The sequence below is a fragment of the Amaranthus tricolor genome, chromosome 7 (genome assembly GCF_026212465.1).
Source record: "Amaranthus tricolor cultivar Red isolate AtriRed21 chromosome 7, ASM2621246v1, whole genome shotgun sequence".
NCBI classification, from domain to species: Eukaryota; Viridiplantae; Streptophyta; class Magnoliopsida; order Caryophyllales; family Amaranthaceae; genus Amaranthus; species Amaranthus tricolor.
The window spans coordinates 4555662-4677786 of record NC_080053.1 but is presented as its reverse complement, the minus strand read 5'-3'; the positions used below and the strand labels follow the sequence as shown (position 1 = coordinate 4677786).

The 122125-nt window shown below is 32.8% G+C and overlaps 6 protein-coding genes and 2 non-coding genes across 21 annotated transcripts; 4 read left to right on the top strand and 4 right to left on the bottom strand.

Moving 5' to 3' along the window:
• Nucleotides 1–3871: 3871 nt before the first annotated feature.
• LOC130818877 (cytochrome P450 714A1-like) lies at nt 3872–10887 on the bottom strand. The gene is made up of 5 exons (XM_057685129.1): nt 10476–10887; nt 5860–6086; nt 5512–5762; nt 5026–5413; nt 3872–4535 (listed from the first exon to the last, which is right to left on the bottom strand). The coding sequence occupies exons 1-5, from the start codon at nt 10765–10767 to the stop codon at nt 4110–4112; spliced, it is 1584 nt and encodes a 527-aa protein (XP_057541112.1). The 5' UTR covers nt 10768–10887; the 3' UTR covers nt 3872–4109.
• Nucleotides 10888–27585: 16698 nt separating this feature from the next.
• On the top strand, nt 27586–37919 carry LOC130818876 (uncharacterized). The gene is made up of 8 exons (XM_057685128.1): nt 27586–28250; nt 34487–34634; nt 34742–34892; nt 35065–35190; nt 35293–35373; nt 35853–36045; nt 36128–36398; nt 36734–37919. Exons 1-8 carry the CDS (start codon nt 28050–28052, stop codon nt 36982–36984), a joined length of 1422 nt encoding a protein of 473 aa, XP_057541111.1. The 5' UTR covers nt 27586–28049; the 3' UTR covers nt 36985–37919.
• Nucleotides 37920–39870: 1951 nt separating this feature from the next.
• LOC130818874 (uncharacterized) lies at nt 39871–48077 on the bottom strand. Its single transcript, XM_057685127.1, has 2 exons — nt 46728–48077; nt 39871–40267 (listed from the first exon to the last, which is right to left on the bottom strand). The coding sequence occupies exons 1-2, from the start codon at nt 47936–47938 to the stop codon at nt 40156–40158; spliced, it is 1323 nt and encodes a 440-aa protein (XP_057541110.1). The 5' UTR covers nt 47939–48077; the 3' UTR covers nt 39871–40155.
• A 26701-nt stretch (nt 48078–74778) lies between these two features.
• Nucleotides 74779–80814, top strand: LOC130818873 (uncharacterized). Its single transcript, XM_057685126.1, has 9 exons — nt 74779–75066; nt 75406–75519; nt 76529–76714; nt 76795–76906; nt 77021–77052; nt 77173–77325; nt 77441–79959; nt 80328–80399; nt 80484–80814. Exons 2-9 carry the CDS (start codon nt 75452–75454, stop codon nt 80528–80530), a joined length of 3189 nt encoding a protein of 1062 aa, XP_057541109.1. The 5' UTR covers nt 74779–75066; nt 75406–75451; the 3' UTR covers nt 80531–80814.
• A 1547-nt stretch (nt 80815–82361) lies between these two features.
• LOC130818872 (uncharacterized) lies at nt 82362–88948 on the bottom strand. Its single transcript, XM_057685125.1, has 10 exons — nt 88574–88948; nt 86288–86342; nt 85271–85306; nt 85140–85184; nt 84857–84940; nt 84543–84608; nt 84406–84444; nt 84155–84254; nt 83536–83696; nt 82362–82829 (listed from the first exon to the last, which is right to left on the bottom strand). The coding sequence occupies exons 1-10, from the start codon at nt 88762–88764 to the stop codon at nt 82806–82808; spliced, it is 801 nt and encodes a 266-aa protein (XP_057541108.1). The 5' UTR covers nt 88765–88948; the 3' UTR covers nt 82362–82805.
• Nucleotides 88949–104682: 15734 nt separating this feature from the next.
• LOC130819632 (small nucleolar RNA snoR143) lies at nt 104683–104883 on the top strand. Its single transcript, XR_009044670.1, has one exon. It is a non-coding gene; the product is annotated as a small nucleolar RNA snoR143 (small nucleolar RNA).
• A 58-nt stretch (nt 104884–104941) lies between these two features.
• Nucleotides 104942–105108, top strand: LOC130819631 (small nucleolar RNA snoR143). The gene has a single exon (XR_009044669.1). It is a non-coding gene; the product is annotated as a small nucleolar RNA snoR143 (small nucleolar RNA).
• A 1042-nt stretch (nt 105109–106150) lies between these two features.
• LOC130818869 (uncharacterized) lies at nt 106151–113351 on the bottom strand. Of its 14 annotated transcripts, none has more exons than XR_009044027.1 (8): nt 113141–113348; nt 112851–112965; nt 112451–112651; nt 111290–111910; nt 109472–109621; nt 107388–108478; nt 107218–107289; nt 106152–107093 (listed from the first exon to the last, which is right to left on the bottom strand). XR_009044027.1 is itself a non-coding variant. In XM_057685118.1 (3 exons), the coding sequence occupies exons 1-3, from the start codon at nt 112544–112546 to the stop codon at nt 110405–110407; spliced, it is 744 nt and encodes a 247-aa protein (XP_057541101.1). In that variant the 5' UTR covers nt 112547–113351; the 3' UTR covers nt 109628–110404. The 14 variants fall into 14 exon arrangements, 1 of the variants encoding a protein (XP_057541101.1); XR_009044018.1 differs by having other exon boundaries at nt 106156–107093; nt 107388–107759; nt 108344–108478; nt 112451–112965; nt 113141–113347; XR_009044023.1 differs by having other exon boundaries at nt 112768–113348.
• Nucleotides 113352–122125: the final 8774 nt, after the last annotated feature.

The window sequence follows — 122125 nt, the reverse complement described above, 5'->3', positions numbered from 1 at the left end:
AATAATAGATCACAATTGCCAACATAATAGTGATAATTGGGGATTTATTGTAGTATATGACGAAGCAAATGATTATGTGATCGCATTAGAGATGTTCGATAGGATGATTGAAGTAAATACCATTCAAGAATTAGTAACGTGTGATTTAAAAATTGATACTCAAGAATCTTTAAATGTTGGTCATATGAATTCATGTGCAAAAAGTAAGTTGGGTTCTAAAGGCTTTGTTCATATGGATGGTGATTTGGATAATTATGTGATTGATGACATGAGTGAACATGATTTAGATAAAAATCATGTAGGTTTTGTGGCAATTGAACCTGAAAATTTATTTTCAACATATGGGGAAATTCTTGAAGTTCATTCAATTGAAAGTTCTATTCTCCAAACTAAGATTCTGTTAAGTGAAACTCATCAATGGGGTACTTTTTCAAGAGTGCAATCAAGCTCCAAGAAGGTTAAAATAAGATATGAGATGTACAAGAAAAAGAGAATAGTTTAGGTAGAATATACTAAAGTAGTGCTTGACCCACCTTGGTTGTTAAAAATCAAGAAACGGAAGATTTCTATGCATGTTTTTAGTTTTATTCATGAAGTGATGAATAAGTAAAATAAAGATTACTTGTTACTTGATCATTATCCACAATCCGAGTCTCAAAATCACAATGATACTCTTAAAAATTCAAGCAAGTATTAGGGAAAATTGAAGTACTGTAACACAATTTTCAACGCAAATGATGTTGCTTGCTCATTTATTGGCAAAGAAGATTCGACTAATAATGAATTTCAAATGTAGTGCTCGAACTCATTTGGCATGGAATCAGAAATTACCGATATTGATCTTACTTCATTTTTCACTATTTTGGGCATTTTTTGTAGTTTTTAGTTTTAGTTAAAAGTTGTCTTGTATTTTTGTTTAGATTTCTTAACATAGACTTGAGGACAAGTCTTTTGAAGGGGGAAAGTATGTTATAGGTACATTTAGTTGTGAAATTGTAATTAGTTATAAGTGTGTATTAGTGATAATCTTAATAGTTAGTACTATAAAAGGGGATATATAAGGGTGTATTAGATTTTATGAAATATAATGAGATAAAAACAATCTTCTTCTCCTCTTCTAAATTTCTTCGCTTCTCCCTCTCTTCCCTATTCACATGGTTGCTTGAGTTTCAACAACCATAACACCACCACTAAATCTAAGCTTCATTTATTCGTCGTCAAGAAAACACCTTGTAACCCCATTAGGTTGAGCGATATTGGTGGAGGCGTGGAGCTTGTGAGCGGATGAAGTTCTGGCTGGGGATGGGGTGGTGTGAGCGGTTAGGGCGGCTGGAGGGAGATGCGGTTGTTTAGAATTGAGATGAAGGAATTGGGGGTGGCACGGTTAGGTGCACCACTAAGTTGCTGAAAGAGGAAGTGGGTTTGCTGGTTAGGCGAAGGGGTAGTGGAGAGCATGGAAGGGGGAGGGCCAAGAGTGGGTAGCAAATTAGGGAGGAGGGAAATGAGTTTTTTGATATCTTTTGAGTTTTCTTTTCTTTATAATTTCCCAAAGACTTATTGAATAGGTTAAAGGTAATTTGGGATAATAGAGGAAAATACACCTTCAAATTCGTATTTTATGGTTAATCAAAAGTTTGTATTATTGTAGGAAAAAGTTAAAATTATATTATTTAAAGTAGTTTTTCCTATATTTTAATTGTATTTTTTGATCGTAGGATTGTCTTTAATCTTATTCATCATCTTCGTCATCATCATCTTCTTGTCGATATGATTTACGCACTATCTCTCCTCCCGACAATGCATCCATTAGCATCCATGATCATCATCATGTTAATCATCGTCATTCTTTAGTCCTTGTGTTCTTTTTTCATCAAGCATTCTTTTATCTGCACTAAAAGCAAATCTTAATGCAAGTATGGAAGCTAATTCCAAAGACATCCTTTGGAATTCTCGAGTATTGGAAATATAATTGATTTTTCTTTTCACCATTATAGATATTAAAAAACACTCGGGGTGCTACACGTGAACGAAATGAGGAGGAAGAAGATGCAAAACTATCATCATGACTACTACTTATGTTATCTTATCACCGGAAGAAATCTAATGGGACCTACTTATGTTCTAGCATGCCTAGACATATCGCGTTCGGGCAGGGACGAATCAATAATTTTCGGGGCCCTATTAAATTTTCTGTAATTTTCAAAGATAAGGTCCTTCATTCATAATAATGTAAATATTTAATCATTCTTTAAAACTAAAAAAAATATCTAATCCACCATGGATATGCATGAGGACATAAAAATCTTCTAAAAAAAAGTACATTCATAAAAATTAAACAACTAACTACCTAAATATTTGTGAGTTCCCATTAAAACTATCAAGCAAAGCACAAAGTAATTAACTTTTTAAGAAATCAAACAAGTATTTTGAGTAAAATTGTTGGAATCCCTCAAAATAACAAAAAATTAAACATAAATATAAAAATTAAAAATTACTTACTGGACTAACTCATTTGATAGATGTCTTGATTTAGAGTCGAAGTTATTGGAAATATTATGTTATTACAAATATGTTACAAGTACAATGTAAAAACATCAACGCTATTTGTAATTTCTTTGAAGATTGGCGACGGAATTCCTTTAATCACCAAGAAAAACACAACGAAGATTATGTTGCAATGATAAACGTCGCTCGAAAACTTGATATTTATAGGAGTATACTTAATTTTCTTTTGTGATATTTCTCCAATAAGGATACTTGGGATGATAAGTGAAATTCACAAAGAGATACAATCTATTACAACAATCCCTCAACACAGAGAGAATGGAATGTAAGACAATGTATTGTGAATGAATTATGTACTTAAGAGATGCAGAGAAAGTTAATTACTCCCTCTCTACACTTCATGTAAAAGAGAAGCAAGAACAATGTTAATGTTCAAGACAAATTCAGAAAATGTATGTAAGGGTGAAATGCCACCATGCACACACCCTATATATAGAAAAGTGTGTCAACCAATGCCAACTTATGAAACACATGATTCAACCAATGTCAACTTATGAAACAAATGATGTAACCTCAGTTATAACCAATATTTGAAGGTTACCAATCATTGACAATAATTGGAATCAATCATTACATACGAATAAAACTAACAAACTGCAAAATCCAAGATAGAGCACTAGCGACAAGTCGCCGCTCCCTGGCGAGGATTTGTCGCGTAGAATGTTGTCTCGGCGTTCCCCGAAAAGTCGAGTCGACTTTTTTTTCCGCCTCAAAATAAGACAAGGTAGTGAACAAGTGACGAATCGTCTTTTTTCACTGTTTCCAATTTTTGCGTTTTTACTTTTGGCATATTTTTGACTTTGCTATTGCATATTGTCCCACTACTATATGTATTATGTAGTATATATGATTTTTGTCTTTAGTGGCTTTGTTTTGTTAGAAAATGAGAGTTTTCTCTATTTACATATTTATCCCCCATCCTTCAATAGAGAACCCATTATTGTGTTAGTTTATATTTCCTCTAACCCTATAAAATATCATTTATTTTCTCCGTCACTCTAAAATTACACTTATTTCTATTCTTATTTGTCATACTCACTTTACACCAATTGTTGCTTTAGAGATGATTCTCCATTTCATTCTCTCTTTAATCTTATCTATAATATTATCCTCTCTTTCATTTTTATCCTTTATTGCTTTCAACTATTTATGTTTTGTTACGCTTTAACTATAAATTAATAATTTAACTTTCAAATAAGGTGTACTTTCATAGGGAGAAAGAGTAAGTAGCAACTACATACTCGGAGGTATGATTTTGATAAAAAAAATCATGTCTAACATGAAATTCCTCATACTTCGAAAAGAATAGCAAAAAAAACACAAATATTTATTAATTTATATGTATATGTAACATATTCTTACAATGTACAACATGTCATTTTGCCATTATCAAGTGGTTCCCACTTAACGGGGGAAGCTAAGCCTCTTTTGGAGACCAAATAGGTTCCAACTAATAGCTCACTCCTTGCAACATGACATAATTCACACTTAAGAGGCTAAAATTAAAGTGATTACATTTCTCAAATATGGTACTACTTAACTTATCATACTTTCTTAATAAGAATATGTACTCCATGCTTAGGTTCAACAATCATTCTATAAGCAGGTGAATGTTTATAGTTAGGTGACAAAGTGAAGTTAAATTTAGAGATAATAATGCAAAGCAAGAGCTTCAATTGCACCATGGCAAAGTTTTTGCCTATGCATAAGCGAGCGCCAAGTCCGAAAGGGATGTAAGCTTGTGGAACTTTACAAGCACTTGAAACTCCATTAGCAAACCTTTGAGGCTTAAATTCATTGGCATCTGGACCCCATATTTCTGGATCTCTATGCAATGTTGGGATCAAAGTCCATATACATACCCCTTTTGGGACAATAATATTTCCCATTTCAAACTCTTCTAGTGCTTCCCTTGATATGAAGGCTGCTGGTGGGTACAATCTTAGGGCTTCTTGTATCACCATTGTCACCTGCAGCAGGAATATTTGCTAAATTTCAGAATTTCTTGCATAGCTTTTGGTTAAGTTGCTATCTTGACATGATATTGGAAGCCACAAGTTTGAATTTCATCCACGCCTCATTACTACTACAATATTTTGCGTAAGGTCTAAGGAAAATTTATGTCGCATCCACTCTTATAGCATAAAAATCTCTCATTCATATATATGTTTACTACTTTGTCCTCTTTGATTTGCATTAAAGAGGAATTTGATTATTTTTAAGAAAGCGGTAATAAATGAAAAGAGAATAAACTGTGTGGATGAAATTAAAAGAGAGTTAAAATGTACGGATAAAAGTAAAAAAAATTTGTGGGCCATTGTCCAAAAATAAAAATAATGCAAAATCAATGAGACTAAGGAGGCATACCCTATCATATACGACTATGAATCCAAACGGATTATATTTATAGACTAGATTAGGGGAGCATATGAATGAACAAAAAGGTAAAGAGAAAAATACCGATTTCATCTTAAGAAGAGTGTCAATATCGGGAACATGAAGATGATCATCTTTATTTTGGCAAAGTTGGTTAAACTCTGCCCTAATGGTATGTTGCCATTCAGGATGCAATGCCAACAACATCAAACACCAAGAAGCAGCAACTGCAGTCGATTCGTGGCCTGCAAAGTAGATGTTCTTGCAGTTATCAACAATCAATTGTTTGGAAGAAACCTCGTCTAAATCTTGATCATTCATTGCTCCTTCAAGAATCCATTGCATCAAGTCTTTCTCAGATGAAGATCTTTTAGAGCATTCTTGCACTCTATCTTGTACAGCCTCCCAAATAAGGGACTCTATTTCTTTTTCTAAGGACTTTACCTCCTTCTCAACTTTATTGTTTAGGAACCTACCATTTACTTTTTGGATTAGCTCTTCGGTTCAAAAAGGTCGTATATTTGAGTCAAGTGTTGCATGCAAACTCAATGAAACAGAGGGAATACAAACCTGATCGTAGGGACCTTAAAGAGAAAGTTTTGGTTGGATAGGACTTTTTGAAGAGACCTTAGCTTTAAGAAAATCTTCTTGCCTTTAGAATATGAGCTTCCAAAGCAAGCTCTTGATATCATGTCCCCAGAAGTTTCCCTTAAGTCCTCATCAACTCTCACCTCTGCCATTAACCCACCTTGGGCTTCAATACAAGCTTCCCATTTTGTCAACATTTCTTCAGCTGCATCCTTCATTAAACCCATCATGGACTGCCATATAATATGAAAACAAACACTATTTTAAAAGATATTTGCACATAAATGTAATTAGGCAGAAATAGAGAAATAGTAGTAGTAGCAGTAGTACCTTAACCTTGTCCATAAAGAATTGAGCAGCAATAATTTTCCTTTGTTGAGCCCAAAGAGTACCATTAGATCTCAAAATACCATTACCAAGCATGGGAGCAAGTGCCTTAGTGATGTAGGTTGGCTTACCCAAATGTAAACTCATGCTTTGGCTCATTTCTCGCACTAAATCAGGATGATTCACATATAAATGCTGCCTATATCCAGTTGAATATGTATATATTGGACCTGCAAATGTAAGCTTCCAAGAATTATTATTATTTTTTAATGTATTTTCTACAATGGTAATCAAGAGCCATATTAAACCAGAACCTTACATAGTTCTATCCAAGTAGTATTTAACCTGATTTCATCTAGAGGGCAATTTAGAATAGGGAACGAATGATGACCAAAGTCATCTTAGAGTCGATCGGAAAAATTGAGCAGTGAACTAATGTGATGTTTCGTTATTGGTATTAAATAATGTGCACTTTTTATTTATGTGAAGTTGCAGAAAATGTTTGTTATCAATGATCAATTGAAAACAATCTATTTCCTACCGAGGTTGCGTGCATCGAATACTCATGCCATGGGCCGTGCTGAAGTAGGCTACCCTTGTGCTTGTCCTACGGCTACGGGCTATTCTCATACCGTTGCCACGTCTTGCCTAATGACTCAACATATTGTCCCGCACGAAACCCATCTTTAAATTTCTCATATTGTACTGGGCCATGACATCGCATGAGTCATTTCGAGCCTCGTAGAGGCCATACCCAGCGGCCTGCGTGCCAGCCCGACCAATTGTCATTTTTTTACAAGGGAAAAAGACAGTGAGCACTGTTTTGTGATTAGCACTACTTTCATTACAGATCCTTCTAATTTTATGAATTGGGACAGTGTTCTATCATTATGACTTTAAAAACATTTTTAGCTTAACACCGGGAGGATTCAATATTTAATATTGTACAAATTGTTATAAGAGACGGTTTCTCCAAGAAACACATTAGATATATGGGTAAAATAGTCCAATTAATACAAATTATGGAGAAATAAAAATGTGAGCTCTTGTTTTGAGGTTATTTTTTTGAGAGGCGGTCTCATAAGAGTAGCTGTTAACATTGAACCACAAAATTACAAGGTTCTTTAGTTATTTTATAGTGATAATAAATAAATTAAATTAAATTTATAAGCATTTAGATTAAACTCAATCAACTCCAAATCAATATTTGATTAACCATTAAATGGATGTCTACAAGCAAGTGATGACGCAAAATAGGTATAAGCATCTTTTGTTAGGCCATAATTAGTCTAATTGATAGCATGATGTAAAAGGGTTTAGCCAGAATCATATATATATATATATATATATATATATATATATATATATATATATATATGTATATATATATATATATATATATATATATATATATATATATATATATATATATATATATATATATATATATATATATATATATATATATTGAGTGAAGAATCATACATATATATAGTAGCATTACTTTATAGCAAAAGAGAATATAAACATATTGTTATTATTGATTCGAAACTATTCATGTAATGATAAACATGAAGATTTTTTGGACCCATATCATCCCTAGTTGTATTTCAATCATCTCATTTCATTTACAATAATTATTGCTATTTATTAACAATTTATGAATAAAAAACTTTTTTATAATCAACTTTTCTTTATCAGGGAAATAATATACTCCATCCGTTTCTTTTTTCAAACGTTATGTTTCCTTTTTGAGTTCTCATCAACCACTTTTAATTTGTAATTTATTCTTAGTCTATAAATTAAAATATAGTCAAATGAGATCTTGTTTGATTCATCTCAATATAAGGTGTATTAATATCTATTTTATATAAATTTTTAATTATACACAATAAGAGATATAAAAGATTAAATTACTGCATCGGCAAACGTTAAAAAAGCAAATGAGACGTTTGAAAAGAAATTGAGAAAGGAGTATCTTTCATGAAAATTTGCACTGTAAATCATTATTATTATCACTATTTAGTACTAACAATCAAACAACCCATTAGTAAATATACAATTATTAATTGATGAATACTAAACATTTATTTTTTTGATTTATCTATAAAAATGCTAAAATCTTCAATAGGAAGGTAAGGACAAAAGAAAGAGAATAATATCTGATTCATGGAATATTAAAATGGAAAAGAAAAAAAAAACTAATTCAGAAGAGTTTACATGAAAGATATATGTTCATTGTTTAACAGTGGAAAGTGACTGAAAAATGTATTAATAATTGAGATTTAAAAAGTAAAATAATTTTTAAACGGTGATACCAAAATTATTTCCCAACGATAATGTATGATAATTAGATTTATCTCATTTATTTTTGAGTCTCGAGCAAATAATAAAAATATTTAAAAAACTTAAAGCTTAATAAATAATATAATATTTTATTATTTTTATTATTAAGTTTAACTATTTTATAAAACAAATCAATAATAACCCGTAATATTCTTTTACCAAGATTTCATTCTAATAATTGATGTAGTTGACTAGCTATGCTTGTTCGATTAAGCATATTGTTCTTATGTTCCACTTAATTACTCTATTTTCTATTTTAGTTTGTTAACATAAATTAGTCTCATTTTTCTTGTCACATAAATCTGTTTATAAAATTTTCTTTGAAATATGTGTAAATAGTAAAATGAACAAATAAAAAAACGGAGAAAATAAAATAAGCTATCCCAAAACTTTTTAGAAAAAATTAAGATTTACCACTCGCATTTATTAAAAGAATACTTTGTAAATATATAACAAATTATTATCTTCGAATTATCAGAATTTTTAAACGTTTTTCAATAATAGGTTCATGCTCTCATCCAAAAAATATATAACTATGAATTTAGCAATTAATCTGTTAAATAATTATGAATTTTATAAATTATAATATTTTAATTTTTTTAGAATGCAACCCCTTAAACCTAAATCGGGTCTACTAGGCTTGTTTGGCAACTTTTTTTTTTTTTTTTGACGTACAGGTAAAAATAAATGCTAAATTTCACAAAACGTCTTAATAAAGAATTAATTTATATAACCAGCTTAAAAGTAAATATCTTTACTTGATGGAATATATAAGTCAATCTAAAAAGTCACATTCAATAGTCATTCGCTACATAATATGTCTCACATTACTACAATGTTACTCCTTATCATAGGAGTTCCATTTTCTTTGGAGACCTTACTCATTTTTTCAAAATAAGAGTAACTATATATATATATATATATATATATATATATATATATATATATATATATATATATATATATATATATATATATATATATATATATATATATATATATATATATATATTACTTTTTGTCATGTTGACTCTGATATTATAATAAAGTTCAAGGAATCAATTTAATCAAAAATTTAAATTTATAGTTGAAGCCCAATGATATATTATATATTCTAGCACATTCATTATTTATGTCTCTTTGATGTAAAGACGCTTATTATTTCATCAACATCTCAAACATGAAAGTATGATTGCAGGTTCAAATAAAACTTGCCCCGCATGTGTTAACTATTCAGCATTATGTATAAGAAGAGCTTGTGTTGCATTCATATTATAATCTAAAGGTTTTATGTAAAGAAACATGATTAAATATATAATACATCAATTCTAAAATACTTGCAATGGATTGTAATATATTATGTGTCAATTACATATATAACGAAACGGAGGAATTACGTAATATTAACATATTATATTCGTAGCATTACTTAATTGTTAATTCTTGTAAACTAAGAGTAAATCCAAAGAAGCTAATTAGGGAGTAGATTTTCAAGAAGGAATGAGGATTGTTTCGTTTACTTCGCAGTTCGCAGCTTATGGTATTAATTATCAGCTGTTTCCAGCTGTTGTATCTGTACCTCTCCAAACAGCTAGTTGTACGTCATCCATACTTCTATTTCACTACTTTAGATTTGATACCAATTTCAAAAATAATACAATTTCAAAAATAATACATCTTCTTCTCCAATATTTTTTTATTTAAAATATTTCATTTTAAAGAAGAAATTCGATAAAGATTTTTAAAAAATATGTAAAACATTGTCAAATGCATTTATTTTACTATATAATTTTATAATTTTTTATCATGTATATTAAGACATATAACAAAATTACATATTAAAATTTAAAAATTACATTATAAGAATGTAAAGATAAATGTAAAGAATAAAATATAACAAAATCTAATGGATAATACCGACATATTGTAAAGGAATATCAGCATAAAATTCAGAAAATATGCGGAGAAGTGTGTAACAAAATTAAGTTTAACACTTAATCATTTCTATTGATTTAACCCAATCTATATTTATTATTTTAAAATAAATAATTATAATCTTAAAATCATCATTTATACATAATTTTAAAGTAATTATTCATTATATTAAAGTAATCAAATAAAAAATTAAGTTAATTATATGAGGTACGATTAAACACCTTAATATTAATATTAAAGTAATCAAATAAAAAATTAAATAATCAAATAAAGAATTAAGTTAACTAAAAAAGTAGGTGAAATAAAAAAAAAAAGTGATAAAAATAGAAAATACATACCATATTGAATTCTCCACTTCTCAAAGTAAGGAAAGAGAGTAGAAGTGTAATCATGTCCAACAATTTCAGCATGAGAAGAAGACTTAGCAGCCATTGATTGAATCCTCTGCATCTCAGAAACATTCCCAGATAGAAAAGATGGTGAAGGCCCTTTTACACCTCTTTTTCTTAGTTTCCTCCTTTGTGTTTGAGACTTTACCCACATATTATTCATCAAAATATGAAGCATAAAGCTTACAACCCCACAAAATATAATTGTAGACATGATTAATATCTGAATATCACCAAACATTTTTATTCCTTTTCAAACTTTCCTCCTCTGTTTTTCCGCTTTTTTTTTTTTTTATGATTTTATAAGAGAATAGAAGGGAATGGTTGAAATGCCTACGTTAGTGAGAGAAGTGTCCAATAAGAGTAACACTCATATATATATATAGGAGCATAAGTGTCCATTTGGAGAGGTTTCAGGTAAAATATTTCGGATCGGACTAATTTTATTTTTTTAGTGCATTAAATAATATTTTAATAAATTGATTTGATTTTTATTCGAATGGTATTAGGTTATATTAGGTTTCATTTCGACTAATCTGGTTAATTTTAAAAAGAAATTATTATTTTTACCTTGTGTGTGGAGATTAGATGATTAGTTGACTTATTCGGTCAATTAATGGTTAATAATTGTTTATTTGGAAAATAATAGTCCAACAAGTTATAACTTACAAGTTGACGAAAAAATCAATTTAGAATAATTTTTTATTTTTGAAAAATATTTAGTTATTTGAGTCACTAACAAAAACTAAAAGCCAAAATTGGATGAATAAAAATGGCCAAAAACCCAATTATCAAACAAGACCATATACATGGGCTTGTCTATTTGTTCACAGGTAACTTTGGGGTAGCGGAGGGCTAAAACTGAATTAGAATTGACTCTTTTAGTTTGATTCGGTCAAATACAAAAAAATATCAATATATAAAAGAAAAGTAAATTAAATTAGCATATTCTTTTTTATTCTAAAATTAAAGTTATAGCAAATTGTATTTTCTGTGATAAATTAATTTAAATAATCATGTTTTAGTTATGGAGTTATTAATTTATGAGTTTGTCAATTATCTTTGATCATAACATGTTGAAATCATAAGATATAGAACATATTAATTTTTGTATGATTTTAACATAATAAATTTAGTCAGAAAATCATAATACTTGAGCTATCATCCTATGATCCTATCATCGGATGTCCACGTAAAGTGGGCGGGGTTAGGTCAAATGTAGAATGCTAGATTCTTATGCTTATAATTACACCCTCAAATCCGTTGTTATTTGATGTTCATATAAAGAAAGAATATTATGGAATATTAAAAAATGTCAAATTTTTAGGTGTGGAGACATTATTTTATTGAATAATAAAAATAATAGAAAAAAAGTGAAAAACTATAAGCATGTATAAAATATATAAAATGTAGTTAGTAGAAATATATAACTATCACAAACTTTAAAAAATAGTTGTCTACGAGCTGCAGACTTCTATATGGGTATGAGTTGCCGTCCTTTTCCCCTCTTCAAATCCTGACCATAGTTATCTATTAGCAGGATACACTAGGTATGATGATCATGATGATGATAAAACATTAAAAATATTAAAATAGAGTTAATAGGAAATATATAGGAACCATAAACATTAAAAAATATTAAAATTAAGATAATAAGGTAATATATGTCCAAGAAATGTTATATAAATATAAAGATTTCTTAGGGGAACAACAATAAAACTACATAAGGGAGTAGCTAATAAGAGTTTAGAGTGAAGGTGTTCATACAAGTAATTGAGTCTATTTTAGGTGTTTCAGATCAGTATAAAATCGAATATTGTGTTCATATTGAATTTTACATAATTGTAAACACACTTTTGAAATCGGGTAAAATCGAATTTAATTATAAAATCGGATAAATATCGATCAAGTCATCATGACTGATTTAAACAGTTTTAACATGAATTTATAAAGGTAAGATATGTAACATCAATGATGTTGAAAAACAATGTATAGAAAGGAAAGGAAAGGAATAATAATAATAATGTGTATGCTATGATTGTTATGGCATAGCTAATGGGTTGTGGAGTAGTAGTACTAATAAAAAAAGCAAGGTTTCCACTATTATTGTCTTTTTGTTTTGGTTAATATTCTGTTCATTGATCATGCTATTGCTAGGCTGCTATCGCATATGACTAGACCTGGGAAAATTTGATCCGACCCGAAAATGAACCCGGGACCCGATCCGACAAAACCCGAACCCGACCGATCCGAAAGAGACTTAATCCGAAACATGACCGACCCGATAATTACCCGACCGAAAATGACCCGACCGGAAACCGACCCGTTTTGACAGATTTAATATCAATTTTTAGAGTAATTTCAATGTTAGAATTCATTTCAATTAGTTTTCAAAGTATCTCAACATATTGAGTATATCACTTGAACCCTAAAACTCATCAATAGATCTCAAAAAACACGTATTTAACATCTTTTTAGCTATCGTAATTATTTTTCTTTAAAAACAGGACGTTATAATCATCTTAATTGAATACATGTATCTTGTTAAATCAGTCAAATGAGTTTTTAATTCTTCTTCTACATTTCAGTAAGCAAATCAATATAATTTATACGAACGTTTCGCACGTTTGAATGAGCTTTTCAAAAAACGAATGTCGCTACCCTAAATTATAAAACGCGTATCTTATAAGACGAAATAAATACTTAGTTAGTTGTATATCTTTCCAACATGAAAATTGTGAAGATAATTTTAACGTCATTTTTATTTAACGTTACAATTATAATAAACAAAATAACTTTTATAAAGCGCGTATCTTACAAGTCTTTCAAAATAAGTATTAATTCCCCTATTTTTCTTGCACTTAAATGAACCTGACATACCAACTATTTTTTGAAAATCATACATGTAATTTCTCTAATGATTTTTTTTAGACATTTTAATGATTTTTTTTTTTTATGTTGAATTAGTCGATTGGATATTCTAATGTTTTATGGTAACCCGTTGGGTCAATCCGAACCTACCCGAAACCCAGAGTGATCCGACCTAATCCGAAACTGACCCGACCGAAATTGATCCGACCCAAAACCCAACCGACCGACCGTTTTCCCAGGTCTACATATGACTAATGACTTATGAGTAGTACGTCTGTCTTCTCTCGTTTCAAATGTCTTCAACAATATCTTTGCTTTTAGTTTTCCATTAGATTTGTCGGATATGCTAATATTAACTAATTTATGCCCATATACTTACACTTATTACTACTTCAAAACTACTCCTTTTTTTTGACCCAATAATAATTCACTATTATTTTTTAAAATTTTAATTGTTTTGATTCTTTTTGTGATATTTATCTTTTTAATAAACTATTAAATGCTCAACAAAACAATACACTACAATAAATATATATATTTTTTGATAATTGTTGCAATATAAATAGAGGAAAAAATTACTTATTATCTGGGATTGATTTAATAGGATCTTAAATCTATATCACATCTAATCTCACCTAAAAGAAGTAAACGACTAAAACTAGTCTAAATTAAGTATAAAATAAAAAAACTATAAAATTAAAATAAGTATAAAATAAAAAAACTATAAAATTAAAATAAGTATAAAATAAAAAAACTATAAAATTAAAATAAGTATAAAATAAAAAACTATAAAACTAAAGTGGGAACATGGAGAACAACAAACAAGATTCTAACAACACCATCAAACATCTCAATCTAAGATAAAAAATGCCAACCACTGGCTAAGTAGCCTTAATGCCCTTAGACATATTTCCACCATCAGGCCTTCTGTGAAGAAATTCAATTCAGAAGACATGCTTGAACATCCAAAAGCCACAATCCAATAAGAGGATAGTGAAGTTGGCATGATTACGAATACCGCAATGTTTTGCAAATACAAAACTATAGAGTAAAAGTTCTCAACATGGGTTTATTTATTTATTGGATTGCCTTATTGCAAACATATATCACAAATAAAGGATCTTTTAAAGCAAATAATTAGTAACACTTTTTGTTCATGTAGACTGATATTTACTTCCCTCGAAACCCTTGGCACCCTCCTCTTTAAGAACTTCACTCAAAACTTGATTTGAGAGGTAAAAGTTTCTTTAAGAACTTCGCTCAAAACTTGATTTGAGTGGTAAAAGTTTATGGTAGACAAGGCATACAAAGTTATAAACTATCTTTTTTCGCTTAGTCTCGATCATACTGGTGAGTGTTTAAACAACATCTGCAAGAGCTTTATGAACATCATGTTAAGTCAATATTACATTCATTTTTAATTACCATTAACTAAAATATGTATTCCTATCAATATTCTCAATGTCTAGCTTTATTGTAGACATTAGAGCTATCAAAATTTAACAGAAATTGACTTGGAATCCGACCCTAATTGATGGGTCACAACCCAAAAGACCTGTGACTTGAAAATGAGCCAACCAACTAGGTCAAGTTCGAGTGAACTCCAACCCGACGGATTTTACCCGTTTTCAGATTCAATTCTTCATTTTTATTCGAGATCCACTGTATTTTAGTTAATTTTTTTTATTTTGAGCCAATATTTGTTAAATTAGGTTGGACTTATTGTGAATGTCAGTATATTAACGGGGGACACAAGTGCACACACTTCATAAGCCAAGGAGATATATACCATCCTAAAACCATATGGCAATGGGAAGAAGGTCTCTAATAGCTTATAAAGTGTGCACACCATTTTCAATTTATCGATGTGGGATAATTCATCCCAACAATATTTCTTTGTTTTAGTCCTATAAACGATATATTGGTTAATTATTTAAAAATATATTTTTAAAACCAAAAAAATAGTATATAATTTTTTTAGAAATATTCAAAGGAAAAAATTTTGAACTCTTTAATCTGTTGGATTCACCCAAATCACACACGAACCAACCTGAAATTGATCCTACGTCAAATTGACCCGATTGATATGTCCATACCTAAAGTCGTCCAATCGATCTTTTGATAGGTCTAATTGACATTTTAAATATAAATTAATAATGAAGAAAACCACAATGACTGAAATAATGACCCTTGCTTTAATAACAATTGTTAGAAATGGTGTTATGGAGTGGAAGCGATAAAACAAGGAAAGAAAAGGTTGAATATTATTTTCTCCGTTCCTTAAAGAGGTTCCCACAAAAAAAATTCACAAGAATTATAAAAAATAAAATCTTTTAAATGGTGAATATACTATTTAATTAACTACTAAATTTTATGAAGGAAATAAAAATATATATCTAATGAAAGTTAGTTGAAAAATATGGAGACCACAATTATTAAAAAAAAAATTATATAAAGTTTATGGGAAACATGTGAAGACCATATGTAATATAAAAACGTTAAAATGAAGTTAGTGAAAGATACGTGAGAACCATAAATAATATTAAATTATCAAATGGGATACACATGGTTAATTTTGTCCAAAATTTGTGATGTAAATAGAAATATTCCTTATGGGAACAACAATTGGAACAAATTGAAACAACTTTAACGAACAGAGGGAGTATTATTCAAGGTGCAGTCAATAACGTAGACAATTCGTTCAAATAATTAATAGAAAATTAATAAACTAAAACTGATATTATTCTAGAAAAAAAACCCCAAGTTTATATTATTCATGGTGAATCATTTTATCGTACATCCACCATGACAACCCAAAATGTACTATTTTGTCTAATTGTGTCTTATTTTTTGATAGAATAAGTACTACCTAAATTCGGCACTATACGTAGCACATTGGGTCCATCTGCACAGGCGTCAAGCTCGAGCTGATCACTTCTATCTCTTAACCTGCTGCTTTTTAAATATTAGTATTAGTATGTATTGTGCGGTTGGAACAATCACTGCCCCAAACATTTTGGCACCTATATATATTCTATGTCATGCATCACTTCCCCCTTCCCACCTGCGCCCCACCCTCCTTTCCCTTTGTATGTAACCACTTAGATTTGGCCATATCTTTATTGCCATGGGTTTTATTAATTCATCAATTCGCCACACTTGATTTAAATCCATGCATCTTCCTTTAAACATTCAACAAGCTAAGTACATTTTATGTCATGTAATAAAGACGAAATCCAGTGATCCACATTGTACTAGTTGAGTTCTTTTCCAAGCATGTGCTTGCTTACAACTTACTTACAAGTACTAGCCCTACTATTTAAGCATCCAACTAATTGACACATTGATGTGCCCTTCTTTGGGAAAATTTGATGTATATCACTCCATCACCGGATTTTTTTTTTTGAAAAGTACACCAAATAGATGTATAAAAATAAAGGTTTGTTAGGTAATTAATCGTGATTTAGCGATTTGGTAAATCACATGTGACAAGTTTTTATAGGTCTATAATTATAATGATTTTGTTTTCCTTTTTTGTTTTGATTATTTTATTAATTTTTCTTTTGTCTTTTTATATGATTTACAAATCACCATAATTAACTTAAATTTTCTAATAAAATATAAACAATAGTCTAATAATTAATAATGTATGTGTGTGTATATATATATTAACCATTTCAAAAAATATTATATACTGATTAGTGTTTATTTTATGCCAAGTTTCGTTCCAAAACAAATCAAGTTCACCAAGTTTAAGTAAGTTAGTGGCATGAAAGCAAGTTGAGACTTAATTTCATATGTATGCCAATTTTTTCAATTATAAACATTGTAAATAATAATAAATATATACTAATTAGTGTTGTGTGTCATGTTTCATGCCAAACAAATCAAGTTTCACCTAGTTTTAGCAAACAAATCAAGTTTCAAAATTACTACTACATTTATAAATAAAATCACATTAATAGTTATAAACACATAAAAATATCAAAAACAAAACTTGATACATAATTAGAAATTATCTTGATATTTAGATGATAATATTGTGCAGTACAATGAAGTTATCCTACAATGAAAAAACAAAAACAACATTAGTACCCAACAATTTAAAAATAAACTAAACCCTAAAATACCATAAAGCTTGAAAAAGTTAAAGGTTAAAGAAATTAAAATGAGAAATTACCTCAAAAAAAACAAAGCCCTTTAAAACAAGATTTTATTCGAGGGTTAACTTGAAAAGACAACAACAAAAAGTTTGAAGAGGAAAAAGAAGATCAAGCTTAAAGGATTTCAACGAGTTAGATTGAAGAAGAATGAGAAATTATGTGGAAGAATTTTGTGGGTTAGCTTGAAGAATTTCAATCGTAGCAATGTTTTGAAGAAGCAGCAACAATAAGGTTTTGAAGAAGTAGTAGCAATTTCATGTGTGTTGAAAAAGAAAAGGCAGTAATGAAATTTCGTGGGATTTTGCTACTACATAGGCGGGAGTTGAAAGTGAAAAAAAATAAAGGTTTATGAAGCGTATAGAACCGCAACATACACTAGTTTAAAAGGCAGTAATAATTTTTCTCTAGTTTTTTCATCCTATTAAATGCTGCGTGTTCAAAAAACGGCAGCAAATGCTATGCAGCAAATAGTATTTTTTTCACTAGTGATAAAATGTGTTATATGTTGCGGTTCTACTAAATACGCAGCGTATACCTCTTTTTTTCCTAATTTTTCAATCCTTTTTATATTGCGTAATTAAAAAACTGTTACATATGTGGCATGGTAGATAAATTTTTTTTCCACTAGTTCTCGTCTCACCTCTGGCCAACCCTAACTCGTGTTGCTGCCCAAACCACCATTTCTTCATTTCTTTCATAAGATTTACTCCATATTTTCATGTTCAGAGTCGTTGAAGAACTCAATGAAGAACTTATTGTGTGACTATCAATGGTTTGTGGTGATTGGTCAAGACAAGTGCGATTGTTTGTTGATGGCAACATGGTCTAGGTTGGCCAAAAGTGAGGGAGACGGGTGGTTTGTTGGGTGGTGATTGAGTTAGGGTAAGGGCTAAGGAGTGAAGGAGGAGGATGGTGGTGGGAGGGGTGGAGGGAGGGTGGTTAGGTGAATTAGGCTTTTTGAAGTTTATGAAATTGCAAAATAGAGGAAAAATAAAAATAGTTAACAATGCATTAATAAAAGTAAATAGATTATAGTTGAAAAAAGTTGAATAATACATAGATAACAATGAATTTAAAAAATTTAAAAGTACCATTGATAAAGTGATACGAGCACTATTGATAATTTTTATTGTTCAATTTTATATAAAAAATAGAAGTTAAAAAGTATTTAAGTCTTTTCCTTAAAACTTAATGGTTTTTTGATGAAAAATTGAAATAATATTGAAAAAAGCTGAATAATAAAAGTACTATTAATTACCCAAAAAATTTAGGAATAACATTAATAAAGTGCAAAAAAACTGGAATACTACCGATAAGTTTCCTAAATTTTATTGATAGGGTAAGGTAATATATGATATGATTCTCTAGTTTCTACTCCTATTCTGTATTCCTTTATTTTCTCTTAAGGCATGCTTGGATCAAGTATAAATATTTACTGGAGTAAAAAAAATCAAACTAATAACATATAGGTAAATAAAGAAGTGTATGAAACAATTCATATAATTGTGAAAGAGATAGAATGATAGTATACTAAAAAGATCAATAAAAAAAGAAAATGAGTCCCTCATGTGGAAGAGAAGTATTCCCTCACTCTCCCCTATGGTAAATTTTTACTCCATAATGAGAGAATAATTGCTATTATATCCCTTTCTCATTACTTTGCAACTAATTCTTTCACCTCTCCAACAATCAAATTTCATTAGTTTCTATTGGGATATTTCTCGGTAAATAATATTTTGGTAATTATCTTGTACATATTTGATTGTGATAATTTAGGAAGTTTGTTTTCTAATTTATCTTATTGCCTAGTTTATCATATTCTAGGATTTTCCATGTACAAAATATATACAGTGTAATTGACAATGAAAAGGAGGCAGTCAGTTTTGTGTGCTCAATTCAGTTCTTCAGTTTCATATCTAATTACCTTTGTTTTTCTACTTCGACTTATATTATCCTCTTAAATATTTACCTTTAATTCAAGCATGCAAGGAGGTGTTTGGTAAGAGAGGATGAGAATTAAGATACTATAGTTGAGACTTTGGGAAGATACTTGAATTGATACTTTAAAAATAAATGTCTCATATCCTTGTTTGGCAAATGATAAAAATAGATAAGGAATTAGATAAAAACTGATTATATTTACAAAGTTGTCCTTATAATTCTTTACTTTTCTTTACTTTCATTAATGACAAAAAGATGCCTTTTTGTAAAGGGATATTCTACATGGTATCAATGAACTTTTGTGAAAGGCCAGTGGTAAAAAATCTTAATAAAGTTCCAAAAAATAGTATTGTTCTTTTGAATTTAAGCTGCCGTAACATTAATGTCCAAAAAACTTTAGATTATACGTTAAATTATGAAATTTCGTTTTTAACCTTGTCTTCTTTTCTTAACCTTCTCCATTTTCATCCATCTTCTACTTCCATCTATCTTCTTTTATCCATCTTCTTTTGTCAATAGGGGATGAACTTGCTAGTGATTAGTCCTAATTGAGGCATTTTTTTCATAGGTATATCTAGTGCTAACTCTTAACTCCAGCTGAGCATTAGTTTTACATTAAGAATAGTTTTCTGATTGAATTTCTACAGAAGGCCGTGGAGCTTGCAATGTCTACATGCTTGACTCATTGCAGGAATTGTTATATAGAGAAATGAAATTGTGTACATAAATTATTGAAATGCAATTTTTACTTGGAATTAAATTATGCTCCCCCTTTGTTATAAAGTATGTATTGTGTTATGCAATATCTTCAGATTCTTCAGTATACATGAAAGACTTTGATGTAGAATTGGATGAGATGGAACTAATTGGAGCTGCAGCCAGGTATTATTATTATAACAGCATACATAAACAACCTTGACATTGCCTGTCATCTAATCGACCTAACTACTTGACTGATTTAATGGAACGACCAGAAGATGCATGTCGTGATATGCTTAGGATGGATAAACATGTTTTCTATAAATTGATCAGCATTTTTCAAGAGAGGGGCATGTTGCGTGATACAACTGGGGTTCCAATTGAAGAGCAACTAGCAATATTTTTGAACATCATTGGAAAAATGAGCGTAATCGAGTTATAAAAGACAGGTTTCAACAATGTTTTGAGGGCCATCAAGTCGTTGCCCCATGATCAGTTCCTACAACCACCATCAATCAACCACCATCTTGAATAAATTCTTATGGGTTTTGATCTTTTGAGTTGATTTTGTTCTCAAGCATAAGAAGATGGATGAAAGAAGAGAACATGATGAAAAAAGATGGATGGAAGAAGAATATGGATGAAAATGAAGAAGGTTAAGGAAAGAACACAAGGGTAAAAATGGAATTTCACCACTTAACATATAATCTAACTTTTTTAGGCATTAATGTTACGACATCTTAAATTCTAAAGATACAATGTTATTTTGTGAAAATTTTTGTAAGAATTGCTACCACTGACCTTTCGTAAAATTTTATTGCTACTATGTAGAATATCCTTTTATAAATTATCAAGTCTCTACTCAAATTATCACCCTACCCTAAGACTTTTTTGTGGGACTTTCCTCTCTCCAAGTTTCAACTTATGTCCATGTCTCAACCTTTATCAATTTTCAATCCCCTTAAACAAACTAAAAACTTTATCAGCCACTCTTCTGAGAGACCGTCTTTGTGAGAGACCTGTCTCAAGTCCAGTCCATTAAAACTTAACAGCTAGTCGTTGCCGAGTCCGTCTCAAAATGAGAGAGCTCATCTACCTTCCAACCCAATCTTTATTAACAGTTTAAAAAAAGAAAAAGAGGAAATATGAAACTGCTATTTTTGAAAACATTCATGAAATTTGATTTCAAAACCGCCAAACTTCAACTCGACATTTAGGAAATAAAATCAAAAAGATTTGCACATTCAATTATTTACAAAATCTCAAAAAATCTTCAAGAAATCATCAAAAAAATCGACAATTCATCTTCACAACTCCAAACATCTCTCTAATGGAGGATTTAATGAATGTATTCGACATGGTGAAGATTTGCACATTCAATTATTTACAAATTTCTTAAAATCTTCAAGAAATTATCAAGAAAATTAACATTTCATCTATAAATTTCCAAAAATCTCTCTAATGGAGGATTTAATAAATAAATTCGATATGAAAATGACTTTACAGACATTACGAAGAGATGTAGATGAGGATTTAATGTCAATTTATAAATCACATTTTTAATTCTAACATATTCAATTTGAACTTAATGTGTTACAATAACTCTATTCTCAATCTGTATACTTATCTTTAAATCGATAATTAAAGATTATAAGTTCAAAATCAAGTTAGATTATAAAACATCAACTATCACTTTATGTGTCACAATTTTACTATTAACATATTAAATTTGAATTAAAGGCTATACAATATATCTATACAATTTGAATACTTATTTTTAAAACAATAATTAAAGATTATAAGTTCAAAATTGAGTTAAATTATCATACTATTCTCTAAAACAATAAGAGAATCTGCCACTTGACATTGCTACAGCACATTTTTTCCCGCTCAATATCTTGATGAAGTCATAAGGTTTTTAATTTTTTAATTTTTTCTTTTTAAATGTAATTACCATTTTAATGTAATCAGTATCAGTTTTTTTTCAAAGTTAATTTACCTTAATTATTGTTGTCAAATGTCAAAGTAAATTAGATAAACGTTTTGTTAGTAAAATATAGTTATGATCAATATAATGGTTAGTTTTAAAATTTGACTAAATTATTCTACCAAAACAATAAAAGAATAATGATACATATCACTTTTATACGTCATGTTTTTCCTCTTAAATTTCAAGTAATTAAATATGAATACTTTAAGTTTTAATTAAACTTTATTTCTTAATGAACAATAATATTAAGAAAAAAGTCAATTCTAGAACCTTGAATTTTTTAAATACACTTTTTTAAGAAAAAAAAATTTGGGTAACTTTGAATTTAGTAAATTAAATGAGTAAACTATTAATTATACCTTATTTATGATATAAAAATAATTAAATTATAAAATAGTTGTTAATTATAAATAACCTTATAATTAAAAACTCTTAAATTATGTAACGTCAAAAAATTCGTCAACTTAATTATTCAACTAACTTCAATATTTACAAAATAATAACTAGAATCTTATCTAGAATAATATTACAATGATAAATTGATAAAAAAAAAATTATAGAAGTATATATTTTGAGCATGCCATAAATAAAGTGTCTGTATATGAGTATACCGTATATTCATTTCATAAAAGGAAGTTTGACATAATGTTTGCACAATAATGTAGCCTCTGTTTAGTAAACCTTAAATTAAATATATATTAAGATTAATCAGTTCATTTTGGAAAGAAAAATCACTATTCGTAAAAATTATTTTTATTAGTAAAAATTATTTTAATCAGTGAAATAGAATCTATTTACTAATAATCAATATAATGGTTAGTTTTGAAAAATAAACAATTATATTCAGTAAATTTTTTTATATAACTTGATAAACTAACATATTCGTGCATTGCACGGGATATATACTAATTGCTAATTACTAATTAATGCTGTCAATTATCAAACTAAATTGGACAAATTTCTGTCTAAAAATTTTCGTCTTAAATCATTTAGATTTAATTGTGGTAAGTACTAATTGGACAATACTAATTATTACTAATAATTTATATTACAACTATGTAAATTGACTGTCTCATAAGTTTGTCAATTGACTCTTACTTTATTTAATGTTATTAATTGTGTAAAATCTCAGAAAATATGATTGTCTCACTTATTAATATGAAATAATATACGAGAAAGCACAAGTCTTTAAATAAGTATAGAGATCATGTTATTAAAAATTATGCTTTTAAATCATTCTAATTCAGGTAAGGAAATAATTTTCAATTACCTATTTTATTATTATGAAAAATATTATTATTACCAATATCTATTACCTATTCTAATTCAGGTTATTAAAACTATTGTTATTACCTAAAAAATGGGGTCATTTACATAAGTAAATGGGTTATAATTTCTCACTACAAATAACTATCGAAATAGCGATGGAAAAATAGCGACGGAGATCGTTGGTCGCCAGTGGCGACGGCCAGGCGAGGGAAAGCTACGTCGCCAAATGAAAAAGCAAATTAGCGACGGGACATGTGGTCGCCAAGCCGTCGCCAAAAGCTTTTATTTTTTAAATTTTTTTAAAAAATATTTAGCGACCAATATAGTGGTCGCTAAATGGTCGCTAAAAGCTTGTATTTTTAAAATTTTTAAAAAAATATTTAGCGACCAGGAACAGCGACGCAAACTTTTTTCCTTACCGCAGCCAAATTTTTCCTTACTGCAGCACGCAAACTTTTTTCCTTTCCGAGGAACAGCGACGGACCAGCGACCAGCAGTTCGGTCGCCAACTCCAGAAAGTCAAACCTCCTGTCATGTCGTTGCAGATGGCGACCAACGAACGACCACGTAGTCGGTCGCCAGTTGCTGATTATAAAACCCATGCTTTGCCCTCATTTCTCATTTCCTACGACTCTATCTTCATTTATTCTCTATTTATTCTCTTATCTTTCTTTCCAACTCTGAATTTTCTTTTCATCCATTAATCTCATTCTCTATATTCTCTTATCTTTCTTTCCAACTCTAAAATTCTCATCTTGTTACTGAAAGGTTAGTGTTTATTATAATTTATTATTGATGTAATGTTATTATTTTGTTTAATGTTATTTTTTTGCCCCAGTTTTTGATGTTTTCGACATATTTTTATGTTTTTTTTTATATTTTCGAATAATGGCATTTTTGAAACATCTTTAATGCTAATATTTTCCAGATTTTTCTTATATTCATATTTAGTCTTAAATCGTTTTTTTTAATATTTCAAGAACAATCGAAAAGTCAAAGAGCTACAGCCTACGAAATATTTACAAGAAGCACGACAAATAGAGTTCAATAATCAATTATGGAAAGCGGTGCAAATGGGAAATGTTCAGACTGCCTATGAGACTTACCAAAGGCAAACTGAACAAATTCAAAGAGAACGAGAACTCTTTTTTGAAATTCATTCAATCCCATCTCAATTTGTATCAACCCCCTCCTCCAAATGAATAATTAAATATATGTACTTTTTGTGACTTTGTACATAAATTTTAATTTTATATATATTTCCAGCTTTTTATTTTTATTTACTTGTTTTATGTGTATATATATTTATCTTAATATTACAACAAATAATATATATATATATATATATATATATATATATATATATATATATATATATATATATATATATATATATATATATATATATATATATATATATATATATATATATATTAATTAAAAAAAGAGGTGACCAAACAGCTAGGAAAACGTGCTCGCCAGCTTGGCGACGAAACAGCTACGAAATGTTGGTCGCCGGAAGGCGACCAAACGGCTAGGAGAATATTGGTCGCCAATGTGGCGACGAGCTTCTGGTTGCAATTTGGTCGCCCTCTGTTTCTGAAAAAATGGCGAGGAAAAGGCGTCCACTTTAAGATTAGCGACGAAAGAAATAGCGACCACCTCGCTTCCCGTCGCCAATCCGTCGCCCGGCCTACTTTTTGACCGTTTAGCTATCAAATGGCGACGAAATACGTTGTCGCTAATTCGATGGTTATTTGTAGTGTCTACTTATCTCCTTCAACAAAAAAAAATCCTTTATTTGGTTGATAATTTTCTTTGAGTATCCATAATCTAAAGTAAGTCAAATTTTGTCTTTGTCTATAATTTCTACAAGAGTTGTTTTCCAATCAAAAGCTACATTGGATATTTATATCATCATTATAATCAGTATTCATTAATAAAATTTACAATTATTTCTAAGCTTGTGATTTTTTTATCAGACTAATTTTCTAATTTTTTAAACTATAAATTTGAATTTAATTGTAATTTACTAGACATACAATCTAATTGCACTTAAATTATAATTTTTCATCAAAAATGATAATATATTTTGATCTACAAGTTAATTATCCCTCAGAACCGGGTATGTTTGATATTTGCTAGATTGTGTTAATTTTTTTCTGTTAGATAAGCTTGTGTTAAATGTTTTATAAAAGTATAAATTACATATAATGAGATCAATACTAATTGTCATCTATATTGTTTTTCATCATCTATTGATTTTTAATCGTAGTTGTACAATCAAATTATAAAAATACTTAAACAATATAACATCTCACCAAAGTTAAAAAATCTAAGTTAGCCAAAATAAGAACTATAGAAATGGGTTATCAATTGTACGTGTATAGATGTAGTTACTCTTGGTAAAACGATATCAAAATAATGAGCCAATTATATCCATATTTATATATTGTTATTAATTGCGCTATTTACCCAATATATAGAGTGCGTTTTATAGTAAGAGTGCCTTATATAACAACGTGCGTGTTATGGATATGGTCATATGGGTTAAAGATTTAAAAAGAGTGTCATACTTTGCTAGAGTTTTATATAAGGGATAGAAATTAGAATGATACATATGTCACTCTCTTATAAAAATTTAATTTCGTCTAAAACATAATATTGTTAATTTGATGATTTTTCCTTTAAAAACAAAAATAACATTATGCGTATGAACACTGACATTATAGTATGATCTAATGGTAATTAAATTTGACCTAATTTCGAAATATGTTCTATTTGAGAATAATTTTACAAATTTTGACTTCGATTTTGGCTATAGTATGATTTATATGATTTTATTGATAGGGTATAACTAAGTAAAGCATGAATTTTTTAAAGGTTAATTTATTAACGGTATAACTCTTACTATTATTTTCTTTTTATTGTTGTTAATTTCATTATTTATTATTTATCATAAATTGTTAAGAATTATGAATAAAATTTATTTATTTTGATTTTTTCTGTTACTCATATTTATTTGTCACTTTTTAAAAGAAAATTTAAGTTTATATTAGTAATATATGCTCTTTTTTAATTATTAAGTAGAAGTATTTCCTATGTTTTCATATGTTCTTCCCAAATAAAATTTTTATATTTGTCAACTTTAATTATAATTTCTCATTGATCTATATGAAAAAACATATTTATGTGAGATCTTGATAAATTATTCACAATATATATTTTCTAAGAAAATAAAATTTTTAAAATTTTTAAAAACTCACAATTAAAAGTTTTTAACTTTTAATATTATATGGGATCTGCGTAAAAAATGAATGGGAAAAACAAATGAAAACATATGGAGTATATAAAGTACTTTTTAGTAATCTAGTACTTTTATGCAAAAAAATACTTATATTTCGTGCTTGGCACGGGTAAATACCTAGTAAAATATTATTGTGAAATTATACGTTATAATTTAACTATTAACATATTTAATTTGAACTAAAACCTATACAATATCTTTATAGACTTTGAATACTTATTTTTAAAACGATAATTGAAGCTTATACGTTCAAAATTGATTTAAATTATAAAACATAAATTGTTAATTTATATATCATAATTTAACTCTTAACATATTCAATTTGGACTATTTACAAACATATATATATATATATATATATATATATATATATATATATATATATATATATATATATATATATATATATATATATATATATATATATATATATATATGAACGTGTTTAAAAAAATGATAAGTATCGACAATCTTCAATCCTAAATTATTGTAATCTTCATTAATCTTCTATCCTAAGAATCAGCAATCATAAAAGAGGAAGAAATAAAAATAACAAGAATCAAGAAATGAAATAAAATGGAGAAGGAAAGAAGAGAAAGAAACGACAATAATCAAGAAAGGAAATAAAATGGAAAAAGAAAGAAGAGGAAGTTTTAATTATGAAAGTCTGAAAAAATAAGAGAAAGGGAGTGAGTCTGTTAGATGCACGTTCATGGGCCGACCCATAATGACCATTTTAAAATAAGGCAGTCTAATCCAAGTTTTTGTAAAAATTTAATATATATTTTTACTTTACATTTTTTTTTTTTATAGACCGACCAAATCAGAAATTATATGAAACTTTACCGTCTAATCCAAAATCCCAATTCCTAACCTAAATTCCCTATTATCAAACGCACTCTAGATGTGATCAACCTTACCATCTTTCATCGTCCACCACCAACACCAACACTAACACCAACACCAACACCAACACCAACACCAACCCCCTTTCTCTTCCTCTCTTGAGAGAAATTGGCGATAGAGAGAGAAAGAGACACAAAGCGACGCCCTTTTCACTGTAACATGAAAAAACTCCATCCTTTAGAGAGATAGAGAAGAGAAGTAGAATAATCTCAGATCCTTTAAAGGGGTTTTTCTGTTCCAAAACCCCACCCCCTTTTCTCCTTCTAATTAACTCAAAAACCCTCTAGGGTTTCAATTGGTTACCTAGAAATGAGTTTTAATTTTTAAAACTTCAAAATTTGTGAATCTGCAATCAAATCGAACTGAGACAAAGTTTGATGATGGACGGAAGAAGAATATCAGCGAGTCCTCGACCATGTAAACTTCGTCGGGTCATAGCCAGGAAACGCCCTCGTGGATGTGTTGATGGGTTTGTAAACAGCTTTAGGAAACTTCAAAGGAGAGAAATTTGCTCTAAAAGGGGTCGCGCTTTTAGTATGACCGATGCTCAAGAACGTTTTCGTCATATTCGCTTGCAGGTTAGTGTTGTTTTTTGTCGATGTTATAGGAAATTAGGCTTGCTCTGCTGCTGTTTTTGCCTTTTGCATGTCACTTATTGATATGCATTTAACCTTATTATCATACTGAAACTATATTGATTCGTAAGCCTAATTTAGTAACCGGGTTTTACAATACTTGATTTGATGATTTAGGGTTTGTGGGATTTATTTGATTCGATTGAACTAACATCGCGGGTTTAGTGAAGGGAAGTTTTATTCTTTCACATTAGGGTGCATGTCTTTCGATAGATGGTAAGAGTAAATTTCAGAGTTAACAATAATATTGTGCCAGTTGTAATTTAGTATTATAGTCTGGAATGAAGTATGGGTAGATTGATCCTATACGGCCAGGTTTGGTTATTTCTATTAAATGGTATTAATGAGGATGTGTTTTAGTATTAATTTTGATGAATTGTGTTTCTTCAATTTCATAGTAATGAAGTTCTTATTCTCACATTTTCCCCCAAATTTTCATTTCCATCTAATATCATCTAATATCACCTTTCCAAGTGTTAATGGACAAGAATAAATTTTGTGAAAATATATTATTGAAACTCCTTCCATTTCGTTTTTCATATTTTGCTGTGAATATCACTCTCTTATTGAAGAGCATTGGAATTTGTTTAGAATGTTGCTTGGAAACAAATTTTTCTGCATGCTTCCTTAATAAAGAGGGAGCAACTTTTGAAGGTTTAGAAGTGTAAATTTTCTTGAGATGACAAGGATCAGTTGTTCATAACATTGAAATATTGCTATAGAAAATGCAACCTTTAAATGACTTTAGGAACCATTATATATTTTAGGAACTAGTCCTTGATTAAGGGTGGATTCTCTTCTTTTTTTCTTCCACTGTCTCAACAATTTGAGGTCACTTAATTCATTATATATGTTTATTTTAGTTTTTAGGTACCCATTATTCAAACTTGTAAGGACTTGTATGACTATGTCTAAACTTATATTTCCACTTTTGGTTTGATCTTTTAAGGTTTAGTTTCTGGTCCTAGTAAAGTTCACTGCAGTAGGTGCCACGTGTATAGTTTGAAAATTATTGGATCTTGATTCTTGACTTTTATTGTTGAGTAATAATGTTGGTTTGTGGTATTTGTTTTTGTGGAGCTACAAGTGTTTGCTTGCTTGAAGTGGAAGATAGTTGTATCTACCTAGCTACATACTTTGAAAAGCTAAAGAGAAAGCTCTTTGAGGAAAAGTATTTCTCTAAAGATTTGAAAACTTTATAAACATTTATTTACTAAGGGCTAAGGAGATGAAGTTATAAAGCTTAGTTTTACAAAGCGTGTCTCAGGGAGCCTAGGCGTGCCTTGCATGTACGATTTAGAAAAATCACTTTATTAGTATAGAGTAGGCAATATACAAAAGGTGCAGCTTTTGTGTGTCTTTTGCACCTTGCACTTTTTGCGCTTTATCAGATATTGGTTTTAATGAAAGAAAATCTTTATTAGTAATTGGTCATATAACAATTATATTAAAAAGTTGTAATCTTTGAAGAGAGAAGGAAAATTAGGATGGATTTGCTCTTGTTTACAAAGAGAGAAAGTAAAGGGAAAAAATTAAGCTTCACTTACAGTGGACCTTTCTCCCTTGGCCTCCACACGATTAGGTACAATATGTTTTAAAATTTCTTTTTCTATCATCTTTCTTTGCGTTTTCATTATTTTTGTTTTTCTCTTAGAATCTTCATCTTTTTTCTTCTTTTATATTTCTTTATATTTTCGGCCTTCTAATTTTTCTTTTTTTAAATTTCTTTTCTTCAATAAGATGTCTTTACACCTTTTGTTATCTTTTTCTTTAATTTTTTTTTTCATTTTTCTTTTTCAATTCCCCCTTGTATTTATCATGTCTTTTAGATTTTTCATTTTATTCTCTTATGGTTTGTATTATTTCTCTCATAATTTTGTTGTAAAAACTTGTTGGAGAACAATTAGACATATTGCTCTAAAATGTAAATTTAGGTATCCTTTTGTAATATTTGGCACTATATTATTAGATTAGCACAATGATAATGGATGCTTTTAGATTTTTGAAGCAATTATAATATGAATATCATATTATTTTAAGCATCAAATACTTTCGAGAATTGTTTATAATCTTTTGAGCAAAACAATTTACCTCACCTACAAAAAGCTCAATGTGCCTACGCTCAAAGAATATTTGCGCCTCGGTGCGCCATGCACCTTTTAAAACTAAGCTATAAAGTGAGATAGTTGATTGCCACTTATCAGGACTTGGTTTTAAGTCTGTCATTGAGGTTTCCTAGATGATTCCGTAAAATAACATGGTTATGCTATTTGATTAGATATAAAGTTGTTGTGAAATAAATCTTGGTTTGTGAAACTTGGTATTCTTTGGAGATGCATTTGACATTGAATGCCAAGATCATAGTCATGTTAAGAGGCTCATGTAAATATTTAGATTTGTGTTATGAGGCTGTTTACTCGTGATTCTGAATTAAGGGATTTGTAGTGAGTTTCAATTAGTATAAGGAATGTTGGAAAATCATATCTTTTCCTTGTTGACTTTCGTTCACGCTCATGGAATAAAAACTTCCTCGTTATGTTTTGAGAGTTGTCGCAACTTTTAATTCCATTTTCCTCAACACTACACCAATTCTGCAACACTATGATCGATTCCGCAAACACATTCGTGAATGAGTTTTTTTTCCTTTGATCACGCTATATGTAGATTCCATTTTTTTTTGGTTTTTGATTGATTGAGACTATGATGCTACTTCTATTTTTGTTTGTCGCTTGAGTTTCACTGCTTCAACTAGAGTAGTGCAAAAAATTGCTACACTTGTATTTACTTTTAGAGTAGAAACATTTAGATTATTGGATTGGCTATGTCACTTTACTATATCTCGTTTCCTATTTGCATCGACAATATATCAAAAATGCGGTGTCATTGTTTTTTTTGCAATAACAAGGCACTATATGACTTTTTGTTATCTTCGTCTATATTCAGTTCCAGTTCCTTAAAAACTTAAATGATATGATTCTGATACGGTGATACATACAATATTTTTCACTATGACATCTACAATGTGTTGATTAGTGCAATATTTGAAGGTGTGTTGTTAACCTTAATTTAACATTTTTTGGTCTTAATTGCATGAATTCTAACAAATCAACTAGTAGGGTATAGTAATAATCTAGTGGTACATATTCACTCATGACCCACCAAATAGTCTAAGCCGTTTTTTTTAGGGATGTTACCCCTAAGAAAAGGTAAATTGTTGCAACTTTTGACTAGTCTTGTGATTTTATTCCTTGTAAATCATTATTGCCATCATTTAAAGATGGCTTATTTAATGGAGAATGATTCATTTACAAAGAATAAATTAGAACTAACTAGTTATAAGCAACAACCCCTTGATTGTATCATTACCTACGTAATGAGTTGAGATGTGGTGACCCAAGCTTCTTAACTTAAAATTTTGATTTTCTTGAAGTTTGAAATCATTTTTGTTAGTCATTTTGTGTTTGTTGGAAATACTAGTTAATAATTAGGTTGATCTCTATTTCTGTTTAACTTGGCCATTAAGTGTATGAGGAAGGAGAAAAAAGGTCAATGTAAAGGAGAAAAGATTGTTGCAACAAAGGAGACATAAAATAAGTAAAAGAAGAATGTTTCGAGAGAGGCATGGAAGCGTGGAACGTGCGACGTAGCCACGCTTTGCGACCTCGGAACGTCCTTCCCAAATCACCACGAGTTAGTCTAGTTTGCATTCCTCATCCTCATCTCGTGTGTCGAATTGAATCTTGATTTGAGTAATAACGGAGATAATTGTTAAGGGATAGGATGCCTTATGTTTTTACATGGAAGGGTGAAGGGAAAAGATGTAATTACTTTAGTTGGCTCTTGACACTCTATTGAAACAATTTTCTTTTTACGGATTCTTCTTTCTTTGAATATTTTTTCCTAGTAGTACATTTAGAATGCTGACATTTTTTTCCTGAGAGTTTGTAGATGTTAAAAAAGAACGTAAAAATAATTTCCTTCTAAAAGATGAAATTTGTTAATGTAAAGGTAAGAGAGCCACAATAATTGTGAAATAATGCAAACAATCTAAGATAAGAAGAGAAATGAAGTTGATATTATAATGGATGAGTGATTAGCCAATGATGTGTTACAATTGTGTACTTAAATGATGAAGGTATGAGGATATAGCTTTTGTATGAAGGATAAATATAATATGCCATTGGTATGTGCCTAAGATGAAAAATTTAGGTGTTATGCTTATGCAAATCCAACATATAAAAACTCTATATTGGTGTTAGATCTAACTGATCTATTTAACAAAATTTGGAGGACAAACAAGATGCTTAATGATTGGAGAAGTACTCTAGTGCGTATTACAAGAATAATGGAAATAACCAAAATTACTCCAACTATGGAGTAATAAAATTCATGAGCCATACTGTGAAGTTATGAGAATGAGTGATAGAGATAAATATGAAAAGATATACCTTCATATCGTAGAATCAATTCGGATTCATGTTTGGGAGATCTACAATGGAAACTTTCATCTTATGAGACAAATAATGGAGTATTATAGGGCTAGAAAACGAGACTTGCATATAGTTTTTACTGATTTGGAAAAAACATACGATAAGATACCAATAATAGTACTTTTGCGTGCAATGACAAAGAAAGGTATTTCCAAAAATACATTAATATTGTACAAGATATGTATTGAGAAGTAAGATGAAATTTATGACATGTGGAGAGGCTAAAAAGGATTTCCAATTACAATTTACCTTCATCAAGGCTCGACCCTAAGTTCCTTTTTTGCAGTGGTATTAGACGAGGTAAATTGATTGACACTAGAAGACGTGCCTTGATGCATGATATTTGCTGTAGACATTGCTTTTGTAGATGAGACTAGAGAGGGCCGAAAAGGGTAAATCTAAGTTAGAATGACAGTGACAAGAGTTGGCGTCATGAGAATTCAAATTAAATTGGAGAAAGACATAGTACATGGATTATAACTTTTGCATAAGCGAGACAAGGAGAAGCATTTTAAAGCTAGAAGAGAAAAGAAATCGCTTTAAGTGGATGCTTCTAATACCTTGGGTGCATCTTTCAGAGTAGTGAGGACGCCTTGTTTTTTGCACTATGGTGAGTGGTAAAAATGGAGAGTAGCTACATGAATACTCCCTCCTATTCACTAAAAATGGGACATTTACTTTTTCACGCTATTCATTCACTTATTATACCAAATGAACCATCATAAAAAGTGGAAATAAATATCTTTGCATTGAAATAAATCAAATAAGATCTCACTTGAATATGTTTTTATTTATATATTAAGAATAAATTACAAATTAAGAGTAATAAGTGAATAGTGCTAAAAAGTAAATGTCCCAATTTCGGTGAGTAGGAGGGAATATTATGTAATCGAGGTGTATCTTTAAAGTTAAATGACATTTTTTATTGAACAATCACTAGACCACTGCTGCTATATGAATTAGAATGTTGAACTTTTAAATAGAATCATAGTAGGAAGATGGGAGTAGCGAAAATGCAAATGCTTCGATGGATGAGTTGTTTAAAATGATTTGAGCATGTGCAAAGATAGAATATCAACAAATTGGTAATGAAGGCAGAAAGTTGGAATTCAATAGATTTAAAAATAAGACGAGAATGGAAAATGACTTAGAAGACATGAGCGAAAAAGAATATAAGAATATAAGAATTCAATACCATACTTTTTTCGATGTTTGACCAAACAAAAAGGCAAAAGGTGACAAAAAAGCCAATTATAAAAGCTAGTTGCTAAAACCCCTATAAATAGAATGAGTAAGTGAAATTTATGAGATAAATAAACAAAGTAGAGTTCCCTCATTGATTTGATTTAGTTCATGTTGCCTCCTTCATATGGTTGGAATAAGGCTTTGGCATTCGTTTTAGCTAACTACATTAACACTTTTTATTAACATTCGAGTCAAATTTAAGTATTGGACCCTTCAAGAATGGTCTCCCGTGTCTTTATGAGTCAAACTTGATGAGTTTGACACTTGAATCCACACCTGTGTTAGTCACCCATACTCGGGTCTCTTCATCAAGAATTGATAATGCATGTGCTCCTTAGTGACTTCATGTTCTCAAATCATGCTTTGTGATTCTCTACTGAAGTTTTTGTTTTTTATAGAATGAAGTGATCAGTTTGTTTATGTCTGTGCTACCTTTTAACACAGGAAGAGTTTGATACACATGATCCTAAAGAACATTGCCCAACAATATTGCCTTTCCTTAGGAAGAGGTCGAAAATCATAGAACTTGTTGCAGCACATGACATTGTCTTTGCTCTTGCTCAGTCGGGCATTTGTGCTGCATTTAGTCGAGGTCAGTGGCTGGAATCATGTAATCAGCTGTATAATGCATTTTATCCCAGTAATATAACTCTATGTTTGACGGCTGATTTGGGCTCAAATGGTATTTGTGATTTGCAGAAAGTAACCAGAGAATATGCTTTCTGAATGTCAGTCCAGATGAAGTCATAAGAAGTTTATTCTACAATAAAAATAATGATTCCCTTATCACAGTTTCTGTATATGCTTCTGATAATTTCAGTTCGTTGAAATGCAGAACGACAAGGATTGAGTGCGTAATTTCTTTTATCTCTTTAGCTGACTCCAATATTTTGGGATTTAGGTTTAGTATTGTTGTTGTCTTTAGATCTTTTGCTGAAATTGTGTTCCTGTGAGCGATAAAATGAGCAAATCTTTTCAATCATCCTACTTATTATTCATGATGATTTGCTGAAATTATCCAGATACATAAAGAGAGGAAAACCAGATGCTGGGTTTGCTCTTTTTGAGTCTGAGTCACTGAAGTGGCCTGGTTTTGTAGAGTTTGATGATGTAAATGGAAAGGTTCTCACGTATTCTGCTCAGGACAGGTACTTGTTGGTGATTTTTTTTTAGTTATGTTTTTTTTTTTTTTGTTTTTTCTATGGACCTTAATGCTCTGTGTTACATTCTGATGTGCTCTACATATTCAGTGTTTACAAGGTATTTGATTTGAAGAACTATACAATGTTGTATTGTATTTCTGACAAAAATGTTCAAGAGATTAAGATCAGGTGCCATTTCCTTTTCTTTACCTTCCCATGCTCTTTTTTCTTTTCGGTGCAATCTTCTGACCCGTGTGTCATGATTTGATGACTCTGGCAACTTATATTGTGATGTGCCAGTTCCTGTTCTCTGTTATTGTGCCTATCAGTTATAGTCCTTTACAAGATCTGCTTATTGATGGATGAATAATCCAAGCTTTTTACCTTTTGGTTGCCTTTGTTTAGTTATGTTAGTGCTTAGGGTAGCTCTATTCATAGTCCATTGATTTACTATATTTCTTAAATTATCTATTTTTGCCTACCTTCCAATGGGTGAGAAAAGTATTTGCTTGAGAAGAAAATTAAAAGCTTGATCTTCCATGCAGCGCCGAATTGTGTTGGATTTTATTTTTTAAGATAGTTGATTTCCTTCTGCATTTGTAGTTGACAAAGTTTTAGTGTTGTCTGCTGTATTAAATCTTCACCTTTGTCTTTTTCCTTCTAAACAGCCCCGGAATCATGCTACTGATATTTACCAAAAGCACCGGCCATGTCCCATTGAAAATACTATCAATCGAAGATGGTACTGTTCTGAAATCATTCAATCACCTCATCCATCGTAATAAAAAGGTGGACTTCATTGAGCAATTCAATGAAAAGCTTCTTGTCAAGCAAGAAAATGAGAATCTTCAGATTCTTGATGTAAAAATCTGACTCATCTTCCCAGGATTTTGTTTTAGCACCCATTGCTAATAACTGATGACCTGTATGCTGCCTTTTACAGGTTCGCAACTCAGAGCTAACAGAAGTTAGTAAAAGTGACTTTATGACCCCATCTGCATTTATTTTTCTTTACGAGAACCAATTATTCTTGACTTTTAGAAATAGAACAGTGGCTGTGTGGAACTTCCGTGGTGAGTTAGTCACTTCCTTCGAGGACCATCTCTTGTGGCATCCAGACTGCAACACCAACAACATATATATCACTAGTGATCAAGATCTTATTATTTCTTACTGCAAAGCTGATTCTGATGATCCCCTGTCCGAAGGAAATGGTACAACTTAAAATCTTTTTTGTTGAGTTATACTTCTATTGAAAGTTTTCTGCCAGAGTATTTGCCTATATTACTATATACATTTATCTATCCCCTATCGCGATAAACTTTAGCTTGTGCATGTTGTTCAGGCGTGCTAAACTATTGGACACTGATTCATTTCAATTTTTGCTCCAATAAGCTCTCATGAGAATTCCCATAAATGCCTTAGGACTTGCTGAATTGGCTTTATTTAAGTTTTTTCTGTTCTGTTTATACAATGAGTTGTTTAGATGGCTTTGTGTTCATGATCTATCTTGAGATGGGTCTAATGATGATTTTTATCCATGATGCAGCTGGTTCAATTAATGTGAGTAACATCTTGACTGGAAAATGTCTTGCAAAAATAAAAGCAGATAACTGCTCAAATTTGGAAGATGATTGCAGTTGTAGCAGTAGGTCTTTAAAGAAGCGAATCAAAGCTTCAAGAATTACAAGCACGCCTGCAGAAGCTTTGGAAGACATCACCGCTCTTTTCTACGATGAAGAGCGCAATGAGATATATACTGGAAACAGGCATGGCCTTGTTCATGTATGGTCAAACTAAGGCTATGTTTGGATAAAAGGAAATAGAGGGAAAGAAAAGGGAGGGATTTGTAGGGAAGAGAGGTATCTTGTTTGGATCATAAAATGGGAGGCATTTCCAAAGTTGAAAGATTTAAAGGGAAAACGGTCATTTCTCTACCTTTCCCTTCCCTTCCCTTCCCCCTAAACAAATAAGAGGTATTTACCTTCCTTTTCCTTCCCTCCCTTTCCTTTCGTTTTCTTTCTTTTCTCTCCAAAGTTGTTATCCAAACATAGTGTAAGCGTTGTATCTTCTTACCCCATTAATTTGTTCGCCTCCAAATTTGGAAGGTTGTTCTTTGGGTACCTCGATCATGTGTCAATTTTAATGTATCCCTATACTTTTACCATTAGAGTGATTCTACCATTGCTTTACCTTTTTATCCCTTTTTATTTTATTTAATTTTATTTGATTTTTCGAGTGGCCTACCTCTTGTGCTTCTACTCGAAGTCTCGAAGCATCTAGATATAATGTAAGCTCGTCTAATCTAATTGTGATTGTAACTAATTGTTCAAGTTGTGTAATGAAATTGAAGCATTATTTTGCCTGCCCTGGCAATTATATTTGTTATTGTGAACGGCAAACGGAATCTATGTAAAGCATATCCGGATATCCCAAATACATCATACCACACTCTTTAGAAAAATTGAATAGAATAAACTCCGTTTTTTAAAAAAATCTCAAAATAAAATTCGGAAAATTTTAATTTTAAGTGTATGTCTGAGTCTAAGATTATTTTATTTGCTGTTACTAATAGCAAATAAAAGAAAAAAATTTTACTTTCTTTACCATTACTAGCAGCGAACAAAGGAAGATAATATTCTAATGTTTAAAGCAAAAAAATTAACAAAAGATAATTTGTTGTTGATAACAGTATACAACATGTAATTATTTGGCCATGTCAATCATATGAATCATCATCATATCCTCTCTGAATTTGGTATTTTACAACCTTTTCTGGAAGCAACGTAATGATAGTTGTAATTTAACAAACTCCATTTAATAAATACAACCACATCAAATCGTAAAGACGATGACAAAGATCAAATCATACCCTCATTTGATGTTTTGTTCTTTGCATCTTCATTGTGCTGCTTCCTCTTTCTATTGTTCTTCAACATTAACAACATGTTAATTCAAAGATTTATTAACTGACTCTGCAATTGGGATGAAAAAAAAAAACTCAATATTGCTAAAACAAGAAAATCTAAATCTTGATAAGAAATCACCAACAACAAAGGAGAAAATTGAATTAAGAGAAATATGGGAGAGGAGAAAATCTTAGAAAGAGTAAGATTCTTTTTTGTTCTAAAATTGAATTTGATCTTTTACAGTTTTAAAACATGTTTTTTAAGTTTTGTTGTAATTTTTTTTTATTATTTTAGATTTTAGATTTTCCCTCTTAATCCATTTTTTTTAAAAAATAAATTTCGTTGGGTCAAGCTATTAAAAGAGGTCTCAGCATGAGATGATCTTTGACTAATTGTTATTATTGTTATTTATCTTGGACACTTAATTGCTATAGAATGTGATTGTTGTTTGAATCAATTAAAATGTGATTGAACAGATTGATGAATAAATGTCATCTTATGGACATGGATTGATACAATGTATTAACAAAATACTTGTAATTTCTCCATAAAAAACTCTAAAAATACTTATAATTTTCCAATGAATTATTATAAGGTATTCATGTATTTACAAGTTCATAATTTGTTCGCAACTTTTTCTAATGCTCAGAATTGTTATGTGCTTAATTTTATTCTCATTACAATTTTTAAGTTTCTTATCCAAAGCATTAAGCGGTGGAAATATAATAATATGAAAAGTTCTTAGAACGACTACATAACGACTTTAAGTATATTCAAAACAAACAATTGAATTTCTTATCATGTACAATCCGATATTTCAAGATTGTAACATTGAAGAATGATCACGGATTAAAATTTAAAAAGTTAAGTAATCATCGTTTGTATATTTTACATTTATTTCATACATTGTATGGTTTTTTGTATAAAATATCAAATTCCACCTTTACGTATTCAAATTTAAACCACAATTATTCATCATTTAAGCAAACAAAGGCGGTAAATTATTATTAGAAGCATTAAAACATTAGATCACCCAAATAGATGACTTTCTCAAATTTGAATAACTTAAATGTCACAAACTGAGACAGCCTCCTTAGGCAAAACCATGACGAAATTATTGTTTGCAAGGTCAAACTGCTGCAATTTCCAACTTCAGGGAGAATACCGAGCTCAATGGCAGTGATGTTTTTCAATTTACACATTTCAATAATTCAATTACCAATCAGACAAAGCTGCACTAAAGACAGGCACTTTAAAAACTAACATAATGTTGAGTTTTGGGAAAAAAAAACCACCTAATGTTCGTTTAGTTAGTGATGCTAAACGGTGGTAACGACCAAATGGGAATGATATATAGTTTAAAATTTCATTAAAGATTTCATGTCATTCTCATGATCATGAAACTTTAATCACAATTTTTTTAAATTAAATGAGATGATTAAAATTAAACAAGCATGGCCATCAAAGAAGCATGAGATTTTTCAACCAAAACTATACAAATTTTCATTCTCATTATCATGACGAACCACTGAAGAGTTTTCTTTTCAAACTTCCCTTTATTTTATCATCTTTAAAGAGCTTTTATTAGTCACCAACAAGCAATAAAAAGTCACTTTCGGAGCATGTTTCGTTATTATTGGATGAAAAATATTGCCCAATGAACAGTCAGCTTTCTAGTGTATCAAATGTACCGGCCTTGAACTTCACACATTCACGGAAATCTGGAGCTCAAGACTAAAACCAAAAGATTTGCCCCGGAAATAGTCCAGGTTGAAGATTTTTAGGCTTGGTAACAGCAAACTACAAAAAAACGTAGCCAGCATCGATAATGAGCCAAATAGATGAAGACGTTTGAGTACACTAAACAAAGCAATCATATGAAGTAAATATTAGCTTATAGAAATTGCTACTGAACTGCTATATATTCATACATGTAATTCGTTCGTTGTACAATTAAATAAGATTAATGCTTCCCATCTGATATGAGCTTTATATTTCTCCTTCAAATAAAAAGAAAGGGTTTTGGAGACCTTTCACAATCAGATTTCTGTTTCAAATTGAATTACTGCCCCCAGTCCTTCAATTTCCGGCTTCCTTTAGGTTTTGCAATCGGTTTGTTCATGCCTGCCATTTTTGCATTATATTTTTGCCTTAAAGGATCATTGAACGTCCACCTGTATAGTGAGAAAATTTAACATCAATACATAAGTCCCGATGAGTAAAGTATCGAGTACACTAGAACTAGACATCACACTCAATGCAATGAGGTGGGATGATAGGGAAAAGAAAAAACATGAAGTGTACCAAAGGCAACACCCATGTGATTGGCCTCATATAAGGCGCCACATCGTATGTTACCATAAAACAAGTGTTTGTACAAGACTTGTACTGTACATTTCACGAGTCACCGGAAACCAAAAATTCAAAAAATTAAAAAAAAGCATGCAATATATGAGGGTGATAGACATGGAGAACTCAAACGATTCATAGAATTTGCAATAGAAATAACAAACACAAAATGTCTATCCTCATACTTGAGTTTCAACATCCCATAAAATTGCCTGACTTCTACTACCTCACCTGGACTGAACAAGGGCAAGAGCAACATAACAGGGCCTTAGTCACAACAATCTGGGATCAGCTAAAGGATTAAGATAACAAAAACCATGGGAAATAGGGCTATGATTCCAATGAAGTATTTACTCCATTGGCATTCGTGGAATTTTTAATCTGCAGATACTAGGCATAGTCCAATTGAGTATCAGATCATTTCAGCCTATAGTAGGAGGACAGCACATACTTGCACAAAGTAGGAGGACAAATAACAATGTATATGACATTGATTTCAGAGAAGCTAAATTCATGCCAAACTATAGCAAACAGAGAAGCTAAGCTAAGCACGTTGGTCCTACGGTTGTATAACCTCCATTAATCATATTTCTACCAAGTTAGTAAAAAACTCGGCAAACAAAATTACCCTCATAAGCAAGATCACCAAGAACTATCGACTACTCCCTTCATTTTAATTTGTTCGACCCCATTTAGTTTAGCAAAAACATTACCACCCATGAGCAAGATTACCAAGTATTAGTGGTCATGTGGTCCATTTTTGCACTTAAAAATGGTTTAGGGAAACTAATTACTTGGACTAAGTGTCAACAAGACAATTATCATCAACTCCACTATCACTATCACAGCCCTCGTGAGTCACCACTAGGGGTGTTCAATGGGCCAAATAAGAGCTGGGCCGGGCTTAAGTAAATATGGGCCAGGCCGGATAAGGGCCCTTTAAAAGCCCGGCCCAACCGAACCTGGCCCATTTTTACTAAAAATTATTTTAATCCCCATTTATCAATTGAAAAAATATTAATTTTATTGATATTGTCATTTATAATATTTAAATTATACATTAATTATGCTATTTACAAAGGCCTGTTTTCGGCCCTTATTGAGCCCTTTTAATCCGCTTCATTTTAGTTATAGTATAGCCCGTTTTGGGCCCGTCCCTTACAAAGCCCTTCTAAAAACGGGTCGGATAAAGGCTCAAAATGGGGCCCTGGTCCATTGAACACCCGTAGTCACCACCATTACCAGAATCCCAGAACTAACCACTACAGCACTGCCACATCTCAGCTGTAAACACCAAAATCCACAGAACACTAACAGAACCTCCGCCCACATCACCGGACTACCACCAATTACCACCTCCAAAAACAATGAAACCACTACTAATAACCCCATACAGATGTTAGGAAAACAATTACAATGCAAGTGTAGAGTAGAGTACTAAGGAAGTTAATCAAAAAAACCAGCAGAATGCAACCCTCATATTAAGGCTGATTTGAACGTAACAAAAAAAACAACTCACGCTAATTATCATCATCACAATCACCCTCATTCAAACAACTTCAAAGTATCAAAAGAAGCTCATCAAATCGGACATTAAAATATCAATTAAATTAGAATCTTAGCATTGAGGCCTTCAACAAACTACCACATTACGCTGGAGTATGGTTACCTAAATTAGGGGTGTTAACAAGACAAACTAAGACCAAGCTCCCCTCAACTTGGAAACCATCAAGCATAGTTGGAGTTTGTCTCAGAAATTCACGATATCAAAAAATTAGGCACAACTCGAGCTCAGAAAACCTAATCGTGAAATCAACATGGCTCGAGGCTCAATTTGAGATCGAGGATGGACTTGAATTATTATTTCAAAAAGAATAATTAGTTCTTTCTTGTCAAAAAAAACAATTGAGAAAGTAAAATGTTTTATAAGAAAAATTTACAGTTAACTAAAAATTTAAAATATAATTTATACAAAATGTAATGGCAAAAAGTTATCAAAACTATTTACAAGCTTTCGAGTAAAGCTGAGCTTGTTATTATTTCAAAAAGAATAATTAGTTCTTTCTTGTCAAAAAAAACAATTGAGAAAGTAAAATGTTTTATAAGAAAAATTTACAGTTAACTAAAAATTTAAAATATAATTTATACAAAATGTAATGGCAAAAAGTTATCAAAACTATTTACAAGCTTTCGAGTAAAGCTGAGCTTGAGTAGCTTGTGAGCTACTTTGACTCACTAGCACACCTACATCATTGAGCTCAAAATCAAAAATCATAGCTACGGAATTTCATTTTATTAGATTTATTTTTACCTCAAAGATATGATGAATAATTTCTTCCTTAACACGCATGGAAAAGGATAAACATGTGAATATGATGCTAATATACTACTGTAGGCCAAAAGGCAAAATTTTATAAGAAAAATACCCTTGAGAGTAGAGGTGTTAAAGATATATTTGAAAAGAAGAAAAACATATTTCCAAAGGAGAAGACAAATGAGAAAGATAGATTAGATGAAAAAAAGTAGCGCATTGAATAGAAGAGAGAAAAGGAAAGAGCACCAATGTCCCATATGTAGTAAGAAAGAAGACAGAAAAATTGAAAGGGAAAAAACAATACAGTGTCATTGCGGAGAGAAGATGAGAAACAAGAGCATGAACTATGGCTTTTGACTCGCCACCTCTCCTTCATGATTAAGAGCCTCGACACTTCATTGTGAGTATGAAACCTCATTGCCTTCCATTGATAGGTTTAGGATTCTACCTTGAAGCTCGAATATATTAGCGAACAAAATATATATTAAGTATTTAGATGCATGATAACTTGCTAAAGCACGTAAATGCAGATGTGTGGAAGTGAATGATTACATTTTTTTGTTATTAACTTCCTTTTCCCTTCATCTTTGTTTTTCTCCTTCCTCCCTCACCTTTCGTCTTCTTCGTCCTCCCTCCCATGCTCCCTCTCCTTCTGATTTCTTTTTCATTCTCTCTCCTTTTGTTTTCTTAATAGCACAAAAGAAATTTATCTAAAAGTTGTTAAAGTAGATTATTGACTTTAAGTCTTAGCTTCATTTTCTCTACATTCTCCAAATTGAAACCTTTACCAACTCTTGTTTCATATAGCAACAAAACTACTAAATTATGGCGACAAATTAATTAGCTATAGTAATTGAATCAATGATAAATGTCTCAATTCGAGGACCAACTTTGTCTTATTGTCCTCACAGTTGGAGCCAAGAAGAGGACAAAAAAGGACCAAGACAAAATTATGGTCAATTTTTTGAAGGTATAAGAAAAAAAAACGAAAAGAGAAAGAAAAAGTAGATGCATGATAAAGACAATAAAAGGAGTGAAGGGAGAGCACACAATCCATTTTTATAATTTATTTTACTTTCATCGGATAAGTGGCCAAAACGTGTAAATTTTAAATACTAATTAGAATGTGAGATACATAAAATCTCACCACCCAAAGATGAAATTTTTAGATATTTCTTTTAATGATGTTTTCCTTTCCTCCTTAAAATCACAAATCCCCAAATTGAGCAAAAAACCCATACTTCCTCCTTCCGCCCCTATCCTCTTCTCAACCTAAGGATGTGTTTGGTATCATTTTTGTTTTCATAGTTTCCATTTATTTTAAGAGAATTTTAAGCCATTGTTACCTGGAACGACATTTGGTTTGGAAAAGGGCACAGGAACGAGAACAAGGAACGCAACCTAGACTGACTCGAGAACGATTTGGTCAAGACATATTATGTATAAAAAATATATTTGAAAACATAATTAAATTAAAATGATTCTTTTTTCTTAAGGAAATTGTTTTTAAGTGAATTTTTTTAGGTTTCTACATCTCATCTTGTTTTCTCTCTCCTCTTTTATTCTTTAATTTGTAAATTCAACCAAAATACCTTTTAACAAAAGTTCTTCTACACGGGGACGTCACCTTGAGCGATTTGGGTCGCATTTCGTGGTGATTAGGACGGACGTTCCAGGATCACAGAACGTAGCTATGTTCCACATTCAATGTAACTATGGTTTAAGCAAAACACATTTGGAAAATTTGTTTTATAAAACAACCTGTAACCATATTTGTCAAAACATAAACGATAGATGGGAAACCACTTTTTGTGGTCATAGAGGCTCTAGTTTGAAAAACTCTTTCTCTCTCCATAGACCCTTTCTCTTCCTCTTGGAGAAACTATCGGTACTTGAGCAATGACATTAAAACCAGTAAATGATTGCCCGAAGCTGATTTCCCTCCCTTTCAAATCTTGTATTTGTTTTTATCTTTCAATGGCAATTGACATATTTCATAGGCTTCATTCAGCATAGTGATGCTAATTGTTGGCTTATTCTTCCTTGTGTACAAAATTAGTTCTTCACATTTTTCCTTCAATCTTCCCCTCAAAAGTATTTTTATTTTTGGTAAATAAACTTTTTATTACTTACCAAAAAATAGAAGATATACAAATAAACTCCAACCAAGACAAACACAGTCCAAACGGAAAAGATGTGCCACCTTCCAAGCAAGGTGGCAAATTCACTCTCTTCATGTGCTAAAGCAAGGCAACAAGAACTCTATAATAACTAGCAACATGATTAATTCTGTCACATCCCAGACTAAGTTGATGAATAACAATGGCCATCGTAAACCATTGAGCAACGTGCTTCCAAATCTCATACCGCACCTCTAACCAAGCTCTAACATACTCTCTAGGACAAAAGATTTTCATATTCACCTCAAAATTAACTATCACGGTTATTAGGTAATGCATATATATTTATCAATTTATCAAAATTTTCAACTTCTATTTCACTCTTGCACTATTTTACTCAATGCCCAGCAACCAATATGGTACATATCCTCCAAAAATCTCCTTACAGTACCGTACTATCAATACTTATACACAAATTCTCATTTAAGACGGTCTCACCATGAGACAATCCTAAGTTCAAGATAAATAGTCCAACGTTAATTAAAACATCTACTTTTGAACTTAAAATAACCAATTGTTTAATGTTTAACAAGATACTTAGATGTTAAAATCGACACATTGGATATTAAAACACTCACTTTAGTTGTTTAAAAGAGTCAATTTGAATTGTCTAACAGTGAGACGGTCTTATACACGAGTTGTTCATACTTCTACAAATCTAATCCTAATTGAGCGCATTCGAAAAGTACAAGAGCAGAGTGTTTAATGGGATGGTCGACCCGACGGGTCAAGGGTCGGGTCACTTTTAAATGAATCATTAACCGGGTCACTACCGCGCTTTGATGTGAAGGGTGGCATCTGTAATGTTTGCCATATGACATTATCTTTTTATTTTTTCATATGACACTATTATATATAAGCGGGTCAATCCAACGAGAAACAAAGTCGGACTAAATGATCATTGGATGAATGTTTATTAGCTGGTTGGGTGGGGTCAAGTCTAGACACACTTTATTCCACCCCCAGCACATTTACTTTTTGACCCGATCAACAGCTCTAGCAGAGAGTAACCAAATGGCTAGAAAATATAAATAAAAATAAAAAGGACAAGTGACATATCATCACCCATTAAAATTCAAAGACTTAATAGCTATCCAATGCCAGTGAACCAAAAAAAATATAGGGAAACTACACATCTCTCAGAAGAGAAAATATTTATCAAACACAACCAATCCCCCTCCAGGAAAAAACACCAAACAGGAACTCTTGGAAGACTTCTTGCTGCCTTCAGATTCAAAACATGTTTCAAGTAAAGCTTAATCTCACATAAGGATGCAATGCATTCATAGCATTGAACAGAAGTTTTCTCATAACAACCATCTCCCCAAATTGTTGAATTATGCTTTGACATTGTTGTTGGACCCTCTCCCACAATCACAATGTGCACGACAAGCTTACTCACACAAAGAACACAATACGTTCGCCACAAAGCCCAAACAATTTAAAATTGCATAACTATGGTCCGATTTACAGCACTAGAACTCAAACACCAACCCTCTCTACAGTATTTCAGCAACAAAGCTACAAGCTTCATATCCAAAGATCATAAATTGACCAAAATAAGTCTCCAGCAATCACAACTCAAAGAAAAACTTTCCTACTTTTTTGCTTCTAGCAACATAACATCCCCTTACTTCACCTCCAACCCCCACCCACAATGAACACATTTGCTAAAACAATAAATCAAAAGAAACACACAATAGTTCAAACACATACCACAGGACAAGTACTGAAGTACCCAAAAAAAAAGAAAAAAAAAAGAAAAAAAGAAACAATGATTAAGAAACATACGGGTTGTTCCAATCAGTGGTATCCTCATTAACAAGATGAGTCCATTTAGTCCTGCCACTTCTTCCAAAGTGTTTAACTTGCATAACTTTAGGCAAAATCGTCTTATCAAGTTTATCCTCCCCAGTAGGAGCCGAAAAATCACGCCGGAAAATGTCATCTCCCCCAGCAGTCCCAGCTCTATCATCAGATTCAGACTGAAAGAAAGCACCCTTATGATAATACTTCTGCATAAACCTCCATTTTTGCTTCTGTGCAGGTGTATTCTTAGGGTTCTTCCGCTCCCATTCTCTTCTCTCTTCCTCGGTCATATTCCTAACCCTTTCAATCTCCTCTTTCTCCTTCAACATGGCCTCTCTATCATCCCTATCTCTCTTAATTCTCGCTATTTCCCTCGCTTTCCAACTCTCATACTCTTCAGCTTCATTCAATTCATCATCAGTATCAACATCAGCAACATCTGCATCAGCTTCTAGATTCTTCTGTATCTCCTCAGCTTCTCTAATCTTCTCCACCACAATCTGTTTAGTTTCCAGTTTTCGTTCCTCGAGCCTCCGCTTCACAGCCTCCTCCAATGCTTGTTCCTCCAATTCCAACCTTTCCCTCTCTGCAATCGTTTCTCTTTCCTGCTTCGGCACAAAAATTGGCTTCGCTAAAGCTCGCCGATTCATCTCCTCCTCCTCGGAATCTGTCTCATACTCCGATTCTTCTTCCTCTGATTCCTCTTCTTCTTCAGCTTCTTCATCTTCTTCCTCAACAGGAGCTAACTCTCTCTCCTCTTCTTGCCTTCTCTGCAATAATTTCTCCTTTATTCTTCTCCTTCTCTCCTCCAAGGCATCCTCATCTTCCTCCTCAGCATCTTCTTCCGCACGATTTTCTTCCTCGACAGTAGACACAATCTCCGCTTGCCGGATTCTCCGGTGATCAGCACGAATTTCTTCCCGATTCTCCGCTCGATTCTCCGCCAACCTACGAAGACGAGGGTCATCTGAACGAGCAAAAGATGGATCATCATTCACCGGAAAAGCTTGTTCTAGATTATGTCGACGAGATGAAGTGCGAAGATCATCGTCTTCTTCGGCTTCATCAGCCCATTCTGGAGCTTTTCCAGGCCAATATCGCTTGACTTTAGTTTGGCTGATTTTACCTCGAAGCTTCTCTCTAATGGCGATTACAGTGTCGCTAGTTGCAGCAACACCGGCAGTAACAGACATGGCTGGTGATCGACAATGGAGATCAGAAATTAGGGTTTAGTTTCTGAATATTTTGAAACAAAGAGAATTGCAAAATGGGGTGAGGCGTGATAAGGAGAATAGGACGAGGAAACACGGCTAGAAAAATAGGATAATAAATTGTTGTGACGGTAAAACCATTTTATTTGGGGTGAACTAGTGTACTCCTTATTTTAAGTCTTAAAATAATACTTTTTGTGTTTTTTAAATTATTTGGGATGTTTATAGAGATTAAAAAAATAAAATTTATTATATGATACATATACTATTTTATTAAATAATAAATTTAATAGAGAGAAAGTGTAGATTTATGCATTAAAAATATTAAATTAAAGTTCGTGATAATATAAAAACCACAACCATAACAAAAATGATTAAATAAAGTAAGAGTAAAATATACGGAAACCATAAATAATATAAAAATATTAAAATAAAGTTTTTATAATATATGTGGAAACCATGAGCATTAAAAATATTAAAATAAGGATGAAGAATGTTAAATTACATAAATAAATCTAAATTTTTCATATAAACAGCTAGTCTCTTGAGAGACCGTTTTTTTTAGAGATATATCTTAAGTCCAACCCATTAAAGATTAATACCTACTTACATTATTCTTAATGCTTACTTATCGTATCCTTAATGTCTACTTTTAATATCTTAAATATCTACTTACATCATTATTAATCCCTACTTACATTATTTTAAAAAATATATAATGGGTCTGCCCAATTAGATATGGTCTCTCAAAGAGACTATCTCTGACAAGAATTTGTGTTATACAAATAGAAAAATTCTTTAGGGCAACAACAACAAATTAAACCATCCAAAATGCAAATGAAAACCAGTTTAAGGAACAGATTGAGTATCTTAAAGCATGTTCTCTTCGTCTGATCTAATTTGATCTAGTATGATCTTATCTGATCTGATTAGAATCTTTCTGATTTGATTTGATCTGTTATGGTCTGGTATGGTCTGAATTGATTATATTTGGTCTGGTCTGATCTAATTTAATCATGTCTGGTTTGGTTTGATCTGATTTGATCTGGTCTGGTGTTATTTATTTTCATGTAGTTAATGTTATTGTAATATTTTTGTTAATGATAAATACTCCCTCCATTTTCAAATGTTCTTCTCGTTTAGAATATTATATTTTGGAGAAATAAATTCGATTAAGATTTTTTAGACACATATAAATGATAAAATATATTCATGTGATATCTCGTTTGTGATACCCCGGATTTAGCTTGAAAAAAAGGATTGATAGACTATTCATATAAACAAGATGTATCTTGTTTTCATGGCAGCCCATTTGCTAAAAATTTCACAGCTAAGTGTGCTTGGTGGGTAGCAATCTTAGGATGGGTGACCTCATGTGAAGTTTTCTCGGGTGTGCACGAGTGAGGCCAAAGTGCGCTGAAAAGGCTTGTGTTTGTTTGTGGGGCAAGTCTACATGAGTAGTCACCGACGATCCGAGGGGTCGAGGTGTTACATCGTCAGATTTGTCATAATATACACTTTTTTAATATATATTTTTTATAATTTTTTATGATGGGTATTTAGAGATATTAAGACTCAAAACTTACTTTGAAAACTGTGCAAAAAGTAAACGGGAAGAACATTAGAAAACGGAGGGAATAATAATAGTTAAGATATTATTATTATTATTATTATTATTATTATTATTATTATTATTATTATTATTATTATTATTATTCAATTAGTAATATAATATTATTAGTTAATTAATTATACTCCCTCTGTTTTCATTTGTTCTTTCCATTTACTTTTTGCACAGTGTTCAATGTAAGTTTTGGGCCTTAATATCTCTAAATACGCATCATAAAAAATTATAAAAAAGTATACATTAAGACGTATCTAACGAGATATATTTTATCATCTATATATGTCTTAAAAATTCTTAATTAAATTTCTCTCTCCAAAATAGAATATTCTAAATGGGAAGAATATTAGAAAAATGAAGGAGTATAACAATATTAATATTAATATTATTATTATTATTATTGTTTTTAGAATTATTTACTTACTAATTAATTTATTATTATTATTATTATTTATTAAGTAAGTAATTAATTAATTATTAAACTATTATTTAATTAATAATAATAATAATAATAATAATAATAATAATAATAATAAGTAATCGTGATTTAATTTGGTTGGTCTGCTCTGGTCTGATCTAGTTTGAAACTTTCTCATCTAATCTGGTCTGGTATGGTCTGGTATAATCAGATCTGATTTCAATAAGAATAAGTAATAAGTTAAAATAAGTTGAAGAGAACAAGGCCTTATAACCTTAAAATGATCATTTGTAATTTTAAAATGACTAATTATAACCTTAAAGTGACAATTAAAATTTAAATGTGATTACTTTTTGTAATTATAAAGTGATCATTTATAACCTAAATTGATTAATTTAATCATAAACTAATCTATTATAATCTTAAAATGATAACTTAATCACTTATAGTTTTAAAGTAATCACATTTTAAAGTTTAAATTGATCACTTAAATCACTTGCAGTTTTAAAGTGTTCATTTTATAAAAATAATGTGATCACTTACACATTTAAAGTAATCACTTTTTATATCTTTAAAGTGATAATTTATTACTTTAAAAATGATTACTTACGATCTTGAAGTGATTAACTAGAAAAATAAGTTGATTGTATGAGACTCACTCATGACAAAGCGTCTCATATTAATCTTTATCAGAATAGGCGGATCTAGCTTAAAGCGAGGGGTTGCATCCTCCAAAACAAAAAAATCAAACAAATACTAGTAATATAGGTTTTGATCCAAAACCTCCATGTTTCAAGTATACACATCCCTTGCAGTTGAGCTACACCTAAATTGATTGAAACTAATTTATGTTTTTAATACTTTTTTGATTTTTTGTTTTTAATACTTAAGAAATTTACATTTTACTATTCTATTAACATTTTGTTTACACATTGGTAATGTATATAGGGATTTTTTTTTAATTAATGTCTTTTTCTTTTATCTCTAAATCTTTAAAATTGTTATAATGTAATGGTTTATTTTTTAAAAGATTAAATTTCATAAAATCAAAATTGTTGTGAATTATTGTTCAAATTAAATTGGTGAAGATGATTAAGGGATTTTGGAAAAATTAACCTAGACTTCATACAATAGTTTTATGGGTTTTAATTATTTTTTGTGAAGGATTAGTTTATATTTATGATAGTTATATTTTAAATGGGGCCAAAGATCAAATTCTTTGATTTCGGATTATAATGGTCTATCGTAAAGCGACTTATTATTTCATGTGTACTTCTTATTTGCGTGAAGTTGTACATGATATTTACTATCAATGGTCAATTCGAAACAATTTCTTTATATGTTTTACCACTATTAAAGGTAAAATTGTGTAAATCTAGCTCTCCAAACCTCACCCTAGGTGAGAGCCACTTGATGGTTGGATTGGGATGATGACTTGTTTAAGAAGTTTGAAAAACTTCCAACTTAGGAAATGATAGTAGTTTGTGTTGTAGAGGTTGAAGAGGAAACTAAATTGATGAACTCTATTAGGAGTCTTAAGAAGTTGCAAGAGTTAATTAATCCACAGCCCCTTAATGATAAACCCACTGACCAGCAACCTATTGAACTTTCCATAACTGACCCTTCACATGTTCACCAAGAGCCCATTGAGCCTGATAACCTCCCAGAACATCCCATTGCCCCCGATAACCCCCCACAACCCCTACAGTCCCAAAACTATCATGAGATATAACAAACAAAGTCTATCTCATTTTGTAGCAAGTTACCCATTAGAAATAGCCTAGGTTTGATAGGATAGAAAACAAGGAACCTGCTTTACCAGCATACAATGAGGAACAACATGATGTTGCAGTTATGAGTGCAACAAAGTACAAGTGGGAGGGGTGATAAGTGGACCATTATTCCAGACAGACAATAGGTATTATTACACACATTAAATGATTCTTTTACGTGTTTTTTATAATTTAAAAGCTATAACTAAGTGTTGTCTTAAAATGTGCAAGGGAATTGAAATTGTCTTGAATAAGTTATGGCCAACTACAGGAATAAGGTATTGTTGTAAGCATTTGTCAAGCACCTAGAAAAAGAAATTTGTTGGGCCATTACCATATGCAATGTTTTGGATGGCTGCTAATGCATCTTTAAAGTTTAAGTTCTAAGAAACAATGGAAGCTATTTATAAAACTGATTCAAAGGCTAGAACATGGCTTGCAGATATTAGAGTTCAGTCAAGGTGGAGCAAGCATGCATTTGATCCACTTGTTTGTTGTGATGAAAACAAAACAAATTTTGTTGAGAGCTTCAATGTCACACTTGAGGTTGAAGGGTATAAACCTGTTTTAATATTGCTAGAAGGTAAGAAATAGCCCTAACTAACTCATTTACAACTTTATGAATTAGTCATCAGGGAATTTACATTCTCCAATATTTGTAGGGATTAAAAGAGTTACAATGGTACGCATTGCTACCGGAAAAGAGAGAAGTGAGCACTGGGAAGATAATGATATATCTCCAAACATATCTACAACACTCATTTCTGATTCAAAGACATGCAAAGCATGGAAATCAGGATATGGTTTTAATGAAGTCAGGGATGGTAAGTCTATCTTACCAGTGAGTTTAAATGAGAGGACATGTCTTTGTAATACTTGGCGAATCACAGAAATTCCTTGTAAACATGCTGTGAGGGCTATACTTCATTCAAGTCAAGATCCACTCAAGTTCTGTAGTGAGCGGTATAGTTGTAGGAAGTACAAGGAGGCCTACTGACACACTATTAGAACAATACTAGACATAGAACATTGCTAGAAGTGCAAGGTCCAGTGATTAAGCCTCCTCCATTGAAAAGAGCTATTGAAAGACCTAATAAGAATAGGAAGAGGGCTATTGATGAGGAAAGAAAGGGGAAAAGGTCAACAACTATCAAAAGCAATAGGTGTAAGGAGTATTGGCATAATGTCAAAATATGTAAAGGAGGCTTAACAACTAAGAATAATAATAATAATAATAATAATAATAATAATAATAATAAGAAGAAGAAGAAGAAGAAGAAGAAGAAGAAGAAGAAGAAATTCACTGCCACAACTTCTTCACTACCAACTGAACCTAGAAGGAGTAGACCAGTTACAAGGGCATACTCATCACAACTAGTTACAAAGGCATAATCATGTTGCTTTGAATGATGCCATCCTTTTGTTTAGAATGATGTAGTTGGTTGTTTTGGATAATGATGTTTTGGAGGATGTAAGCAGTTGTTATGATTATCATATTTTGAATGTTGTTGTATTTAAAAGGCTATGGATAACATTATGTGAACTTCTATTTCAACAAAAGACATTACAATAGCAGTAACTTCCATAACCTAAATAGAAAAAATACCCATTAAACCCTAAAGTTCATAATACACATTAATTCATTCACTAAATAGCAAAAAATACCCAATAAACCCTAAATTTAAACTTAACATTCCATAACCTCATTTTTAATGAGAAGGACAATAATTAAAAGACCAACTATAATCATAATCTTCATCATCTTTTGTAATTGCCTTATTTGCTTCCTAATTTGCTTCATCAACTTTGTTTCAAGTTGAGTAGACATTTCTCCTCCATATGATGAAACATTATCTTGTTTCATTGATAAGCTTAAGATGAAAGTGAAACAACCACTTATTTCATAAGCTTGGTTTGGATGAAACAAACTTGTTTCATAAATAGACATTGGTTGACACTTTTCTCTACAAATAAAGGGAGTATGTATGAGGGCATTCCACCCATTCTAGAGACAAATTTTCTTATTTCTCTTAGAACATACAAACGTGTTCTTGCTTCTTCTTTACATGAGATTGTCTTTGAAAGAGTAATTAACTTTCATTACAATCAAACCTGTTAATCCATTTACAATACTTTGTCTTGCTCTTGCAATATCTTTATGCTAGGATATTGTTGTAATAGGTTGTATCTCATTGTGAATTTCATCATCATTCCAAGAACCCTTGTGGGAGAATTATCACAAAAGGAAAGTATACTCATGCCATCTATTAATATAAGGTTTCCTAACGACTTGAATTCGTTGTCGTCGTGGTGTCCTTTTGGTGATTAGAAAAGTTTCATAACCAACTGGATTACAAATAGTGTTGTATTTTATACTTGTAACATATTTGTAATAACGTTATTTTGCGATATTTACAATAATTTTTCTTTTAGATTGTCATTTTAGCTTTTCTATACTTTTATAATAGAGTAATGGTCTTATCACTTTCTTTAAATTTTATATCTGCATATTTTCTCTCATTTTCTTTTATTTTTATTTTTTGCATACATTATTATTTTTGTTATTTTCTTAGTGTAAAGGTGAGCTATTGTAATCTCTTGGGGACAAAGAAAGTAATGATTAATCAGTAATTATAAAGTAAATTTTATTTTTATTTTGTTTTGAAATCTTAATGAACTACAATTTAATTTAATAAAAAAACCAACAATTAAGATTTCATACTCGTAAGTTGTAACTAAGCTAAGTTTAATGTTGCACAATTGTAAAAGATGCTTATCTTGGTATTATTATGTTTTAATGGTGTGTTTCTTAAGATTAGAATTTACTAAAAGTTAAAAATCACATGGCAGGCAGTGGAAGGTTATACTTGTAGAATGTAAAGTTGAAACTTTTCAATGGGTGGTTGGTTTCTTTTTTATCCCAGTGAAGGTTACTTCATCTCTAATCATCAATAGTGCTACCATGAGTCATCTATAAGTCTGGTGGTTTCTTGTTCTAAACTTGTGAAGTTGTAATACATTATTGGACTGATTTCCCTTTTTTCCCCCTGTTCTTTGACAAGATTTACAAAAGATTATTTGGATCATGTTTTGGTATATATTTACTCTATTCTCTAAGGATAGTGATTTCTACTCTCTAAGGTTATTGGAGACCAAATACTCCCTCCATTTCAATAACTTTGTCTTATTTTCTTATTCACTTTGTTATATTTTCTTATTTGTTAGGTTCTTTTTACAAAATTATCCTTACTTTATCTTATAGTGGTCATCAAATTATGTACCACTTTATAGTGGTCCCTCCACTTTCTCAAACTTTTTACCCAAATGAAATGGAACAAAGTCATAAAAATAAAGAAAGTACCTTTTATTAGTGTGAAAAGAATATATATAAAAAGAAAAATAGTTATATAACATAATCATATACAAAATGTTTATGATTTTATTTAGAGGTGTTCAAATATGAGACGGGTCGGAGCAATTTCTTAAAAGGTTAGGTCATATCACATTATTTTTTATAGCAGATTGAACCGAGCCGCCTCGTCTTGAACCATTTATATAGTGCACATTACTTTTATATGGACTAGTTGTGTTGTAAATTCAATATATTCTGCAGTTTTGTTGTACCAAGTTAAACAATCCACCAACATACCATTTATTAAATCAAAGCAGGTAGTTTTGTCCGGCTCTTTGAAAAATTAACGGGCTTAACCCTTTTCAAATGGGCCTAATAACAGGCTTTTAATGGGCCCCAACCCATTAAACACCTCTAATTATATTCAATAATTGATAGTAAGCCAAGTATCGGTCGGATTTACCACTTGATATCTAATTTAAGAGCACCACTTGATATCTAATTTAAGAGCACAATAAGTATTGTTAAATCTTTGTGTGCTAGAACTTGTAAGAACATTTCTTACAACACTTAAACATGAATTTTAGGCTAGTTTTTAGAAAGAAGAAGTAGATCAATAGCAACACTTACTCTAATTTAGGATTAGGGCGACTTAAGATAATCTGCACATTACAGTGGGACTTTGACCGTGACACAAACCCAAGTAATTGGGAGCGAGTTGAGGATGTACTCGGCTTAGTTGGATGCCTTTTAGTAATTGTTTCCATGTCATTAGTTAGATATTAATAAACCTATAATTTCAAATCAATTAGTCATATTAACTATCTGTTAATAACTTGTTAAATCATAAACTTAATTTTTGAAATAATTATGGCACAACCGGAATCGATGAGCATCATGTAGCTACAAATAAAAATTTCATGTAATAGGATATGTGAAATCACTATATTACAGAAAAATTGTATTTTTTAAATTGTGCCCTCATTATAAAATTAATAATTTAGGGATAGAAAAATTTTCAAATCATGGGTGGAACTAGCTTATTGCAAAGGGTTGCACATGCAAACCCCATCCTCCAAAAAAAAAATCAAACAAAAATTATTATTGTGGGATTTGATCACTGAATAATCTCCATGTCGTTCCAAGTATATACATCCGTTATCATTGAGCTACACCTATGTTTGAAACTAATTTGATCATGTTTTTAATACTTAATTTAAATAACACGTTACAATTATCTAATAAAAGTAGTATTTAATTTTCCAAAGAATTCTGCCTTCCACTATTCCATTAACATTTTGTTTACACATAGGTATAAGATATTTAGGGATTTTTAAAGTTAATGTCTTTTCCTTTTATCTCTAAAATATTTAAAATTGTGGTAATGTAATGGTTTATTTCATAAAAGATTGAATTTTGTAATATCAAAATTCTTGTGAATTATTGTTCAAATTGAATTGATGGAAATAATTAAGGGATTTTGGAATTTTTAAATTAGACTTTAAACTATAGTTTTGTGGGCTATACTTATTTTTTGTGAAAGAATTAGTTTATATTCATAATAGTTATATTTTAAATGGGGTTAAAGATCAAAAATTCTTTGGTTTTAAATTATGATGGTCTATAGTAAAATGACTTATTATTTCATGCATACTTCTTATTTTTGTGAAGTTGCAATGATTTTTTCTTTATAAGTTTTATCACTATTAAAGGTAAAGTTGTGTAAATCTGACACTCCAAACACCACCTTAGGTGAGAGCCACTTAATGACATTGAAGAAATGGAATGTTTTACTCTTATACCAATTTATGAATCAAAGAGTCAAATTCTCACTCCATGTGAAAATAATATTACTTTAAAAATGGTAAAACATATATTTAATGCACAAAAACTTGGACGAGACCGTCACAAGTTAAGAAGAAGTGTGGGCCGGCCCATTTCACGCGCGTGTAACAACATTTTAATTTTCTAGGCATTTATCAATTTAAAAAATTGATACCTTTAAGGTCAAAATTGATTTTTTTGTAAGATCAAAATTGAAAAATGTCCAGAAAATGAAAAAAATGCCCATATTGTTATATGCACGAATTGGGTCGGCCCAAATTAACGGTCTCATTATGAGACCGTCTTGTCCAAGACTAGCTGTATTTAATTAATTAAGTTGTGCATCCTCATCCTTCAAATCCTAGGTACTGCTTACGGTGAGACCATTTTTATTGAACTGACCCAATATACAATTACAATCACAAACTGATTAGATATAAGCTTAAAATAATCACTTACAATCTTAAATTGATCAAAACTTTAAAGTGAAGTCTTAATTAGAGTTGATCACTTACAATTTTAGAGTGATCAATTAGAGAAATAAACTAATATATAAATTCATATCATGGTGTGAAGGTCTCATACAAGATTTGATAAAATAGACTAACATTTAATATATTTTTAAAAAGTGAAAATATCATTTAAAATATAGGAAAATTTATTTTTAAAAATTCGACTTTTATGTGATTCTCTTTTTAAAATCCTACCTATTATTCCTTTTTGAAAAATTTGACTTTTGCTACCCATTTTTTTTTAGATCCAAATGACCCTTAACCTATTAAACAGGTTAATATTTGACTCAAATAACCACGTGTTAACTAAGAATTGGTGCTTGATATCTTTTTTTAGTGCCTCTTTTAAAAGACTGTCTTTATAAGAGACAACAATCTAGGCTCAGGACCAACAATTAAAAAAAAAGAAAAATCTCAAAACTGACGTGCGTGTTTGACTCTATTTGGAGTTAGTGTTATAACCTATTAAAGTTGACGTTACAACTTATTGAAGTTGGTATTATAATCTATTAAAGTTGGTATTTGGAGTTGTTATTATAACTTATTATAGTTGATATTTGGAGTTGGTATTATAACCTATTTGGAGTTGGTGTCATAGCCTATTGAAGTTGGTATTATAACCTATTAGAGTTGGTATTATAACTCAAAGTTAGTATTTGAAGTTGGCATTGTAACCTATTATAACCTATTATAACCTATTAGAGTTAGTATTATAACCAATTTTAATAGGTTATAATACCAACTCTAATATGTTATAATACCAACTTCTATATGTTATAACACCAAGTCATCAACTCCAAATACCGACTTTAATGGTTATAACACCAACTCCAAATACCAACTTTAATAAGTTATAATACCAACTCTAATAGATTATAATACCAACTTCAATAGGTTATAACACCAACTCTAAATAGGGTTACACAGTACGCATTTTTCTGGTAGTTATTTTTAGTAATAGTGGGTCGGCCCATTTAAGACGCGTCTTTTATAAAGACGGTCTCAAGTGTGTATTTAAAAAAAAATTATAATTAGAAAAAATAATAAACCCAACCCTCTCACACACTCTTTCCTCAACCGCACCTCTACTATGCTTACGTCCGATTCCACCCTTCCGCCTCTCCCTTTCACCGTTGATTGCCACCTCTCTTACCTTCCTCTACTTCAAAAACAGCCCCTGTAAACACCCACTCTACCCACTCTACCCACCCCTATCCTCCCTAGAGAAATAACCCACCACACCCCCTCTCTAGTAGCACTCAACCAATCGCTTCCCCTTCCATGACATCCACAAATGCAACAAGAACAAACACTAAATACACCCAAATATTTCATGTAATGACAGTGGTAGGGTTCATGAGGGTGTCTTAGATGAAACAAATTAGGGTTTTTGGTTGTGGTTTAACGATGGCAAATGAAAGTCGTGATGCTGGGTGTGGTAGTGGTTGGTGGGATGGAGTTTTAGGGGAAAAAAGGTCGCGTGGTAGGAGGTTTTCTAAGGAGAGAATGTCGCGAGGAAAGGCAGTTTGGAAAGGGGTGTTGTTGGGTGTGGTGGTGGTTGCAGCCAATCATAGTCACTATGTTGTTAGATTGATGAGGGTGGATGGTCATGGATATGGTGGTGCTTATAGGTTATTTTTTTATTAATTTTTATCGTTATTTATAATTAAAAAACCAATTAGAATGTGACATGTGTGTATCGGAGGCGGAGAAAATTGGAAATTACTTTAAAAGAAAATGGCAAGCAGAAGTAGGATTTTTCAAAAAATAATTAAAACCTAAAATTTTTAAAAGACCCAAACGAAGTTTTAAAAGTAAATTTTGCTACATTATACTTCCCCGTTTTTATTTAGTTGCATCAAAATCATTTTTACACTATTCATTATTCGATAGTGTTTTCCATATAGCGTCTATTAAATGAGAAAAAAACATAGTCATATGGAATCTTATTTTGTTCGTCTCGTCGGATACTTTCATAATATCAAATTTTTATAATATTTAATGGGTATTATTAAACATGACCACCATTTTCATTTTATCGCCACCCCTATTTTAATAAAATGATGAAAATGCCCCTAGACTTAAAATTTGTTTAGCACACTTCAATCTTACTCAATAACACTTTTATCACTCTAAAAGCACTAAATCAAAACGTAAAATTTGTGGAGCTAAAGCGTAGGAAACGAAATCCCGAACACTTTTATTGCCACCCTATATATATTGAATTTTCAATATCGCCCCTGTATAATATACGAACTCAAACATAGTAACATCTCTCTAAATTCTCTTAAAAACACTCTCTGAGTTGAAACAAGCCAAAAGTTGGAATCGATTTACAATGGCTAACCAAAGTGACTATGAATCCGATTCGATATGTAGTTTAATGGATTCGAATGTTTTTTTTTAATGGGGCCCAGAGCTACCTTAGCTATGTGCCCCCCATAGCTAGATATCAATTGTGCGTCAATGGGGCCCCTGGGCTGGGGCGATGTGACCAGCCAGTCCGTTCCACCGGATTGTGGGCGCCTCCTCCTCCCTAGAGCCGTATTGTCCACCTGGCTGTCTTCTGCATGATCAAAAGTGGCTGCATTACTAGGGCCTGCACGTGCAATATTACCAGCATGCCCCCGCACGATAGTCCAAATTTACTGGCTGACCAACGGAGCCTTCGTAATAACTATCATCGGAACTGGAGCCCCTCGAATTACTCTGGAGGCTAGTTCTGGTCATCAAAGTGAATACGCACTTGGTGCAGTGTACTCGAACGTTGGGCCTGACTATGTCTGGTCGCCTATTCCTGCCTAGCCCTCCTAGCGGAACCCGTAACCCCCCTCTCAACATGGTAGGCCTAGAACTACTTTCGCTCAACAAGTTTCTAAAAATATCCTTTCCTCTTCCTTCGTTTCTAGCCATTTACTATAATTTAATTAACTATTAATAATAAATTAAAATAATCAAATATTATGTTAAGTTAACTACATTAATACCAAATAAAAGTTATTTCAAATATTAATTCATGATTAATTTAATAAACATTTAAGAATAACTAATAAACATTTAAAAACAATATTAAATTAATTATTATTACAAATAATAACAAATAAAAATTATTACAAATAATAAACATTTAACAATAATTAATAAACATTTAAAAATAGTATTTATTAAATTAATAAGTTAAATTAACAAACATTTAATTAATATATTATATTATTTAATAATTATTAATATAATTTTATTATTATTATCATTATAATTAATTTTAAAAAATATATTAATAATAATAATTAATTAACAAACATAATCTATGAACATAAACATTAAATTATTATTAATAAAAACAATATTAAATTAATTATTATTACAAATATAATTTAATAACATAAATATTAATTATTACTAATTAATAACATAAATCGCAAATATTAAATTTTTTTTTAAATTAAAGTCGCACAAAACGTGTGATTTGTTCTTCGTATTTTTTTTAAAAAAAAATTACATAAGAAATTCGATTAAAAATTACCTCGATTCGTTCTTTACGTTTTGTTTTCCTTAGCTTTAGTTCTACAAATTTTAAGTATTGATTTGGTGTTTTTAGAGTGATAAAAGTGTTAATGAGTGTGATTGGAGTGTTTTATACAAATTTTAAGTCCAGGAGTATTATCGTCAATTCATTACCATATGGGTGACGATAAAATAAAAGGGTGGCAAAGTTTAAGAATTGTATTTTTAATTGAGTATAATTCTAGATATAAGCAACCCAACATACGCATTGGACTGCGTAAAAAAATATTTTATTGCAAGTAAAAAAATAAAGGAAGTAATGTTTTACCAATGTTTTCAAAATGAGATCTTTTAAACTTGTGAAATTAGAAGCATATATCCGCAAACATAATATTAAGTTTTTTTTTTCTCAAAAAGAAAATCATCCAAAGACCAAAATTCTAAAATTTGTGAAATTAGAAGGCAAATAATTAAAGACCGACACTTTTCTATATTGATCATGGTTTGCTAAATAGTAAATAGTTATTGGTTGATGGTTAACTTAGTTTGTTCCATTGAAAGTGTTAGTTTATAACTTTAATGGTTTTTAAGTTATGGAGGAACAAAGTATTGTTACGAAACTCATTAGGGTTTTGTTTTATATTTAAACTTATGCCATACTTTAATTTATAGCTCCAAGAAAGCCAATTTTTTATGCAGAGTCCTTACTTTATGATTAAGTTAGGACATAGTTTTCATGTTGATTAATTATGCTTTCGTAGTGTCAAAACACATGTATAAAACCAAATTTTTGATCCGAATTATTTGGTTTTCAAAAATCAAATAGTTTATCCTGTTTTTGAAATCAAATTCCGGATATTATAGATCGAGTGTTATACACACCTGTTTTTTTTTTAAAGAATCTAATAATTTATTGATAAAAATATCATATAATATCTATAATAGAGTAACAATCGATCAAATACATAACAATTTTAAACAAATAAAATTTTATATAGAAAAAGTCACTATTATTATAAGGGAGATCTAACACTGAAGTCTTCCCTCTATTACATTGTTGTTTGTTACAGGCTCTCCCGAGGAGGTCTTCAGATTTGGTTTGGCTTTGAAAAAGAGATACTATTGACTGTATTAGCAGGACTGACACCGTTGATGACATCATATACCTTTTTACCATCGAATTGATAACAAGACTCCATACTCTCATCCTGAGAGATTTTAAAACCCAATATATGGGTTGATCAAATTCAATAAAATAGATAGAATAACTTTATAATATAGGGAGAATGAATTTTATTTCGAACTAAAAACAAAAAAAAAAAGAAAAAATAAAGCGATTGTAAGCTTATCATTGACCATAAAGTCGATAGTAATCCAAAATTAACAATGAAAGCTAAATTTTTTTTTAGAGAGAAAAAAGGAGATGCGAAAGAATAAGAACTATTAACGATTTAATTTACACAACCATACTTAAAAGTGACGCAAAGAAAATAAGTTTTAATATGTATTTATAAATAATCGAACATATGAAGAGCAATTACAAAAATAGCTTCTAGGGCAAATGAGAAAACGAATACAGTAAATAAATATTTTCTCTGTTCCATTTATTTTGCATTAATTGTTATTTTGGTCGGTCATACTCATTTGCATAATTTTTTGGATCTTTGCCCATTATAATGCTAAACATAAAATTATTTCCCAATATACTTGAAAGGAAAAATATTTCCCTGAGTATCGTCCACGTAGGACGCTTGGGAGAAAAATTTTTTTCTTTTTTTTTTAATATAATCGCTACCTCACTTAGCGGTTTGCCCATTAATGTAGTTTTTTTTTTTTAAAAAATAATAATTTACTCTAAACCGCCACTTGAGATGGCGGTTTTGTAGTTGTACAAAACGGCAGCAGCTTCCTGTTTTGTTCACTTCATCTCATTTCTTCCTCATTGTTGCAGGTGCACTTTAAAAAAAAATTTCTACACTCCTCATTTTCTTCATATTCACAATTCCTCTCATTCAACCAAATTAATCAACTACATTCTCATCTTCTCCTTCTTTACTTGTTTATTTTCATCCTCATTTAAGGTATGAATATAATAACCCTAATTTTTTTCGATTTGCAAATTGATTTTTTGTTCATTATTGTTGTCATTTGAAGTTATAAATACATTGACTGTTTGTTACATTCTCTTGATTTTATGATTTAAGCTTACATTTCACACATTTGTAGTTGAATTTTATGATTTGGTTTGTATGCATATAAAGTGTTTGATGAAATGCTTCAATGTAAGTTTACTACTTTGTATGGTTTGTTTAATGGTTTTATTATATATTCATGGTATTTTTAGCTTTATATTTGAATTGAACCTTCTAATAAGTGTTGTAATACTTTAATATTACACATTCTTGTATTCACATTTATACTTCCCTTACTCACAATCAACAATAAAGTGTATATGAAATCACATGAAAAACATGCTTGTGTTTGCAGAATATGGATCATTATCCCATTATAGTGTATTGGGGTGGGAAAGTAAGTTATACTGGATCCGATGTTGTTTATAATGGAGGATTAAATGCAGTGATGTTTATCCATCGTCAGAATACTACTTTTGAGGTTTTTCATAGCAAAGTCTATGATGTATTTGGTTGTGATCGCAACTCTTTTATGTTAAAAATGGAGATGAAATATCCGGTGACTGGGAAAAATTTGTTAGTCCCGATTAAGAATGATGAAAGTATAAGTGCTCTTGCTTATGCGGCATCACAAGCCCCTAAAACGGCAATGGAGGTTTATGTTGAAATGGTTGCAAATTTGGATAATGCGAGAGAAGTCATGACTAGCATGGAAATTCCAGAATCAGGTCCTAGTGTACGCCATGATACATTCACAGAAATGTTAAGTAACCCAAATTATATTTATGAGCACTTAGATGAGTTTACTTCTCCAACTTATTCACGTGGCATTAGTGGTGGTGTAATGAACACCTTCTCCACAAGTCACTTGGGTAGGCGTAATGCCAACGAGGTTTACTCTTTAGATCAGGAGGATGAGCATATTGATTCTGATTCAGAGGAGGATGATGACAAAAGAAAAGCTCTAGATGCAGTGATTAGAGATGGTGCTCCATCTCAAGACTGGCTTAGAATTGATGAGGTTGATCAAAAATTGATTGATGCATGGATGACCTAGAATGATGACAACTCCATGAATGAAAATGGAGACTTTAGGATAGGGCAAGAGTTTAGCTCCTTGGACCACCTTAAGAAGAATGTTAAAGCATGGGCGATTTCTAACAATAGAAACTTCCGTGTAATTGAGTCGGAGCCTTCAAAGTACGTTATCCAATGTACTAATGCGGAGAATATAGGTTGTGAATGGAGGATGCAAGCTATTATGACCACCACGGGATCATTTAAGATTGTGTGATATAAGGGTCATAATCAAGATTGTTCAGCACATTACAGTGACCACCATACCCTCCTTACTTCTGATTTTGTTGCTGATCTTATCGTGGATATGATCAGAGTTGATCCAGCGTTCAAGGTGAAGTCAATCGTTAATTTTGTAAAAAATAAATACGGATTTGTTATAACATATAAGAGAGCTTGGTTGGCCACAAATAAGGCTATAACAAAAGTATTTGGGGATTGGGATAAGTCCTTTGAGGAGCTTACAAGGTACCTGCAGGCATTAATGCAATCTAATCCAGGAACAGTGGAGAGGTGGAGGCCGGAGACTCATACCTTCCACCTCACGGTTGGCGAGGCAACAATCATGTTGCAAGATGTGGCAGTTATAATGGGACTGCCCATTGAAGGACAAGCAGTGATAGGTCATGGAGAGGGAAATTGGCCAGCCTTAGTTCATGAGCTACTAGGGGTTTGGCCAGAAAACCCTCAAGACCTCACAAAGCCGAAGATCATCACTGGATCCTCGTTGAAGTTGACTTGGCTCAGAGAGCATTTCAGCGCGGATATTTTATGATATACCACTGCATTTCTTCGAAATTCACCATATACCACACGAAATGTTTTAATTCACCATATACCATTGAGTCTACGTCCGTTAGCACAGAATACCATTAATGACAACTGCTGTCAGTGTGCCGTTTGTGGTAAATTATCAGTATGCCCTTAAGCATTCAACTGGCGCCATTGTTAGGTTTGACTTCCCCAAACACAACGTATTTCTTCAAAAAATTGATCCTCCATCTTTCTTCTTCTCCATTCAAGAAACTTTGTATTCGTCTTCATTGATCTAGAACCTTTAAAATCCATCAAAAATCCTTAAAATCGATTTGTGTAAAGTGAATTGTAGGTTTGTGAAGTGATTTGGAACCCAAACACAGGTGGTCGTGACTGAATTTAGCACAAAGTTCGCTAATTCGGTGGATTAAGCATACGCAAGGTATTACTATCCTTATCCATTTGCATTTCGAGTTCTGATTTTGTATTTTTTTGCAAAATGGAGTTAGGGTTAGGGTTAAGTGTGATAAGTTGCATGCGAATTTGAATTATGCTAAAGTGATGTGTTTTTGTTTTGTATGCGATTTATAATTTGGATTGTGATGTAATGTGTTGTTGGTAAATGTTGTTGTTAAGATGAGTACAATGTGGTCAATAGTTCGTGCTCTAGGGGGTACTTTTGATGTGAGGGTGGATGACACTGATAAGACGAATTTGATGGAGTTGATTGAGTATATGTTTGAGGATTCAGTGAAACAGAACGTATATCTCCCTAAATACTTCACCCTGTTTATCACTAAATCTAGAACAAATCGTAAGTTAGAGTTAGTTGATGATAAGGCAATGTTAAAAATGTGGGAGTAGAATGAAGGGAATAGTGAAATTGAATTGTTTATAGAAGAGACAGAAACACCATCCCTTGTGTTTCAGTCTGCAGAAGCTAGTTGGGCAAAAACTTTGAAGAACAGGGCTGAAAATATTAGGCTAATGGAGGAAGAGAATAGAAGGATGGCAGAGGAAGCAGAAGCTGAGGAGCAGCTTTTGGCCCAGCAGACATATACTGTGGCTGTAGAGGTCCCTGTTTTGAATGTTGATGATGATGGGATTGAATATGTAAGAGTGTTTGCTACCCCAGCAGCAGATGAGGTTTTTTCAGGAGATTCACAACCTCAACCCTCACAACCTCAATCCTCACAACCTCAACCCTCACAACCTCCATGCTCACAAACATCTCAACCAAATAACCCTCCAAGAAGGAAAAAGCTCACTCCAAAGAAGAAGAAAATACCCCTACACAGTCAACCAACCAACCCAGCCCAAAGAACAAACCAAGCTTAAACCTAAAGAGTGGAGGGTGTCTAGAAGCACTGTTGTTAAGTTTGGCCATGATGTTGGCAAGAAAACTGCAGCAGGGAGGCATATCAACACTAGGGGCAAGAAAACCCAAAGAGTGGTTGAAGAAATTGATGTTGAGTCTGATGCTTGGCCTTCTGATGATAGTGAAGATGGTGATTATGAAGCTTCTGATGTTGAGGTTGATTCTGATATGGAGTTGGATAGTATGGATGAGTACATTGTGAGAAAAGAAGATGTTCATGATAATATACATGAGAATACCTTTGAGGATTACTTAGATGGGTCTCATGTGTTAGACAAAATGTACAAAAATGGTAAAATCTGGTCTCAGTTACCATTTGGATCCATTGTTCTTGAGGAGTGGTTGATATTTGAAACCAAAACACTGTTTCTAGATGTATTAAGAGATTACTGCATACAAGAGGGCTTCTCTGTTTCAGTTGACCATGTTGACAGTTTGAGGTACATAGCAAGGTGTTTGATGAGGGATTGCACTTGGAGGATTCATGCTTCAGTTCTAAGAGACAAAGTCAGTTGGGCCATAAAGAAGCTAGAAGGAGAGCATGCAACTTGTGGGAGGCTGGAAGAGAATCCTATGGTCTCTTCAGCATGACTATGCAGACAATTGTTACAAGACTTAGAGGCAAACCTAGATGTCCCAATTGATTCATTACAGAGGCTGTGCATGGAAAGGTACAGAATCCATGTGAAGTTAAGATTGTTATACAAAGTGAAGAGTTTAGCGAGAGAGCAATTACATGGTGGGTTTGCTGAGTTCTATCCAGCTCTTCCAAAGTATGCTGAAATGATAAAGTCCACAAATCCTGGGTCTTATGCTCTGGTTACATGGACTAACAGTTTGCAATTTAAGGCCTATTTCATATCTTTTGCAGCTCAAGTGAGAGGATTCTTAGGTGGTTTTAGACCTATCATAGGAATATATGGTGCACATTTAAGTGGATATTACAAAGGGGTTATGCTTACTGCAGTTGCAATAGATGGGAATAATGAGATCTTTGTGTTAGCCTATGGGATTGTTGACACAGAGAGCATAGATTCCTGGACTTATTTTTTCAAAAACTTGAGGTGCTTGTTTGCTCAGTATGAATCTCAGAAGGATGACTGGACTTTTATTAGTGATAGGTAGGTGATGGAGAGTTTGAGGTGAGGGATGGCCATGTCAAGTTCCCTGTCACCCTAGGAAATATGACTTGTGGGTGTGGAAAATGACAAGGATCAAGTATCCCTTGCAAGCATGGTCTTAGGCTCATTTACAACCAGAGACTTGATCCTAGGGACTTTGTCTCACCTTTCTACAAGGGGGCTGCATAAAAACTCACTTATGGAGACCACATCCACCTCATGGTTGATCCAACTCACTGGCCTTCACTAGATGTGCCAGAAATTGCACCACCCCAAGGGAAAAGAAATGTTGGCAGACTACTTAAGTAAAGAAGAAGAGCTGCTCATGAAGCAAAAAAAGGAAAGAGGCATAGAATAACAAATGCAGCTTATGCAAAGAACCAGGCCACAATGCAATGACATATAAGGCAAAAAAGACATCATCAAAGAAGGCAGCACATGCAGCTTCCTCTTCACAGCAACGAAACATAAGGGGGAAGGGAAAGGCTGCTACTTAGCATTGTTTAGTGTCATTTTTTTGGTGAACAGTGTTTATTGTCAAGTTGTTTTTGAACAAAATGCTAACTACTTGGTTTGTATGACACTTCTTTTGTTTATCATAATTCCAACGGCTATATTTTTTAAAAAAATGGTATTTGGCGCAAATAAAAAAGTAAATGGTATATGGTGAATTATTAATTTACCACAAACGGCACACTGACGGCAGTTGCCATTAATGGTATTCTGTGCTAACGGGCGAAAACTCAATGGTATATGGTGAATTATAACATTTTGTGTGGTATATGGTGAATTAGAACATTTTGTGTAGTATATGGTGAATTTCGAAGAAACTCAGTAGTATATCATGAAATATCCCATTTCAGCGTGTTAGAGGATGACACGGATGATATTATAGTGGAGAGACATGCGCGAGCGTACATTTTGTACCTGTTTGAATGCATCTTGTTTCCAGACAAGAGCGGTGACTCGGTCCAATTGATCTATCTCCTTCTGCTAGGAGACTTGGAGCGAGTAGATGAGTATAGTTGGGGAAGTGCTACGTTTGCGTATCTGTATCGTAATTTATGTCGAGCATCTCGTAAGTGTGCCAAGGACATTAGAGGCTGCTTGTTGTTGTTACAGATATGGTCGTGGGAGCATATTCATATAGGGAGGCCTATAATTCGGACGATTTGACCCGCTGGGCAACATGATGAGGACGATGACGTAGAGGATTTTGAACCGGTCTTAGGTTCACAGCATCGTCGTGGGAGGGATCCTATAGCAGTAAGGTAGCAACAATCAATTCACTATTCAAATTCAATATTTCACTATTTTATGATACATGGAAATATTAAACAATGTTCGTTTGTTCGCAGCTGGCTTCGCATATATTTCGAGGTCCCACTCCCCACACACTCTAGTCTACTATAGAGACGTACTTGATTGACAACGGGACGAGCAGGTTATTAGCATTTATTATTTGTATTAGTTATCAATAAATTGTATATATTACTAAGTATATTGATTTCTATTACAGATGACATGGTAGCCTTACACAACGGCTAAGATGAACGCTTTGCCACACACATGGTAGCCTTACATGAATTGGTACAGATGTATCTTCATACTACACCTCACGAACACCACATTTGCACAGCCAGGATCACATTACCATCCGACATCAACATTACTGGTACGTCTTCTTTTAACACTCATAACATATAGTAATGCATTTATGTGATTCTTTTAACAATATAATGATAACATACAGGCTGAGCGCATCTGATCGGTCCTCATACAATGCAATGACACGATTCACATGGCCGCTACATCGCCAGTTGATGTGGGGTATTGGCTATGTTTCAGACCCTTGGCTCCATTAACGCGTCATTGACCGATGCATTGAGTCACGCAGGGTATGAGTACCTCATTCCGACTCCACCCATCATTGGTGAGGTTGATGATACGTTCCACACTCCTTCTCCACGGAGTTCGGCTCACCGAGGTAGCTCTTCCGGAGGATCAAGTAGTCGGTCCACAAGAGGTCGCGAGCGTTCATCTACTTGAGGTCGGTCTTCCAAATCCCCATCGACATCCGGTGCTATGTCGTCATTCGTTCCTCCAGCTTCTATGACCAATCCTCCACATCTATCGCCTCCGCAAAGGATCATCACATATCAGCGTGCTAGTCAAAGACGAGCTCCTACTCTTAATATCATTGCAGAGGTTGACAAGTATACACCATCCTTATCCATCGGTGCGCACAACAAAAGAGGCCAGAAAATATAGTTTAACACACTTTGTATCAATTTATATGCTTTAAACTTCTTGTAACACTTTCCATGATTGTAATATATCTTCGCATTATTTTCATAATTAATGTTTTCAAATCAAGCTGGTTCGTAGTTGATTATTATGAAATAGATGGTATTGAACTAGTTTAATGCAAGTTGTGCAAATTATTTATGGGAATTGAAAGAAAGAAATAAAATGTTGCAAGGGCACACAACAAACCGCCAAATGAGATGGCGGTTCACCCAGAGCAAACCGCCACATGAGATGGCGGTTTACTATGCACTGTTCACCCAAAGAGTCGCTACTTCATGTGGCGGTTTACTATTTGGTGGTTTTGTCTGAAAAATTTTAAAAAAAAAATTTCCATGTGGACGGTATATTGGGAAATACTTTTCCATTTCATGCAAAGTGGGAAATACTTATGGAATTAGCAATATTGAGGGAAAAGGGTCTAATTTTTTAGGTTAATAACCTATCACTTTTTTAGTCTCATCTATACATTTTAATTGTACTTCCATTTTATCCATACAACTTATTCTTTGCTACAAATCTATTAAAACAAAGAAATATAAATTACTAGTATATGTGCCCGTGCATTGCACAGATTTCTGTTAGTTTGATGGTGTTTATATAATTTAAATTTTAAAATATTATAAGTATTTGATTTTGAGTTTCAAAAAGAATATATATTTTCAATTTTTCTAAATTCACTTACTTATAGCAAATAAAAAAAGAATGATGATGCAATTGAAAATGCATGTATGAATTAATATTGAATAATCATGCCACTTGAAATTAAGCCATAAATATGTACATACTTAATATATATAAATTATTCTGTCATGTAAACAATAAACAATCAATAAGATTATTTCATTTGTCATAGCTCTAATAATATAACATTTGGAATTTTCAAACTCTTTTATGATACTGTATTGTATGATATGATATGATTGTCAGAGCTCTAATAACCTAACACTTAAAATTTTCCAACTCTTTTATAATAATATATGATTTAAAAGAGGATTTCCTTTTATTATTTCTTAATATTTTTCAAAATTTTGAAATAATAATGTTTTAATAATGTGTTTGAATGTCATATTATTATTTATCTAATTTAACATAGTTTTTAATTCTGTTAATAAATTATATCCAGTGTAAACTTATAATTATTTAAATTATTATTATTTTCTAAAATTAATCTGCCATGTAATTAATAAACAACCAATAAGATTATTTTATATGTCAGAGCCCTAATAACATGACACTTGGAATTTTCCAACTCATTTATATTATTATACTCCTTCCTATTCCTCTTAGGAGTCCTATTTGACTTTTCACGAATTTTAAGGAGAGTCAAAATGGGACTCTAAGGGTAAGAAAGAGAGTGGTATAATGGGTTTTTAATGTAAAGATTAAGGAATTAATGATTCCCACCAATTTCAAGCATTTTGTAGCCCAATTTAAAAGCTGATTTTTTGGCACCAAAAGTCTAAACTTTTTTTTTTCAGTTCAGAATAAAAATTACATCGATCGTCTACTTAACTCCAAAAGTACATAAATAAGTCCTACAGGTACAATAACTTTTGGAAATTATATAAATTTCTCAAGAGTATTAAAGAAAATTAAATACATCAGTTACAGTATCTCAGATAGTCTTCTCAATTGTTCGACAGCTTCGGTGTAGTTGCAGTCGTTGCTGATCATGTGAGTGCATATTTTTTTGCTATCATTGACTTCATATTTTCCAAATTACCAAAAATGACGAATTAATAATTTCTTAAATAGCCACTGAATTGTAAAAAACCAAATTTTTAGTTTAAAAAAATTCATCACATTACCCAAATTCATTTTAAAACCCCAATTACAATGTCCAAAAACAAGGAAATTAGAAACTGCCGCCAATGAAAGAAAACCAAAATGATGTCTGGCGCCAATTAAAACTCAAAATTATCAAAACACACAGCAACATAAAAATGGAAGTGCCCAAACCTTCCATCAATTAGAATTAGGCGCCAAAAATGAAATGTAAACCACCAAATATTATCAATCATTACATGTAAAACAGAAGCAATAAATAGACCAAACACAATTCATTAATTACACACCCATCCAAAAAAATGGCTCTTTCAAAAAATCTAAGTACTCAACAAAGAACCCAAATAATGCAGAAGCTGTTGTTTGCATTAAATAAGAAAGGCAAACCAGTGGGCACAATCAATGCACTTGCCACTGAGTTTCAAGTGTGTAGGAAAACAATCACACGTTTGTGGAATGAAGTGAAGAAGCAAATCAGGAATAACAACATAGTGATTAACCTCAACAGCAAGAGAGTGGGTGGACAAGCACCAAACAAAATCCAATTCGATGAAGAAAAGTTTAAGGCCATCAAATATGAACTCAAGTGTACTCAGCATTCAATAGCAAAGCAGATGAAGGTGTCACAAACAACGGTGTGTAGGTGGAAGAAGAACAAAGTCATAAGAAAGCACACAAACGCAATCAAACCCACTTTGAATGAAAAAAACAAGCTACACAGGTTAAGTTTTGCATTATCTAAATGTGAATATGATGAACAAAATGATTCATTCAAGTTTAAGCCATATACTAATATTGTTCACATAGATGAAAAACATTTCTATCTAACCCGGGAGACACAAACTTATTATCTAGCTCCGGGAGAAATAGAACCACATAGAGAGTGTCAATCTAAGAGTTTCATTCCCAAAATCATGTTCATGTGTGCTGTTGCAAAGCCAATATTTACAACTAATGGTGATGTCTTTTTTGATGGTAAGATAGGAATATAGCCATTTATTAAACAGGAGCCAGCAAAAAGAAGCTCCAAGAACAAGAAGAGGGGGGAGTTTGAAACAAAGCCAATACAGTCAATTACGAAAAAGCACATTAGAGCAATGCTTATAACTAATGTGTTACCAACCATAAGAGCAAAATGGCCTCAAGGTTTGTGAAAGCACATTTATATTCAACAAGATGATGTCAAGCCACATATAGCACATAATGATAGAGAATTTTTGGAGGAGGCAATAAAAGATGGGTTTTACATACAATTAGTGCAACAATCTTCAAATTCCCCTGACATAAATGTACTAGATTTAGGTTTTTTTTAGATCAATTCAAGGTTTGCAATATCAAAAAGCTGCTTACAATGTAACACAATTAGTTAGGGTTATGAATAATGCATTTCAGAATCTAAGTCTACAATGTTTAAGGTTTGTATTCATCACTTTACAAGCATGTATGATAGAGGTCATGAAAAGACAAGGGGGGTTTGACTATCACATTCCTCACATGAACAAAACAAAGGCAGCAAGGGAAGGCACTTTACCAGATTACCTAAGTATTGAAAAACAATTGGTTGTTGATTCACTTCAACATTTATTCACAAAGCTAAGTAAAGAAAAAATGAATCAGTTAGTGGAACTGATTGGCTATGCAGGGGGGATTGAACAAGGGACTATGTAGGTCAATGGCAATGTTGACATAGGAATGTACAATTAATAAAAAAACAACAACAACCAATTTGAACCACAACATCATTATTTTTGGGAGCATCTAAGCAAAACCAACAACATAGAAACCAACATATGAACAACGAAACAGCAACCAACACAACAGTCCATGAAGAAGTTAAGCAACAACAGCACAGAAACCAACAGTCCATGAAGAGCAGTAGCCAACACAACAGTAACCAACAAAACAACATGTTTCAAGTGTAAATCCTTTTGATTTTGGACATATTTTTGGGATCTTAAACATGGGATGTTTCAGAAGTAAACAACAAATTAAAAAATTTATGTTGTTTTCAATTATACATTTGTATTCATATATTCATAAATGAAAAAATTGGTTGTTTCAGTACTCTCAGGTAAACTTGTTTTTTTTTTTTAAATCATTAAGTGGAAAATCGAACATCTTTGTGCTTAAACGTTGAAAAATAATCCAAACCCCGTTTGTTCAATTTATGGTGGCTAAAAATTGCTCTCACTTAAAGATCACAGACCAATGGAATAAAATACATCAAAAAACGTTTAAACTAAAAATCATCAACAGTCATTATCAACATGCACCAACACAAATAGAAACTCACTTGAGAAAGGACCAAGCTTATCAAGCCAATCTTCTTCTTCACAATCAGTATTCGAAAACACAGCATCAATGGAAGAATATTCACGATCAGGATACATATCAGGCTCAGGTGTGTAAATGGGTTCACATTCAGAGTCAAGTTCTCTCCCCCACTTAGGATCAGTCTCAACAGAAGTTAAGTCATCATAGTAATCAAAAGACTCTTCCTCAAACGACTTCAGACCAGATCTAGGGTTTTCATCAACAAACCCCTTCAACTCAATCTTAGTAGACGATTTGTAAGGGGATTTGGGGATTCTCTGATAAACAGAAGCACGCGAGTTAGGGTTTTTCATGGTTGAGTTGAATGGCGAGTTAGGGTTCTTCAGGGGTGAGGTCAAACGTGACTGAGGGTTCTTCGCTGGAGATTTCAAAGGAAAACTGAGATTTTCAATGAGAAGAGATAGAAGAACATGAAAGCACAAAAGAAGATGAAGAAGACACAACCCAGATCTAGGATTATTAGAGGATTACAAAGAGGGAGGCAGAGGAAGATGATGAAGAAAGAACCCAAATTTAGGGTTCAAGATTGAACACGAAAACATGGAAGGGGGATAAGGATGGGTAGGATTTAGGGTTAAAAAGGGAGGGAGTGGTTAATGGGTGGGTAGATTAATTAGGTTTAAGATGTTTTGATTAATGAAAAGGGTGATCAATTAGTATGTGTAATGGGGGTATAATTGAAAATAATATAAATCCACTAAGAGCATAAAGGTCAAAAAATCATACTAAAAATGAAAATAGGACAATTAACGTGATCTAATTAAAAAGAAAATTGGACGTATAAGAAGAATAGGGTGAGTATGATTTTTTTTTATTTCAATGTCACCTACTTTCCACGTAGCCCAAACATGGTGGCTCTTCACCGTCTACTCATTATTAGTTCTATAACTATTATTAGACTGCTTGTTGCTACTTGCTAGTCTCAATCTGCGTCATCTTCCACACATATTCTTCCTTACCTCTTTTCTTTCTCTCTCTTCTCCTTCTGTAAATTTTACTCTACTCTTTTCCTCTTTTTGTTTTTTTTTTTTCCAAAAAAACATACATAATCCTCAAATAAAAAAAAAAATTTAAATAAAGAAAGAGTACAAGTAAAAGCACACAAAACCACATGTACTTGAGAAGTCTCCCACAAGATCTGTCCTCCCTCATCTCCTCCTAACCTTCTACTTTCTCTTACTACCTTCACCTCTAATTGGACTACTCCCTCGGTAATTTTCCCATTTTCCCCTTTCTAAGCTTTTCATTCTCACCAATGTTTTTTTTTTTTTTTTTTTTTTGAATCTTCGATGACTTTTCAGAACCAAGTATAATCGATTTCCTGTCTTCAAAATTTGAACTGTATATCATAAATTGTTTATTTATTTTTAATTATTAGGTACATTTCCTTTTTGGGTATTTTCTGTTTGCTAGATCTGCGATTTGACCTATATCAATTGCTAAGTAGATTCTTTGAGTTCATTTCTTTTTAGCTGTTTTTTGTGCTAATTTTGGAATACTTTTGAGGGTTTTTGATTAAAAAAATAACAACTAATTGGTACCTTTTTCAGGTTTTCGGCTGTTGAAATTTGAAGATTGTTGAATCTTAATTCAAAAATGGAGTCTGATTTAGCAGCTGATGCTATACTAGACTGTGTTACTTTCCAAATATTGCCAGAAAACAGGTCAGATTGTTATTTTATTTGTTTATGTTCTTTCTCAAATCTACTTATTATGTACAGAAAATTAGTGTAAAGGGTAGGAAAAGTTAATCAGGTTTTTTTTTTTGGAATCAATTATTTAATTGTTTTCTGGTTTGTAATGTTAATGTTGGAGATTATGGGTAGTGGGGTCACTGTGTTTTAAAATAGAAATTGTTGCTTTATGATCTGCAAATTAAATCTTCAAATCAAGATTTTGTCTTTGATTGAAATTTGGATGTGGAAAAAGATACTCCCATGTTGCATTCAAATGAGGGAGAGAGGGAAATTGAAATTTGGCTTATCTGTCGGCAGCTCAACACTTTACCATGTATTACTACTATTTCACATAGTGATACCTTATGTTGTTGCTTGTGAATATACTCATTGTCCTCTTAAATTTGCTATATAAATCCAAAAACATACTCCAGTTTGTTAATGTAGCAATTTTCAACGGACACAAAAGTATGTGTGAAGAGTGTACTAGGTTATAATTGATATCAATGAAATCGCTGCAATGTCCAAGCATGAGGTTTAAATTCGAGTGTTTAATGTTACGACTCTTTTGGTTAATGTACTAATGGGTGGTAATGAGAATGATTTCCAGTGTAAATTTTCATGATATGTATCATATCATTACCATGGTAACGAAAGTTTGAACATAAAAATGTTTTTTTCACAATTTTTCATTACCAGTTTGCCATCTAATACCATATGTTCAAGTAGTAATGCATTGGAATGCATTTTGCGAAGAAAATGAGATTGCTGAAAGAGAATAAGTATATTTTTATCAAAATTACACCAATATTTCATTACCATTCCCACCATTTAATACCAATTACCAAACGAGCCGTAAAAGTAAATAATGCAATTATGTATATTAGTATTTGATCACTTTTTACTTTCTACAAGCACCTAATGGAAGTTTCATGATGTGATCCAAGTTTTAGATGAAACTAAAAGCTTTAATCATGACATATATCTTCCATTTTAGGTATGGTGCTTGCGTATGTTGCGAGGGCAAAGAGGTGATGGTTAGGGATGGTCCTCTTGATCAGCTACTGGAACATCTACCCAACTTAAAGGATCAAATTGTGAAAGGTTCCTGTGATAACTTCAAATTAGAGCTACCAAATTCCATTGGTGACAGAACATGGTTCACAAAAGTCACAGTATTGAGGTCTCAATCTCTGCATCTTTATCCCCTCTCGTGTTAAAACCTGGCCATAGACTTTGCTAAATTAGCTAATGTACGTACAGGTTTCTTCACATGATTGGCATCCCGGATGCACTTAAGAAATCTATTGCTATCAATAATGAGATGTCCCAATTAGAGGAAACAAGAAAGTTCCACCTTTCATTGTATACCCAGGTAATGTAATATGTCATAAATTGGCTGTTAAGTTTTCTACTATGGCCGTGAATTGTGGTACTAACTTGTGTTGCAAATGGCAAACACGGCTGCCATGGGGTTTGGTTGGCGCAGGCTGAAAAGAACATGTCATCGGATAACTCAAAGTAATCAATCTTTGCTCGCAGTTTCTTTTTCAATGCTTAGTTTTTTTTTTTTTTTTTTTGTATCTGTAGACCATGTTTGCATCACATCCACTGAAACATAGGTGTCTATGCTATTACTAGGAATGAATTACTTCGGGCAATGGACTCTAGAATTGCAGCTTTGACAGAAGAATTGGTTTCAACTTTCAACTTGGCAGCTGGTGCTGCAATCTCCTTCCAAGAGATGACTAGACTCCAAGAATTTTGTCGACACTTTGGAAATATAGATCTCAGGTATGTATATCATATCATATCAATCATCTGGTACTTGCAATTGAATGATTAAGCCCGTAATTTGTAAGAATTTATAATTTTCTTTTTACTTTGTTTTCATCTAAAATATTTCTAGAAATCTGTTGATGAGGTTGTCGGAGAAAAGCCAGGAAGGTCAGTCCATTGCTCCTGTGAGCAATAAGCAGAATCCCGTTCCATTAGTTTCAAAGACTGACTATATAAACAAGATAAATGGAAATAGTAATACCCAAATAGTGGGACAATCAAATTCCTTGAAACCTGTTCAGTACAATGCGTCGCCAGCAAAAGCTGCTGAAATTGAGAGGCAAAACTTGTCAGAGAGTGATGACTCATCATTTTCAAGTGAAGATGATCAGCCACCTGCTACTGAAAGAAGTCGAACACTTATAAGATCTGCATCTCCGCGAAGATCAGCATCTCCTATGCGAAAGGTCCAAATAGGTAGGTCAGGATCTCGTCGGACACCTGCCCTAGCTATTAAAAGCCTTCCTTACTTTCCTCCTAGAGAGAGGATCCCATCTTACAGAGACACAGTTGATGATTGTAAATCTGAAGAATCTGAGGAACTGAACAAAAAGACTGAAATCAATGTGACTCGAATGAGTGTTCAGGATGCTATTAGTTTGTTTGAAAGCAGACAGAAAGATCAAGGAGTTGAGAGCCAGAAAAAGGCAGATAGCTCTACTAACACAAACAAGGCAGTATTGAGGAGATGGAGTTCTGGGATGAGTGAGTCTCAAAAGTTCATGACACATGACACGATGGAGCACACAACTCCAGAGAATCATGCTGAAGATGAGAATGCGGATACTCAAAAGAGTACAGAAGTAAAACTGGTTGCAGTTCCTGCTTCTGAAGATCAGGAAATCAAAGAGACTATGAATATTGATATGGGATTAGAGGGAAGCAAAAAATCGGCCCCAAGTTCGAGTGAAGACGAGGTTCCAGCTTGCCAGCTAGAGGAGATTTGTGAAAAACTAGATTCAGCTGAATGGAATAGGCAAAAAGAAGAGGAATTGAATAAGATGCTGATGAATTTTGCTCAGTATAATCTTAGCAACAAGAGTACAGAGCCAGATAGTAACAGGAAACGCATTTCTCGGTTGGGTCAAAATGGTGGACTTAATGCTCAACAAAAGGAGAGAAAGGATGAAAAATTTTCGGCGACAAAATCTGGAAAGAGAGTAGAAAAACATTCAGGTAACAATAAACAGAGAATGCCAGATAAGCCTAAGCCAGAAAAATCTTCTGCCAGGGTAAGCGATATAGGAAAGAAGCTCCCAGCTGGTCGAACTCCAATTGTTAACAAAAATTCACCCGTCTCTTCAAACCCTAAAAAAGAACCTTTAAAATCTGCTGTGCCAAAGAAGGTTATGTCTAAATCCTCAACCCTACCCGCCACTAGGAAATCATGGCCATCAACACCATCACCAAGACTCACAGGGGCAGCATCAACTAAAAGTCCGACAGTAACATCTTCTTTGGTTACTTCAGTACCTCGTCAAAAATGCCAATCTCCAGCACCTCGTCAGAAACCCCAATTACCTGGAACAATATCACGGCCAACCCCTAAGTTAGAAAAACCTCAGCTGCAACAAAAAGATGTCAAGAAACAACAGGTTGATACTAAAAAGAATTTGAAAGTGGATGATAGTAAAAGCCGTGCGGTACCAAAAAGTGGGAAAACGACCAGGATAAAAGCAGTGACGGCTCGTGAAGAGGATGCTGCTGCTGCTGCTGCTGTCAATCCTGCCAAAGCAGTCGTGCGTAAGGTGACCAAAAAGAGTAGTGTGGTCCCACTTGAAGTGAAGCCTTCAACTCGCAAGGTCCTTGAAAAAAGCCCTGTAAAAAGTGTCCCGGAGAAAAGCCCTGTAAAAATTCCTACTAATCAAAAGAGAGAAATCCCTCATGCAGATGAAAATTTTAGCAAATCTGAAGATCCTGTTAATGTAGTGGAAAATTTGGGGACGGTTATTTCAGATAAAATGGATGATGTGGAAGTTCAAGAATCTGAGACCAGGGATGGTCCGCATATTGAACTACAAATGGAATCAGACACCGAAAAAATTGAAAATGGTAGGGGAACGCATATTTCCGTTGAATCCCCTACCAATGGTGAAGTTAGTGAGAGCTTGTTAGAGTTGCCAATAAATAATCAGATTGAACCTGCAGAAGAGTCACAAATATCACCAGCTGCCTGGGAGGAAAGTAATGAGCAAGATGCCACTCTTCCTCCTGATGACACCTCTACCTCTTTGGCAAATCCTGATGAAGTGGCCTCATCCGGAATGAGAGTTCGTCATTCACTCTCACAGATGCTTCTACAAGAAAGCAGCGAACCTGATATAATTGAGTGGGGAAATGCTGAACATCCGCCTTCCATGGTCTATCAAAAAGATGCCCCGAAAGGCTTAAAACGACTCTTGAAATTTGCTCGGAAGAACAAAGAAGCAAATGGAGCTGCTTGGGCAAGCCCATATACATCTGAAGGAGAGGATGATGGAGATGAATATAGGAGCCTTGGTAAAAGAAACTCAGACAATCTGCTGAAGGTTGCCCTCCACTCAAAAAACTATGCCGAGGGTTTTTTGTCTGATAACGAACCACTCTCTGGTATGTTCTCTGCTGTTATTATTGGTGTCAAATTATTTATTTAAGTAATCTTCTTATACTGTTAGACCTGGAAAACTTGACTTAACACGAAATAGCATATTGTGAACCTTAAATTGAGTGCCATTCTGACCAAAATTAACATGACCTTGTTCATTACTGACAACAAACAAATATGACCCAACTTGCACGGAATGACTGATGAGCACTGAATACGAAACTGAACCATGACCCTTTTGCCTCCTCTACTGTCAATCCTCATCGTTATATTGAAAATACGACAGAGCATATATTTGTTCACAAAACGATGCTTTCTGCAAGTGTTTGTTCCCAAGATTTTATTGTTCCTTACACATTGTTCTTGTGTGTAGCGCGATCAAATGCAAGCAACAGCTCTGCTAGAAGTTCAAATAAGTTTCAAGATGGCCATGGTTCTTCAAAAGGTTAGTCATATAGAAATACTAAAGTAATTGATGCCTTATAACCGCCCGACACTTCTGGTGACTCCTGTTCATTGTCATTTTCAGGTGCGAGATCTTTCTTCTCTCTGTCTGCATTTAGGGGGAAAAATTGAGACTCCGCCTCATGAAATTCAGGGAGACGCCTAATTTTGCTATAATCGATTGTTGTTTAGCTTGCTCCCTTTTGTATGCTATATAATTTAAATTGTGCAGTTAATTGATTTGCATCTACAGATGCTTATGAATGTTTTCTTTCATTGGCATTCGTCAGCGGTCGAGGGGCCAGGATGTATATTTTTTATGTAAAATGTAGAGCAAGCAAGAAGACACTTTTAGGACATAGAACAGGCTGTGTAGAAATTACAAGTTTTCAATTCAAATACTATTTAAATCTCAACCCTTCATATTGTCATTAATCTTCTATAGTTGAGAATTGGAACATGTAAATCTGTTATGATGCTCCCCAAATTACTGAAACTGGACATCTTGTTAAAACTGCAGCCTGCAGGAAGATGATATAATGGAAAGGTGAGATGAGTGGATTAGTGTAGTCTTTTGAAAATCCATAAATTATCATTAATTTACATTCATCAATTATTTAATTTAAATCACATAATAAAGTTTATAAATTTTAAGAGGATATTTGCAAATATAAAATCTCCATTAATTGATATTAATTACATAATATTAATTTATGGTTTATAAATTTTTTTATAGGATATTTGTAAAAGAATGTAGTTTAAGTAGATATAATGTGTGATCTAATATAATAGGTCTAGTGTTTAGAATTGCAATGTTAATGCAATTTGATCATGTAAATTAGTTTTTTTTTTTTTTTTTTTTTTTTTTAATTTTTATTTTTTAAATAATTATAGGCCAGGCATGATCCTAAAATATAGTATACAAATAGCAAATTGACAATAAGACAAATAAAGTACAATTCAATCACAATTTTAATCATCAAATTGAATCTTACTAATTAAATAATTACAAGTTCAAAAATTAGAAGTTAAACTTACAAATGTCATTCAACAAACTTTAACTTTTAAACTATTCATATCCTTCAATAATATAACAAATTGACAATTATAACAAATTAAATCAATTTTGGTCGGTATAAATTAATTACAATCTATAAAAATGATTAGTAAAAATTAAGTTAACTAGACAAGACTTAAGCTGGACGATGAATGTATGAAAGGGTGTCGAGGCTTGGGAGTCAAATGGTCATAGCTTTTACACACTATTAGTCTAACTCCTTTTTTACTAGCTTCCTATTTTGACTAGCTTTCTTTTTTGTTGTTAGTAACGGTGAATAGATATGACCGATAAAGTTAAAATGCTTTATGTCTCCTTCCCCTTGAATCCTACACCCTAAATCAAATTTTTTTTAATTAGGAATATATAATAAAATTAATTAGGAAAATTTATCAAAATAATCCTACCTATTGTCTATCTGTATGAATAATCCCTATTATTGATTAAAACTAAATAATACAACCTTTGTTTATTATTTGTTGACAGTACCCTTTTCACATTTTAACAGACTATTATAGACACCTATCATCCAAGAGGAGTAAAGCTAGAATAATTAAAAAGCATAAGAGGGAAGAAAAAGTGAGTGTAACGGCTAGTAAGTACCTACAATAGCCGGTTAAAATGTCGAAAAGGGTGCTATCAGCAAATAATATACAAAAGTTGGATTATTAAGAAATAATTAATAGTGGGGATTAATCAAAACAGATGGACAATAGGTGAGATAATTTTAGGCAATTTTTCCAATTAATTAATATTATTAACTAAAACAAATAATACAATTTAAAATTCATTAAAATTAATGAATAAATAACAAAAGTTAAAGAACTATAACCGTATTGTATAATAATGGAAAAAGGAAGATATAATAATGGAGAAAGGAAGATGAGAGTTTAGATGGAAGCAAACTAGGCAATTTGGTCTGTTTTTATAGAAATTTTGTTCACTGTTATTAACAGAACAGAAAAATAACTAGTTTGAACAATCACAATACCTCTCAAAGTTTCTCGTAAACAAAAACAAAAATAAACATTTGGTTCAATGTTGAACTCCTTTGCATCCTCATTCATGGTAGTATTCCTTTTACCAAGTTGCCACTGGCTGCAGCTCGATCATCACATTTCACTTCCATTGCTTATCAGCCTATACATATAAACAAATCATGGAAGAGTATGTTCCGCTACACACGCCAAGAACAACGAATGGTTTCCAAGGGCTTAGAGATGCTTTTAAGCCATCTCCTGAATCCTGATGTTCTGTGCTTGATGTTCCATCTAAGACTGAATTACTTGTCCAAAAAGAGACGAGGAGCCAACATTGTATCACTCTGATGATCATCATGTTATGTTTCTATCACAAATGCTGCCTTTGTTTAGCCTGCATTAGTATTACAAGTTTACGACATTGTAACAGTAAGTTTAAGAAATATGCAAATTAATTCGATAACAGATAGTTCGAGTTAATGGAGGGTAATAGCACTAAAGTACATTGAGAACGCAACGATTGTTATCAGCAAAAGAATGCAACACCAGTGATGGAATGTATTGAACTGTACTAGAGTGCTTGGTGTTAGAGTATATAATATATCCTGGGGCCTTAACCATCAATTTAAGCTTTTGGTTGAGTTGGTTTCACAACATAGTATCAAACGCCAATGTGACAAGAGGTTATGGGTTCAAATATCGACCACCCCTCATTTAAAGTGGAATATTTAGCGCCGGGTATGAGGACTTATGCTACATTCACACTTCTAGCCCAAAAGGGCTCTCATGTGAGAGGGCGTGTTAGAGTATATAACATATCCAGGCCTCAACCATTAGCTTAAGCTTTTGGTTGAGTTGGTTTCCTCGACACTTTGATGTCATTGCTAATTTTCGTCCTTTATTCGCTGCTTAAACTTAGAGAGGTCGTCTATGGAATCCTTGCCACAATGTCTCCTCGATTAGGGAAATTCTATAGTGGTTGGGTTTTATAGCTAACCACCACAACATGCAATCTCAAGGAATTTGTCGACGATTGGCACTACTACTCCTGTCAAATGCTTACGAAAATTTATTCAATCAAATTTGAGCTAATCACATACCAGTTTAAGATGTTTTACGGCTTCAACCCCAGTTGAAGCTGCCAGTTGTGCTCGTTTATATATAGCGTCGAAGTCTCCCCGATCAATTGCTTCTTTCTGAAAAATGGCATCTGACAGCACTACTGCTGATGCTCCTCGAGTGATGAATTCAGTTATCAGATCTTCAACATAGGATACATCAAAATTTTCAGTAAAATGAATGTTTGTGATAGGAACTGTAGTTATCATGGTCAGATTCCAATGGACAGTTTTAAATTATACACACAAATAATAGACCAAAAACAATATACTCTACAATATTCGACCATTCGTATAAAATTATATATACATATTTTACATATTCTTATAAAATTATTTTGTGAGTTTCCATAAGAGAGAAATGGAGCTGCTAGGAACAGGAGAGTGGAGGAACGTTACTTCCGCTCAAATTTTATAGAAAGGTGTTTACAAAAACACATTTTAAACACAATTTTTACGACAAATCCTCGGTCAAATTTAACAATGGAAATGAATGACAAAACTTTCCGAAAAAAATAATTTCCTCCAAGCCGAACATTCACTTGATTAACATCACACCCACAATTGATGAGATACACAAAAGTTTAAACAGAATATATACTCAATTTAATTCCTTGAGAAGCAACCATTGGAATGTGGTGAAAAGGCTTCTTAATGGCTGACATATACTCGAGGCCGCCTAGTGCAGAAATGGGATACACCTAATCAAACCAAATCCAAAAGTAACATAAAATAGGTAAATTTTTTTCTTTAATTTCAAAGAATAGCATGTAATCCAAAAAATATCAAATGAATACAAGAAATAAACAGGGTCACCATATTTATAAAATTCTAAAGGATGACAAAAGTTACCTTGACAATCCTTGCACCAGCATTGTAAGCAGATAATATCTGCAATAATTAAGAATGGCATATGAATAGAGATGCTCACAAATAGTAAGGAGCATTAAATGTTTTCAAACAGAAAAGAAGACAGAAAATAAGCATACTTCTGTTGGAGTCATGGCACCAGGCATGTACAAAACTTCATGGTCATGGGCATCAGCAAGTACATTCTGAAGATAAGTAACAAATTCATTATTTCTGTATATCTTGAATCACTAAGCAGCTTCTAAAAACATGATAATAAAAGAGATAACCCCCCGATCCACCCATTCTACCACACATGCACACAAGCACACACACAAACTATTTTGCCCGAAAAAAGGGGAAACAAATTGAGTGAGTTGCTTAACTCAATATTATGTCCTTGAATCAAAAGAAAATGTCGGATGGAGGGCGTCAGAAGTTATCGAAAGAATACCTTGATCATTGCAGGACTCATAAGGAACTTGGCACCAACCTTCATTGCAACTTTAGCATCTTCAGCATTCAGAACAGTTCCCACCTAAATTAAATGGTTTGAGCACAATTAAGCTTCGCAGAGTTACTTTTATTCATTTGAATCAACCTCTAATGCGGATGAGCACATTCAGGGGTTATCTAATGGTTATGACTACATCATACAGAAACGGCCTAAAGCAATGGATGAAGTAAGTAGAATGGGATAGAGAACGAGAGAAGTTAGAACCAAAAGATAATCTTACCCCTAAAGTCATAGTCGGATACTCCAACACAAGCTGGTGCAAGACCTGTATCATTGAGACTAAAGTGATGCTAGCGAAGCCAATTGGCAAGTAGAATTAGAGATGGCTAAAAAGCTCTACAAATGAATTACCTCAAATACATCTGGAGTGGACATCACAATCTCCAACTACATGTTAAATATAAAACAAACGTATCAAAAAATCAAGAATATACAAAGGAAAGTCAGTTAAATAGTAATATCAAGCTACAAAAGCTCTACTTCCAGTTAGATCTAACAGCATAAAAGAGAAAAGGAAAAAGCCTTAGTCATCAAGATTAAAACAGAAAATTACAGATTTTGCTCTGAGACATTATTGGACGGCAGATAACCCATTGCAAAAGTTACGGATGCATTTGAAGCATAAACAAAAGACATGAAAAAAAATTAGGAAAAGACACAAAGCTTTTATCCTATTATAAGGGAAATTTTTTCATTTTTGTTCCTATGGAGCATAACTCCCCGTGTGAGTGCTCATCACTAATTATTGGTCTGAAGTCTGAATAAAGGAGGAGGGTGATCATAGGTTTGTGACAACGAGCTCAGTAAAAACTAGACGCATCCCATGATCATGAACCAAAAATCAATTCTCGTGGTTGAATCTTTAGGGACTCAAAAAGAAGGCGAGGAAGACCAAAGATTACATGGAGAGCAAGAGTGGAAAAGGATATGAAAGATTTGGACTTACAGGTTGAGATGGTAGAAAACTGAAATGAATGGAGATGAAGAATCCAAGTGGATGACCATTGAAAATGATCTATTGATCATGTAGTTGATCTAAATCCTTTGAGATTAAGGCTTTAGCAATAGTGTTGTTCCTATGGAGTGTAATCATTGTTATCGACAAACTCTCATGTTGATCTATTTTGGTTCATCCCCATAATGTTGGTATTAAAGCATAGAAATTTTTGTTGTAGCTCATGCAAAGTGCAGGAGAATTAGATGAAAACTCAAGACATTTCAATAGAGACAACTTGTAGTATACCCTTTAAGCGTGTCATTAGTCAAGTTACTAGAATCATAAACCGATATAATGTCTACAGTCTACTTTTCTTATGAAATATACTCAATAAAGAATTTCAACTTTTGATTCCAAAGCAAGTCACTTACAGCTTTGATGCCACCATGTAGTGCTGCTCTAGCTGCTCCAAGTGCTTGCTCTGCACTAATACATGAAGAAGTATAAACCACCATTCCTTCTATGTACATGTACAAGGAATTCAAATCAATTCATATAAATAATTTCAAATGATAACATTTCTTTTTCAAATTACTCAATGTTAACAATTGTGACTTGAATCAAGCCATATGTTTGGAGATTTGACCATGGAAAGCTTTACATGTTGTATGTGGAAGATAAGTTGTTTTAAATCAAGCTATTAGAGTTTATTAAATATGTGATTTTCATGGCTAGGTTTATGCATAGCTTGTTTGGTGTATATGCAAGGAGTTTGGTGATCTTGGGAAAGGTACTTGAGGTTTATGGTGGTGTTATTGTCAAGCATGGGGAGAAAGAAGATGCTTGGACCGTTGTTTTGAAGTGCACTAGTAAACTTTGTGAATTAAGCCAAGGTCATGCTTGAGCTTCATTATCCTCTCAACTCTCAAGTCTTCCATGCTTATGTATAATCACTCTCCCTCTACTTTCTTCCACACCCCTTTGTTATCTCACCTCATGTAATACCTTCATCGTACTTTAATTTTGATACTAGCTCTCTATCCTTTAAAGTTTTAACACACATATAAATACAAAAACCTTTCCTATCGGAGGACATAGTCATGTCAATAAATCTTGTAAATTTGGTGTTCTTAATAAATTGTTTTGCATTAAATCTTATAACTTGTATAATTAGTTTAGCTTATAGTTTCACCTTCAAGCCAAAATTTTCAACACGGGTTCTACTTTGGTCGTCGCATCCGCATCTACACTCCAAATTATAACACTCAACAGCATGCACATAAATCAAAGTCGAACAATAACTATTTGATATTTTTAAGCTACATATATTCACCCTATCTTTTCAATTTGCTAACCCAATTCAAGCAATCAAGAACACAATCAAACTAACACAAAGATTTAAGTGGTTCACCCCTAATTGGGATACGTCCATAGTTCTAGCCTAGATGTCTTATTACTTCTTCAATGGTTCTCCAATGGAGGTACAAAAGTGATGATGATTACAATTGAGAGAGTAAGAGAATAAGAAAGTAGAGAGATTTTGTAGAGAGAGAAAGAGGTTAAGAAAGCATTCATACTAATAAATGTGTTTAGCCCTATTTATAATGCATGGGGTCTAAACACTTACATATAATCCTACAAAAATCAAGAATTGAAACAAGAAAGAAAGCAATTTTGTTCCACCACATAAAGCCGAGTCAGCTTCCCATAGGCCAGGAGGAACGTCTACTTGACTTTCTCTTTTGTCTCCAAAATGCTTTTGTTCCTTTGAAAGCCAATTCCCTTATGGGGATGTTTGGCAATTGGTTGTTAGTTGTTAGCGGTTGGCTTTTTTAGTTGGCTTGTTTGACCAACTGGAAATGTTGGTTGTTTTGTTGGCTTTTAAGCTAGTTGAAAAAGCCAGTTGTTTGTGGAAATATTTGGTAAATTTAGGTATTAACTGTTAGCTGTTTATTAGAGAAAAAGTAGACCAACAAGCCAAAAACCAACCAAAAAAGCTAGTTGGAGCAGCTTTTTCATTTTGGCTTAAAAGTTAGCTTTTCAGCTGCTTTAAAAGTCATTTAGCAAACACTTTTTTTTGGTTGTTTGACCAACCAACAACCTAAACGCCAAAAGCCAACAAAAAAGCTAAACCAAAAGCCACTTACCAAATTACTTTTTTTAACCTCTTTACACTGCATTACATTTTACCATGAATTAAGGACTAAGTCACACCCAATCACCCTTAAAACACCACAGAAATTTTCGATTATACAATATTGAATTGTCAATGACTTTAACTATGACTTTTTAAGCCACTTAATATAATGTAGGGATCAGACACTACTCAATAATCTAGTTCAATTTGACAATGATTGCCAAAATTTACGCACTTGAAAGCTTCACCGCCATCCATGAGAGTTGCAACTAAACATAAGTTAAAGATAAGGTAGGTCATCCACATAAGTAGCAATATGCTAATTTCCATGGCTCCATAACATCAAATATCATGTAGCTTGGGAATCTTACCCATTCATTTATACTATAATTAAAAATCAATATATCATCTTTACTTGACTCAATATGTCATGAATTTAAGATGAAAATTCCAAAAGTTGAATTAAAGATAAACGAACACAAAAATAAAGAATTTAAGTGAAGACCCAAATAAATATAACAACAATGAACTCAAATAAACATTGTCATCAGATAAAGAAAGAGAATTAAACAATAAGTACCTGGGAGCTCGAAGGCAAGCAATGACAGCAGTGTTGTGAATATCAGAAATAGTTTTGAAAAGTGGAGATCTGACTGAGGATGTTTCAGTAGATTTGCATTTGCATGTCAATTTGGAATTCCCAACAACCATAAGACTAGGGGCAGGTGTAGGAGGGTAAAAACCTCTAATACTCCCAGCAGCAGCAGCCATATCCACTCTTGTTAGGCACTGTAACACATTTCATGATATCTTCTCAATTCTATTTTTAGCTATTTTTCTTTTACTCTAAATTGTAATTATCCCGTGTTTGATGCATAGGAACGGGATTAAAATTAAAATTTGAAAAAAAAAAAATCTTAATCAATTTCCAACAATCTATTATTAAGGGATTGGTACTAGATGAGTGGGAATCAATAAAAAATGCAAAAAACGTTTATAACTTAATAAATATTTTACAAACCAAACAAAAAATATTAGGATTCTCAAATTATTTTTCAAACATAAATTCTTACTTGAGACCATCTTTATAAAAGACGCGTCTTAAATGTAATGGCCCATTATTACTAAAAACAACCATCAAAAAAACACACGCTCCGTAATCCGATTTTGAGTTGATGTTATAACCTATTGAAATTGATATTATAACCTGTCAGAGTTGGTATTATAACCTATTAAAGTTGGTATTTGGAGTTGGTGTTATAACCCATTAAAGTGTTTTGGAGTTGGTGTTATAACCTATTTGGAGTTAGTGTTATAACATATTCAAGTTGATATAATAACCTATTAGAATTGGTATTATAACGTATTAAAGTTGGTTATAATATCTTTAATAGGTTATAATAGGTTAAAATGCCAACTCTAAAATACCAACTTTTATAGGTTATAATACCAACTCTAATAAGTAATAGGTTATAATATCAACTTCAATAGGTTAACTAGGGTTGTTAAAAAAACCCGACCCGACCTACGGACCCGCAACATAAATGGCGAGTCAAATTTTAAAAAAAACTCAAAAACATTCGGGTCAGGTCATGGGCCGATTTTAAAATTAACCGGGTACTCGTGAATGACCCGCTTAAAAGTATACTTAGTTTTTTTTTAGGGTTTTCACTCTCACATAGTCACATTTGCCCTTCTGTAACAATATCTCAAAATTCACTTTCTAGTCTCAACTCTCAATCTCAAAGGCGTCGTTTGTGCTCTGCCTCTCAACTCCTATCTTCCTTTTGAGGGTTTCATCTGTTAGGATTATGGGTGATTTATGTTCACCAAGTAATCAAAAAGATGATTAAGGTAATTAATTTTTTTAATTAGTAAAGGTTAGAAGAGGACAAAGTGTCATATGTGATTGGTTTTTTGTATGAAAATCAATGGTACATGATTTTATGGGTAGTATATTGAAAACGATGATATATTAGAGTTCGAACAGTGTGTTTCAAAGCTCCAATATTGCCAAGATCGAGTGTATGAAGTTTTAGTGACAAACAAATTACGCTATCAATGATATCAATGTTTGTAGGAGAAAATAAAGCAATAAAACGACACAAAGATTTAACGAGGTTCACCCAACTAAGGCTACGTCCTCCGGTGTGTAGTATCTCTTATATTATCAAAAGGAGTTCAAAAAACTCTCAAATATGGAGAATTACAATAGAGAAGAGATATAGGCTAATGTTTGGCTTGGGTGTATTTTGTGGATGATTACAATGTGATTGAGAGCTCTCTATTTAAAGGACAGATCATACTAAGTTACATTAAGTATATTAAAGCTATGAATAAATGATAATAAAACATCTCCAAGAACTTGAAGAGTCAAAAACAGCATCTTAGGAGCATCAGAAACATCACTCGACCAAAGCAGAGGCTCGCTCGGTAGAGCGGCCTGGTCGAGCGAGATACAGGAAGTGTCTGTCTGCATTCTGTCTGCTCGCTCGACCCATCCTGAAGCTCGCTCGGTCAAGCGAGCTGGTCGAGCGGCACTTCAGAGGGCTTCTGTCAGTAGTTGCTCGACCTTACATTGTAGAGCATCTTGAACTAAACCTTTGCACTTCTTCATTAAGTCCCATAACTCCCTTGATTAACTCATACTTTATTACCTCATTAATCCATACTTTAATCATCATCATAAACCACAATAATCAACTTAATACACCAACTTAACACACTCATTGGATTCCAAACCCAAGAGTCACACATAAATGCACACACCAATTGTGCACTCAAGAATAGAAGAGGAAGATTTCAGTCCTAGGTTTAAAGTGTAAGAGCATAGGAGACCGTGGGGGAGCATGGAAGAGGAAAGTCAAGCAGCAGAGCCCGCTGACCAAGCTGCTGGACAATCCACTCGACCGAGCCACAGGTCCAGCGATCAGCAGCAACACACTGCTGACTTCTGTTCTTTTCGTGGCTGATTGGTTGTCTTTTTATTCTCTAATTGCTGCCCATATTACACTATGTATAGCTCTTATTCCCTTTATAAATACCTTAGTTCTAGGCCCTTAAGAGGTGCATCCAAAGTCTTATTAGTGAGCTACCTTACTTGCTCAAGAATACTCCCTATTTTAAGCTTCTCTCTTCCTGCATTAACTTTCATTGTAATTCCTTCAAGTTTTGTATTTCTCCTTTAAACACATTAATATTAATCCTAAGTTAGATGGTAGATGTAGCCTAAGATTAGTAAACCATCTTAAATTTGTGTCTTGATTATTTTCTTTATTATTGGCATTCATCATTAACTTGCTTATTTGTTTTCTAAACTTTGACACGACATAAACACCTAACTTAAGCTTCATATTTTGATCCTTGATTGAGGTTTATAGCCTCTCCTTTCATCATCTATGAAGGATATCTATGAAGGAATATAAGTAACTAAAGGTCTTTCCTACCAGCTGTGGGGCTACTTCAACATCAGATCCACTACACGATCCACTCTCCTTGATAGATGTATTTTTCCACGAGTCACTTTCAATCATCACAGCCCCTTGATTTCCAGCTTCATTGCAATTGGGAGCATCTGAATGAATAAGAACAGAATCAAGAAAGTGAGAAATAGGATCCCGGCCATTGATGTCCTGTAAGTGCAATCCATTCTGACCATCATCCATTTGTGAAGTGAAAATGTCATCTATGCAACCAGGTCCCTGGTTCTTGTGCATCGAATTGAAACTGAAGTAGAGTTCAAAAATATCAGCACCATTATGAACACCCCTACTCAGCAAGCATCTTCTTCAAGGGTTTCACTTAAAATGCCATCTTTTCATTTCTGTTTCTTTTTTGATGGTTCCATTTTTATTTGTATTAGTGTTTTTAATTTTCTTTTTTTCTTAAATTTAATTTGGTGAGGGGAAGTGGGAATCTGGGTGGGTTTGCTTCTTTTTTGATTGATTTTTTTGTTAGTTTAGGAAAGATGATTTTTGATTAATTTAAAATTGAGTTATTAAATGCTAACCTTATGGTAACGAATTGCTTATGCTATATATAATCAGAGTATTTTAGTTCAATATTTGAAGCCATATAAATTTTCACTTTTCTGAGTTCTATGGCATTAAATTCGGAAAAACAAACACAGATCATGAAATCGGGTACCCGGTGTCATGACCTGATTGATCTGGGCACCTGATAACCAGGTATCCTAATCAATCAGGTCGGAACATGGGTCGTTCAAATAAGTACCCGGCTAACCGGGTACCCGGTTATGAACACCCCTAGTTATAACACCAACTCCAAATAGGTTATAATACCAACTTTAATAGGTTATAACACCAACTCCAAATACCAATTTTAATAGGTTACAAAACTAATTTCAATAGGTTATAAAACCAATTGCAAATAGGGTCAAACGCATGCATCAGTTTTTAGGTTTTTCTCTTTTTTTTAATTGTTGGGTCTGAACTTGAAGAGTCGTCTCTTATAAAAACGATCTCAAAAGAAAGTCATTGTTTTTAAAAAGGTAAATTGGTAATTTATTTTATTTCTAATCTCATTCTAACTTACCAAACTAGAAAAATTACATTCTCAAATTATTTTCATTAATGTACCAAACAAAGAATTAGGTTATATTTTAACAATTCCTAACTATGAATTTCCACTCTCAATCCCTCTTTTTATCCTGAAATTTCCATTCTCTAGTTCTAAACCCCTTAGTAATTTACAATAGCTTTTTGGTGATCTCTAAGAACATTCTTATCCATGACCATACAAAAAGTCATTCTACTATTTCAGAATCTTTTCCCATATTATTGCTAAAAAAAAAATAATTCTCACTTTGCATTATGTGGGAAAGTATTTCCCACAATACCGTCTACGTGGAAATTTGTTTGTTTTTTTAAATTTTTCAGACAAAACCGCCACTTGAGATGGCGGTTTGCCTTATGCATTAAACCGCCACATGAAGTAGCGGTTTGGTCAAGGCAAACCACCATCTCATGTGGCGGTTTGGTCCCTGGTAAACCGCCACTTCATGTGGCGGTTTGCTTGTGGCCTGAAACTTTTTTTTTTCTTTCATTTCCTGTTAATAGTGAACGCAACCTGCATTAAACTATTTCAATACCATCTATTCCATAATAATCAATTACGAACCAGCTTGATTTGAAAAAATCAATTATGAAAATAATGCAAAGATATATTACAATTATGGAAAGTCATACAAGAAGTTCAAATCATATAAGAATATACAAAGTTTGTTAAACTACAACCCCCGGCCCCTTTTGTTTTGCGCACCGGTGGATGATGATGGTGTGAACTCGTCAACCTCCGCAATGACATTAAGAGCAGGAGCTCGTCGTTGACTAGCACGCTGATATGTGATGATCCTTTGCGGAGGCGATGGATGTGGAGGAGGAGTGGTGATGGAAGCTGGAGGAACGAATGGCGACATAGTAGCGGATATCGATGGCGATCTGGAAGACCGACCTCGAGTAGATGAATGCTGGCAACCTCTTGTGGACCTGTGAAGTTATCTCCTCGAACCAATCTAGATGCTCGGTCATTCCACGCATCTACATGCGATCTATGTCGTACGAGGTAGTTCTTGTCCCCGGTCCTCCGATCGTTCGCATGTAGTTGAGGTTGGGTGTCACAGGCTTGCGGAATAACCTGCTCCAAACAAAATTGACGCATGACACGATCCCGGAGATGTAGCTCGACGATGTCAAAGCAAACAAGTGGACAACGCGATCTCCAAATCTCGTGGCCCGATGTACATATGTGTGGCAGAACGTCCATCTTAGCCGTTGTGTAAGGCTGTCATGTTATTTGTAATAGAAATTAATATTTTGGACGCTGGAGTAGCCGTCTGCGTTTGCCGGTCTGCGGGAGTAGCCGTCTGGACGCTGGAGGAGAGGATGGAATGGAGGAGACTGGGCTGCTGGCGGAGAGGATGGAATGGAGGAAGAACAGAGTACGGGGAACCGAAGAACCGAAGAACAGGAGGTCACCGGTGAGAACAGGGAAAGAAAAACAGAAGGTTGAAGAAGATTGAAGGAGGCACGCGAAGAAGATTGAAGAACAGGGATTTCAGATTGAAGGAAGAGAGGGATTTTTAAGAAGGAAGAGTGAATTAGGGTTTGTATATGGGGGGAATGGAGTTTGAAACTTTAGGGGGTAGGAGGGTATGAGATTCCAAGGAATGGAATGGTATGAGAATCCTTTGGGTATGAGATCCCAATGTAAAAATGCATAACCAAACATCGGAATGGGTTGTGATACCATTCCATACCAATAAAATTAATCAACCAAACATGCCCTTAATTCTACCTCCTATTCAACCTATTAGTCTCATTTTTTTGTCACTATTCACTCTTAATTTGTAATAATTTAATCTTAATCTACAAGTTAAAAAATAGTCATGTGAGATCTTGTTTGATTCGTCTTATTACAAGAATTATTAATATCAACTTTTATAATTTTTAATTAAAAACAATTAGAGATATTAAAAGTTATTATCTCGACAAGTGTGAAAAACTAAATGAAACTAATCTTTTATTTAATTGACATAAATTTACTTTTTAATTTAAACTTTTTAATAAAGCTAATATGTTTTTAAAAATATAAATATAAAGGTTGACTTTTATTTTAATTTGTAGACATCAAAAACAATTCAGCAAAATTCATTAAATTTATATAAAAATTACACAGCGCATATAGAAAATAAATACACAAATAAATACAACCAATTACTAACGATTGTAATTCTGAAAGTATTCTTCTAGTTAAACCATCATATCAACTTCTCATGGCTTAAGATGTTTGATAAATATCCCAATATTCAATATGCTTCCATATAAATTTGTTTTTTTTATGGACAACTCATTTTGTTTCCGAGCTTCTTTTTGTTTTTGAAGTTCCATCTTCTCCTTGATTGTTTCTACATTCAGTCGAAAACTCTCTCCAAATGTACTCAAAGCTTCAAGTGATTGATCTGCAACCATTTCTTAATCATGTGCGCTTTAGCCTTCTTCACACCCTCAAGCCGAGTAGATGAACCTTCTTGAGGTTCACTTGTTGGTGTATCCGGATCATGAGTATCATCCTCGATCCTTGATTTTTTTCCACTATTGCCACAACTAACACCACCAATTGGTTGACGACCGCGTGGATTATCTTTGATAATTTTCACTACTTGCTTCCACTTGCTAAACTTTTATAAAATTTTCCATTGCTCTATCAAATTGACGTTACCATGTTTTCTTTGATGGATTAAATGCGCTTTTGTAAGCACATTATCTTCTCTTGAGCCACTCTTCTTCCTCCTAAGAGCCTCATCATAGCTTCTATCCCACTTCAAACATGTCGGTTCAACTCTACCTCAACGACTTCTAAGCATGTCGACGGTTCTTTGCGGAATTGGATATGATTGTTGCATTCTCGCTTCTTCATAAGCTCTCTCATAATTGTTCCCACATAACTCTTATCTTTTGATTGGTGTCCACAATCGAATTTGTACTTGCATTCATGATTGAGGATATGAGAGCATATCTTCAATCAATTCCCAAGCTTTCTTTGGAGCTATAGGAATTGATTGAGGGTGTTTTTGTGATGGTTGCAGTAGTTGATTGAAGTTGGATGGTTGACAAACTTGTGCCAGTAGATCTTAAAATGATGGTTCGAGGTGGAAACTACCATAATTTATTTCGTTGTTAAGAGGGTCAAAATATCCTCCATCTTGATCTTAGTGATCATTTTCATCAAACTCAACCTTATTTTTGTCTAAAATTTCACCTAATCTTATCAGAGTCGAATTAATATCAATATTAGAGCTATTTTTATGAGATGATGGGTTGTAATACATTGTATGAGAATTTTAGGTTTTAAAGGATCATTAGAGACTTAAAAGGAGGATTTTGATAATAATTTTGATGATTTTTATTGCTAGTATTTCTTTTTCTTGATTTTTTTTACTTGGATTTCTTCCATAATTTGAATTATTTGAATCCATATTTTTTTTATATGTTAAGGATTGTTTAACAAAAAAAAGAGGTAGAAACAAAATAAAAAAAATAAAATTTAAATGTGTCAAAAAACAAACAGCTGTATTTTATTAGCCAATAGAAATAAGCCACACGGCCCAATGAGAAATAAGAACAGCTTGCACGCATCAGCAACTATCCTTCTTTTTTAAAGCATCCAACCCACCTACGACATGTGGCAATCTTTTTGAAAAAAGTAACCAGTTTTGATGTTCTAGGTCATTCAATGACTGTTTGAAGCGAATTTTTGGGTAGAACAACCTAACGTGTTTCATTGTTAACGAGACGAACTTAAAGTTTGTACCCATGAACTTTAGAAAGAGTCATTGTTAACAATGCTCTAAGGATTTGTTTTACCTTTTCAAGTTGTCTCCAAGTTACTTTCTGGGTCGGCCCTCGCGATATATCTTTTCTGTTTTATTTTACTTGTAACTTTACGATAAAAGAATGTCACAATGAGATATAACTAAAAAAATAATGAAAGAATAAAACATAGATTAAAAAATTATATATCTATAATATTGGATGTATGCACCAATAAAAAATAAAATTAACGCATATGAAATTAGTCAAATAAATACATAAGCAAAATAATACTTAAAATCATATACTTATGAGATTTATAATTGTAGAAACAAATTGAAAATATAAAAAAGATTCCTATACTTATGAGATTTATAATTGTAGAAAAAGAACACTCACAAAAAATTTAAAAAAAGTATTTAATAGGAAAATTAGCTAAAGTTTAATGACTTAAATTTTGTGTATGTCCAATTGTGCACACTATATTATAATTATTGCAATTGTACATGCGTAAAATCAATTAACATGGCCTAGTTTAATAATTAACAATCACTTCTACCACACAATAGGTTACAATTCAAATCCTCTTAAAGAAAAATTATATTTTTTTTTAGTGGTTACTTTCTTAATGATCCTTAATAGTTTTAAAAACCTAACATATTAAAATGAGAAGAATGTAATGAGATAAAGTGATTATAAAATATAATACTATATTCTATTCTGGTTAAATATTTTATTTGTTTTTAGGTACTATTCTATTTTAGGTCTTAGAGTATGTTATATACTCAAACAAGAGTGATACGGTCATGGTGGTGGGGTGGGGTAATGAGTTGATGATTATGATGGTGAATTGGCGGTGATTGGGAAGGGTGACTAATTAGGGTAAATGGTATTGCGGTGGCGTGGTGGCGAACAGGAGGTGATTGCTATGGATGGATCATGGACATAAGAGGGATTTGTCAGAAAATATAACATATATTGGAGTAGAGAAGATAGTAGGGATATTGGTTGTGGATTGGTGGTGATTGGGGAGGGGTAACTAATTAGAGTAGTCGGGTAATATATTTAGGTTAAATAAGTTAAGTGAAAGTCAAAAGTCATTTAGCTAAGTCAAGATTTATTTAATCCATGGCAAGGTGAATGCAATAGCATTGAGTTTGGGTAATGGTTATAATTTGCAAAAAAAAAAAAAACGGCTATATATTTTTAAAAACACTAAATTTGAAAGTCGTAGTTATAAAAATTAATCAAAGAAAATAAACAAATAAAATATTTTAAAAATGGGCGACGACTTGGGGTCAACAGTCCATTGCCCTTTTGACATCTACAACTAGGAAATTTTTTGCCATCAATAGGCCGTCATTCTCAAAAGGCCGACGAATATTTATTCATTGTCTTTTGACAGTCACAATTCTAAGTTTTTTATAGTCTTAGTCATTAATGTATAAGGGACTAAAGGGAGTGAGATGAGATAAAAGCGTGATCAAAGCCTAATGTCTTTGACTTCTGTGTTATATTTTTGTTTTCGCGTCATTTCAGGTTTAAGTTAGGTCAACCGTCGATTTAGTATGGAGTCCTCCATTAGTCGTGAGTCTCATACTCTCATGACTCATTAGTGTAGAAGGGAGTTAAATAAAAACGTAATCTTTTTTTTTTGAGATGAACCTGAAGATTAACATAGATCAAGCTCAACCAAGGTTAAAAGACCTTTGGGGAAAGGTTCGGTACAAATCTTTTTCATTGGCTAACCCCGTATCCCATCTAGCTACTAAGTGGCCTAACGTGTTAGCATTCCTTCTAACAAAACTACAACCAAAACCAAAAAAAGAAGAGCTTAAATAAAAAATACAATCAAAGATGTGATGAATTGGAGAGGAGCCTTCGACATTGCTCTCAATGACAGACATAATGTTCATGGAGTCCCCTTCAAGATTGACATAGCTGTAACCAAACCTCAAGGCCAGTTCGACACCAAATTGAGCCGCAGTAGTCTCACAAATATCCACAGACCATCTTGCCACCACTTTACGAACACCTGCCACCAACACAACACCTTTGTCATTCCTAATCACAGCTCTTAGCCCTCGGTAAGCTCCTGAGACCACATAAGCATCTACATTGACCTTAACCCAACCAGAAGGAGGAGGAGACCATGAATGGAAATGAGGGAAGCGGACAGGGTGATGAATCATAACCTGTGATGAGTACATGGAGTAATCAACTACAAGACGATTAAAACTACCAGCAAGTTTCACCGGATCACTGGTGTCACTCTCGAAGATTTGTTTGTTATAGTGGAACCAAGAAGCCCATAAGGTAGTGTAAATGGATGTGAATTACTCTTTTGATGTGTGACCATGGAGCCGTAAAAAGAAACTAATAAAAGAGTCCCTGGGTACATCAGCAAGGAGGGAGGCAGCTGTATGTTAGACCCATATGGGCCTCGAATTCGGGCAATCACATAACGCATGCATGATAGTTTCATTGTTGCATAAACACCTATCACAAGAAGGAGATAGAACACAATATCTGTTGTAGAGGACTCCTTTTGTAGCTAAAGAACCATCACATGCTCTCCATAGGATATGTCGGAGTTTTGGGGGACCCGGGACATTCCAAATGGTACTCTAAAGCTTTGTCATAGCCACATCATCGGGGAACACATCATCATCATTGTGACCATATAGGGCCAGCCAATAACCGCTCTTGACATAGAACAATCCATTTTTGGTGAAGCTCCAAAATAACTTGTCATAAGGCCATCGTCGAGAGAGGGATATAAAGGATAACCTCAACTGTATCGGCATCAAAGTAGCAAGTGAGAGTTGCATCATCCCATGAAACAGAATTAAAATTAATAAGTTCAGACACCCGCATCTCAAGAATGCTATCCGGCTGTATAATGGGAGTACACAACCTTTAACCCTTCGGAATCCACTTGTCATGCCACACACGAACATCAAGACCGTTGCCAATACGCCACCCTAAACCCTCAATAAGGAGGGATTTTTCTCCCCAAATACTTCTCCATGTAAAGCTCGGATCGTAACCTCTATGCGCCTCTAACACTGAAGTGTTCTTGAAGTAACGAGCTTTGAGTATATTTCACATGACGATCAACTTCCTTCACCCCCAGGATTTCCACAATGTTCTTCCTTAACTGATGATGTACACCTTTACTAAAAGAGATTTCGGTTTTATCATAATTCACTTTTTGACCGGACGCTCTCTCATACTTGCTAATAATATTAGCTACCTCTGAGCATTCCTGCACCGACGCTGTAGCAAACAAAATACCGTCATCTGCAAAGAACAAATAACAAAAAATAGGTGCACCCCAACCATGGTTATTAAAATCACGATTCTGACCTCGATTCTACAATCCAAAAACAAGCGAGCAATTTGAATCGTAGGTAGAATCAAAAGTTGTTAGAATCTTACGATTCTAATTACAATAATATTTGTAGAGGTAGAATCATAAGACGATTCTACGATCCTACGATTTAGCGATCCAATTATACAAATTTATGCTTAATTTTTATTAATTTTTCTTACATATCATCTTTCATTAATTTTTATTTTGGTTCAGCAATCCGACATCATAATTTTTAAAAAATAAATTTCTTCATCGGTATGAAGATTCAAAATAATTATTAATTGTTTTCCATTTCATTCTTAAAAACGAATTGAATTAAACTTTAATTCATAAACTTAAACTTTTGAGATGAAAATATTATGACTAAATAGCAAATTTGGGTTTACTATAGAATCTTGCGATCCTACGATTTGAGTCTACCGATTCCATTCTACCCTTCTGAACGATTCTAATTCGAATTCCGTTTTTAACAACTTTGACCCCGAAAGATACGAATACCATTAATATCCCACTTATCAATGCTATAAGAAATCAATTTTGAAAAAGCTTCAGCATAGATAATAAATAGGTAAGGGGATATCGGGTCACCCTGTCTCAGGCCACAAGATGGAACAACATCTCTACACATTCTCCCATTGATCTTAAAGAGAAAGACACACTAGAAATACAACTCATAATGCGACGAACCCAATTAGTACAAAAACCCATCCTAAGCATCACTCGCTCCAAAAAACTCCATTCTACTCTATCATATGCTTTACTAATATCAAGCTTCAAGGCAAAAGCAACTTTCCCCCCATTCCCCATCTTTTTATCGCCTGAAAGGCTTCAAAAGCAAGTAGGGCATTATCCATGATCAAACTCCTAGGGATGAAAGCACTCTAGTTCACAGAATTAATATCCCCCAAAAAACTCTTTAAGTTTATTTGCCATCACTTTTGAGACAATTTTGTAAATGACATTACAGCAGCTAATGGGACGATAATCGGACATCAATTTTGGTTCACTGCATTTAGGGATAAGAGAAACACAGGTTTTATTTATGAACGTCAGATCAAGATTATCCCTCCACCAGTTCAAAACTAAGCCAGTAACATCATTCCCCACAATGTCCCAAAATTTCTAGAAAAAAAGAGCATGGAAACTGTCAATACATGGGGCCTTCGTAGGGTGCATTTGGAAGAGAATTGTACGAATTTCCTCATAAGAAGTTTCCATGTCAAGCAGCCTATTCATATCCTCAGTCACCACTGTCGAGATGCCTTCCAAAGCCTCTGCAAAGCCTGAGGGGGAACTTGTAGCAAAGATGCTCTTAAAGTAAGCCGTCACTAATCTTTCAATGTCAACCTTTGAAGTTTTGCCGTCACCATCTATAAGACCACGAATCAAGTTTCTTCTCCTCCTAGAGCTCGCTTTATGATGGAAATATTTTGTGTTTTTATCTTCGTCCCTCAACTAGTTCACCCTAGATCGAAGGTGCCAATATGCTTCCGCTGTCGACGCAACCCGTCAAGCTCATTAGCTAATTTAGAGCAAACAGCAAGCATGTTTAAGTCAGGAGTCTTTTTTTGAGCCTTGCAAGCTTCTTTTCCATGAGTTTAATCAACCTTTTTGTTTCACCAAAAGCGCTCTCAGCCTAGCTCTTAAGAGAGTTTGCACAAGATTCAAGTTTTGCAGTAATAGAGGAGCTAACCCCTTCATTCCAAGCTTCAGAAACAACCGCACTGCAACCCTCCTTTGAGAGCCAAAAAGACTTGAATCTGAACAATCTATCACTAATATCATCCCTGCATCGAGATTCAATATACAACATAATTGGGGCATGGTCAGACCTGAAAATCGGGAAGTGGCGAAAAATAGTATTTGGGAATAAATCCACCCAATCTGGTGAAGCGAGGAACCGATCAAGCCGTTCACGAATAAAGGCACATTGGGATTTACCCCGACTCTAGGTAAAGCAACTCCCACGGAAACCCAAGTCAACTAAATTGCAATCATCGAGATAGGATCTAAAAGCACGGATATCTCTATCATTCCTAAGCGCCCCCCCCCCCCTATTTCCTCTATAGATAAAATTTCATTAAAATCACCAAAAAACATGTAAGGAAGTCGAGCACTATCCACAATAGATCTCATAAGATCCCATGTTTTGAATTTATTAGCCCTATCAGACCAACCATAGATGCCAGTCGCAACCCATTCAGAATCAGACACATTAGATTCAATTACCACAGAGATATGGTTAACCTTTTAATCTCTCCACCATAAGCCAAGACCTTCATAATTACCCTGACTACTCAAACAAACACCATTTATGAAACCACATTTATTACGAACGACTTCTAACCTACGACTATCAATCATCGATTCCAAAATAAAAACAAAATCAGGCCGTTCTCTCCAGCACCAGTTACGGAGAGCTAGAACTGTCTCGGGGTTGTTAATCCCTTGATAGTTCCAACTTAAAATTTTCATTGTTGTTCGCGGGGTTGGACATCTCTAACACCCGCTACTAACAGAGAAAGAGCATTAGAACAGCCAGAGACCACACCCTCACCAATACACAACCTTTTTACCTCCCAGTCACAATCCCTCATCACAACATCCATGTCATTAGATTTCCTCTTATTAGAGGAATCTCTATCAGCACAAAAAGAAATATGAGCAGAACTAACAATACCTGCCTTAGTAGCATGGTCATCCCCACTAGGAGGTCTCCTTTTTATCTTGACATACTTCTTATTTGAGGATGATTTTTAAGAGCCCATGTTGAAAGTCAAAACCGTAGCCCCAGATGTAGGCCCACCATAGCTTCAGAATCCACTATAATTGGGGAATTCTATTTGAGAGCAACCTGCTTCTTTCCTTCCATCACAATCAAAGGCACCAAGTCTTGGCAGTCAACAACATTATTATCCATCGTCCCCACATGATCAAGACTATCTCTTTTAGCCCCATTTAAAACGTTTTCAGACAACTCCTGTGTATCAACAGCATCACGCACCAGAGCAGACCCAGAATTATCCTTCAACACAGTAAAGGTATCATAGGTTTTAGGCTTTGGAACAAACAGACACTTCCGCATCTTAAGAGCATTTTCTTCTTCCTTATGCCTATGAAAACCCTTTCTAGGAGAAGCCCGTATATCCATACACCATACCCCATTTGAACGCAACATCTTTATCGTCCTCCGAAACGTTCACACAATCTCGCTTAGTATGGTTCATAATCCCACACAAGAAGCAGAAATGGGGTAAGCGTTTATATTTGAGGGTAAAAATGGCAGTAGTATTACCCCGTAATCGAATAGTTTGGGATCTCTTCAATGGCTTGTTAACATTCAACCCAAACGCTAACCCTAAGAAAAGGGTTTATATCCAGAAAATCCTCTTGAATCTCCATCACCTCGCCAAGGGCCTTTGCAATAGCCCTAACTTTACCATCCAATCGATACCCGGAGGGTATATTGTACAAACGGATCCAAAAAGGCGAGAAATCCAACACCATATTCGAAGGTTGCATGTCCTCATCAATTTCTTGGAGAACAAGTAACCTATTCTCAAAGCACCAAGGTCTTCCCGCAAGAATTCTATCACGATCTTTCCAATGGAAGAATTGGAAAGAAAATATATTCAAACCCATTAATCTAATGATGACACCATCTTTTAGATTCCACACATGGAGGAAAGTACGTTTTACCGCATCAAAATTCAGTGGTTTATCTTCAAGTACTCGCCCAACCAACCGCAACGACAGTGTTTGTTTATGGCATTCATAACACCATTGCCCAAATCAACAACATCCTCTTTGTCAATAATAAGGTTGAGTTTTGAGCACCGTTCTACGAACTCGTCAGCCATGAAACCTAGAAAAGCCTAAGTCTAGGGAGAAAGAAAACTCTAGGAAAACCTTAGAGAGGAAAATTCTAACCCTAGAGAGAAAAGGAGACTTTTTTCTCAATTTTACTTAAAAAAAACGTAATCAATTCCTTATAACTTTATTTTATGCTCTGTTAGTTACTTTAAAATTGGGCTTTAAAATTGGCTTTTATTATTATTATTTAAATATTCTGCCCATAAAATACCACAAATAAAAATAGTAAATTTTTAAATAAGACGTTCTTACGATGAGAATTGGATGGTCTATATAAAAAGTGGAATGAATACAACTCGTCTTGTATAAAATCGTCTCACCATCAAACAAATCCATATAATTAATTTATTTCTCTAGTTGATCACTTTAGAAGTGTAAGTGATCACTTTAATTGGTTAAGTGTACATGTGTTAGCTCAATAGGGATAATCTCACCATGAGCAATGAGTCTGACGGTCTCATTTAAGAATTAGCAAGTCTCACACGGTCTCACTGTGAAATATGCCTTATACTTGGATTAAATAGCCCAATGATTGAAACTTTTAGCTAATGGGCTTCTTGTTTTGAGGTCGTCTCACCGTGAGACGGTCTCATACAAGACGGGCTAAACTTTTTCAGGATGCTTTTTTAAAAAAATTAATAGAATTATCCCAATTAAAGTCGTCTCACACAACACGATCTCAATAAATTAGTGTTTAAAAATTTGTGGAATCAAAATAATTCAAAAGTAGGAGTAATGGGCTCAAATTCTTTACACCTTAACTCATAAGCCCAAATTCCTCATATTGCCCCCCCAATCTTAAGTCTTCAAGTTAGGTTTTGTTTAACCTATAAAATGGAACCTTCCGCCTCCCTCACCACAAGACTCCATCAAGTTCTTCTTTCCCTTCTCAAAAAGTATTTTTTATATATGGTATTTCAAAGTAAAACAAATCGTTTTCTTCATATCGGATTTTAATGGATTTTGATTGTTCGATTTTGTTTTTCTTGGTGAATGATTCATCAATTAAATTAGTTTCCCCCAATTTTTTTCATGCGTGAATGATTCTTTAATTTAATTAGCTTTCCCCAAATTTTTTTAATTATGGATATGGATTTGTACATAAAACATTTGCACCATGTATAGAAGGCACCACGAGTAAAAATCCAATAGTGGTAACCTTCGAGCGAAGGTGCATAAAGAAATTAGCTGTTTTCTATTGATTTAATTGCGAATCCATAGATACAGAGGCGGCCAGACAACCGTTAGAGACGGATCCACAGATAGGAAGCCTTTTTCTTGCTTCTTGTCTACTAATTCCTTCTCACACTCTTAATTTGGATACTGTGTTTGTTTATATAATTTGATTTGTGAAATTGTGTAAATGCATCTGGATTAAAATTGAAAGTTCATATATTAATGGTTGTGAACTTTGTTAGATGATGCACAGAGAAACAGCTGTGTTAATGCAGCAGCGGCCAGACAACCGTGGAGATGGATCCACGGATGAGTTGCTTAATTATTATGCAACTTGTCCACTAATTCCATCTTACATTTACATAGTTTTTTGAAGAGTTCTTAATAATTTCATTTTTGTATGTTTGCCAATAATTATTAATAGTATAATTACATTTTATTTATGCCAACCGGTCTTATATTCTCTCTTTCCATTACAAGTGTGGTTAAAGTTTTATGTTTGCCAATATATTAATTAAGTTATTAATATTTATAGTTCATAACAAAAATTATGAATAATATTAATAAAATTTAAGCTAATTTATCATTTAAATTAGAACATTCAAATAGATAGACTATAGAGTATATGACATTCTTTAATTGGTAAATAAAGACTAAAAAAAAGTAAGAAATACTTTTATGGTTTGATGTTTATGAATTATAATTTATAATTTATTTTGGCCCTTACTTAAGTTTGCTAGTGAAAATTATTATATAGAGCAAATTTTTTAAAAATATTTGTCCCGCCTGACCAGTGGAGTTGGTAGTCATTGCGTTAGACCTCGAATAGTTGGATTGCTTTATTTCTTATGATTGTTGAAGGTCTTGATAAACATTGGACAAGTCACAAGCACAAATAAAACGAAGCTCTTGATGATAAACTTGTTTCGTTTTATGCAATGCAAGAAATAGAGTAGAGACTCATATCGAGAAAAAAACAAAAATAAACTCAAATTCAAACGAACAATTTCAAAACATTTAAAAAATGAAAGCCATATCATAGAAGACATGACTGATGACAGTTTCAGATTGGCCACTTTGAGTTTTGGACGGATGTAGATTGACCCAATGAGTTACCATTTTTTTCTTTTTGAGTTAACTTAAGAAAATGTGAAATTTATTATTTATTATCGAATTTGAAAATTAAAACAATCTTTTTTCATAAAAAATATTTACTATAGTGCCTATCAAATCTCATTAAAATAGCAATATAATTTTTAGACGATTAAATAATAATAATTTAACATCAAGTAATATTAAAAAGCTTAAAATACATCACATATTTAAATGATTCAAATATTATATCAAGAGTACAAAAATAATAAATAAAGAAACATTAGTTTTTTTATTTTGTTTGTGCACCCAAATGAAGATGTTTTATCCCTTTTTAAAGGGCTGTACAACCCAATGGGTCATCTATGACCCTAAACAAACTGTTTTTTAATGGGTTTTTTGGGTTTGATATTTTTTGGGTTTGGGTCAACATTTTCAGGTTTCATCCTAATTTTTTTAGTCAGGTCGAATCAATATTTCCGATGTCTAATCACAAGAGCCAAGGTTATCATACTCCAAGTTTCCAACCAATATCAAACCTCTGGCTGAATGTTGGACACAGGACATCTAGAAGAAGCAAGGGGAGCGAAAGTGGAATCCATTAAAGTGAACACAAACACATGTTATTGAATGTGAACTTGAAGCAAAGTGATACAGCTTTTTTACATTTGTATGATTACAACATAAACTCCTTGCGGAGAAAAAGAAGCAACACCCAAAACAAAAACCATCTACAACACCAAAGGTAGAGAGGAAAATCACAAAGCTCGCTGCAGCCTATAGTCGTATTATATACTTCCATCTCAATTAAATTGTTTTACTTTGAGATCTTTTCAAGGAAAACAAAACAATTCCATTTGAACAGAAGAATAGGCCACGGTGCTTCAAAACCTGTCTAAAATTTTGGCAGTAAAACCTGCACTTCAGGCCATTGAAAAATGCAGGAAGAGAAAAAAAACACGAGCTGATTATTTTTAGTCATGTAGCATCTCTTCTCTGACAGCTTAGCAAGCGAGAAAAGGCGTCTCCCAATTCAACCTTGGAACACCAACAAGTCTTCCCTAATTATTTTAAACAGACACAGGATGACAAATTAAGGCACATTCTGAACAGAAGGCAGTGCTGTACTACTGTGGATGTAAAATCAGGCATCACGTCTGACAAAAACTATTTTAGGACTGGGAATAAGCTGAAGAACATAGTTTGTCAAAACAGGCTTCGGCTCTGTATCAGATTCAGGCACAAATTTTTATCTGCACAATCAGAAATATTCACAAGTAATTAGGAGGTGAAGCACTATACAGCAAGAAAGATCCATGTAACTACAGAACTGAAATATAGAGGCAAAAGTTTGCCAGCAAAAGTGATAATGACTACCTCGATATGCTTTTATGAGAAAAACACCACAAGCACCATTAACCTTTTCTATACAAGTTGCAAAGACATTACCTATAGCATAATGCAAAAATTAACCTATATTTTTGAGAAAAATTTCCCAGCAAGTTGTGTTTTAATTAATGTACAAGAACGAGTTACAATGACTTTACCTATAACATAGTGCAAAAATGCGGTTTTTGGGGGCAGTAAATGTCGCAAAACGGCTTTCACAATCAATGTAGATGGTTTTCCAGGTGTCTCCGCCTATATTTCGGCCGTGATATGATTAAAAAAAAACAACCACATCTGTATGCAGCCTATGCAGCCTTGTGTGGGCTCCTTTGGTATCTTCATTTGATACAACCACATTTGTATCAAACAGCTAACATGTCAATACACCAAATACTGATTACATAGTGATTATATCAAAGAGAAGAGAGCGTAAATCATAAGGCCATAGAGAAGCCCGTGAAGCGTGTCTCTTCTCTATCCCAAAATTGAATCACCTTTAGCATCTCAGCCAGATTCACTTTTTTTCCTACCTTAAATCATAAAAAAGTGTCAAAATATGTATTATTCTTTCATTCACAAATAGAAACTATGAACATTGAAACAGGTGAAGGGAAAAATATGCAAGATGTTTCCTCTGTGCATCAGCCAGCCTATGTATCAAATGGAATTTCCAAAAAGGATTGTCGTATGAAATAAAATTATTATAGGTACATTTAGTAGTAAAATTGTAATTAGTTATAAACGAGTGTTAGTGATAGTCTTAGTAGTATAAAAGGGGACATAAGGATGTATTAGAGTTTATGAAAAAAAAAAAAAAACAATATTCCTCGCTTCTGTTTTTCTCCTCTCTTCTGATTGTGCTTGGCTAATGCAATAACTGATCTTGGAAACCCAAGATCTTACCCCTGAATAGCTGTGCAATTGTGCAGCAGCTATCAAAAATCCATACTGATCATATGAAGCAAATACAAGACCCAATCTATATTGATCATATGAACCACATACAAGCCCCATAATATAAGAGAGCAACTAATAGAACAGGGAGAAAACAATCACAAGAAAATTATAGTAGATGCAAGAATTAGTAAAATAGATAAAGCAAAGAGAGTAAAACCTGTAGTTTCAGAACTTCTATGTTTAGAATGCTTCTCAGACTTTGTCAAAAAACGGTATGGATTAAACTTCCCAGCATCGCTTTGCCAGTTGAACTCATCCATTTGAACCAACTGTAGAGGTGCAACAAGCAGAGCTACAGCAGGGATGTGCAACCCATTTTTAAGATCAAAATCTAGAGCAAAGCATAGAGATTTAAAAAACATGGTGAAGAACAAAAAAGACCTACAAAAAATTCTCATTGCGTGATTGATAATCCATAATGCATAGGCTATATCTAAAAGTAAAATGATCCCCAAACCCCAAAATAATACAAAGCAATCGCTCATTGCCACATTGGGAAAGCCCATTGAAACCTTGACGATAGAAACCATCAAGAAAGATGAAAATCTGTGTAAAGCTACACAATGGTAGGTTGAAACAAACAAAGAAAGATTGATTATGAGAATGCAAAAGCTATTTTTGATTGAAAGAATAATAATTTGATCCACAATTTATTTTCGATAGTAAGTAGATTCGAGCAGGTTTCAAAACTCATTTCCTTGGTTTGGTTCTTAATAAATATATTTCAAGAGAAAGAAAGTAGATGCGCAGAGGAGGCCAGAGGGTACCAATAGAAGGAATAAAAGAAAAAAGTATGCAATAGGGACAAACAAGGGGTAAACCTTTACTGTTAACTGTTCTCCTTTCTTGAGAAAACTTTTTTCAACCTTAATAAAAGCTATTCTCAACCCTGTAGAAATCAAACATAGGAATGGAAAACTGACTTCTTGAAAAAGAGTTTATCTGAACCAACTACATCGCTAGCCCTGACATAATATTTAATAAGTTTCTATCAAACAACCCCCAAGCATGATCCAGTTGAGGCTACAAGTTTTAGGAAAAGCTTCCACACAGGGCACACAAAATAGCCCCCTCCCCCCCTTTTGTTTTTCTTTGACATGATCAGATATAATCAAGTATCTCAAAGGTCCACACTGCATGATGGAGATTAAAGCTGATTCCAATAAAAAAAATAGTGATTGTGTATACAAAGATAGTATACATCCTATTCATACAGACAAGAATATGAGCATAATACGATATAACAAATCTATTTATACAGTAATCATAGCATAATAGTTTGTACCATGTTTTAAGGAGCATCTCTGCAGCAGAGGCCAGCAGGGAGAAGACGAGCTGATTCATACAAAGTAGCCACTGAGAGGTGCATCTCAATGACATCCTGTTTGTTTAGATTTTCTAATTGTCTTTATAAAGTAATTATCTCTGAATAAATCTGCAACAGAATCAACAGAATGAAGTTGGAGTTTGAAGTATCTTTCTAAATTACTTCCACTAGGTAGAAACATGAATGAAAATGCAAGCCAACTCATCCAATAATGATGTCAAAAAAACTCGGGAAGATTGTTCAATAACCCACAGGCCAAACTAATATGCAGCTATGAACAATACTGAAAACAGAAAACCATATCACAGCAGTATTCGCTATTGTGTGGTAAGCTAACTTCCAAAAATCAATATAAAATCTACAATTAACAATTCAATACTCCCTCCCTTCCAATGCACAATTCTATACAATTCTATACATAATATAAATTATAAAAAGTTAATATTAATAAAATTTATGTTGAGAGGAATCAAAAAATATCCCCCTGGACTATAATTCAACTTATAGATTAAGGGTAAGAATTTAAAAAATTAAAAAAATTAAAGATTGATTGATGAATAGTGCCCAAAAGGCAAATGGGAACCAAGTAGTGAAAGGGAGGGAGTATCATTTATTCCTTCATATCTACCCAATCTCAATATTTATAAGAATGCTGACTTCTTTTTTCTGCCTCTTGCTTGACTGAGTTTTATGGCTTCTTTTAAAAGACTTTTTGTAACAGAATTATAATACCCCTGCTGTACCTGATAAATTACAATTGCTAAAGATATTAGGACTCAGATGATCCAAGAAAATCTTCAAAAAATTTGGATTCTTTATAGCCTTGACAAGAGGGGATTGACAATTAGCTTTTATGTGTCCAAAGAACTTCTGTTACTATCACTTGCTCATTCAGTTATGTGGACAACGTACATCTTCCTATATAAAAAAGAGAATATGATGTCCTATACACATGAAATCATAAAAAGTGAATCATACAAATTAGTACAAGGAAAAAAACTTTGTTCAGTAACTCAATAATACACAGACCATGGCCATTTTAGAAAGTACATTTCCTTAATTTTCTCTTTTCCGTCTCAGCCCAATTCCCAGTTCAGTCATTAGATTAGGATTCCTACAAAAGGCACCACACTACATGCATCAGATTGTCCTAATATCAACTGTTTCCCACCCACAAAAAATTTCTCAAAGTTAGAGTTCATCCTAAATGATTGTCAGGCATGAATCGGAGCACCTTTTAAGCACACATATATAAAGTACATATTCACAGAAAGGCAACTCAGGAAAATGTCCCGCATTCTTTACAACCTCATCTTTTGAGCTCTCAACAGCTACAACTTAAATATGCATGAAGACTGATAGACCATCAATCCGATCCAATAATGATATCCTTCTTCTATAGTGGATCCATCCAGATCGCCGCTTACACATGTAGCAAAAAGGCTACAAGCACACAAGAGATAAACCCACAATCAAAGAAAAACAGTACCCCTACCAGAAAAGCAATATTCTCCTAATTATGGGCACATAATAGTGTATGCATCGAAATAGCATGCACAATATGAACTTTCACATGAAAGAACTATAAAAGCAATTCATCATGACACCCAAGCAGAGTCACAGCATAAGTGCACAAAACTGAATCTATTTATTGATCCCACCATCATTCACATGACCAAATTGAAATCGCCAACAAGCCAGGTGTTGTTAAACAGAAAGACCAATTTTGAAAGAATAAGAAATAACTTTGAAAGAAAAATAATGCAATTAATTCACCTTTTCCTGTATCTCAGGATGCATTGAAAGTCTGGCCAGAATGTTACTAATCAAACCAGCAGTCGTTAGGTAACCATGAAACATCATTCCCATGACGTATGCACAGTGTTCATCCCGTTGATTCAGATTACAACAAAGCTCCTGTGAGCTAGGATTCATTGAATAAGTCATACTAGATGCAGCTTTCCCACCTATTAGTTTAGAATTGTCGTAACAGTTGGGTTGGCACAACAGCTTGTAGTTCAGCAGGCACTGTAAAACAATATCTTGAGTTAAGGCTTTCTGCTTTGTGCATAAACGCTGATATTTCCAGTAACTTCTTTTCCAGAATGGAGGAACATTATATGAAGCCCAAAAGCAAGCATCTTTTGCAATCTTCATCAGGAGATCCTCATAAGCATTAGCCTTGGACCAATCAAAGAACCCATCACCAAAAAATGCGGCTCCTAATATGGAGAAGGCAACGCGTCGAGAAAACTTCTCGTAATCAAGGGTTCTCTCTTCCATGGTGTCACATATTCTTTCCATTACAGAATCTACAACTCTTTCAGTCATTGCATTTGTTTTCTCAAGCAACCTGTCATTTAACTCCACAGCCAAAGCTTCTCTTTTACATTTGACCTGAAGAATTGCACCAAAAATTAATCGTGATGTGACTGATGTCAAAGCAAAAATAAAGTGGCCCAATAAAATTCAGATTTTAACGAAACCCATGGGAATGAGATGAACCATGAACCATATAAAATAGCCATAAAATATCTTACATCTATCCCATAATTGAAGAATTTTGAGATTAACTTCAATCAAAAAAATTCAAGCATCTTCCTGAAAAAATTGCATATTGTGGCTTTTGTCATGAACTAAAATGACCCCTGATGCCTCGTTTACAGAAAAAAAATGGCTGTCTTTTTAAGAAACAACGTACAAGTTGAAATTCAAATACTTTCCATCGAAAATACATCAGAACTCTTACAAACATTGTTCAATCGACAAAGCAATAAGGTAGTGATCAACAAGAAAGAAAACTATCACTCAAATAGATAAACATAAAACTTAAGGGAATTAAAGGGAATTTTTGTTCAATATGAACTTGCAAATATTTCATTACATCATCAACACAATTAAGCATTTATTTCAAGTTTCCGATTGATTCTAGCATACCTGTTTAAATGAAGATACAAAGAAGCTTGACTGCCCAAAGGCCAAACGGTGCACCCGCCCTATCAAAGGCAATTTATCAGCAGCCTTCAAGAGCATTTCTTTTATAACCAAAGGATCCTTTATAGACACTTAACAGCTGAGTAGGGCTAAGCCACAGCTTTACAACTGATCCATACTTCTCATGTGACTTATGCAAGAGTTCTGGTAAAGAAACGAAAGTTAGACCCCCGAAAAGTAACATTTAATGTACCCAAAATGGTGAAATTTTTAGTAATATTTGAAAAGCATTCGACAATTTAAAATTATAGACATAATACCAAGATATAACACAATTACTAATAAAGGCAGACAAAGGCCTATGTCGGCCCTATGACGATAAATTATCCAAAACTCTAAATACCCAACTGCTGTCGCCGTCCACCTGCGACTAATACCTCCAACCAGCCACTTGCCGAAGGCCGTCCATCCTTACCACCTGTGGCTGCCCAGTGGGCTCCTATTTCACGTCCTTAAACCTAAATAAAACCATAAATTTGATTTCCTTATTTTATTCTTAAACAACTTGCCAAGAAAGGGGAAAAATTCATAGATCTTTCATATGCAGTAAAGAAATAGATGTTTCTTTAAGTTGTGTATTAAGCTTCATTGAATCTGCATTGAAGGGAAAGCTCAAAAGCAATGAATGCACACCTGCTGACTTATGCTACTCCCTGCAAGTATAATTCTCTTCCTGCAATTTTTTTTGTGAAATAAATCATGTTCTGATGATAAATATCGAAAATGAAATGAACAAAATCAAAATTTTGATTTTTAAAGGTTTTCAACTCTTAATTTTAATCTTTATGGTTTAATCTTTAATCTTAATTTTGAATCTTGATTCTTGAATTTTTTTTAGAATGTTCTTTCTTGATTTTTTTATGTTCTTTGAATAATAGAATGTTATTTTTTGATTTTTTTATGTTCTTTGAATAATTTTGTTAGAATGTAAATGTGTTTGTTAATCTTGAATGATTGAATATTTTTTGATTTTTTTTGTTTATATTCTTTAAATAATTGAATAATTGATGCTATTGTACATCGATTTCAAAGTATGAAAACTAAGCGAGAACAATTATAGTTTGTTTGTTACTTTATATTTCAATTTGTTGGACTATGTTTTCATTGTAAATTTGAATAATTGTAGTTCGTTCGTTACCTTTTACATTGCTTTGGCTTTGTCTTGATACTATTGTGCTTCTACAAGTCATTTTGCCGAAATAAAAGTATGGTACTGTTAATTTGAAAGATGTTAGGATGATGTAGCTCGAATGGTTATTCTTGATGAGTGTTCTTTTAGACACATTCAGAAAGCTGGCATTCTGTTGCTTGCACTAGATTTCAAATGCCATATCATACTAATATTGCTTGTAATTGTTATATAATGTAACAATAGATTTTCGGACTTCAAATTCTAAGAATCAATTACATGTGTCTCATCGATCACTCCATTGATAATGATTGGAAATTGCATTTAAAAAACTATTCATTTGTATACAATTTCAAGTTTTAAAGGTGAGGCCTTTTATAAAACTATTATGGCTTGTTTAGAATTTTGGGAAATTGAGTACAAACTTTTTCTGGTTGATACTAATAATTTCATTGATATTGCTTGTGCTTGCTTGAGAATTTTAGCTCAATGCAATAAGGCTAATTTTATTGAAGATTGAAAGTGTAACAGGAGCGGCAATCTCGATATATAATTAACATTTAATAATAATGTTTAATACAAGAATATTGCGAAAGTCTCAAAATGCCGAACTGTTAAAAATTTTAAATCATAAAAACTGAAATTATTAAAGTAAATATTACATCTGATAAGAAATACTGTTTGCTAAAAATGGAAAAAATAAATCATCATCAAGTCAACAATAAAGATACAAAAAGCAGCTAAGTTCTCGATAAATAGTAATTGCTGCGGCTAGGATCAGAACTTGAACTAAATCCTGCAAAATGCTGTCATCCATGATACGGATGACAGCCGATTGAATCGGTCAGCGCTTAACGCCGAGCATAACTTCCTATCCAGCTCAAAATACGAAAATTATGCGCTACATTTACAAAATAATAATTTTAGTACGAACTTAGAATTAATTAACATTACCGTATACTTTTACCATATTCTTTTTCTATTCCATACTTTTCATTAAGATACCATTCTCAATCCTGACAAAAAAACATTACTGCCACTTATACAATTCGGTAATCTTAACACGTAAGTAAGTTCATTTGGTTAATACTCATAACCGTACCATGCATCATAGCATCAACACTAATCAAGTTTATCACTGATCAACAAGCACATTAATATGGCACCTGATATATGTAAGGGTCTGGTTAGGTGAGGACCGTAGTCCTAAACCCTAAATGTGGTAGGAGTCGTCACCCCTCCAATACAATTTATGCTCGAGCTCTACAGGATAGGTAGTTAACCCCCTGTCTTACACCGCATTTTACGTGCCGGCCAACACGAGCGCCGGGATTTTACATGCCGCTGCATGGTTCAACATTACCTTACTATCAGGGTCATTCAATAAATATTCATTTACACAAGTACATCACATTTTTATTACTGCAATTTGACATTGACTTTGACTTTGATCAACTTAGGTGATAACCTCTTTTATTTAATAAAATTCTAAATCATAACGTAAAATTAACCTTTATGTCTTTATACATTCATTATTAAATTTTTACACATTAAATTTTATTTATAACTTTATTTTTAATAGCTCGCTAAATTCACACTAATAACTTAATATTCTATCAATAGTCTCCAAATTAATATTTTCCACAAGTAGCTATTAAAATCTATCTCTCTTTAAATAAGTTCCCAAAATCAACATTTTCAACTTTACAATAAATAAAACTTTATTCTCTTAAAAAAAATCAAATATTCTAATTAAAATTCAAGTTAAAATTGCATCATTGGATAAGTTTTCAAAATTCTACAAGTTCACAAAAAATAAATATTTCAAGTTTAGAAAAATAAGTAAACTTATTAGGTTTGCAAAAAATCAACACTCTAGTTGTAAAACAAATAAACTTATAATTTCACAAAAATCAATATTTCGAGTTTAAAAACAAGTCAAACTTATAATTTTCATAAAAGTCAATATTTCTAATTATAAAACTAAGTAAAACTTGTAATTTCACAAAATCAATATATCACACATAATTTGAGCGACAAGTTTACTAAAAATACTTTTACATTATTTTACATAAATTTTGGTCAAATAGTTAGCAATTAAAATATTTTGTACTAAATAGTGATTAAAAGTTACTTTTATTATGAAATCTCATGTATTCAAGAAAAACACTTCAATATTTAATAACTTATAAAAATTTCTCAAAAATATCTTTTTAAATTGTTATCTTATTATTATCACAAAAATAATTGTAATAATTTAAAATAGTAAATCAAACTCTTTTTTTTTTATTATATGATAGTGGTCGAATGTCGTATGAGTGTTATGGGCCCTTTTCAAATAAAAAGAACGACTTAATTTAATTTATTATACTAAATCCTAGATTTAAATAATTAACATAACCACTTACAAAAATAAAAACTTTACGGAATCATAGAAATTTACTATAACTTTAAGGATAAACTTAAATCTCAAAATAAAGTATAATAACAATACTTAATATAATCATACTTAGTAAAATACGTTCATAAAATAACTTAGTACCTTATAAACTAGTTTAAAGGCTAACATAAACATATTACTAAAAATTCTAACATAAAAAAATAATAACATTCCTAATGTAACGCTTAACTCATAAACATACTAGCACTAGTTTATAACATAAATCATACTTAATATCACTAGAATATAATTTTGCACCCAACTTCCTAAACTTGTTCAAAGATTATTAAATTAACATACTAAAAATACTTTTAGCATACACATACTTAATATAATCTTGATCATAATTTCATTAAACTAACTTCCTACTAAAGCATATCAACATATTTCATACTTTGCATATTACAAAGTAAATATAATGTAAAATTCCACAAAAAGGGTAGGGTAAGAAGTTATACCATACTAACACCAAGGATTAGTACTAAGTATTAATTAGAAAAATAATAAGAAATAAGACCCTCTAAGATAGATAATAATGCTTCAAAGATAATTAATCCAAACTCCCAAAATAATGATGATCTATTAAGCTCCCAAAATAATAAAGGTATTAAGGTAGTAAGATTTAAATAAAGTGAAAATATAAGAAAGAATGTTAGAAAGATTTGATGATGGTGGTGTAAGTGATCTCATGGCTAAGGGAGATATTTGGGCAACTTTGTAGTTCATTAGATTGTATGAAAAAATATTTTAGAAGTATAGAAGAAGGTTAACTTGTGTAAGTTATTTAAAGTGTGTAATTGAATGTGTAAGAGTTAGAGTGTGTAAGTGAGTGTGTAAGTGAATGTGTAAGAGTTTAGAGTGTAGAAGAAGGTTAGCTTGTGTAAAGAAATGGTGATAACTTGTGTAAGTGATGAATATATCATGGGTTACTATAGAAAGGATTTTGGTTCATCAAATTTTCGCTCTAATATGTACAAGTAAATATACTTTAAAATAATGGGTAAATTTGATAATGAAAATATGTAGTTTACTTAGAAAATTTTGCTTAAACTATACTTAAAGTTAATAATAAAAAAAAACAACTCATTTTTATATATAAAATAATTAAATCAAAGTTATAAAGTTAAAATAATAAGTAGTAATGTTAGTTTAAGGAAGAAAGTTAAAACGTAACGTTTTACAAAACCGTGAATATAATAATAAAATTTTACTTTTCGTACTATAAAATAATAAAATAATATTTTAGTGCTTATAAAAAGATTTTAAAAAAAATAATATTTTTTTAATTTTAATATTTGATAGAAATTACAAAATCGGAAAAAGTTTAGGAATTAAAGATGGTTTGAAATGGATAACCAAAGGATTAGAGATTTGAATTGAAAATTCGGAATAATTAATCGGAAGATTATGATTAAGAATTTTAAGCCTGTTACTGTAAGGGATTAATTTTTCCCACTTGTGTTTCTTTTATTCAATAGCATAAGTTTATATACCACTTGTTATAAACATATTTGGGCCTAACCTATACAAAAGCCCAAACATAAACATTCAATAATATACAAGGCCTAACACCCCCCCTCAAGTTGGAGCATGCAAATCACAAATGCCCAACTTGCCAAGTAAATACGTAAACCGTTTCTTCCCCAAGGCCTTAGTAAACAAGTCCGCAAGTTGTTCCTCCGTGTGAACATGACGAGCATAAATAATGCCTTCTTGAATCGCGTCGCGCACATAATGACAATCAATTTCAATATGCTTTGTGCGTTCATGAAACACGGGATTCTGAGCGATATATAATGCCGATTAACTGTCACAAAAGAGACTCATAGCGTTAGGATGCGCCACACCTAAAGCACTTAACAACGACTTTAGCCACTTCATTTCAGCCGTGATGGCCGCCATAGAACGATATTCGGCCTCTGCGGAAGAACGAGAGACAGTATGTTGTTTCTTGGTCTTCCATGAAATCGGCGAAGCACCAAGAAATACTAACCAACCTGTCAAGGAACGTCTAGTCAGAGGACAACTTGCCCAATCCGAATCACACCATCCTGTCAAATGCAAATCACAATCCGCACTCAACAATATACCTTGGCCTGGACATCCTTTTAAATACCGTACACAACGAAGAGCTGCTTTCCAATGTTGTTGTCGAGGATGCTGCATAAACTGAGCCAAAATATGTACCGTATATGCCAAATCGGGTCTAGTAAAGGACAAGTAAATCAATCTACCCACAAGCCGACGATATATCTCTGGATCCTGCAACAAATCGCCATTTGCAGTAGCTAAAGAATGATTCTGTTCAATAGGAAACCCTGCTGGACAAGCCCCTAGTAAACCTGATTCTGTGATAATATCAAGAGTATATTTTCTCTGACACAAAAAAATACCTTCTTTGCTCCGGGCAACCTCGATCCCCAAAAAATATTTCAATAAACCCAGATCTTTCATATGAAAACAATCACTCAAATACTTCTTAAAATCAGAGATAGCAGTAGAATCATTCCCAGAAATTATCAAATCATCCACATAAACGAGAATGCTAAGTTGCAGAGAGCCGGTAGAAAGTGTAAAAAGAGAATAATCCGTATAGGACTGGATAAAACCATACCTCTTTAAAGCAGAGGCAAGCTTAGCAAACCAACAGCGCGGAGCTTGCCGTAAGCCATAAAGTGACTTACGCAAACGACATACAAGACTCGGATTCGAACTATGAAAGCTAGGAGGAGGTTTCATGTATACTTCTTCATCAAGATCGCCATGTATGAAGCATTATGAACATCCATCTGATGAAGTTCCCAATTCTTGGCAGTAGCAACGGTAAGAAAAACACGAACAGTCACCATCTTAGCTACAGGAGCAAATGTCTCTGCGTAGTCGAGACCCTCAATCTGATGATTCCCAAAAATCACAAGACGAGCCTTTAACCGTTCCACAGTGCCGTCAGAGTTGTGCTTGATTTTATAGACCCATTTACACCCCAAAGCTTTCTTCCTGGGGGGTAAATCTTGCATTTCCCATGTGTGATTGTCTTCCAAAGCCGAGATTTCTTATTGCATAGCCGTTTTCCAACCTTCGTGCTGCATCGCCTCCTTGAAATTATGGGGTTCCACCGCTGCATCAATAGCTGCAATAAAACTACGGTGTTGCATAGAAAAATTATTACAATTCACATAATGCGCTAAAGGATAAGGAGTACCTGAGGAGTTTGAAGTAGAGGATGAACTCGTAGATGGACTCTGGGTAGAAACTGTGTGTGCGACATAATCACGATGCCACCCTGGAGGACGTCGAGGACGGCTACCACGCTCAAGATCCGGAAGAACCGTGCTATCATTATTCGGCAAGCTGTCAACAACCTCCACAGGAGATCCGTGGTCTGTAGCAGTGGACGCGTGGGGGCTGTGATCAGCTGGAATGGCCGCGGCTGGGCTGTGGTCTGCTGTACCAGCCACGGCATGGCTGTGGTCCTGGCTGCCGTGAGTAAGAGAGGTCACTCCTACCTCTAAAACATTTTCTAAATCTTCCAAGAAATCATTCACCCTAATATTATTCTCATGACCTTCTTCAATAACCGAATGAGACTTATTATCATTAGAATTAGTGGCAAAAGGAAATTCATTTTCATGAAACTCCACATCCCTAGACACAAAAATCTCACCCGATTCCAAATCATAGACTTTTCAACCTTTTTTAGCATGAGGATACCCAACAAACACACATTTTCGACTTCGTGATGCAAATTTATCCCCCTTAGATTTTTGATTATGCGCAAAACACAAACAACCAAATACACACATCTCATCAAAAGTAGGTGGAGTCCCAAATAAAATTTCATAGGGTGTCTTATTATCCAATAATCTAGATGGTGTCCGATTAATCAAGTAAACCGCCCCAAGAACACACTCACCCCAAAACCCAATAGGTAGATTGTAACGGCCCGGTTTAAGTGACCCGGAAAATCATATGAAAACATGATCCCGGTTCACAAAACGGACACTAAAAATTCATTTTTTTTTTCACTCGGATCGTCAACGTTCCAACGGTAAAGGAATATGGTTAACGCAGGAAACAACGTCAAACAAAGAAGACAAATCAGCGGAAGTCTTTACATACAACTCGAGAGCCTACCGGCCTCTAGACTAGCTAAAAAGTTGTACGAAACAAAAAGGAAACCTTCACTGCTTTCCGTTACATAAATCGAAATGTTTCTATTCATAAACTTATTACAAAAATAACTTAGCCTTGACGATTACGGGTTCTAAGCCGAGTCCTCACTCCAGCCCCCACCTGCAATCAACCTACTGCACGTCGTATGATACACGTAGCAGGTTCCAAAGAACAATCCAATACACGTCAGAGACTTCATACATATATCAAATAGGTTGAATACAAGCATTGTGTTTATCCTAGCATGCATAGGCTCTATTATATTCATTATTCAATAATTCCAACTTGTAACGTTGCCCGTCCTGTTCGGGTCGTTCAAGTACAAAACATTTAGTATTAAACAATTTCAACTTGTAACGTTGACCGTCCTGTTCGGGTCGTTCAAGTACAAATCCAAATCTTTTGGTGGAATACACTTGGGAGAGCTAATCCCAAGGCAACCACCGACCTAAGACGTTGCCCGTCCTGTTCGGGTCGTCAGAGGCAAAGTATGCATACCCCCATGGTGACCGTAATGATCCAAAACTGCCATGGGAACGATAATTATAATAATTTTAATCAAACGTTAACCCCTTTGGGTAACGAACATATCAATTCTCAATTTCCACTTTAATTTCTTTCAAATTATTTGGGATGTCTAATCCTTATGTGAATTACAATACATCAATTAGGAATAAAACAACACTACTTGCACAACCACATAAATAGTATGGTCTAAGCGTGTACCTTTAAGCGCTGCAAATCCAAACGACGTTTAAGCACGACAGGAATTTCACCCTCTTATGAATCGAGGTCCTAATTAACAAACACACTAAACGACCACGTTTAATAACGGGTTTACACAAACAATCCACTCCATACTACTAAAATATCACAAAGACTTGATAATTTCAAATGTTTTCATCCAACTCATGATCGCTCCAAAATTCCCATTCTGACCAGAAACTTTTATGGCCAAATCGGACAGTTTAGAAAATTCAAATTAAAAATCCGACTTCACCACTGCGTCCGGAACGCATCAATTACCTTGGGTACCGAATTTCATAATTTCTAACATCCATTTACTATTTTTTAATTATTTTAAGCGTTTTAACGAGTTTTAAAACGCATCGGGTAATTAAAACAACAACGAAAACACACCCGACACTCGGATCGGGGCGCCACCACCGAGGCAGCAGTTGCTGTCCGGAATCCCCTTTTACTTTAATTATTATTATTTTTTTTTATTTTTATTTTATTATTCGAATTATTAAATCCTTTTTAAATCTCATAACCTACACACCAACCGAAACCGAATTTTCATTCTACTAAAATAAAACAAACAAGACCAATTTTCCTATCACACAACCACTTGATATTTCCACACATTTGGCAATACACAAAGTCCCATCAACAATCTAAGCCATCATCAAAACATAAGGCTAACAACTTAAGACATACTCATCCTCAAGATCTTCAAGAACATTTAAAATTTCATAACCATGATAAGTAAATTAAATATTTGATCCTCTTATCAAATTAAATTTTGTAGAGAATCATAAACCAACATTTTTTTTTATTTTAAATCGAACATATATATATAAGGACAATCCTTTAAACAAATCAAATTTTGTTAAAGGATTTATAAACTCATGGATACTTACATCACTTAATCCACACACTTAAAATTTCATCTAACAAACTAAAATCTTGTTAGAGAAATATAAATCGTAAAATAAATTCAATTTAACATTTGAATAGACTTTATTCTTATAACAAATTTAAACTTTGTTAAAGAATGTAAATCAAGGAAAATTTTGCATAACAGAAATATGATTTAACCCTTTTAATAAATCAATTTTATCAAAGGATTATTAAAGAAAACTTATATAAAATA

Bases quoted from the DNA above. Each gene is read 5' to 3' on its own strand.
- LOC130818876 (XM_057685128.1), top strand. From the start codon at position 28,050: ATGATGGACGGAAGAAGAATATCAGCGAGTCCTCGACCATGTAAACTT. The intron at 34,893-35,064 runs GTGCGTAATTTC...GAAATTATCCAG, and splicing joins TGCAGAACGACAAGGATTGA to ATACATAAAGAGAGGAAAAC. The intron at 36,399-36,733 runs GTACAACTTAAA...TCCATGATGCAG, and splicing joins TCCCCTGTCCGAAGGAAATG to CTGGTTCAATTAATGTGAGT.
- LOC130818873 (XM_057685126.1), top strand. From the start codon at position 75,452: ATGGAGTCTGATTTAGCAGCTGATGCTATACTAGACTGTGTTACTTTC. The intron at 75,520-76,528 runs GTCAGATTGTTA...CTTCCATTTTAG, and splicing joins CAAATATTGCCAGAAAACAG to GTATGGTGCTTGCGTATGTT. The intron at 76,907-77,020 runs GTAATGTAATAT...TGGTTGGCGCAG, and splicing joins ACCTTTCATTGTATACCCAG to GCTGAAAAGAACATGTCATC.
- LOC130818877 (XM_057685129.1), bottom strand. From the start codon at position 10,767: ATGTTTGGTGATATTCAGATATTAATCATGTCTACAATTATATTTTGT. The intron at 5,414-5,511 runs GTTTGTATTCCC...AGTAAATGGTAG, and splicing joins TTTAAGGTCCCTACGATCAG to GTTCCTAAACAATAAAGTTG. The intron at 4,536-5,025 runs GTATTTTTCTCT...TTCCTGCTGCAG, and splicing joins CTCTTCTTAAGATGAAATCG to GTGACAATGGTGATACAAGA.
- LOC130818872 (XM_057685125.1), bottom strand. From the start codon at position 88,764: ATGGCTGCTGCTGCTGGGAGTATTAGAGGTTTTTACCCTCCTACACCT. The intron at 85,307-86,287 runs GTAAGTGACTTG...TTTAACATGTAG, and splicing joins TACATGGTGGCATCAAAGCT to TTGGAGATTGTGATGTCCAC. The intron at 84,941-85,139 runs GTAAGATTATCT...CATTTAATTTAG, and splicing joins ATCCGACTATGACTTTAGGG to GTGGGAACTGTTCTGAATGC.
- LOC130818874 (XM_057685127.1), bottom strand. From the start codon at position 47,938: ATGTCTGTTACTGCCGGTGTTGCTGCAACTAGCGACACTGTAATCGCC. The intron at 40,268-46,727 runs GTATGTTTCTTA...CTCACTATACAG, and splicing joins ACCACTGATTGGAACAACCC to GTGGACGTTCAATGATCCTT.
- LOC130818869 (XM_057685118.1), bottom strand. From the start codon at position 112,546: ATGCTCTTGAAGGCTGCTGATAAATTGCCTTTGATAGGGCGGGTGCAC. The intron at 111,911-112,450 runs GTATGCTAGAAT...GCAATTCTTCAG, and splicing joins TTGTATCTTCATTTAAACAG to GTCAAATGTAAAAGAGAAGC. The intron at 110,432-111,289 runs GTGAATTAATTG...TTTTTTATATAG, and splicing joins ATCCTGAGATACAGGAAAAG to GAAGATGTACGTTGTCCACA.